Below are 144,179 nucleotides of genomic sequence, written 5' to 3' on the forward strand. Positions count from 1 at the left end.
GGCACACACAACTAGTGGGTGGGGTACAGAAGTAAGGCTCTCCCAGAGGGTTGAAGGGGTGCGAAAAAATGTAGGAGGAAAAGCTGTACCTCCCCGGGAGGATAGGGGAAAAGTATGGAAAGGCGTGGGTGGTAAGAAAGAGCGAAATATACAGTTGGCCAGACGCATGTATGGGGGTGGTACCTCTGGCGAGCAGGGAGGCGCGTCTGCGTCGTTTGATCGCACCGGCGGTGCAATGGTTTATATTAGACGCCTGACGCTGCTACCACCCGATCACAAGTCTGCGAACTCTCCAACTGCCTCTACGCGTCGTGTGCTCGGGTTACGCAGCTTCAGCCGAAACCAGATACTCTTTACGCGATCTACTCATTGACTTTTTTGACAAAGTTCAATTTTAATAACTACACCATCCTTTTTTCTGAGTGCTATTTTGGATTCTTCTGATCAGAGGACTTGGGGCCCATCCAGCCGATAAACCACCATTATTGACCACAACTGTCTTCGAAAGTACGCCAGACAGGTAGGAGTTGTACTCGGGATTGTCAAACTTGTATTATGTTTTTATTTTTTGCTACATCAGCAATTTCCGTCAGACAGTTGAGATTTAGGGCTTACTTCGATTTGTTGGTATTGCACGCAGAAAAGCTTATTAGAAATATGGCAGAACTCATTAAAAAGAAATTTCACGGAAGTTTGAACGACAACTAAAGTAAAAAATTTTCACTATTTCTTTTATATATTTTGATGATCAGTAACAAAGAATATCAAAAAATTAAAAAGATCCTTCTAACTATCACTAAAAGCATCAATTCTGTACCATATTGTTCTTTAAACTTAAGAGGGACTTGGAACCTGGTTTAATAAACAAAAATTGGCTTTAAAAATTATTTTTATTCTTATCATCCTACTAATAAAAAGTAGTAATAAAGGTTTCTCAACTTTGTTGCCAAAAACGATATGGCATTTATTATTTTGAGACTCTATTAAAAATATAATTTTCGTCAAAGAAAGAATATCATCCCACTAACTAGTGAACCAACATTGGACAGTGTTAATTTTCGATTATTACTGTGGCTTGAATAATCATGTTTTGCAATATTTTTAGATGTTATTCGAAAGAACAAAAAACTTTGCAAAGTTCCCTTAAAACGCGTAAAAAAATTATTTATCATTAATCTTCCTGAATATCATAGGAAACTATTACTTAAACCTGCTATTCTACAAAAACTGCAATTTAGCATTTATTACTGACCATTACGATAAATTGGATACAAATCGATATCTCCGAACCAAAAAACCTATTGTCTAGGTATACCATAGCGTATACAGACGAATTCAAGAAAGATCGAAAAAGAGCCAAGTAATAGTACAAAAACAAGTAATAGTAGTCGTTGCGTTATTATCATTTTCGCAGAGGAACCTTCGGATCAGTAAAAATTGAGGTTTCTTCAAAATACGTCAGAATATTCTTGTAGTTTTTAAGACGAAAAATATTTGTTCAATCAGTCATACCTTGGGATTTAAACTACAGGTAGGGATTTAATGTGGTTTTTTTTTTTTTTTTTTTTTTTTGTTTTAAAAGTCTCATTACCACTAAAAAAAGCTCATTCAACCCTATTAAAAGTGAATTGGAAAAAAAAATAATTTTCAACTTTTACATATTTTTAAAAAGTAGTTTTGATTGAGTTAGAAAGTCCAACTAGATCTGACGTGGCATAAAAACAAGAAGAAATATTGAGAAAAGTTTGTGCCAATAAACTGGCAGCAGTTGTTCAGCTTGGAAAAAAAACTTTTGTTTGATCCATTCCTGACCACAATTTAGCAAATGTACTTTCTTTGAGTGACAAGATGCAGGAAGTGGAGATCACTGAAGAGAAATATAGTTGGTACATACTTGTCTTCTAACATTGTTATTCGTGCACATTGAGATAACAATTTATTTTCGTTGAACGAAATAGTACGTTACGCAAATATAAGTAAAGAAGCCTCAGATCGTTTGTTTATCCCTCACACGACCGATGTGAAAATTTATTTACTTCTCTGGCTTTGATGAGCAGTGCACTGTTTTTCAAATTACTTTACTTTAATAATTTTTTTTTATTTTTATAATTAAGGTATAAGTATGTAACCAAATCCTGAAAAAAAGTTCGTTCAGATGATATGTGAAAAATACATAAAAACACTGTTCTTTTATAACATTTTTCAGATTTTATTTATTTCATTGCGTATTTTTTTAGATTAGTTAAATAAGTTACTTCACGTGATTCATGAAGGTAATGGCTGCAGTAGGAATAGTGATATATCAATATAAATTTATAATCCAAAAAAATTTATCGACTGTTTTTAAATAATATGAACCCGAGGTATACATAAAAATTTAGTTTCACTAAATTTTTGTTTGTGGTCCACCTTAAAATGTATGTCAAGTATATACTAAAGTTATGGTTTGTTAGAATTTCGTAATCAATCGTGAAAAAACAGTGTCACCCTCACTGAAACCCGTGTTCAAAATTCTTAATTTGAGCTTTTATATGTGATATTTTTACTTTTTCAAACCCCTTACAGCCCTTTTCTGACTAATAGTATTAGTACTCATACGACAAACCAAACACATGTTTTTTTCTTATAGTCAAATGATATTTTTTTTAAATTTTATGTACACTCTTCTCATCTATCCTCACTAAATTATTATTTTTTAAATTTATATTTAGCACACATAAATATTTTTATATTTAGTGGTGTAATTTGTTAGCATTTATCTTTTTTTTTTGTCATTTTTACTAACTATATCATGAGCTATTTCTATTACTGATAGAAATTAATTTATTCAATTAATAAATTTTCGATATAGTTTGGAGATTTGAACTTACTATCAAATATAGTGAATCTACATCGAAGTGTATACATACGAGGTGTGATCAAAAAGTAAGGTGACTTTTTGAAATGCGCGCGCTCTTTAAACTCTAAGTTAAAAATTTTTATTTATTATGTTGGTACACTAGTCACGATCATATGTTCATAGTTTTGACTATATAGCATGTGTTGTTTTTATGTGAGAGACTTAAAGGTTAGACTCGTGTTTGCGTACTCGGAGATTTCTATTTGTTGAAAATAATGGAGCAAAGAGTTTGTATTAAGGTGGCTCCTCACTAAATCAAAACACTGGAGTATTAAATGATATTTTAAAGGATGATTCTTGAAGGTGCAAGGAGTCTTTTCCCAAAATTTTAGACCTCGTCACCACCAAAATTGTTAAAAAAAACTAACTGGAAAATAGACTCTGTAACATAACCTCTTATGGAGGGTCGTCAAATTGGTGGCGCAGGTTGTATGATATCTCAGCAAAGATACTGTAGTTCTTAATAGAAAACTATGTAGCAGATATAAGAAATCAGAATCTTTCCAACGACATTCAGGTACTTGGACATTACCATGGGTTTCATAGGATATTTTGTGAAAATAGTAGATAACTGTGCAAGTCACGGAACAGATGAAAAGTGTGGGGCGTCTGCTACACCAAAGAGCGGTAGCCCGCGTAGTTTGAATTGGTCAGAAAGTTGTACGTAAAATCAATAGTAGTTGTGGGGAATCGTAATTATAATAAAAATAAATGAGACGCTAAACTAAGAAAATAATTTAATGCGGGGCTGACTTATGTACTTTTTTGACTAATAGAAGGGTTATGTTGTCAGATTTGTATACATACATACGTCTGCTCGGGTCACTGTATTGTACGATATAGGTCAACGGTGTAGATGTGACTAAACTTTTTTTGAAGGGACTATAGGTACCTATCCATTTTTAGTCAAGAACCTCCACAGATAATAAAAAGCTGTGTTGCAGTATGCTTACTCTTCTTGTGGGATTTATAGTGAGGAGCCACCTTAATTTTTGTGTAAAAAATGGTATCAAGTGCTCAAAAACTCTTGAAATGTTGACAGTGGCCTACGGTGAGTCAACTATGAGAAAAAAAAATGTTTATAAGTGGTATAAGTTATTCCAAAAGGGCCGAGATGATGAACCTCGCTCTGGGCGACCCAGCACATCAAACACCGACGAAAAAGTACAGAAAGTGAAAGAAATGGTGCTAAAAGATCGTCGAATCACGATTAGAGAAATAGCTGATGATCTTGACATATCGTTTGGCTCATGCCAATAAATTTTGACAGATGTTTTGGGTATGAGACGTGTATCTGCGACCACTATGATAATGCACCTGCGCAAAAGTCGTTATTAGTTAATAGTTTTTTGGCCAAAAACAGTACTTCCATCATGCCTCAGCCACCATATTCACCAGACTTTGCCCCCAGCGACTTTTTCCTCTTCCCAAAATTGAAAAAGCCCATGGAAGGACAAAGGTTTGCCACGATTGAGGAGATTAGGACTACATCGCTGGAGGAGCTCAAAGCAATACCCAAAATAGCATTTCAGAAGTGTTTTGACGACTGGAAAAAGCGTTGGCACAAGTGCATTGTATCTGAGGGAGATTATTTTGAAGGGAATAACATAGTTTTAGATGAATAAATAAATATGTTTTTATAAAAATGAAAAGTCACCTTACTTTTTGATCACACTTCGTACATTATACATACTTTTTTTTATATTATAGTGCTCTACGTCCGGCTTCTTTAATAAGAGCACTACTATGAGCACTTAGCATTTGGGAAAGGGACAAGGAAAGGGATGGGAGGCCTATCATTACTGGTAGGGGGTAGGGGGAAATGAGGCAATTATTGCTGCGAGAAGGTCGCCTAAGCCCTCCTCAAGGAGAATTGCGTGGTGAAAAAACACATGTGAAATCTCACAGAGGTACTTGCCCAAAATGTCGCACTGGCCACGAATCAAACCGCGGTCTTCCCGCATGCCAATCCACGACCTAGCTGACTGAGCCACCGCGCGCTCATATTATATATACTAGTGTGCTGTGCCCCCTGCTCATATTGCAAGCCAACCACCCCTATTTTGGGACATACGATTCTGAAACATAAAGTAGAGCTATCGAACTAATTCTTACTATATATAATATATTTACTGCAACAAAGAAATCCTTATTAAACAAAGTTGAAGGTATGAAATTTTTTTCAAGACTAGGTTCTTAATATAAGTCCATACATCAATATTACAATAAAAATATTAAGCTTTTGATTAATGAAATTATTTATGAAAGTATATCGAAAGTAGCGTATCTACAAAACTTAAAAAATTAAACATTTACGTATGATACAAATGCTTATAAAATATTAATACATTTGGTACATTCCAAAATGTAGAAACAAATATCATGGCTACTATACAGATAACAAAAAATGATATTTTTATTGTAAAATAACTATATTATATAAAAACAATTTTTTGTAGTTTAATCTACGATTTTTTTTATAACAATCTGAGTTTTTACAAATATTACTCATCTAGCTTACTTATTTATTTTTAAATTACATTAGTTTATCAATTATTTGTTACATTTATCTTGAAAATTCGAGGCACATTGTGTTCCAACAGTAAATTAATCCATCACTTGATAGTATGCTTAATATATTGGCCTTATGGGTGCCGTGGAACAATAAATATCATTTGAAATACTTTTCATAGCATGAAACTAAAATAATTATTTTTTATATTTACATACTGTATCTAGTTAGAAGACGTATAAATTCTAATCATTTTTGTCACAGCGACATATTAATTTTTTTATTATCATATTAAGAGAAAAAACTTACATGACAAGTGATGAACCTGAAGCTCATATTGGAGTTACTGTATAACAACTTCATTTTTAATGTTTTTGTACCTACTTGAAGATAATTGTTTAATGTTTTTATTAATTCCTTAATTATATGGCAGAAAAATGTACAAAAAAAAGATGACATACAAAGTATTATGATGTGAAATTTAAATTTTTAGATTTATTAATTCATTGTAAAACAAAGTAAAAGTACAGGAGATAAAATTAATATTAAAAATGAAGTGTGTAGGTGATTGCAAATCTTTTCTGTAACACCTCATGGTTGTGCACATGTGCACTATACTTGTATTTAATAAACACTACACATAAAAAATAAAAACGTGCATGTACAATATGAGAGAAACCATTTAATTGCTACAATCGTTGGGATCCCTACAAGTCAGTTGAAATCAGAACTTAGTACTTAACGCAAGAATGTTAAACATAGTTGCTTATTGCCTTGTCTTGTTTTCACGAGTCAAATTATACAACTCGATGTATATAATAAGGGATGCATGATTTAATAAATGTAAGGAGGTGCTTGACTTTGCGAGTTTTTCACCAGCCTATCATACGTGTAATCTGCATCTATCAGATGCATAAGAAATTTAATGGCTTTATTTTCATCTGATTAAACATTTTCCCACATTCCTTTGTTTATTATTTTATATTCATAATTTTAATTTTGTTTTTCTTTATTTTAGATATTGAGGTTTGTTTTTGGATCCTTGTCAATCTGTGCTTTTATCTTTAACCTATTATTTTAATCACTAAATTTTTCGTAAATTTAGATTTCCTCGCTATTTACTTTTATTTTTTCATGCTTCTCGACGTAAAAATCATCAAGCATTTCCTAAAAAAATATTAAACTATTTTTTGGTTTTCCAAAATAAACAAGCTAAAAAGTATCCTCAGCTCAGTATTTTTCCAGAATTTAATCTCTTTATCTTGAAATTTCCATCTCCTCTTTTTTTTAAATTTTTGTGACTTTCTTTATTTTTACAACTACAGATTATTAAAATATTCACATTTCTTTCCAAAATTACTATTTTTTCCATACAAGGATCAAATGACTTGACTGTGATAAATATTTCTCAATTAATGGACCATAAATTACAGAGAAAGTGATGTAAACAGGTAGTAAATGACAAATGTCATCTAGAGTAAATTCATGTTATCTCGCTTTTTCTATTTTTTTTTCTTTTAAAAGTTTTCTGGTAAACCAAAATATTTTAGGTACCGGGACACTGGGAAAAATTGGGACATGTTCCGGTAAACCAGGACGTCCGACCTCCCTAGTCATTGTATTCCTGTCACAGTCTCTAAGGCTTAATTATTAGATTGTCTTTGTCCATACTCAACACTTTAAACCTGTAATTTCGATCCTGCTTCCTCAACTTTGTAATGAACGAAAAATCCAAAATTGAGATAACATAACGTACATGTGTTTTATGAAGCTTAGAATCAAAATTTGGTTCTTTAGCTAAGGGGTGTGAGTGTGTGTGTGTGTTACAAGAAGAGAAAGAAAAATATGGAGAGGTGAATTCGTAAAAAATCGTAAATTAACGAGGTTGACTACCTTAAGCAATTAATAGTCAGTGTTCAACTAGAATTGGTGCAGAGCTTTGAAAATGTTTTAAAAAATGTATGCAAAGTTTCAACCACTCTGGGTGCTGATAAAACGAGAAATGATTAAAATAAATTTTGTGAATTTTACATGCTTTCTTATGGGAGATCGTCGAAAGCGACAAAAACAATCAAGTCGATTAGGTCCTTGTAAAAATAGTTATTTGTGAATAATCTGGACTGTAAATACAACTCAATATCAAATTACTAGGGGCCCCCGTCTCGGCTTCGCCCGAGACTTCCTAAATGAAACACCGTAGTGTGTTGACATGTAATGTGAAACGTTTTCTGAAACACATTTGTTCGGAATCCATACAGTTTATTTGGTCAAATAATAAGCTGTAAAAATTAAAAAAAATATAACTATGCTGAAAAGTACCGTGCGTTCCTTATGCCATAAAATAATCGTTGGCTGTAAGGGACCGTTGATTTGCAGTTTCTCCCGTATAATTTACGAAAAGGGCTATTTTTTAAAGCTGTTAAGATTTAAAACTTCCAAAAAATATATAATAAAAAAAAATTTTTTTTCTCTTATCTCACAACTTTATTACGAAAGCAACAAAGTCCTGAAGCTTAATCTCTACATTTTTTATCGCCACAAAAATACAAAAACATTTTCTACTTATTTAAAAATCTGAAAGATTTAAGAGATTACTGTGAGGGTACAATAAAAAGCTGATCTCTCACGTAATGGATTATTTATTTGTCGATTTTGACGCTGCTGTTCCAATCTCGATAAATTTTCTGCGTCAGTTTCTTGATGCCTAAAATTGTATTCATTAGATATATTGAAAGTTTTTCTTCCAATTCACCCTCTTACGACTTTTGGCATGCTTAAGACTTTTGTGACCCCTAAACGCTGTTTTCTGTCAACTTTGTTAAGAGTTCATATATTTGTTGGCAAAGTAGTTTGACGTCCGATGGCCCTAAAAAAGACCGGTGAGCTTCTTAAGTAAACTCTTTCTTGACTAAAGTTTACAGCAATTGTGACTGCCTGGACACCTCAGGGTGATCTTCTCTGGCCTGCTGTTGAAGCTCCAGACTAATCGGGAGAAAAATTATAAAGTCCGAAGCTTTGGAGCTAGTTGTAGAGATCTTTCCCAACATCTCCTGGTATAACGTCGAAGACGTTGGTGTCTAAAGCACCTTTTTTTTGGCAGACTCTGTTTGAATGCTTAGAGTCGAGAGGGTAATATAGGGTCGTCGATTACTGGGGTTCCCAGCCTTGTGATGAACAACTCCGCTCGTGACGTCTGTCAGTGAATGACTGATTTGATTTAATAATGACCGGCTAAACATAGTCTTTTAGTCGAGGAATCGTTTCCAGAAATGGTAGTAAAAATTTATTTGTTGGACAGGTAGTTTAAATGTAGGTGGCCCTTAAAAGAACCGATGAGATTGATGGTTAAGTAGGGAACGTAAATACTAAGGCTGCGTATACACGCTGCGGAAATTTACGCGACGGAACTCTGGCGTCGGTACATCGGAGCAAATCCCTTACCAACGATTATTTTTCCGCTCTGCAATAAATTTTCTGGTACCCTCCCGATTGGAAATTGAAAATTGTCGACAGCTTGGCCCAAGTCAAGATGCCCAGTTAGCCAAGGTGGCCAAGTGTATATCTTTGTAATGGAGCGCAGACTTGGGCCCAAGCTTCTGCCCAACCGTTGCCTGATTTCGTCTGCTTAAAGTATATATACAGTTATACTCGCGATGAACCTTATGCACGCGAGTACACTTGTAAATATTAGGTGAATCTTAATGAGAAATGTTTAAACATATATTTTAACCAACTTCTTTATTTATTTACTAAGCCTTAAGAATAGCTTTGGAAAAAATTAAAGCTCATGTCCTGCAAGAATAGTCTTTTTTTCGGTATTTTTAGTAGAATCTTGACAAGAAGGAAGTCATTCGACTAGTAAAGAAATGGTTAATTATCATCTTGTAGTACTCTAAGAAATTCGTCTCGTATTGATGCATAGGACTCTGATTTGATAACTCACCGAGTTTCCCCTATAATAATTTTATATATAGCATGAAACATTTGATGGTGTGCGTGCCAGCGCCTTTAAAAGTGGCCACCAAACTTGAAGGGAAATTCAAATTAGCTATATAGAGCAAGACGTGAAACCCCAGACAACTGGACAAATTTTAATACACGATAACTTAATAAATTAATCCAAAGCCATTTAACCCAATAACCCAACACGCCAATCAGCAGACATACGAGCTATAATTATTAATAATATACATTGAATAACGGAGACGCCAATAACCACACAACCCAGGGTACTTACTAGTCACTTTGTTAATTAATAAAATAACACAAGCGCCTACCACCACACAACCCGGGGCACTTACTGGGATATTTGTTACTTAATAAAATAACATAAGCGCCAATCACCACACAACCTGGGGCGCTTACTGGTCATTGTGATACTTAATAATATTTATTAACTAAGTATGCAAGCGCTAATCACCACACAACCCGGGGCACTTACTGGTCACTTTGTTAATTACTAAAATAACACAAGCGCCTACCACCACACAACCCGGGGCACTTACTGGGATATTTGTTACTTAATAAAATAACATAAGCGCCGATCACCACACAACCTGGGGCACTTACTAATCATTGTTATATTTAATAATATTCAATCATCAATTATACAAGCGTCAATCACCACATAACCGGGGTCACTAACTGGTTACTTTGTCAATTAATAAAATAACTCAAGCTCCAATATTTAATTAATCTACGATGTAACCGGTATGCGCTTCGGATTGTGTGGTGATTGGCGATTGTGTTATTTTTTTAAGAAACAAAAGGACCACTTACTGCCCCTGGTTTGTGCAGTTATTAGCATTTGAAGAATTAATTAATAAATTTTATGAACTATTACAATGACCAATAAGCGCTTCCAGTTGTGTGGTAATTGGCGCTTGCGTTATTTTTTATATTTTATTATGTTATAAAATGAATAGTAAGCGTCCCAGGTTGTGTGGTGGTTGGTGCTTGTGTTATTTTATTAACTACTAAAATGACCAGTAAACGCCCCGAGTTGTGTGGTGATTGGCGCTTGTATTATTTTATTAATTAACAAAGTGACTAGTAAGTGCTCCAGGTTGTGTAGTGATTGGCGCTTGCAGAATTAATTAATAAATATTATTAAATATCACAATGACCAGTAAACGCCCCAAGTTGTGTGGTGATTGGTGCTTGTGTTATTTCATCAATTATCAAAGTGACTAGTAAGTACTCTGGGTTGTGTGGTTATTGGCAGTTGCAGAATTATTTAATAAATTTTATTAATTGTTGCAATGACGTGTAAGCACCCTGGATTGTGTGGTGATTGTTGCTTGTGCTATTTTATTAATCAACAAAGTGACTAGTAAGTGCTCCAGGTTGTGTAGTGATTGGCGCTTGCAGAATTAATTAATAAATATTATTAAGTATCACAATGACCAGTAAGCGCCCCAAGTTGTGTGGTGATTGGTGCTTGTGTTATTTCATCAATTATCAAAGTGACTAGTAAGTACTCTGGGTTGTGTGGTTATTGGCAGTTGCAGAATCATTTAATAAATTTTATTAATTGTTGCAATGAAGTGTAAGCACCCTGGATTGTGTGGTGATTGTTGCTTGTGTTATTTTATTAATTAACAAAGTGACTAGTTAGTGCCCTGAGTTATGTGGTGATTGGTGCTTGTGTTATTTTATTGATTAACTAAGTGACTAGTAAGTGCTCCAGGTTGTGTAGTGATTGGCGCTTGCAGAATTAATTAATAAATATTATTAAATATCACAATGACCAGTAAGCACCCCAAGTGGTGTGGTGGTTGGTGCTTGTGTTATTTCATCAATTATCAAAGTGACTAGTAAGTACTCTGGGTTGTGTGGTTATTGGCAGTTGCAGAATTATTTTATAAATTTTATTAATTGTTGCAATGACGTGTAAGCACCCTGGATTGTGTGGTGATTGTTGCTTGTGCTATTTTATTAATTAACAAAGTGACTAGTAAGTGCCCTGACTTATGTGGTGATTGGTGCTTGTGTTATTTTATTGATTAACTAAGTGACTAGTAAGTGCTCCAGGTTGTGTAGTGATTGGCGCTTGCAGAATTAATTAATAAATATTATTAAATATCACAATGACCAGTAAGCGCCCCAAGTTGTGTGGTGATTGGTGCTTGTGTTATTTCATCAATTATCAAAGTGACTAGTAAGTACTCTGGGTTGTGTGGTTATTGGCAGTTGCAGAATTATTTAATAAATTTTATTAATTGTTGCAATGACGTGTAAGCACCCTGGATTGTGTGGTGATTGTTGCTTGTGCTATTTTATTAATTAACAAAGTGACTAGTTAGTGCCCTGAGTTATGTGGAGATTGGTGCTTGTGTTATTTTATTGATTAACTAAGTGACTAGTAAGTGCTCCAGGTTGTGTAGTGATTGGCACTTGCAGAATTAATTAATAAATATTATTAAATATCACAATGACCAGTAAGCGCCCCAAGTTGTGTGGTGATTGGTGCTTGTGTTATTTCATCAATTATCAAAGTGACTAGTAAGTACTCTGGGTTGTGTGGTTATTGGCGTCTCCGTTATTAAAGGTATATTATTAATAATTAAATCTTGTTAGTCGGCTGATTGGGTTAAATGGCATCGGATTAATTCATTAAGTTATCGTGTATTAAAATTTATCGAGTTATCCGGAGTTTCACGTCGTTCTCCATATAGCTAATTTGAATTTCCCTCCAAGTTTGGTGGCCACTTTCAAAGTCGCTGGTGCGTGCTCACACCAATTAATTACACATACACGCACAAAACGCTCGTGCAAGTCATACATATACGTATACCATCGTACATAGCTGTGCAGACGAAATCAGGCGGTGGCTGGGGAAGAGCATGTGCCCAAGTATGTGCCCCATTACAAGCTAACCTGTGTCCAAGCATGGCTGCCTGTGAGTGGCCACACGTCTGATAACTTGGGCAGCCCAACAAAATTTCCAATTTAGCTCGGGGTAATTTCTGTTACGGTATTTATCACTTACATAACCTATTAATACTGAACTAGTGTGTTCTTGATATTTAACTGTTTATAACTATCACATAACCAGTGACTCGACTCTTTACAGCAAAATTTATCAGATCGTATGCATCAAAGAGTCTGTGAAAATGTGTGAGTGCATTGGTCTCTTGTACATTTTGATTTGTTTTAGTATGCATAATTGCAATACCGTTTTTAATTCATTGTAGCTTTTTCAGTTGCACAGTTGCGTGATTTAGATATATAAAATATATGCAGACGACGATATTTCTGCGCAAAATTCCGAAGTCAAGGGACCCCTCGTTTACATGGAGCGGAAAATACCGCAACGGAAACTTCATGATCCAATCAGCGTGGACGCCAGAGTTTTGTCGCGTCAATTTCCGCAGCGTGTATACACAACCTTAGAATGGCCCTGAAAAGGGTCAGTGGTGAATCTTCCAGCTATTCCTTATTATTATTCATTGATGGTGAAGAGCTGGCTGTGGGTAGCTTGACTCTTACCCTCGCAATCTCTATGTACGGAGACTGTGATGTAGGGAGGTACGCCACTCACCAAAGAATATCTCGTCTTCGGGTCGTTCCCCAGATCACCAACCGCTCATCGTTAGTCGGGAAAGTGGGCCTAGAGAATACCTTCTCTGTTGCTATGCCGTTAGGACGACCTCTGAGAAGGAATTAGGCCGTTATGGCTGCTCATGCACCTCAGGGCTGTCTTCCCTGGCTTACATCTGAGTAAAAAATTATCTGACGGCACCAGGCTGGATGGTGGAATGGCTACATAATTCGAAGTGTTGGAGCAGGTTGAGCTCTGGCTAGACACGTCTCCTGGTATTCCGTCAGAGACGTTATTGGTTTGAATAATTTTTTATTGGTAGTACTTGGGAATCCTAGAGGATCAGGGTGGAAGTAAACTTACATCTCTTGCCCATTGAAGGAGAGTATTGTCGGTAACTGGAATGCCCAGCTGCACGACTATCATCTACATTTACGATGCAGTTCGATAAACTGCTGGTAGACAACTGATGAAACATTTGCGACGCTCCGGCCTATTATAACCACACTTATTTAATTCTATTGCAGGTAGCTTCGATCTTATGTCGAGGCCACCTAGCGGATCCTACTAAAATAAATTAAAAAGCTGGCGTATTTTTACAAAACTTTGAGCTTATTTATTGATATTGTTATTAAATTTTTCAAGATAAGAACTATACTAAAATCGTCTAGGAAGTATCAAGAAGGTATACAAAATTTCAGCAAAATCAGTTCAGTAGTTTTCGTGGTTAGCGATTAAAACAGTTGTAGCGACTTTGCTTTATATATTATTAGTATTAGTATTAGTATAGTAGTAAGATATGACGTGCGCACGCATTCCTTACCTAAAAAAGGCACAAAGTCAGACCTCTGCTCTCAAAAGTAGTCAACCTCCTTAAAGGAAACAAAGATTTCAAACGACACTTCTATTCACCAGATTTGAACATGTACACTCACCGTACTTTGATTCGCAAACCGCGAAGTTTGAATTCTTGAAGTAATTTATCGTATTAAAACACGAGGAACAACCATAGCCATAAAATAAAAATATAATGATAAACAACTATCATATTAACAACTATTGAATAATATTAAAATCATATTTTATGTTTATTTGTCACAAAAAATTTAAGACTTCAAACTTCGTGGTTTGCGTATCAAGGTACGGTGAGAGTAGAAGCCTAAACTGGTACAACCAGAAAGGTGTAAAAACCAAGAGTCTGTAACGATCATCATAACGATATAGACTAAGCCTGATGAGGTTGGCGTTAATACCAACAAAACGTTCCTCAAACAAACATCCGACATTTCGGAGTTTTTATTCTCACTCCTTGATTAGCTCTTACAGATCATGTGCTTATACACTGACCCTCAACTAATTATGGTGTAAAAACCACTTGTTACATTAATGCATCAATCCTCTAACAAACACCGAGTGGTGATTCTTGGACCCTTTCTTGTTAAATGTGATACAGAAGCAAAAGAGATGGACTGGATGGTCAAAAGTAAAAAAAAAATTGCGGCATGGTTAACAAATATGTTCAATAAAGAAGATAGAAGTAACTCGGTTGCCGTATACATGCTTGAATGTATGTATACATGATGGGTGATACCTTATAAATATGCACCCATCTTATTTAACCAGGGAGTAAAAGAAAGGGAAATTAACAGGGGGATGTCGATGGTGCCGATTATAATGAAAATGATAATGTTGACGACGATAGCAATGGAGAGAAAGAGTGGGCTAGCACCCTGTGGCGTATCGCACTCGTATAGCACTAAGCGATATCACAGGGAGTATATTATATGTGCGTTTGATATACACGCACGTGCAGGAGTGTTAATGTGCACTTGCCATCGTTTCTCCCATCCAACTCGCACAACAGTCGATCTGCGACATCCACTAGCCCTGGTGCAGTGCAGTAGCTCTCCACCTGTCTGCATTTTCTGACATCAACTGACATAAATTACATTTGGTATTCTTTTGTTTTTTTTTTGGTTCTTAATTTACTGATTTTAACGCATTGGTTATTTTAATACTACAGTTTTTACTTCGTTCCTGACAAAGGATCAGGTTCATTGTTAAGATTTTGTTGCTGTTGAAAATCATCGATAGTATCGATGTACATGTGCAGCGAGGAAGAAAGAAGAAGAAAAAAATATTGGAATAGAACAGAATCTTTATTTCTTTCACTTGCCCAGAATCGGCCAACTTTAAGCTCTGGTCGCTTCGTCGTGGTGCAGATGGAGGTGTCCTCTCGTGTTTTAGTGAATTTTCATGACACATGTGAACCTTAGTCTACGTTGGGAAGTTCAGTGGTCGTGGCCCTCTCTTGAAAACATGGACAAGAGCGATTAGTAGTAAGAACTGTAGGAAGTAAAAAAAGAGTTTAAAGAGCAACCAATAAGGTACAGAGAGAGAGAGAGAGAGAGGGGGGGATGAATGTGTATGGGTAACCCAGAGAGCGGAAGAGGATACATCATGAGCGGAGGTTCCTATCTCCGAGTGGAAATATAATTTTTTCTCCGTCCATGTATGGTAATCGGGTACGAAATTTCAGAGCATCAAGAGAGCACACGACGGAGAACAGCCGAGAAGAGAGACGTCAATCGAGTCGAGGTGGTCGGATGCGTTGAAAGCCGTGAGAAAATTCATTGCGCGGCGTCCCCCGGCCGGCGGCGCTCGCTCGTTGCTTACAGTGCCCACCACTGACAACACACACTACCAAGTATATTACTTTGTGTGGGTCTAAAGTTCCACATGTGTCGTGTCACGATGATGGAGCGGTGTGCTCATGTACACGCGTCACCACAATCGCAACGAAAGTGCAGTTAGTGTATAAATATGTAATGGTAGCAGTGAGCCCGACTCTGGCACGGATACGCGCATTAACTCATCAACAGCGGCCCGATAGTATATGTAACTTGTGTCAGGGCATGTATGTAATGTAATAAACACGACGTACACGCACACGGACGAGCGTGCGCGTATTGGTTGGTGCGGTACTCTCCTCCTCTCGCGTAATTGGCCAAAGAGTTTCTTTCGCACGCGCTCGACCAAGTATAGCCGTAGTCAGCTTTGTTAACAATCGCACTTATACGTGCGTGTACTGTGGAGTGTTGTTGGTTAAACTCTGTGTTGCTCGACTTTTTTTGTTCGGATTGAGGACGAATTCCCCCGTTAAAGAAAAGAAAAAAAAAAAAAAAAAAAAAAAAAAAAAAAAAAAAAAACAACCAAGCGACGTGACAACATTTTACCGGAAGGATTCAGATCTGTTTGACCCGCTCCATGCGACTTTCAAGAACGTTCGCGAATTCATTTGCTATTGGTGGTAATATACGGTGATTCAGGAAATACGCGCTGGCAGGTGGAGTGAATTGTATGAAAGGGAGCGAGTGACCAAAGTGAACGGAAATAGTGGTTGTGTGTGCTTCTAGAGTATATAAATTTTTTTTGTACATAAATTATTAACACTGATAGTATTATTGTTGTTGCTACGCCATACAGGAGTTGTCAAAGCAACTGGTGAAAGGGTACTAATCACTAACATATATACATTCGTACTACTGTTGGCGGATAAGATCAATATATAGCGCTTAAATGAATTCTGCAGCTTTCGTAGCCTGCAGCTTTTTGTATTTGTTTCTGAAACTGATAATCGCCAATCGAAACTGACTATCGAAAAGAAAAACAGATACACTATGAAGTATGGGATTGGATACTCAAAAATAAAATAATGTAAAATATCCTTTATCTTTAACATGCATTTATCTCGCATACAAGGTCAAAAGTACAACTCTTGTGTTGATGGTACTTATGACATACGCGAACTAAATTCTTTGCATTTTGAATAACCATTACTTATACCACATCAGCTGTAAGACTACAATAATAGAACGAACGACAAAGAAAAAAAATGCAACACTGCCACTGACAAGCATTTATGAAAAAAATGGCTAAAAACTTTATAGACCACAAATCGTGCGAGTGCGCATGCTGACCAACGGATTATGTACTTTTCAGAGTAGATAAGTTAACAGCAACTGCCACTGTGCATTTAAAATAATTTAAAAGTAAAAGTGCTCTACGAAAAAAAGAGGAACATTGAAAAGCAGTAGCAAAAAAAAAGTATGTAAAATCGCAAAAAGTGATGACGAGACGGCCCATAATTAACATGGGGTGGGTGAGAATAGCCATCAAGTTCACGAGTCGCAACAACTGCTACGAGAGCGAGCACGGCTGAGCCACATTCAAGTTTCGAGCGGTGGGCCATTGATCTATTTTATCCCTTACTTCGTCGCACCAACCTTCGCTTCCCACAACGAGCTAATTGCGGTGTACGTACGAGCGTCGAAAGGAAAGATCCTATAGGAGGAAAGCTCGTGGAGACCGGAAGAAGAAGGAAGCTGAGCATTGCATCAGAGGTAGCATTGGGTGAGTTTATTATCAACGTACAGCGTATACGTATACAAGCGTTTGATGAGTCAATGGTTCGTGACAATATTTGATAGTAAAGAGCCTGAATTGGCAATGGATTTTGAAATTACATTTTTATGACCGACTGCTTTACAGGAGAAATTTGATGGTTGCCAGGAAAAATTTTAAAAAAATGTACCATACGTATTAGTTGTCTATGACTGTTGTATAAAAAATTTTAAACAAGAAATAAGTGTTAAAAATCCAGGTTGGTCCCATGGGGTGCGCAACACCGAACGCGTGTAGGTAAAAATCAAGCCCTGTTGGGTTCAAATTGAGTGGGTAGCTTTTTTTTAGTACCACCGTAACTACCTCTGACAATGTAAAGCCCCGAAAATTGTATTCCATATAAAATAATCTCATCCATGCACCCTGCTCACGCTATCTCTGCAAAACTTCGTTTATGACTCAAATTGACAACAAGGAATTTACACCGAATATTCACATATTTCATCCAAACTTAAAAATTCTCGATCTCAATTTTTTCTCTTGGTTCGACGCGTGTTGCTTATAATATTGTCCTGCATTACGGTGGTAACTGCTCTCTTTCTCCCTTCTTGGTATACAATGTCTCTTACATCGGTTTTCCATCTCCATGACTTTTATAACAGAGTGCATGCCCACGCGTCCATTCTTTGTGATGTCGTTCCTCTCTATTCTCTTCTACTACTGAAAATGAGTACCCTTGTTTCTTTGCACCAATCACAGGACTCAGTTTTCTTATCTGCCTAAGATTCTGCATACACCCATACATATTATTCTTCCCTCATCAAGGGAGTCTCTTAATTGTTTTAAAGGAGATCACCTAAAAACACCCAGGTGACCCTTTAAACTATACGTAAAAGACTGTTGTGTATACTGTTATCTCTTATTCGAAAGTTGGAAATCTCTTCTCGTTTGTCAAATGTGATAAAAGTGTATGGCACAAGTAAAGGTTTTCCGGGGGTTATAGTTGATTTTGGTCAATTTTTTCATTTTATTAACTTTGATACGTTGTGTACAAAATATCGTATTCTATAAATAAATTTAAAACCACATACAAGTATATTGAGTATTGCATTTAAACTTTGAATCACAATATCTCTCTAACAGAGTGGCTATAGGCCTATTTAACTTTTGGTATGTTACGTACTTCATTCCTCTGATATTACTTTTTTTTATCAGTTGTGGCAAAAATGTTGGAAGTTACTGTTGAGAACAAACATTTTGTGACGACGTTTTCATAAAAGCCTATATATAAGCATTTAGTTTCTTGATTTAATTTTCGAAAAATATTTTATTAAGGTCTCTGTGATTAGTCTATAACGTTGGCATAAGTTCGCCACAATTGACTCAGTTGTGTATCGTGACTGAAGTGACTATTTAGGCTCATATTCATCTCAAAGTTCTGGTTCATTACGGAACGTAATACTGACCAATACTTGGGTGCAAAATCATACAGCGAATATGTACTAACCTTTTAAGCACGTATATGTAGGGAATGACGGACACCTTTCCTTCAACAGCTAATTACAGCTTTAATTTTAAAGTAAGATTAACCAAAAAAATCGATTTGTAAAGAAAAGGAATGTAGTTATCACAACACAAGAAAATTATATAAAAATAATAAAACTTTTTGTTTAAGAACGGCACAATCCAAACCTCTGAAAACTGCTAGTGGTGCCCCATAGTGAGGTACTTCTAGCAGGGGGTGGGGTACCACTAGCCTGATAAATCACAATGATTTGTTAGGGTAACTCGTAAAATGAATTTTGAAAAAGAAGTTTTTTTTTGTTGAGTACACATAAAATTAAAATAAAAAAAATTACAAGAGCATGTATACATGTATACATATTACAAATATTTTAAATTACATTGAAGTTGTAACTTTGGAATTATAGTTTTAATTTTTGATTGACATTTAGTTCTCATTCCAGTTCCCTCGGTTATTTTTTTTTTGTGACGCACCATTTGTAAAAATTTTTTAAACAATAAACATCTTTAAAACTAAATCACCTTGTGTATCACGGTGTATCACAGTATATCACAATGTTTACATGTCTGGATAAGGTTAGGAAATCTGTTTACGGTCGGAGCTCACCGATAATATAGAGAACTCCCGTGCTAGTAGCTCCCCGCCCTAAGGTGCCGGTCATTACGCATATAGAACACGTTATTATTTTTTAAATAACTTTTTTTTCATGCATCCTAGAGCAAATTTAAAAAAAGCATGTTGAAGCTCAAGGCTTAATCTACAAAACAGACATCATTAGATAGTTTAAAACAGGTTCAATTGTATCGAGTGTGTGCGATTAAAAATGCGAGAGCAGGCACTCCATGAGATAAAATTTTACACGTTTTTCATTAAACTTACGCTGCATTGTTTAGTGTTTTACTTGGAGAGGGAAAAAGTAATCGCATTAAGAATTGTTATTTACAAGGTTTGAATTGAAAATATTTCATCATTCAAGAGAAACTGAAGTGCTAGAGTTACCTAGTAAGCTTGTCATTCCCCGGTCTCCCCTACCTACGTAAAATTGTAGTATGGCATAGTAATTTCACTACCTTTGGCACATGCACGTGTACAAAAGAAACGAAGATAAGTAGGTTATATCCATGTAGTTCGTAATGCCCCTGCATAGATTACAGTTTTGAAAAATTTAAATTCTGAGAGTTATTCGAGGTAAAACGTGACTACTAGTGCCAAAGAGCCTTTACAAAAGGAAATTAAGTGACCAATGTTGGAACTAAAACCTTTGCCGTTTCACTTGTTCAAAAGAAAGAACATCAATTCAGCGCCATTTTTAATACAAAAATGGTGCTACAATAGCCTTATTTGAATGAAAACTGGATTTCATAGTTGCATTATATAATGGGAACATATAAAGTCACGAAGACTGAAAAATTTTTAGTCTATAAACAGGTAGGTTATGTCGTTAGAAATCTGGAATGAACATAAAATATAAAAAAGCAGTGTCAAAATAAGTTTCAACGAAATTTTCGGTGTTTAAATAATTTTGAAAAGTAAAGTTTAATAATTTTATATTTTCGCTTCATGTAATTCCTACGTTTAGCTTTTTTTTCAAGAGTTCACCGAGTGACCCGGAAGTAGGCTCCTTGGGTGTTGGAGTTCAAAATTTACATTTTTTTTCTTATTCAATGGCTATATCTAAACGTAATATAAAATGTTTCAAAACAAAATCAGCACTATCATGTATTGATATCACTCAAACCCAACTGTATAAAATTTTTGTAAAAGAACCTATAAGGTTTTTTTTTTCTATATTATAGTGCTCTACGTCCGGCCCCTTTTTAATAAGGGCACTACTATGGGCACTTAGCACTTTGGAGAAGGAAGGGAAGAGGGATGGGAGGCCTCCCATTACTGGGAGGGGGGTAGGGGGAAATTAGGCAATTATGCTGCGAGGAGGTCGCCTACACCCTCCTCAAGGAGCATTGCGTGGTGAAAAAGCACATGTGAAAGACACAGAGGTACTTGCCCGAAAAGTCGCACTGGCCGGGAATCGAACCACGGTCGACCGCGTGTCAATCCACGACCTAGCCGACTGAGCCACCGCGCGCTCTTAACCTATAAGGTTAATACCTCGGTCGGAAAGCAGCTGCTACAAGATGTATGTTGTATGTGTGTACCGTATGTAGTTTTTCTGTACTCGCCATACTCACAATATTTGGATCCAAAATTAGCTGTTGTATGATATTAAAACACGTACACGTATATCAACACATTGATGTTCAAAGTCATCAGAATGAATGTTTAAGTATAATTTTTTTTACTTCAAAAATGTATGCTTAAATTTTGGAAGTAGATTGCATAATAAAAAATATTCTATCACCTGCTTAAATTTGATTACCAATTAAATATTGAATCTAAATTTTCAAAAATATTTGCCTCCTACAACGCGCAAAAAAATGCACTATGCAAACAGAAATGTAAGTAAAAAACATACCGAGTTGCATACACTTTTTTTCATATCTACTTCGAAAGCTTGTAACAAAAATATGATTTTTATTAGTCTAAAAATTATTGAAAAATATATGATACACCATCAAAATAAAAGTAAAGATCTCAGATTCCATATTTATGTCTTTTTTCATATGCGTACAATTTTTTTGCCATAAAAATATAAGCACCAAACAAGTGATAACGCAAAAATACACAAAACTTGCTAAAAACTATTGTTGTATCGTAATGTTGATCAGATGAGAAGTTGCAGGCGACTCAAATTAGGGTCACGAATTTGATGATTCCATCGATGATTGAATGAAAGATGAGATTTTTGTAAAATCACAAATCACAGTCGTACTTGAATTGCCTGCAAGTTTTTATGTGGCCATAATTTTTCATTGTACTAGAGCTTCAATTGCAGCCAGTATCAAGTGCTCCAGATTTGTAAACAAGCGAATATTTTTAAGTGCCAATTCATACACATTTGTTCAGCCTTAAGATAGTTGTATTCTAAATTAAAAGTAATAGTACAGGCTTAAAAGTTTGTTAAAAAATTTCTTTTTATACATACGAACAAACACTCGTGAAAAATTTGGATGGAATTTACTATGTGGGTTTTAAGATTTTATCGATCAAAAATTTCTTTTTCAAAACAATAACATTAACCTTATCGGAAATACAGCAAAGTCGTGGCGTATTTATTTTTACGTTGTATGAAAAGTCATAATACAAGTTCAAAGTTTTAAGAGAACTTTATTGAAACTGTGATAATATAAATGTATTTTTTTATGGTATTTTATTTAGCAATTATAAGTAAAATTTGTTTGTTTTAGACCTTTTACGGTGGACTAAGCAAATATAAGAGAACGTGGCAATTTTACAACTCCAGATTAGTTATCCTCCAAAAGAATTTTCTTCTTAACTTCATCCACACTACAATGTTTATTTAACTATCTTAATTAACCTGATCAATATTTCGTCGTGTTCATACGACTTCTTCAGGACCTTTACATGGTGATGGTAACTGCCTCAAACACCACAGGTAGTACCGAAAAATCTTACAATTGATTAGTCTGCGAACGATACGCAAACGAATGATAATAATCGAAAGCCTTAGGCTAATCATCAGGGATCTGGAGTATAGAAGAACATACACTTACATCAAAGTTAGTTTTATTTGTTAACTATTATTATTATTTTTAATAAGTAAACTACAACTCTAGTACCTATTTGTGCCGTACGTATTTGCGCTCTACTTATTAGCTGTGGAGTCTTAACGCGCGCGAGTGGGCCAAGAAATATATGACTTACGACCAATTAAAAGACCAGGCTGCAACTGCGAAGCGCTTCAATTTCCCGAGATCTCATTTTCTTTCAGGAATCGAATGTCATTCGATTGGAGGTCTGGTGTGTTTCAATTAGGATGAAGAAGCAGAGAAAAAAATAGGTTGATGGATCGCGGATAAGATCTAAAAGTGAACCAATCGATTGCACACATGTGGGTCTAATATACACTTATGACGTTCTGGGAGGTCTTCCGAGAATAACCATCACACCCATCTTGGTATAATTGCGTTATGTTGTATATGACGTGTTACAACTTCTCGGATAAAGGTGTTCCCATGTTCATTATTTCAATAAAAAATTCCACATTTGATCTGTGGCTTACGTCAAAATTAATCAATGCCCAGTACGCTCTAATTTATATATTTGTAGAAATGTAGTAACATAACCGTTGTATTGTTTATAAAGAAGTAACAATTCAAAATCCTTTTTTTTAATAAGAACATACTCATGTGTTGTATACACCATTTGCCTATCTTAAAATATTGACTGTCAAGTGGCTGGAAGTATTCTTTGTATAGGTGATTAAGACATATTACGTGACTTGTTTGGCCGGGTTCCAAGTATTCAGTTGCACCTAACGCCTAATTCTGATAATATTAAAAGTGACAAAAGTTTACACTATGATTATATTTTGTACATTTATAATAATCCTGATGCAAAATACACGTTTTTATTGAAAAATAAGGTGAAGCGTGGCATGGCATAGCTAGTAAAAGTATAAACTTCTAATTTAAAACAACTTGAATCAAATTAAATTTTTTTTTACAAGGCATCACCTCACTAAGGTTGTTAAAATCTGGCTTTTAGCCTGTACGAGATTCATGATTTATGGAATTATTGATTGTTTACGTATATTTGGCATTACAGATAGTTTGGCATTCGGCTAATCTGATGTTTAGCAGTTATGGAGTGACACTTAGTGCATACATGAAACTCTTGTCTTCTTGGATTTTAAATTTTGGCCTTTAACCTGCCTGAGGTTAAGGGGTGATAAGGTTGTATCTGTACCAGTTTACTGCATTTTCATGATTAGAAGTATACTAAAAATAAAATTTTCCCCCAATAAAAAGAAAATACTGAATTTTAGATCGTACTAATATTAGATTTACTGTGCTTTTTGTGAGATGTATATCTTTTTTTGTTTGAAAAACTTGAGTAGAAGACGAGATATATCTGAAAATTAGTAAAGAGATGCATCTGAAAATAAGTAATTTTTTTATACACAGGATGTTTATCTTACATAAAATTATTTGAATTTTTTATTATCAATTTGAATTTCTTGCATATTTTATGTTTACGACAAATTGACATCTAAGAAAATTAACATAATTCATAACAAGATATTTCGTGATAGACTCTTAAACACTTTCATTGTAATCCTGTGATTAGATAATAAATATTTTCTTCAACATTGGGCATTTTTGAGGGTCGGGTGTGCCTTCGGTAGGAAAAACAGTGTTTGGCATACAAAAGTGCCATTCATCCGAGACTATTTGCCGGTCCCTCGGGCCTGCTTCACAATACCCTTGGACTGCAAAATAGCCCTGGAGGTGATGGCACTTTTGTGACGAAAACTACCAATTATTTTATTTTTTCATTATTTTTAACTCTATTTCTAAATTAGTACAAGAAAAAATATTCTAAAATATATATTTTATTAGAATAAATTGTTTGTATCTTCCTTACGAAGAAAATTCCTCTTTGATTTATTCGAAAAAATAGACTTGAGTACGAGATTTTTATAATGTGTTTGTATAATTCTGGACGAACGTCAAAAGTCACTCCTTAAAATTATCTATAAGCTGCTGAAAAGCACGTAATTCTTGTTTGTTAATCCTGTGCACGTATCCAATTTTGAAAAAACTCGTGATGTGAATCTTCGGTAGATGTAGTAATATACACGGAAGGTAGAGGTTATACAATAAAAGGATTCAAACACGTTTTGTCTTCGATCGTTGACAACATGCCATAGTATTAGTACACCCCGTAGTAAATATGGACGTGGCTGGCATCTGTATCTTCTATTCTTTATCTATTCTTATGTCATTTTTAAACACTTTGTACATGCTCAAGACGATTTACACAGCCGTACCAGAGTCTTATCAAGGATTGAGAACGGAACGTATTGAAATCCCTTCCATCTAACATGTTTTTCTTTGATGCACTAAAAATGCGGGATCAGTTTTAAAATAGGACGTTCTTAGTTATGAAAAATTGATCTATTAAACTTTTTAAAGAGCGTGTGATGGTTGCACAAAATGCATCAATGCATTTCCCTTCCCAAAAATGAACTTAATTAGAGCTGATGAATCCAACGGCTATGCTGGGTGAATTTTAAAAGAATCATGTTTCTACTATGCACGTCCCAGTTTTCATTCACCTGATATACTATGTACCTTTAACTTTAAAGCAACTGACAAGAAAACCTAATTCAGAAACTGTTTTTTGTGGTGGGAGGGGAAATGCATTGATGCACATCGCCGGGAGTACGGTTATGTTGGACTCGGTAATTTTTGAAGTGAAAACTTCTTATGGCGCGTTGGGCACTTTTGCGGGTGAGCATTTTCAGCCGTTCTCGCGACAGACGAGATTTTACACAGATATACTCCGCGTGTATTCTTATAATATATGTATACTATACGCGCTCTTTGCATGGGCATTCGTTCGTGCTCTCGCGACAGACGAGATTACATACCTATATGTATACTCAGAGTGTATAGGTATGCGAGAGCGCTGCATGCTAAGAGCATCGTTGGTCTGAGCATTATTCCACGCTCACAGTTCATGCTTGATCGCACATAGCGCCGCTGCCTGGATCTCACCGCGAACTACTTGGCGCGAGAATTCAAATTCAAAATCGTATGATTTTTTCAGCAGACAGTAGGCGCAGAAATTCAAATTCGAAAGAAATCTTTGTATGTATTGGCTAATTAATGCCTAAAAATATTGGATAATGTTGTATGATTACATACATAAATGATAAACCAAGAATTCTTTTGAATTTGAATTTCCGCGCCTACTGTCTGTTGAAAAAATCATACGATTTTGAATTCGAATTCTCGTGCGAAGTAGTTCTCGGTGGGATCCAGTCAGCGGCGCTATGTGCGATCAAACATGAACTGTGAGCGTGGAATAATGCTCAGACCAACGCTGATACGCAGTCTTTGCATGGGCATTCGTTCGTGAGTTTTTTATATTTATTTTATAAATGAATATTAAACGGAAAATTTATGTATTTAAATATTTCATTTGACTTGTCTTGCTGCTATTAGTTTCTATATTATTATACTTCATGTCCATTCAAAAAGTGCCCACATTGCTTTGATAAACTTGATTTTTTATGTACAATTTCTCACGTCGCGAGCGCACCGAAAAATGCTCACCCAAAAAAATGCCCAACGCCTCATAAGTTCAAGTTTTTACTTCTGCCTACACTCCCGGAGTGCTACTTGTACTTGGTTTTTTTTATTAGACCACCAATACCCACTCAACCCAACCCCCCATTCTATGTGGTTTTAGTTTTACCCCGAGACCGCGTTAGTACTACTTGAGGCTGGAACTACCAGAGAGAACATTGTATCTCACTGCATTAGCGAGCAGGCTCACAACCAGTTGCTAGGGGTACCAATCCTCTCGAGTCCTAAAAAGGACTCGGGGATTCTGAGAACTGGCACCCATATCTAGACCTTCTTCATAGGCTGTATTCTTTGCAAGTTCCACGGTATGCTTGATGTTTTCCGTAGCTGATGAGTAAAAGTACTTAGCGCATCGTGGGTTCGCATTAACTTAGACTCCTTCTTTCGAACCTTATTATTTTAAATTCTTCCTGATAAGGCCTTTTTTCTGGCCTCATGTAGTGCTCTTCTGAACGTCAACGTCAGGCAGTTCCCACTGCCAGCTTCGTGCTTGTTTTCCACCTTTGGGCAGAGGAAACACCTTGCTGGGTTGAAACACTCATTCTTCTGGTAACTAGAACTCTTACAACGGAAGCATAACTTGGATCTTTGAACTTCTTTAGAGTTACCTAGGACATGTTCGTATCCCAGGCAACTGTAGCATCTTGTTTCTATAATTCTTCTTCGGATTCGATAGCTTATGAAACCAACTTTCAATTTCCCTACATTTTCTGCTTGTCTTGAAATAAGTTCGTTTATCTTTATCAGCATCATCCTCTGCTCTCTAGTGTTAGGTTTTGAAAGTGCTACTTAAAGCTCTCCATTTTGTTGTCCCAAAGTCTCTTTTAAAATCTAGTATCTTCTAAAATATTCTAGTATCACTTTTCTGTTGCTTATTATCACTGTTCCTCGTCCATTTATCGACTATTCTACTTGATGTGAAAAAAAAAGCCGCATCTTACTAATATATAAAGCAAAGTCGCTAAAACCATTGCAATCGCTAACCGCAAAAACTACTAAACCGATTTTGCTGAAATTTTGCCTACCAATTCTTGACACTTCCTAGATGATTTTAGTACAGTCTTTATCTTGAAATATTAAATAACAACAGCAATAAATAAGCTCAAAGTTTTGCATAAATATGTCAGCTTTCCACTTTAGTTCAGTAGGATCCGCTAGGTGGAGTCTACATAAAATCGAAGCTACCTGCAACAGAATTAAATAAATCTGGTTACAATAGGCTAGAACGTCTCCAAAATTTTTTCAGTCATCTATCGGTAGTTCATTAAACTGCATCGAGAATGTAGAAGATAGTCCTTCAGCTAGATATCCCGGTTACCGGCATATACTCCAATGGGCAAGCGACCTAGGTCTACTTCCACCTTGAACCTACAGGAGAGACGATTGCCACCAATAACCAATAAAAAGTTTATTCTAACCGATAACGTCTCCGGTGGAATACCAGGAGACGTGTTTAACCAGAGCACAACCTGCTCCAATACTTCACAGTTGTGTGGCCGTTCCACCATCCCACCTAGTGCCGTCAAAGAATTTTTGGCTACAAATGTAAGCCAGGGAAGATAGCCCTGAGGAACGCGGGCAGCCACAACGGCTTCCTTCTCAGTGATCGTGTCTCCAACACCATACCCACATTTTCCCGACTAACGATGAGCGGTTGGTTATCCGGGGAATGACCCAAAGACGAGACATTCTTTGGTCAGTGGTGTGCCTTCCTCCATCACAGTCTCTGTATAGAAAGACTTCGAGGGTAGGAGTCAAGCTACCCGCAGCCAGCTCTTTATCATCAGGAATAATAATAAGGAACAGCTGGAAGTTTCACCTTTGGCCCTTTTCAGGGCTATTATAAGTACTTACGTTCCCTACTAAACCCTCAATCTCATTGGTTCTTTTAAGGGCCAGCTAAGTTGAAACTACCTTGCCAACAAATACATTTTTACTATCATTTCTGGAAGCTATTCGTCGACTAAAAGACTATGTTAACTAAAGACGGCCACTATTAAACCAAGTCAGTCATTCACTGGCAGTTGTCACGAGCGCAGTTGTTCGTCGCAAAGCTGGGAACTCTGGTGACCGACGACCCTATCGTACCTTCTCGACTCTAAGCATTCAACCAGGAATCACCGATCCTCTCCAAGGTCTGCGCCGGGTAAACGTAACAGCTATGAAGGAAAAAAAACTTGAGCCAACGGGACAGTCTTCAACGGGCAAGCATCACGAACCAATCTCCTCGCCTTAGATCACCAAAGCAACTGAGTCTGCAGAAAAAAAGTGCTTTGGACACCAACGTCTTCGACGTCATACCAGGAGACGTTGGGAAAGATCTCTACAACTAGCTCCAAAACTCCGGACTTTGTAATTTTTCTCCCGATCAGTCTGGGGCTTTAACAGTAGGCCAGAAAAGATTACCCTGCGGTTTAGAGGCAATCACGTTTGTTGGAAACTTCAATCAAGAAAGAGTTAAGAAGCTAACCAGTTTTTTTAGGGCCATCGGACGTCGAACTACCTTGCCAACAAGTATATTAGAACTTAACAAAGTTAACAGAAAACGGCCGTTAGGGGTCACGAAAGTCTTAAGCATGCCAAAAGTCGCAAGAAGGTGAATTGGAAGAAAATCTTCAAACGTATCTAATAAATACAATTTCAGACGTCAAGAAACTGACGCAAAACATTTGTCGTGATTTAAACAGCAGCGTTAAAATCGATAAATAAAGAATCCATTGCGTGAGAGATCAGCTTCTCATTGTACCCTCACATTAATTTCTTAAATCTTTCAGAATTTTAAATAAGTAGAAAATACATTTGTATTTTTGTGGTGATTAAAAATGTAGAGATGAAGCTCCACGACTTTGTTGCTCTGGTAATAAAGTTGTGAGATAAGGGAAAAAATAATTTTTTTTGGAACATATATTTTTTGGGAGTTTTAAATTTTAACAGCTAAAAAAAATAGCCCTTTTCGTAAATCATACAGGAGGAACTGCATATCAACGGCCCCTTATGGCCAATGATTATTTCATGGTATAAGGAACGCACGGTACTTTTCAGCATAATTATATTTTTTTCAATTTTTTCAGCTTATTATTTGACCAAATAAACTGTATGGATTCCGAGTAAATATGGTTTTAATAAGAAGATTTTTATCCTGAGAAGTGTCAGAAATAGATGTAAAATTTTTAACTGAAAACGTTTTACTTTACATGTCAACACACTACGGTATTCCATTTCGTAAGTCTTGGGCGAAGCTGAGACGGGGGGCCGCTGGTCCTTCATACCTTTGGCTCTAATGAGCATGTCTTCTTTTTTTGTAGTGACGACACTTTGGACTGCAACATCAGCCTTGTCAGGGTCGAAATTCGCCTTCATTGACTTAAGCACATTGATGAAGGTCTGTCCTTCAGCTGCCTTTACCAATACTTTTGCCACCGTGTTTATCCTATTTCGGTGGTATTTATTGTTATTAAGAAAGGCATCTTTTTATTGATCTCTGCCTGTTCTCCTTTTCTAAGAGGACGTAACCTTTTGGCTTTTCTCAGGTCTATCTGAGGGACTCATGTTTCATTTTACTTAATCTATTACAGAATGGAAAGTGTCATCATTAGAATGATCTAATTTCCATAATCTGCAGAAATATATTTTATCAAAGTCAATATATTTTACATTTCTAGTTATTCCACATTAAATACGAGAAATTTACAAGAAAAATTTAACAATATTGCAGTAATTTAATAACACTCAATTGTCTAATGCCTGATTTTCTCAATCTTGGATCTTATTAGTGCTTGAAAATTAGTGGGAGTCATGTCGTTGATTTGGGGGTGAATAACTTCACCAGTCATTTTCTATACCCTTAATTCAACCTTGTTAGTCATATTAATCGATTATGATTGAATACATGGTAAAGAATTGTGTGTTTGGTTGATTATCTAGTCACGATCAACACCTTTCTTTTTTTTATAGGTACACATAAACTGACAAGAATAATTATGCACTAACGTTGCGCATAGTATCATGAAGTAAGAAAATGTATCTCCAGTGACGTCATATCTTCAAATTTCTGATCGTAGGCGTGCTTTACAAAGAAAAAAGAAAAAAACACGTGATCATGATGTGTATCTAATCCACGTGTTGGACTTAATTGTTTTTCTACTCGATTACTTCTGTTCCAATACATTCCACATGCATGCAACACTTTAATACACTACATAAAAAGATACGAGATAGTGAATAACCCGATTAAATATAAAACGTTAATTGTTTTTATCATCGAAAATGGAAAATTTCTAATGCAACTTAGTAATTCGATATTGAACCTTTTGATTACACTTTAAATAAAGAAGAAAGAAAATTCTTCAAAGTTTATCATCACTTGCAATATGTCACAGTGACTAAATTTAAAAAAAAATAATAATCATACTTCTAAGCTACATTATGAATCTTATGAATAATTGGACTTTTAGTTAGGGGGCCAGGTTAAGTCTCGTGAAATGTTGAGTTAGAAAGAATCGACAAAACTTTTTTAAACGTATTTTTGCCTGCTAAACACGATTTTCGATGGTGGGTCACTGTCAAAATGGTAAATTTTTTGTTATAAACAAAATTTGTCTACAAGTTAAAATTTTTTACAGCTTTGGTAAACAAAAAATTTATTCTGATTCTTTAGCAAATTTTGAACAAAAAATTATTTAGGATGTATACACCTAAACCCCATAGATTTTTCCTAAAAAGTTACTCAAGTTTGAAAAGACGCATTTTTTGTGATTTTCAACCACTTGTTTCTCAACTGTGGGTGCATTATTTTTAACTTACGTGGGTTCAAATTGCATCTGAAAGCATATACTTTTAGATAAAAAAATTTTTTTTTAACGCCAGTTGCTTAACAACTTGTGATATTGCTGACGTACGACTGGTCGTTTTTGTTTTTCCTAGCTATCTACGGATTGGGTCTCCATAAATATATATAGGTGGTTCTGCTGTAACTTGCTCAGATCGTGTCTGGTACTCATACTCACGTGCCGTAATGAAATCCAAAACTTTAAAAACGTTAATTTGTGTTAAAAGTTGTCAACTTCACTTGACATTTTGTCTAATAACGATATATTAATTTCTTGATTGAGATAATTGATCATTTAGAGTCGAATTTTCCATTCCGACCCATGTCCACAACTCAATTTCACTCATAAAAACTTTCACCGGTAAAAAATAAAGCTTATCTACTACTTGGGCGTGTAAGCATTATATACTTTAGCTATTGGGGATAGGATTTGTACCTTAGTCCCACCAAAAATTAACAAAGACGAGTGAGTTTTCACTGCATACATTTTGTCCGCATATTTCGACGGCTCGGTAAAAGAGAGAGCCAACTCAGATAATTGGTGAAAAAGGAGCCAACTCGAAATTTGGGTTGAAAAAGCAGTCAACTCAGATTTGACTTAAAAAAGGAGCCAACTCAGGTTCGAGTTGAAAAAGCAGCCAACTCGGGAGTAATTTTTTTTTCATGAAGTTTTGTCGTAGTAGCACTGAAATTCAAAATATAGGTATACCTATATAAACGAACAAAGATTTTTGATTAATCCAATGTTTCAGAAAAATAATTTATGTTATTGCAATAGAGTGTATTACACTTAATATATTACGTATTTTACAAGTCTACTGCAATTAGACGTAATTCTATGATCAGACTATGGACGTAAATTATTTTAAATGTTCTTCAAAAAATTTTTTAATATTTTTTTTATTTTCAAACGTCGTGTTGGATAAAAAAAAACTTATGTTAACGATACAAATGATTTTTTTTGTGAACTGTAGCATGAACAGTTATTGTAATCTTTAATTTTTCTCTACTATTAATACACTAAATCTATGTCAATGCGGCGCGCTACTTTTTATGTTTGTTTTAGGTATTTAGCACAATATGATTCGAACAATTTTGAAAATAAAATAAAGGATGACCATGGTATTATTAAATCAGATTTGAGAGGCAAACATAAGAACAGACAAAAAAAATAACGTATAAAAAGCACATAATTTAATAAGTATAGTACACTTTATTACAATAACATAAATTATTTTTCTGAACCATTGCATTAATGAAAAATCTTTGTTCGCTTACATACGTATACCTATATTGTGAATTTCAGTGCTACCACGACAAAACTTCATGAAAAAAAATTACTCCCGAGTTGGCTGCTTTTTCAACTCGAACCTGAGTTGGCTCCTTTTTCAAGCCAAATCTGAGTTGACTGCTTTTTCAACCCAAATTTCTAGTTGGCTCTGTCTTTTACCGAGCCGTCGATTTGCTCCATAATCGTGGTTTTTACAAAAATCAGTTCAAACTAGTAACTTTATGGACTGGAAATGCTAACCAATGGTCAGTTTTTAAAGATTTGCTCCATAATCGTGGTTTTTACAAAAATCAGTTCAAACTAGTAACTTTATGGACTGGAAATGCTAACCAATGGTCAGTTTTTAAAGTATAGGACTAAAATGAATAAATCCTTACAGCAGTAGTACCTGAAGTTGTTACGACTTGAATAGCCAAGCTCTTCTTTTGGCGTATTTCGCTTGTACAAACATTTCATTCCGTTCCGACCCTCCATGGAACAACCACTCGGTGTACGTGTACAGGTACGCAAACTACAGTTTCTTATTGCATTTGAGGCTAGTAAATAAAGTATGGGTGGACAAGTCATTGTAATACGTCCATGAGTCATACGAGCACTACAAACATTGAAAATTCCATTCCGACCCTACCTCACCTCAAAGTGCCGTTTTTTTTCGTTTTAAAGCAATCAATCCCAGCCAAACTTTTTGTTCATTACTGTTGGGCTAAAAGACGAGACATGTGTCTCGGGGTTGCGTCCAATTGGCCTCTTTTCGCTACAAAAATGCAAAAACGGTGGTACTACTTCCAACGTTGGTAGCCAAGAAGTAGTGCCCTCCATTAGGTGGCCTTATCTGGGTTTAAATGAAAGCAAAAATATAGTCCTAATGATTAAAACACCAATCTTTGAATTTTATGCCCACAATGAAAAGTTATGGTAATTTTATGAAAAATACTGAATTTCAGCCAAAATTATATTATTAGCGACATTTACGCTGTAATTAAAACAGGTGTAACTTTCGAATGGAGGCACAAAACCGAATCAAATTTTTTTTTAATTAATAGATCTTGATCCCAGATTTCATTTCAACCCAGTAAGAACACTCTAACTGTTGAAGGAGTTTGTGTTAGAAAGAGATACAATTATTCAAAAATCGATGAAAACTGACTTTTATAAAATTTCGTATAACTTTTGACTAGTAAATTTGGCTGTTGCATCGCTTTAGATATTTGTTACTGATCTTGTGTAAAGTAGAAATACCATGAAAAAAATTTTTTTCAAGCAACTTCTTTTTAAAAAATTTTTCACGTCAATCTGAGCAAGTTACGGCAGAATCACGAGTATGCGTAGATTGTTTATGGATTTCCAGCTGGCTATGAAAATGATCATTCGTAGATCAACGTACCGCAGTTGTTAAGCATCTAACGTTTAGAAATCTATATTTATCCAAAAGTACATGATTTAAGATAAAATTTGAGCTCACGTAAGTTAAAAGTAATGCACCCACAGCTGAAAAACACGTGGTCGAAAATAGCAAAAAAACACGTCTTTTTAAACTTGAATAATTTTTTACTAAAAATCTATGGGGTTTAGATGTATACATCCCAATTAATTTTTTGTTCAAAATTTACTAAAGAATCAGAATAAATTCTTTTCACCGGAATTGTAAAATTTTGAACGTGTCGATAAAATTCGTTAATAACGAAAAATTGAGAACTCGGACAGTGACCCACCATCAAAAATCGTATTCAGCAGGCAAAAATACATAAAAAATCTTAGTCAATCCTAACTCAAAAGGTTACGGGACCCTATCTGGCCCCCTAACTATTTATGTTGATTATTTTTGTGCAACTTGAAAGTAGATTTTAGATGACTATCTTTATTTTATAAATTTGTGTTGCCAAAAAAATATTATGTTTTCTTAAATATAATAAGATAAAAATATTTTCCTTGCACGTATCACTACAATAAACCTTTGGCGCACAATCGTAAACACAGTTTTGATACATTTCTAAATTACGACATGATATAATATTTTTTAGATCAAATGGTAAATATTTTTTGAAAGAATATGAAGAAATGATACCATTTCGGTGTTGTAGTATTTCACAATATATCTTACTAATATATAAAGAAAAGTCGCTAAAACCGTTGTAATCGCTAATCGCGAAAACTACTGAACCGAGTTTGCTGAAATTTTGCATACCGATTCTTGACACTTCCTAGATGGTTTTAGTATAGTTTATATCTTGAAAATTTAGTCACAATAGCAATAAGTAAGCTCAAAGTTTTACAAAAATACGCCAGCTCTCCACTTTAGTTCAGTAGGATCCGCTAGGTGGCGTCCAAATAAAATCAATCCTGTGGTTGTCCACCAGCAGTTTATCGTGCTGCATCAAAAATATAGATGATAGTCGTGCAGCTGGGTATCCCGATGACCGACGACACTCTTGTCTAATGAGCAAGTGACCAAGGTATACATCTACCCTAAATTTCCAGGGTTGACGAGTGCCACCAAAAAAAAAAATTAATCCGTGGAATACCAGGAGACGTATCTAGCCAGAACACAACCTACTCCAACACTTCACAGTTATATGGCCATTCCACCATCCCGCCTGGTGCCGTAAGAGAATTTTTGGCTACAAATGTAAACCAGGGAGAACAGCCCTGAGGAACGCGGGCAGCCACAACGGCTTCCTTCTCAGTGATTGTGTCTCCAACACCATACCCACATTTTCCTGACTAACGATGAGCAGTTGGCTATCTGGGAAATGACCCAAAGACGAGATATTCTTTGGTCATTGGTGTACCTCCTTCCATCACAGTCTCTGTATGAAAAGACTTCGAGGGTAGGAGTCAAGCTACCCTCAAGCCAGCTCTTCATCATCAGGAATAATAATAAGGAACAGCTGGAAGTTTCACCTTTGGGCCTTTTCAGGGCTATTATAAGTACTTACGTTCCCTACTCAACCATCAATCTCATCGATACTTTTAAGGGCCACCTAAGTTTAAACTACCTTACCAACAAATACATTTTAACTACCATTTCTGGAAGCGATTCGTCGACTAAAAGACTATGTTAACTAAAGACGGCCACTATTAAACCAAGTCAGTCATTCACTGGCAGTCGTCACGAGTGGAGTTGTTCTTCGCAAGGCTTGGAACCCCGGTGACCGACGACCCTATATTACCCTCTCGACTCTAAGCATTCAACCAGGAATCATCGATCCTCTACAGGGTCTGCACTGGGTAAAACTAACAGCCATGAAGAGAAAAAAAAACTTTTGAGCCAACGGGACAGTCTCCATCGGGCAAGCATTACGAACCAATCTCCTCGCCTTAGATTACCAAAACAACTGAGTCTGCAGAAAAAAAGTGCTTTAGACACCAAAGTCTTCGACGTTATACCAGGAGACGTTGGGAAAGAGCACTACAACTAGCTCCAAAGCTTCAGACTTTGTTATTTTTCTTCCGATCAGTCTGGGGCTTTAATAGCAGCCCAGAGAAGATCAACCTGAGGTACGGAGGCAATCACGTTTGCTGTTAACTTCAGTCTAGAAAGAGTTTACTTAAGAAGCTCACCTTTTTTTTAGGGCCATCGGACGTCGAAATACCTTGCCAACAAATATATATTAGAACTTAACAAAGTTGACAGAAAATAGCTTTTAGGGGTCACAAAAATTTGAAGCATGCCAAAAGTCGCAAGAGGGTGAATTGGAAGAAAAACTTCAAACGTATCTAATAAATACAGTTTCAGACGTCAAGAAACTGACGCAGAAAATTTATCGAGATTGAAACAGCAGCATCAAAATCAACAAATAAAGAATCCATTACGAGAGAGATCAGCTTATCATTGTACCCTCACAGTAATCTCTTAAATCTTTCAGTTTTTTAAATAAGTAGAAAATGTATTTACATGTTTGTGGCAATAAAAAAATGTAAAGATTAAGCTCCAGGACTTTGTTGCTCTGGTAATAAAGTTGTGGGATAAGAGAAAAAAAAAATTTTTGGAATATATTGTTTGGGAGTTTAAAATCTTAACAGCTTTAAAAAATAGCTGTTTCCATGAATAACACGGGAGAAACTGCAAATCAACGGTCCCTTATGGCCAATGATTATTTCATGGTATAAGGAACGCACGGTACTTTTCAGTATAGTTATATTTATTTTTAATTTTTGCAGCTTATTATTTGACCAAATACCAAATAAACTGTATGGATTGCGAACAACTATGCTTTTAAAAGGAAGATTTTTGTTCTGAGAAGTGTCAGGAATAAATGTAAAATTTCTAACCGAAACGTTTAACATTACATGCCAACACACAACGATGTTCCATTGAATAAGTCTCGGGCGAAGCCGAGACGGGGGGCCGCTAGTATGTATATGAATGTACAGTAATATAAACATACAAATATATCACAATGATTAGATACGTATGAAAGAATACATTACTAAGATTTAATAAAACATTTTTTATTAGGTACATACTTTTAGGATGATTCATACTGTTTAAAAATATAATTCAAATTTGTTATGTTGAGAACAATAGATCCTTATTACAGGAAACAAATTAAGCCAAGCGAAAGCTAAATGAAGTTTTTTTATTAGGTTACTCAACGCGAAAAAGATTAACCCAAAAATCTACCAAAATGTACGTATGAATATACAACTTTACATAGACACAAACTCGACATTGCACATACTCATATAATGTATTCACAGTAAACTTTAACGTGGAAATTAACGTGAATACCGGTGTTAGAAGTTGTAATTTGGTATAATTACACCTTTGACAGAAGCAAGAACTGTGGAAACCACACCAAAAGAGTTGTAGCTTAGTTGGTGCAGTAATTCGGTGATTAAAGTAGTCAAAAAATTTCTGAAAGAATAATTTGTTATGGTAAAAAGTTTGGTTTCCCCAACTGAAATATGTTTGGGTTATATCTTTTTTTCCCGTGCACAAGAGCTCTTTAAACTAGGGACAAAAGTAGTGGGGGAGCAAAAAAATTATTTTATCCAATCTTTGATTAAATACTACAAATCAGAATTTTATCAAACGTACGAGGGAACTCTCAATGTTGCTGTAAAATATTAATATCAGAAAATGCATTACACATTGAGAGATCGCGAGACTCCATGGAAAATACACGCTCAATTGAAGAAATGGGGAATGTAAAAATGTCCGTTGCTTTCGAAGTAACATTTTCACTTGCCACAATGGCTTGATTTAAAGCTTTTCAACAACGGTCGTACAGACAACGGTATAATGTATACTACTGGTCAACTCATCTGATGGTGAGTTCACGGATGACGACAACTTGCCTCCTCTCTTGGTTTATTTCTCTTGTCGTCGTAAATAAGAATCAAAACGAAGTAGGTACTTATACAGAAACAAGTCTGGAAGATGCGGAGCCGATAAAACTGCGCGTACTTAATGTGCATCCGTCGAGGTTGTGGTCGTTGCATATGTGCGCGCGTAACGAACACACTGTGTGTTTAATTGGTACATCTCTCTCGCGTGTGATGCAGGCATTGATGTCAGGGCGTTTTTGCCGACGACGAGCCGTCTAATCGTACGCATCGTGTCTTATGTGGTGCACACGAATATTCATATATGTAAGGTTTAACGTAATATTGCCGGTTCTACACGTGCTTTATATACCTTTGTACGATATGATCTTGTATTATTTAACCGCGACAGGTGACACAATGGAATCGCTTTTTTCCCCCCTAACTTTAGAAATCGAGGAGTAAGTATAGCAAGCGACTGCAACTATTTTCATACTTTTTTTTTTATTGAACTCTCATTTGAGAAGCCTAAGAATTTTTTGTGCCAACACGCCGGGAAATAATGCTCACGAAACCATGACATTTAATACAGCGATCACTTTTTGTACTCATCAAGTACTCATGTCTTTAATTGAGATGAGAAATAGTAATACGTGAGTCACACTGCGAAGATGAAGTGAGAAAATTATCTATGAATTTCGTATACGATACGCAACAATGTATGTGACTATTTGGTAAACAAATTTCGAACTCCAAGCAGGGCAACTATCGAATGATAATTTATTTGTAAAGTTACGTAAAAATGTTACCTTCCACATATTACCGTGACTCACTTCTGTTGTACATCAATTGACATATGCGTGAAATAAACGTAGATGGGAGGAGGGTAGTAACATATGAACTATATCTATAGCTGACAAAATCAGCTTCGCGCAAAGAAAGAAACATCTTTGGACAATTGTCGAGTTTGAAGAATATTTTTATTGCTGACAAACAAAATGTGACTCTTAGTCATTGTAGTTGGTCGCAAACTGAACACCTTTTTTTTTTTAACCAAAATCAACATTTTTTTAACATATGACAGTTCGTCATTTACATTCAAACACATTTTTTTACACACACATGACAGAAAACCCTTTCACATATTTCACTTTGAAATATATGCTCGATTGATCCGGAACAATATCCTTTTCTTACTCCTTTTTGTGGTAAAATTATCCACGTACCAATAAAATATTAAAAATTTAAAATCATGGTCCTTTTTTTAGTAATTTGCATCATGTCTATTAATAATTTTGCCCCAACTGTATTACATATTTAGCAACTTCTTTTTACTTGGAAAAAAAAAAAAAAAAAAAGAAAGAAAAAAATATACTAAATCGTGCGCAGCATTACTTTTGACATATTAATCGGTTAGAGGTACAGTAAACATGGGTGATGTACACGCACGAGGATTAATAAAATGTTGAGCTAATCGCGGGCTGCCAAACGCAACACTCGATGATCTTGGGTTCGCAAAAAATGCCGCTCGTAATCGATTCGATTGAAAAACCACGCAAGTAATTCATCACACACGCGTATCTACTATTCTCTCAATCTCCCTTCAATCGACGCACACACATATACATATATACATGCGAGTAGCGCCTCGTAATAATTTCAACTCTCGACTCACGGCTCACTTAATATTCGAGCATTCGCTCTAGAATAGACGATGAAATACATTTTTCGATCTCGTCATCGTTTCGACGCTCATTGCGCCTGCCTATACAACGATATACGGATCTTTTTTTTTTTTTTTTTTTTTTTCACGCCCCGCGCGTCTTACGTCAATTCACGCATCCGAGATCGAAAATATATTTCACTCCGCTGCCGATGACACTCGTTTTCTCTTCGTCATCCGAACGAAAAAACACGCGAGCAGTGCAGAAAAATCTGCAATTCAGTCTACTGCAAGGAAAAAAAAGAAATCGAACGGCAAAAAAGTGCCGGGAGCAATCGTTGGACCGATCGGTTGGTCAAACGCACAGCGCGAATCCTCGAGCCGAGTACGAAAGTGTCGGCAAAATAAAAAGAGCAACGCGAGCGTCTTGCCTCTCATCTTCACTCGGCCGAAGAGTATTACAGTGGCAGGAGGGGCAGGAGGAGGTGAAATAGGTCATTCTTTTTTTCAACGCCGTGACGTCGTTTTCTCGATCGTTACGCCGCCGCGTGTACGCACAGCGCACATGGAGTGCTGTCGGAGGCAGTAACAGCGCATCGAACTTTTTATCGAGTACGCAGATGCTCCGCTTCTCTCTCTCCCTCGGGTTTCGCGCCGCTGTTTCATTGTGCTTGTAATAAAACGCATCCCATGGGGAATTGATTTCTTTTTTTTCTCCTCCCTTCATCTCCTTCGCGTTTTTAAAGCGACGGATGCACTTTCACTTCGCGATCGGCGTTCACCGTTTTCGCGACGTCACGCTGATAAGCTGTTTTTTTTTTTTTTTTTTTTTTTTTTAATGTGTACCGGCAGAAGTCACGAATAACTAATTGGTTTTTTAATTTTCTTTTTTTTTCACAACTACTCACAATTTTAATGTAGCAAAATTACAGCCGGTTATGCAAAATGTAACAAAAAACACATTAGTACCGGAAATGAGAGCATTTTTGTACAAAAATCGATAAACGTTAATCCAAGTAGTTTTTATCTTTTTACATTGTTATTTGGTAGACAACATCGTCTTTGTGTGAAAGGAGAAAACGTGTACAGTACAAAGTTCTTTTACTACTTAGATGTGAACAGTCCGATTTTTTGGCGCAACTCTGATAATTGATATTTCGCTCCAGTGTGTTCCGGGAAAGTTGGGACTTTTTTTCTTGATACGGTTTCGCTAAGGCCTACAAAAATCACTGAAAATATTTTTAGATACAGTTAATTTTAGACTATCTCAAGATCCTGAGCCAAGACGTGCTTTGCAAAATGATACTTGTTGCTTGTACGATAAGTTTTACTCTACAATGGGGTGATGACACTGTTATGTAAAAAAAGTCTATGGAAAACGTCAATTTTGTCATACTTGAAAAGAAAGTCTTATTTTTTATCACCACTTTTTACTCTTCATTAAACAAAATATGGTACACTTTCGCACGTAACAATTTGTAATGTCATCGTTTCGTGTACGAATGAGTTAATCTTATACTTTGTGATTGCAGCCAACATGATTACACATACACGAATATAGTACTTGCAATGTAACCCTGATATGATACACGGCACATCTCTTTGGCAGTATAATTTTGGCTACAAAGGAAATATTTATTTAATGATTATAAATTTCCCACGCTACATAAATCAGTCCATCGAGTAATAAATTTTTTTTTCAAAAGTATTGCATAATTAAAAAAGGCCTTGTATATAACCATTGTATGAATTGTTACCTCTGATTAAAGATTACAAAATGATAAGATAACAAAAATGTAAGGAAAATCTTGTGTTAAAAAATATCCCTGGCAAAATTATCACTGTCTGACAGAAAAAAGGTATAAGAAACATAGTTGTATTTTGGATTGCAAATTTAAAGAAAGGTTAGTTCAATGAAAGAAGCTGTAAAAGTACGTAAAAACTACGCCGAATCTAAAGAGTGAGTTTGACTGTTCTCGTTAGAAGATTGTTGTTTCTTTTGTTTGAAAAAAAAATGTCTTCTGTGTTATTTATACAGTTTTAATATGGTTTGAAATCAATTTTGAAACTTTGTTTGTAAAGACAAGTAGTTTGCGTTGGTTTTCACTATTGGACTGCAACTGTGCTTATTTCAGTGAGACTAGGATAAGTTGTTTCACTAAAATATTTTAAGTAAATTATAACTCACTTTGAATAGTTTAATTATATTTAGTTTTAGTTTTATTTACGCAGTTCAAGCATTTAACTATTTTTTTGTAACTGAAAAAAATAACTCAAACTTCAAAAAACCGTTTATTTTTCTATGCAATGTCATTAAAAACACCAGAAAATTATTTTGTATTTTCACGCAAATGAAGATCAGTTGGACAATATTCATAGACTCAATGTACGGATTTTTCAAACAAAATGCGCAGGTGTCATTAAAATTTAATATTTCACCTTCACCGTATACACATAGAGTAAACATGTGGAAATTGATCTGCAACGAATTTTCGTGGAGGGATAAAAATCCGTGCAGCTTAGCCATCGGAAAAAATCGAAGGCGAGTAGAAAGAAATATGGTACCAAGTTTTAATATTTCTGGTACACACGTGGTGGACCACAACGTATACAACGTAAAAAGTTACATAATCACTTCTCATAAAGTTTTCTCGGCACTCAAATGACGTATATGATGTACGCGAACAAAGAGAGAAAAAACAGATTAGCTATTCCGTATCACAAATGTACATAGAAATGATAATAACACACAGTAGCGCTCGTTAAGCTTTACTCTGATAATTTCTATTTTTGGCTATTACATTATTAGATCGAAATTCGACACAAGATTTCCAACTACGTCGTACAAGCGAGTATATCAAATATTGGTATGTACGTATTTTTTTACTTGATTTTTTTTAATAATCAAGAGCAACTGTGTTAGTCATCAACTTTTACTTAACTCCACTGATACTCAACGATGAGTCAGTTTCAGAAAATTCAGGGATGCATTAAAAGTTCTTAACCTTAAAGGTAAAACTTTAATTAACAAATATATTTAATACAAATATTAAAAAATCTAAATTCACATAATCGCTTGTGTACCATTTAAGGGTCGAATATTTGGTAAGAAATTATTTCAGAAGCTATAAAACAAACCGACGAGTTGGCAGCAACAATCACGCATTTAGTATTTACTCAAACATTTTTTTTAATTTTTAGTTTACCTCAATTAACTACTTTCCTCAAATTGTTAATCCATCAATAATGTACAATAAGATGACTTCCATTATTTACACGTTTTCCCTTTCGTACATGACGTTTTTTTTTACCACGTGGTGTTTATCGATAGTGCATGCCCACAATACCCTTGCGTTTCGTGTTCTATACGTAAAAAATCTCACGCCACATCGTTGAATCTTACGAAAGTAGGTACGATTTTTCCTCGAGCATCCCACTCGTAGTTGCTCTACCGGTGGACAGTCAAAAATCATCTCATCTTCAAACGTTGACGATACACCAACAAAACAACAAAAGATAAGGCACCGTCTTTCCAGGCGTGTTTTTTTTTTCCTTCCACGAAACAGATACGAGATTACGCGGGGAGTCCTTTGGAAAAAAAGTGGCCGATGTAAATACTGCCGCTCATGATTTCAGTCATCTTTAATGCCTGCCTGTACGTATTGTGGCGTGAGGGCGTGACGCTGACGAAAAGTGAAGCATCGTCTATTTATAGAAAGAACGCGGAGATAAAGCTTTTTTTTTTTTTTTTTTTTTGTAATTCGAATTTCCTGCTCTGCTTACCGTTCGTATACGCATTATTTATAAGAAGACAGCTATGGCCTACATTGGCCTATGGCTTTATCCGTCTATAACCCACATATCATCGTAGCCGAGTTTTTCGATAACTTCGTAAATGTAATATATACCTATTCGATTGGGATTTTTCGAAAAATCACGTGTTTTTTTCGCTCGATTTTTCCGCTTAAACATAAGTAAACAAAAATTTGTTAAAAATTTAATTTTTTCGAAAAAAATCTGAACCACGTGGATCGACAACATGTAACAACCCATCCCGAAATTTTGTATGGCTTTTGGTAAAAATAAGATTCACTTGTAATTTTCAACCTTTGGACACTTGCTGCACCCTCAAAATGAAAAAAATTCAGTCTCTCTTGCCCTTGAGACATGTATCACCAGATACGAAAAATACTATTTCTTCGTTTCGTACAAACGTGATAAAAATGCAAAGCTAACGATGCCACGATGAAAAATAATCCATGCTACCGGAATACCCGGGCAGGGACCCAGTTTGGTGACGCATGTCCATCCAAACGACGAAAAAGAAAAAAACCCCGCAAGAATTTCCCCGTACGTACAGCGATGAATCAACTTCTCTGGTGCAAAGTGCTGTTGGAGTAGTCTTCTCTCTTTCAGGATGAAAAAAAAGAAAAACTGACGAATCACGCGCACAAACTCGGAAAATAATGCAACTTTTCCAGCTCCGCAGGCATGTATGACACGCAGATCCAACTCGGTTCAATTTGTTATTCCACTCTTCGATAAGTAAGCGAGCATCGTTACATTCGCGCACACACGTAAAAGAAAATTATACCCTCGGAGATCAACGTCGTCCGAAGAGACTCATGGAGACGCGAAGTCAGTCGCGGCAATTACAATTTAAACGGCCGCCAATTCTCGCGTCCCCATATGTCTGTATAGGTTTTGTGTATATCTATGTGCGCGCGAGAAGAGGACGTATCATAATTGGTACAACTTGCACGAAAGCAGACGAAATTTCGCAACATTTGCCGTTTTGCAGGTTAGAGTACTTCATAAATTGCTGGGACGGAGGAGGACGATGGGTCCTCGACTGCAGGATTATGAAATTCATTTTCACTTGTACAAATAGTATTTTGTACGTCAGTACGCGGCATTTGAGTTTGAAATTACAAAACCAAAGTTGAAAAAAAAGCGGGGGAGAGGGAGGAAGATCGTGTAAACGGACGGGCCAAGCGGCACGTAGCTGGCTCTTTTTTGGTGACCCCGTAGGAACCGATAAACCGGAAAGCGCGTTCTGCTTTGAAAGTGAAAAAGGAAGAAAAAAAAACAGTGACAAAAAACGGAGCGAGAGGAGAGGAGAAAAAAAACTCGCCGGGTGCGTCAAAGGATGCCGGCAATCGACGGCGCACGCGCGCGCGTGCAGAAAAATCGTCACTATATCGGCATTACCGATTCACCACCCTATACTATAACTCGCTTTTATCTATGTAGGTATGTTACAGGGAAAAGGAGCGATTACGAGAAAACGAAGAAGAGACAAAAGAGGAGGATGCGAGAGAGAAAAGGACGGAAAAGGAAACTAAGAGGCGACGAGAGACAAAAAGAGAGAGAGAGAGCAAAAGGAGTCTTGCAAGAAAGTGTGTGTAATGTATTGGCTGCCACCGAGGGAGAACGCAAGATGCGGGGGGTCTTTTTCTGTTGCTGGAGAAAAAGGTGCACTATGTACGTCGTAGGCCCAAGTACGTCGGTGGCGGAAATAATAATAATAATAATATGTATATATTTACGTGCACTGGAGAAAAGAGCAAGGACATTAAAACCTTGCCGACAATGATTTTCACCTCGTTTTTCACTATGAAAATTTATCATTAGAAAAGTAAAATAATTTTAAAAAGCATGTCACCATGCAGGGGCCAAATTGCAGTTTGTAAGGAATATTGACGTCAAGTGTATACTTAACAGTGGTTCAGCAGAATTTCGTTCAAATGACTCGAGAGCGAGGATCACGCTTATATACATACATATCTATTTTTAGTGCATCTTCGACCCTTGAAGACGATGTGGCGGCGACAACCCGATGACGAAGAGGACAAGTTACAAGTGGGTACGCACACGTTGCGTCGTATGCCTGAGAAAGAGAGCGAGAGAGTTTGAGAAAAAAGAAGGAAAAAAAAAATAAATAAAGGAGCAATACAAATACATGTATACATATATGGGAGAGTGGCGCGATGGTGGTCGCGATGAAGAGTCGAGCCGAATACATGTGAGCACACCACGTTGCTGCACGCCGCTGCTGCTGCGATGCTGAGGCTGAAGTTCAGCGTCGAGAGAGGGAGGGGGTTAGGAAGAAGGAGTAGTAGGCTGGCGCACGGCAGCGGAGACTGGAGAGCGCGCGCGAGCGCTGATTGGTTAGCGGACCGCTCGGCCGTGTTATTATAAGCGAAGCTGGCGCGGCGCGCTAGTTAATGTCAGTCCGTCGAGCCTCTACGAGAGTTGTGTTGTGTGTGTCGATTTTCGAGACGTCACGTCGAGAGTTTTTCACTTTTTGGACTTAACACTCGTTTGCCAGGACCGCGGCTGCTATTTTCATTTTCTCGTGTGCTCTTCCGGGCGATATATTGCATTGTCATCCTGTATTTGCAATTGTCCGCATTTGCTTGCACGTCTGAAACTACAAATCGCGTGCTATTCGAATAAAAGTTTATAGTTATTTGTTATTGCACCATCCAGAGGTGTTCGCGTGGCAGCTCTCCTGTTCCAAGAATCGCGGTGCAGACGTGATAGGCACACCGGGGGGTGGGGACACGTGCAGTGTGTGCTACGGCTCAACAGTGTATATTGTGCAGGCCTCGGCCAGGCTGCGGTTCGGCTTCGTCTTGTACGCATTGTGCACCTCGTAAGTACTGTTGCTCCCTTGTTTCCCCCTTTCGGAGTCAGGTACTGGATACTCGTACATCCCGTGCACGTGCCTACTTATTAAGCATCAAGCACTTGGATCGGTGACAATTATATAAGAGTGCGGAGAACGCAGTGTGCCAATAGTTGTTACCGTTCGACTCCGCGAGTGTGCGACTACATCAGCGACGATTGTGATTGCATCGGTGTTTTACGTCGAATTTGTGCTACTGTTACATTCAGCCGGATAAAAAAGCTCCAAAGTACCATCGAGACGGAAAGTCAGTGAACTTGTAAGCATCTATTTACGCACTACTGTTGCAACGATAACGCCTACCCTCTCCATCAAGGTCATTTAAGCCGTGGAATCAAAAGTTTTGCATTATTTTGCTGCCAATCGTTGCACCCCAGTTATTACTTACGGAGGGTGTAAAACGTCAGCAGAGCTAGTCCTTCGCGTATAAGAAGGAGGCGAGAGATTTCTGTACGAGCTGTGGATGAGCAGAGGAAAAAGAGAGAACAGGACTCTGCACACATGAGTAACGTAAGTATATCATCATACAAGTCTATCTCTACATCCGTGTGCCTTTAACTTGCGTGTAGGTAGGTGGCAGCTGTCATTGAAGGATTTATTTACTCTGCGTATCCGGTGTTGCAGCATGATTTATTAGAGGGTACGTACCCCATAGAGGCATGAAAATTGTTAATGCTTTGCTTTCCTAATTTCTTTCTCCCCCACAACCACTGGTTGTGCTGCAATAACTGGATCGGTAAGTTTAGTCGTAACTTTGATGGCAGCTAGGGTATATAAGGGTGATCTATTCACACTTGACTCTTACTTGGAAGATCGGTAAAGATTGGTATGGTTTATGGGTAATAAAGTTTTTGCATACGTCACGCTAGAGGTGGAGACGTGAGAGCTCGGTACTGACCGCCGGATTACAAAAGCCCGACACACTCTGTACCATATCCATTCATAAACAAACGTCAAGTAAAACTGAAGAATACATGAAAAATAGCCAGTCCTGCGATAAATCCAATGATGTTCCGTATCCATGTGTTACCGTACAAGCGTACGTATCTTACTGCCTCGATTGTTCTGATATGTTCGTGAAGAGGGTATGATTAACTTCGGATGCTTTCCCCAAAGAAACGTGATTTTTTTTTGTGTGGGTGCAAAATCAATATTCGTCTTGTAAGCACCTTCCAGCCTCTGCCAAAGGCCTTTGATACCGAGGATTTTTCTTTTTTGTCGTTCGAGCTCTGCCATGAAATACTCTTCTCCAGAACTCCGACGGGTGCTAATTTTCGTCAGAAGTTGCGGGCTATGAGTAAGCAGTAGTCTTTTCGCTTGCTCAATCGATCGATCGATTTCAATAGCCACACTGGTAAAAATAGTTGTTATTTGTTAATTCTGATGTTAGGTTTCAGATCACATATTTTGGAGAACAGTTGTGTTGTTGCCCAAAATTTCTGCCAGTCAGATCAATCAATTTTTTGTGAAATTCTTCAAGAAAAGTATCGATCTTTACAGTAGCCCATTTTAAAATCAACTGCCAACAAGATTTTTTACGCATTTTTACAAAGATCAGGTCTATTGTTTCGAGAGAGAGAGAGAGAGAAAGTACATTTTAATATGATAAACAATTTTAAAAAATTTCTCATTTCTTTTGAGAATCGTTTTACTCTTGAGCTATCTTAATGAAAGTTACATTCGATAAAAACAAAAATTCTTTGTTACTGTACATATATTTGAAAATTTTTTTAACGATTCCATGAATCCCTAACTTTAAAGTTAATCAAAAATTATTTAATTATGATTACTCGATTGCATCCACATAATAATAACTTTGTTTTTACAAAAGTAATAAAAATTACAACTTTATTAAGTTATTCTAATGTTTGAATAAAAATGTAGAATATAAAATTTAAATGACGATAACAATGTACAAGTTAATTATGTGACACGGTATATATTTTTTCAGCAAGATAAACTTGCTACGAAGCGGAAAAAACGAATGATCAAAGAACAAAGTGTGACTATCTACTATTTGTGAATTAAAAAACTCCTCACTGAAGTATGTATCGTTATAAAATATCATCGAGTGCGCAAAGTGCACCTGGCATATGTAATTTTTTTTAATTTTTCAAAGTACGCTGTTTTCTAATTACTAAATATAAATTTACATTTATAAGGTTGTAGAAAGTAATTGCGGGTAAACTGCATCTCGATCAATTATTGTCGAGGTTCAGCAACGACTGTTACGGTTGCATTTCGGATAAATGACCGCTGGGCTCAGAAAAAATTTTTCAAGAGTTTGTTTCAGCGTAGCAATGAAAGAGAGGCGTTTTTATCTTGATTTCTCACGCAAAAGTGGGTATTTTGTTCGCAAAAGGAGGTTTTATCTCGATTTAATCATCAAAAAGTAACCATCTCCGTGTATGAATTGCGGCAGACTTATTTTTGCGAACAAAGTAGCTATTGATCTTTTGTAATATTCGTCTGAAAATGTTATAGAGATAGTTAGATAGCTATAGATATAAAGCACGTGCAACACGCCTACAACAATATTCTCTGCTCTCTTTTTCTTGTACTTATAAGTTTAGTACCCACACACGCGAGTGCCGTTCTCCGTGGACGCCAAATTTTTCAGCGAAAAGTTATCTACCTTGTACAAACCACTAGACCTCTACCATAGCCCATAACCATTACTAAACAGCACTAATAGTATATCATCGTAAGAGTAGAGATTGTTAGTACACCAAAAGAAAGGAGAGACTCTCCTATGCGTTTCGTTGTCAACTACATGTTAATTCTGATGCTAATCCATTCGACCCTCGTTACGCGTGGGTATATATCTACAAACGTCCACTTTTTTATTTGTATTTCGCGTGTGTCGGTCCTTTTGAGGCTATATTGCTTTGCAGCAGACCATACGAGTTCGTGCACAATAAATAGCGCACTCCAAATGGAAGTAAGTGCGTCCACTCGCCAGAGATACGTTGGATGTTACTGAACCTAAGCTGCTGTTGTTTAGCATGCATATGTACTTGTGAAGAAAAAAAGAGTCGAGTAGGCCATATAACTATTTTTGGATACACTTTCACGCGAAATTTGGGTGTAATGCTGCCGATCGCGAGAAGCGAATTGATTTCTATACGCCAGTCCACCAATAGTGTCAGTCGTAAAATAACCTTCGTTCTTGAATTTTTTTTTTTTTTTTTTTTTTCGTACCTCCACTCGATTATAATAACAACCTTGTCATTACATCATACGAGGTTTCATTGACATAACACATTATACTTGGTAACGTAAATAGACGTCATCGTTAAAAAAAAAAAAAATTGAAAAAATCAACGAGAAATCTTTCTTGCTCAACCTTAGGAAAATAAGATGTAGTTAGTGCGTTTCAGGTCAATTAGAGAAAAAGAGAGATATAAAATGACGCGAGCGCTCGAGTTGTTGATAAATGCAAAAGTTGAGGCTAAAAGTAACTCGGGTATCTTCATCGAAATCCTAGTGCTGCACTCATAAATAGAGATGAAAGAAAAAGGAAGGCGGGCGTAATCGTTAAAGAGAGACGAGCCAGCGCGTGTTTCCGAAGAGGAAACGAGTGGGTAAGGTGACACGGAATTTTTTCCCCCAAAGGACTTTCGGTATTCTATTTTTAGCGCGTAAGCTTGGGTTCTCGAATATCTTGGGGTAAAATCTCAGTTAGAAAGTAACGATGTGGTAAAGACGCGTACGTAACGACGTCACGGAAAAGGACAGACTGATTCCCGCGGGAAGAGACGGTAAAACGATGAGGCCACTTGTACGGCAGATCCGTTTGCCCAAGGAAGGAGAGAAAACGCACCATGTTAATCATCTCTCGGTAAAAAATTAATTCTTTTTTCCTTCAGTTTTGCACAATTATTTTGTCCTCCACCGCTATTTTTTCATGACGAGTCTGTTAATCAAAATACACACATGATCATCTTTCTTGTTTATCAATTCAACTTTTTTTTGGAAAGTTTATTTTTTAGGAAGTAGTACGATAACGTCCCTTTTCTCGATCTCTTATTCTTGCTCCCTTCTATTCAATTGATCATGCGTTGTGCAATAAGTTGCAAATTATTACAAATGTCGTCTATTACTTCATTGTAATCATTTGAAAAACTACTGAAAAAGTTTACCAAAAGACTTAAAGTGCAAAAAAAGATTTTGAGATGAGAAAGCACCTGAGAAATTTTAGTAGGGTTGGCTATTGATAAATTTGGATTTAAATATGAGCAAGTACTCAATATGTTGATGAATAAATTATTTGTATGTACTTACTAGAGGTTAAAAAAAAGTAGATGGTAACGAAACGAAATACATATTTATTACGTCTTAATGGCTCGAGCTAAGCATTAACGAATTTCCCTTTGTTGCAGATCTTAAGTCTCGAATCGATGTAGATGAATTATTTATCTATTGTAGGTAATTCTTTTTTACAAAATGATGTATTGCTTGTAAATGGGTAAAGTTACATCTTAGTTGCAGATGAATGCTAAATTCTGAAGAAAAATAACTCTGTTTCCAACGATGCAAATCTATTTTCTGCCTTCTAACCTCAAAATAGCACCTTCACCGCTTGATTTTGGGTTCTCAGGCGGAAAAATAGTGTACGAAACTCGTTCGAAAAGGCTTCTCGCCATCGGCTCGTGCCGTAAACCTCTCGATTCGTAAATCGAAGCCTTTGCAAACTCGTACGTAATGTACTATTACATTTCGATAAATCAGTAAATACATTTTTTATGATGACAGATAGTTACGAAGTAGGAAAAAACAAATTTTCTTTCACTTTCGAGAGAGATCTCATTTCTGTCTTGAAAAAACAAAGTAAAATGATCCTTAAATACAATATGAAGATGTTAGCTTTTCCACTAAAACATCAAAGAGCCGGCCAAAACGATGATGATAATATTGTTTCGAAACGTCGAATCTTGAATCCCTCAGAGACGAAAACCATCGCTAGCGTGGCGGAATGAAAGAAGCACACGAGTGAGTGGCGGAGAAGGTGGGGGCTGAGGATGGGGTCGTCTATCTTTAGATCTCATTGAGAAGATGCCGGTTCGTGGGGTAAACACGCGCGCCGCCGTCGTCCCGTCTGGAAAGACTCACGGCCGGATCCATCTCGCACTTGTCGTCGGCACGTACGCACATGCACTTCCCATTCAACTTCTTGTCTCTCTCTCTCTCTCTTTCTCTCCTCCCGGACGCATTTTGAGGCAGGACACCAGCACGTGCGCGTGGAAAGTTAAATTTGATTTTCTCACGATACTGTGAGCTCGTCGAGTCTTTCGCTATCATAATATATATATATATATATATATATATACACATTTTTTTTTTTTTTTTTTATGTTATAGTGCTCTACGTCCGGCTCCTTTAATAAGGGCACTACTATGGGCACTTAGCACTTGGGAGAAGGAAGGGAAGAGGGATGGGAGGCCTCCCATCACTGGGAGGGGGGTAGGGGGAATTAGGCAATTTTGCTGCGAGAAGGTCGCCTAAACCCTCCTCGAGGAGCATTGCGTGGTGAAAAAGCACATGTGAAAAATCACAGAGGTACTTGCCCGAAAAAGTCGCACTATGGCCGGGAATCGAACCACGGTCTCCCGCGTGCCGATCCACAACCTAGCCAACTGAGCCACCGCGCGCTCACTATATATATACATATACTATGCAGTTTCGGCTGAACTCTCTCGGAAACGAGCTATTTACAAAATTATTGGTTTTTCCGTCCATACACGTTTGTTTAAACACTTGTCGGTTTATCTTCCTCATCGCTTGTTTACTTTTACTTTTTAAGCTTGAATACATTATCAAAATGGACTGAGCATAACGCGGTTGTTGACTTATTGGCGATTTCGAGGCCACAGCGGCGGCCGCAGCAGGTGTTGGTCGCGCAGACAATGGAACTATGGTTTGCACAAGTGAGTGTGCGCGACCAAAGGGGGAGGAGCTCTGCTGCCACCTGTAGCTCGTGCCAGCCCTCCCACACCCCTTTCTCATCACTATTTTACACACGAAAGCCGAGGGGTTTGCTCAGAAAGCTAAACCATCCATTAGATTTTGTTGGTTTACAGAAGGATGTGCGTTTCACAATTTCTGTCCATCATAAGTGCCCATTATTATGATGGTACTTTCGTTTCTTGCCATTCATTTGTAGACAATCTTACATAACTTCTTTGGTTTTGTAGTGTATGTGTGGGTGCGATGTAATTTAGTCACGATAACTTAGATGAAAAATTGGTACAACTTTAGCAACAAATCCTGATACTATGAACTCAATAGTCACGTTATTGGTGAGAATCTGTCTGTTCCATTTCAAGCAAAAATTATTTATCTTATCTATTTAATTATTTATGAACAATGGTAATGAATAAGAACTAATAATAAAAATAACAAAGTTCAGTTTCAAAACTATAAAAACAATTATCTGTCTAGTAGTTATTATGACCAATTATTATTTATATTTTTATATAATTTATTTTTTTTGTAGATGTTGAAGTAGAAAAAGTAATTTTATTTCGTGACTAAATAACTTTAAAAAATTACAGTCGTACACTATGACAATTTCAATCAAACATTAAACAATTTTATAGTAATCAATGAGAATTAATAGGTGTTATTAGCTATAAGACTCAATTAATTATGATAAATGACAGTTACTACTAGTGCTAATTTTTTTTATAACTTTCCAAGATGTCAACTATAATAAAAATAAAAATAAATAATAACTAATTATAACAGTTACTAAATTTTATTCTTAGCCTGAGATCTAGAGTTTATCATTTATTATTATCAATTTTTGCCACTTATTGTTGGCTATTGAATAAGGTAATTTCTGCTTGGGTCATAAAAATTTGGGGCACTGCTATAAGGCAGTTGTGTACAAAAAAAAATTCGATTATATTATTAAATACGTTAATCAATTATTCTTTTATGTCAGCTCACACGGTGTACATCACACCTTACCTATATAACTATCACTGACATCGTTTGTTAAATCCTTCAGATGTGATGAAAAAAACTTATTAGTCACATTTGCGGAACTGTAATAGTATCATAGTCATAGTAATAGTTATATTGTCTCCGTGTTTTAGTTGTTCAAAAAATTGTAAATATTTTGTGGTAAAGAAAAAAATCGCTGTACTAATAAGCGTTATGCAACTTTATGTGGCGAAATAGTAGTGATGGACGTGTCTTTACATAACACACTCAATACGATGCTTCGTTGTGCCGGATGGAAAGGATTTGTAGATATATTTAGAAATGTAAATACCTCATGAGAGGTGAACACACTATAATATATATAAAAAAAAGATATATTTGTACAATGTGTCATGCCAGATCGATTGATCAACGCTTTGACGAAACACTCAAAAACTTGATATTGTTATTTTTATGTAGGAAAAGTTGGAAAATGTGGTGAAAATTTATTCATCTTTTGTCTAATGTCAAAAATTCAAAGACTTGTTGGATCAACTTACATCAATCATCTTTTATCAAGTCGAAAGGAACAAAAAAACAATTCAACAAAGACTCAGGTTGCAAACACAATAACCGATGGACGGGTTAGTTTAGCCAAGTGTGAAAAACCATAGCATAGAGCTTTTGAGTATGGCAATACCGAGCGAACTCACAGGAGACAGATCTTCCTCGACTTATTGGTACCCCTTGGTTCTATGTCAGCGGTGACAGACAAGCTCGTAAAGAAACGGTCCCTGGTAGTAGGTATAGTTCTTAAAAGGAAAGTAAAGAGAAAAGAGATAAAATAAAGTGAAGTAGTCGGGAAGTCGAGCGTATACATAGTGGCTGCACAAGCTTGTTTTTCTTCTTCTTCTCTTGCTCTGCCGTATTCTCTCTTTGAGAAGCAAAAGCAGCAGCAGCGAACAAATAAGCGTCGAGCGAGCTAGCGAGCGGGTGAACGAGGGCCGAGCGCAGGACGCCAAGCTGTCTGACTTGACTCGCCTCCGTGTGCCTCCACGCGCGTGAGTATTATACGCCTAATGCTGTGTGGGCTTCTTCAGTTTCCTATCCATCATCGAGGCAAGAGAGGAAAAGACGCGGCATGTGCTGCTTTCGACACGCGTGTATGTATACGCACGTGCGCGCGTACGTCGGTATAAATTGTACTATTGCTCCTTTTTTACGCGCATGAACTGAGATACCGATTTATTTATTCAAAACATTTTTCAAACAATCCATCACATTGCCTTTCGGGCTTTATCAATGCCTGTCTATATTTAGTACGCACATTTTTTTTATCTCCCATAGTCTTTGTGACTTAATAGCTGCCTCTGCCATTCTAGATTTTTTGTTTCTTGCGCATCTTTGCGTTTTCTATCTTTTTGAATGCCTCAGCAACGAAAACTCGAAGATCAACATCTTTGTCATTTTCCATTGATCGTTATGTCCATTTCTTCCACTTTTTCTTTCTCCTCGTCTTCAAACTTTCACGCTATTTTAATTAAAAGTCAACCATTTGTTTTTATGCCTTGACATTTTCGTCAACATGAATTCTTTCGAATAAAACGTCCTTTACCGTTTTATGGTACGTATTTAATTATTACAAAATCAAGCTTTAAATATAGTGATTAATAGCCATCAACATTTTAACAAAGGACGTAAGTTATGTTATGCGTAAGCAATTCGTTTCTAACCAAATAGTAAGCACAGCCATTTAAAACTGTCTTGCTGTAAATGACGATCTTACATGCCTGCACTTATTCTCTTTAGATAGAAAAATTAGCTCAAGCATTCTTCCTTTCGTGTGACTATTTACATATTTTTTTTAAATTTATTTATTTATTTTTTTCATTTAAGACTAGTATTGTGTCTTGTAATCCCCATCAATAAATTGTACTCAACATCTCTATGATTGTGACTCTCCCTTTATGTTAGGTCGTATTTTTTTATCTATAAAACATTATAATAAGTCTTTTGTGCTTATCATTTACTTTCACTTTTCCCTAATGTATGTCCATTAATTATTTATTTCATCGTCACAGTCTTGCTCTTGCTGCGTATGGAAATCAGATAACTTTTTTTGTCAATGTTTCTGTTTCGTTTCTGTTTAGTTTTCTTAGCATTTTCAAAACTTATCAGATATTCTCGCTTCTTCATCCTAACGCTTCTCATTCTATAAATGTTTTATTATTGCTATACAAAATTTGCTCAGTGCATGCACAAAAGTTTTTGTTCCAGATCTTTGTGAGGTACGTACTTGAACTGCAAGGACTGCCTAGTAAAATGTTGAGACTTTTACAGTATCAACATAAAAGTTATCCATAGCAATTACATAACTTTGGCGAGATCCGCGGCTTATCACTAATCAGCTCTTTCACACACCTCACAAGTTACTGTCAAATAATTTAATCTGAATTTTTGTGTTGCTATCGTCTTTTAAAAACCTACGTGAACAAAACTCTTTGTACTACAGTTCATTGAAGATCTGTGGTACCGGTTTAACCCCCCCCTTTCACCCTTACTATACATTGATTTGTAAGTGGATACATACAATTCCTCTCAGTGAGAAAAATAAGCAAATCAGCGTCTCAAATAATTATTCTACTGCGTCAGTATTTACCGAGAGTGTCCTTATTTTCCTCTAACATTTACCTAATGCAACTAAACTGCTAATGAAAAAACGTAAGCTCGAGATTAAAGAGCTATGAAATATTCATGTTCAGCGAAAAACTTGCGAGTGCGCAAAAACGTCCATGAATATGAATTCAGATTCCTACGCAAACAATCTTCATCATTGCATCGCCGAGTTGGCAAGTGAAAAGTTCGCTTCGCTTACGTAGGTACTACATTCTTCCAATTAAATCCCTCTACTTCCATATTTTTTCGCATCGTACACTTTCCATAACGTCGAACTTATACAAAGTGACCTTTTCATAACAACTCAGAGAATGGATTAGGCTTCAGAGTATATTTAACAAGAGCAGATCTGCGAGTCTGCGGGACGAAAATTAAATCCAATATTGCCTGTCTTCATTGTTGCATTGATTTATACGTAAAAAAACTTCGTACCTCTAAAAATTTAATTTGGTTTCCATCTTTTTTCTTGTTTCAATCGAAAAAAAATTGCAAGATGGCATTGGGATTTCTCCCTTATTCAACAAGTCTCTCAACAGACTTCAGTTTCGTCGATTTGATCATCCAAGAAATCGGCTAAATAGAAAAAAATAGCTAAGCTTTCGCTTAAAAATGTATAAAATATCACGTATGTTTATCACAAAAACTTGAATTCAAATGAAAAAATCATCATTTCACCCAATACGTCCTACTGATAAATTTTTTGTTACTTTTGTGAGGTCTAAACCTAGACTGATATATTTTCTGGTCATAAAAAATACATGGCTAAAATTAAAGCTTCAATTTATCAACAATATTCCGTTAAAAGAGCATGGAAACGATGCCGACAGCTGAATCATGTAAAGTAGATGCGAGTGACATCATTATATTTTTGGTTCACCCGTTACGCCCATCTGCTGCTGCTGCTGATTCTGTATTCTCATTACCATACATGTGTGTGGATTTGCATTATTCATCAAGAGTATTCATGTCCATACTCGATTAAACCGATGCTTTTTGGAAATCAACAAAACTGTCAACGTTTACCGCGAAACGCTCGTATGGATTTGAAATAGTTATTGGTACTGTGAAATTTTTTTCTCGGTAATTGGCCGATCCAGCGTGGGAAATGCGGCAGACAATTTTATAACGGAGAGAGGCAAAAGGACGTGTGCGTGTGACTTCGGAGCGATTGCGATGCTAATCGGTTATTTCATGTCCGAATGATGTGATTTGTTGAGTCACATTATCTCAACCGTTATTCGCTCTACCTTGGGCGCGTGAGTCTAGCGAGTGTGGAAGAAAAAAATTAAAACTGAAGCAGCCAAATTTCATCGAGATTTTAAGCAAATAAATGCTCATTGATTAAAATAGTCATATTTAGTGACTGAAAATCAATGAATTTGTAGTAAATGAAAAAACCAGCGGAAATCTTTATTTGACTTATAAATCCGAGAAAATTGTTTCAAAGTTCGTTAATTTGGTTAGTTATAGGTTATACGGCAGGTTGTGTGCTACACGTGTTATGAATGTCATGATTCGTTTCAAGAGAGTACATGTATATAGTTTGTTATTTACAATTAACACAACGATGGTGACATTAAAAATAGAGAAAACAAAGAGTTCAAGTAAAACTTAAGTTTACTTTGTCTAGTTTTCGTCTTATATGTATCCACACTCAGAGTAGTGAACAAAAACAACAGTTTTGTACGTTTACCATCAAACAAGTAATAAGTTTGTAAGAACTATCATTTTAAAGAGAGAAAAATCACAGCGCTGTGAAAAAATGACTTTGACAGTTCCTTCGAAACATTTCTCTGCCAATCTAATTTAACACGTTTTTTTTATTTAAAAATGACACCTTTTATATCAATCAGTGCTTGGGATATGTATGCGTACATTTACGCATTGTTTGGCTTTGTTTACCAGTTAATTTAGATTATATTTTTTATTTACATATCTGGATATGAATGATTAGGTTCTCTTAAGTCTCTTGCTTTTCTTATTTCCATATGCTTGTAAAGAGGCGACATTTAAGGGTTGGCCACCTAGTGAATGGAACCGGAAGCTCCATTTCATAATAATTACCTTTTTTAATGACGACCAATCGTTCTCAAAGTGCCCCCAGTGGGGACGCGATTTCGGAATTGCTCTCAAAGCGAATACACAATTGAATAAAAACTCACTTTCTCCACTTCATTGTGCCTTTCATTTTTCGATTTAGTTCGTTAAATTGTTTCGGATGTTTTTGTCTAAAAAAATAAGTAAACAAAACAAATCCAACGAATTTCCTTAAATAATTCAAAAAAAAAAATTAGAATAAAGTTTTTTTTTACACCTTGTACACGAACTAACCTCATTTATTTTTTTATACTCTGGGATTATTTAAAATATTCATGGTTATTCTAAAACACCACGTATGATACTCTTGTCTTGGATTACTTTTACCCTCGCAGAATTTAACTACTTATCACTGTTGTTATATCATCAGCAGTTACTAAAAAATTTTAAGTATATAAAATTCCGTATGTTAATACGGCATTCCAATGAAGGTTAAATCAAGAACTAAATGAATAGAATAGTTTTGATGCACCCTGAAAATCACGGAATTTCGTATCCATTTTGGAAAAAAGAAAATATTTGCCAGTAACTTTTAATATAAATAATTTCAAGCTAACCAAAAAATTCATTGATGTTCGTTACTTTGATACTCATTAACATTCGCTCAAATTGGAATAACCAAAATCAAATAATTCAATTGTGTCCAATCTTGTTAGCTTTATAAACTCATATTGTATTTGATTCTTGATATGGCATTTTTCGAAATTTTCAACCTTCTGATTATTCTGGACCAGACTTGCTCTATAAAATTTGAAACTCATTCCTTCAGTTCACCTTCTTTTCTATCCATCCATGTGCCAAGAATCATCCTTTAATTATCCTGCTTTTTATCCACACCTATCTATCCGCATAAATAGCGCTCATGAGTGAAAGTACCTCGCATCTCCTTAGGTATCGCCTTCGGAATAGGGACATCCAAACACATTCAAGAATCCTACCGGCGTACAAGTTTCCTTGTACTCTTCATTTATCTCGAATTATCTTTTCTATAACTAGTGAATATCGTCGAAGCAATTCGGTAATACACCTCTTTTCTCAGCTAGCAACAATAGTTCCAAGAAAATCTTTATTTCCGAGTTGGGCCATTATATCAGTGCTGTTCTATTCTTCAAACCTCATTGTAATGGTTAAATCTCATCAACCACTGTATGAATTCGCTTTGATGAAAAAAAACACGTCAGTCATCCGAAATAACAATACCTTGTATAAAAAAGTAAATTTTTTTTTAACGTTCGAAGAAGTCCAAAAAAACTTGGTTCTTGGAGTGACAATATTTTTTATCTGCAACAAAACGAACTCGTTAAAAGTTAATTTTGAAAGCCATGATAAAAATTTTTTTGATTTGATTATTCCTTAACAGTGAACAAAAGTATCTTTTTTAGTGAAACGCTGATAATTATAAATAATTATTTCATCAAATTAATTCGGTAATCATCATTGATAAGCAAATGAATGCTAATGACCATTGATTGTTAACAAGCTTATAACAGCATATATTTATTCTTGATCAAATAGTTAGAAATGTGCGAAAATTAAGAGGTCACGGTTAGGATGAAAAATGTTTGTCATCCCATCCAACAAAAGCGCGAAGTCAGTATAGTTCTCGCATAAGCTTTTGTTTAAGAGCAAAGCAAGAAGTCTCATGACTAAGATGGTCTTGGATATACTCATTTAAAGACACATGAATTTTATGTAAATAAAGTAGAATATTCTTTCCGTAAAAGAGTAAATGGGCAAAATCAACAAAGTCACCAATTTAACCTTTTTCTTAACCACTATACCTTCCTTTTTTTTTGCTTGGTAAAAAAAAAATTCATTTGGGTGTAAGTTTCTCTTTCTTTCCTTCTCAGGCAGTCAGACAACTCCTTCTCACGATTGAGTCATCCAGACTTCTCTTACCCCTCATTATAGCCATCAGCCAGGACAGACAAGGACCACCTGGCGAGCTAAGCGGCGTAGATGTATAACCATCTCTTTGATATGTCCCGATCATACGTATATAACACGGGTAGACAAGATACACATCAAAATGTTGGCTTATCGATTATTTTTTTCTCCTAGTGTTCTGCTACAGCAATCCAATTTTTTCTCCTGTCTATTTTCGTTCGCCGCGTGATACTTTTACTTATATTCAATTTTGTCATACGTGAACCCCGGCAATTACGGGAGAAAACGAGGACATGCTTTTTCATCGTTGTTTCATCTATTTCTTGCTAACATCGTCATCTTTGTAATCATGTTTTCTAAGAAAATGTCTTTTTTCTTTCTATTACACGCTCGTTTGGAATTTATGTGTAATATATAGGGTACCTATACTTATGGTTCCCTAATACCGTTAGAATTCCACTTATTAGGACACACGCGTGTATGCACAGCCACGTTCGCATGAATGTGCTTATCACGTATAGATAGGTTCAGCTTCAGATAATCGTGGTTAAGTATAGAAGACAAATAGTTTATAGTTTATTCGACTTTCCACGTGTACTTCGTGTATTTTTATCGAAGCAAAAAATTTTTATCACTTAGGTATGATGACGATTGAATTTAATACTAAAAATTATTTTATATTTAGGTAGAATACATTTGATGGGTCCAACTAAATACCTTACAAAAAAAGGTCACCAAATTCAGAAGGGGATGCCAGTTTTCTAAAAAAAAAAAAAAAAAAAAAAACAATTCAATCACATGCTGTTGAGCAAAAATTAACTTGTCTTTCAGTACGGCTCAACAATATTAGAAAAAAATTTTCAACTACGAGCGTTTCTTGGTAACACTTACCATTTTCTAGTTATCTTTCAGATCCCCTTTATAAAAGAGGCCCTTACTTACGTGATTAGTTTTTGAAAAATGAACATGCCTTTTAGTGAAGATACACACACCTTAATTTATTAGAGGATGACTGTGTTGCTTTGCTTTTAAATCAAGATTTTTTTTCGTACATTATTTATCTAGCTCCTTGGATATATCTTTTGAGATTTTGAATGAAACATATGTATAGTAAAGTTGACGTGAACAAATTAAAAAAAAAAAAAAAAAATTTTAATTAGTGTGAACTTTTTTATAGGGTGTAAAGTGGGGGGGGGGGTGCTTTATTTATGCATAGTACTGAAAATTCTGCATGAAAAGTCAAAGTTACAAAATTACTTCGTTTCTCCCGAGTATTTCCCCCCCCCCCCAAAAAAAAAGACGAAGAAGAAGCAGACAAAGAAACAAGTGAAGTACATTCTTTCACACATTATCCTTGGGAGTTCGAATCTTGCATCAGCCGTATAGTCATGTACATGTACCAAAGTGCACCGACGAAGAGAAAGGGAGCAGGAATCACTCTTCTTTATAAGTGCCACGCTAACCGTGCGGTAAAGACAGAGAAGAGAGAACCGATGACGAGAAAAAAGACCGGCAAGAGGGAAAAAAGGAATAAAAATTTCTGAGAACCGATAGCCCTGCGGCGTGCGTGTGCTAAAAATACGAATCCCACCTGGGAGCGACGAAAACGTGTTTCATATTAGCGTTCTTGTCGGTACTCGTTACAGGGATGGAGTATTCTTACCGTAAAGTATATTTATAGATAATTACAGAAAAACCCCGGAGATCCTGGTTAACTAAGTTGTCCTACCTAAGGGGCAAAACACATAAAACTGGACTTACAACATGTAAAAACTGCGAAACATATCTGGGATGCATAAATACATGTCGAGATCTTAAAAAAACGTGAGAAATGGGGAAGAAAAGTTTTCATGTGGCACATTATCCAAACTCAAACACTTATGTCCTATTTATCGCATTTTGCTTAATCTGACAGATTTAGTTTACTCCAAGGCATATTTTTTATCACTTCCAAAGACAGTTCATGTTTAAAAGAGAATTAAATGATCCCGAAATGTAATTAACTTGATCTCTAGGCCTCTAGCAAATAGAAAACGTCAAATATCTTGCGGGCAATCAATTGCGGACAAATTATGCGATACTTTGCTTTCATTTTCTACACGAATTTTACTGCACTTTTTATGGCAACTTTTCAACAGATGGTTTCAAACACACTAGAATAGCTTGTAGCTTTAAACCTAATTATCATTTCAATTTAGCAATAAAACTCAAAGCAAATCTTGTCCCGCGTATTACAAAATATTGATACATTTATGATGAAACATTCCGAATGAAGCCTGTTTTAAAAAGAAAGGTATAACTTACATAAAAACAAATTAATTTTTTTTTATTCTACACCAACAGTCATTTCTGGTCTGGAAAATTTTTTCAGGGTAAAGATAAAGCAAGACCAAACTAAATAAAATGACGACCAACAGAACATTGGCTTTTGAGTCTGTTCAATCCACCATGCAAAAATCTTTGTTTCACATCTCGCTTTCTGTATCTTATGATTTTTCAGAAGTTTTAACATACACATTCGCAGGTGCAGTATATAGTGTTAAGGGGGCTCCAGCGAGCACTGGTACCAACCCGAAAACTATTCGGTTAGTTGGTATCACTTCTGTGAGTATATATCTATATATACGTGTATATATAAGCGAGCACCATCATCTATATATATGATGTGTCCGTACCTATGGTAAACAAACAGCAGCTTCTGTCACGTACAGAGCGTTTTATTTAGAATTAGTTTTTTTGTGTTATAAAAAATAAAAGAAAACACACATCACTGTAAGAGTCATCAAGACTTTCAGGATGCTGAAACGATTTTGCAACAGCAAAAAAGAAATAAAAAAGTAATTGATGATAACAAACAAAAATTAATTGTATTAAAATGTATTATTAATGATAAGATAATTTATAAAATGGCCAAAGAATCGATATCAGTAGAAGTATTAGTAGATGCATATAAAAAAGATCCTACAAATGGCATCACCTCATTATTATCTATGAGTGTAAATAATAAAGTAAGAGTTATTTCAAATAAAAAAATTATTGACACAATTTTTGATAAAATAAAAAATAATTGCAGTTAAAATTTTTCAATGTTCTATTTAATTAAAAAAAAAAAATATGTGTAAGTAATCCATAGGAGAACACGATTAAAAAAGAGTTACAAATGACATGAAACTTATGTAAGTACTTGCAGTGTAATTCTGAAATATTCAAAAGCGCGCGCCTTACAAACAACAAGATGGCATCCTGTCATGACCCTGCTAATTCAATGACTTGATCAATACTTTACAAAATATCTCAAATATTTCCAGGGTTACCTATATTTTTGAAGGTACCATCTGAAAGCTGAGATGTTTTTCTATAAAACAGTTACAGTCCTGACATGTAACTCCTCAATTATTGTTAGAAAATACCGATGTTTTCACGTTGCTCTATGAGAGGCTATGTATAATGTACGAACTTTGAGAGCAAATATCTCAAAATTTTCCAGGGTTAGAGGGGTAAATCAGGACACGGTTGGAATCAGCGTGTTTTTATCTATCAATTAAGCTACCTGTGACCTCCTAACTCCTCCCGCTGGAGCCCCCTTAAGACGGAATCATGGAGATGAGGAAGGATGGTTGCAACTCTGATAGGCGTTGCGTGTAGTCCTCCTTTCTCCCCACCCCTATATTCATACGCGTACGTATCATATTCGTGTAACGTACCTATTCATAGGAAAGTGAGGAGTACGCAAGTTGAGCATATGGCTAAATGATTGGCCTTAATATGTGCTTTCAAGAGAATCCAACCCAACTTCTAAGTAAAATAAACTACTGATGTAGCAATGCAATTTTGTTGACAATATCATTCAGTTCGTCATTACATTATTAAAAACTTATAAAGATCGATTCATTCTTTAAATTCTACTGGATTTTTTTTTGAATAACATAGTATTATAATGTATCAACAAAAAATTATAACCTCAAAATGAACGAGATTGTGGAATTCTTTTCTTGATAATCCTACAACTCATAATTTTCATAACCTATTAACTTTTATTGTAAGTCCTGTATACTCGATGACTTAAAAATACATCATTGAATTGTAAATGACAAATCACTAAGGGATTAACATAGTAGGTGATCATTATTACGTATTTGTCCTAAAATTGTTAATTGCCTCCTTATATTTATATTTGTCTTAGTATCTCTTTATGTATATCATTATCCTTTTTTTTCGAATCACCAAATTTTATAAAGCCACTCATGATTAATTGATCATCGAACCTTCACAACCAAGAATAAGACTCTTCTAATAGTTTCATAAAATTACGGATAGTTTTCATCATAGATTATTCTTGTCTTTATGTATTTACTGTGTAAACATGGCAGAATAGAATGCATCCGAAACATTTTCCTACACACGTTTTTACCAAATTGGTACCAAGATATTTCCTGCGTTACAGTTGAAAAAACAGCTTTTTAAACTTAAATACCTACCATAGTATCACACAAAAGGCACTACCACTATACATCAAAAACTATTATACTAGTGCAAAGAGTATCATGTTTTTCTTTTATTCAAGATTTTATAAGGTGCATTTAAGCTGGTATAGAAATATACCTTGACTCGACTTGGGCCTCTTGTGTACAAATACTTCAAATCAGGACTTTTTGGCCTTTCAAGAAAGTCTTCTATCTATTCTGATTCTTGATTTGAAAACCGCATTATTTGAGATTCAGCGTTAAAATTTTTCTCTTGCTTTTGTTGAAAATAAGAGTGATAATAAGATAATAAGAACAAAGCCATCATGGTTTCGTAGTAGTTTTTTGAAATGAAAATGCATCGCTTAGCGTTGAATAGAATATTTAAGATCAAATTAATACTGATGGTGTAAGTTGGATGATTGGGAGATGATCGATGACAGTGGCTGTGTTCGAAAAAGACTCTGTCAGTTCAGTCAGGTAAGGTCACGTGATCATTTATCACGAGTATGGGGGAGTCAACGTGACACTCAACTGACGGAATTTTTTGCAAGCACAACCAGCCGCAATACATATATGTGTAAGGGTGGGACCAAACAAGGATTCGAACTCCTACATAACATCAAACAAACAAATTGGAAGTCGGTGGTGGTTGTAAGCAAAATCTAAAGTCACCTAGAACTGACAGGGACCCAACTTTAACCAGTAAATCAGCGATTATTCACTGTTTCAGATCCATACCATGTACATACCGATAAAAAATACCTGAAAAATATATATTAGATTGTGGTTGACGATTGTCATTTGTTGCAGATGATGCACCGGCAGCAGCAGTCAACGCAAGACTCGTGCGGCGCAGCACCGACGCTCAAACAGCAGCAGCTGACGACGTGCTGGTCGACAACGGATCAGCGCACGACAATCAGCAAAAGGCCGATTACTCGCTCATCGTCAAGATGGTCGGAAGCTGCAGCAACAGGCACCATTGTCAAGAAGAGTGGAACTATCAGTACAAGAACCGAGTTCAGGAGGAGGGGCATCACAAGGTGTTCCAATAGTACCAACAACAGCAGTTCCAGCCTACGGTACAGCGGTAGCTTGTTCTCCACCACGTGCAGCAGTCTGTTCAGCAGCAGTAGCAGCAGTAGCAACTCGCTCCTGTCCATACTGGCCTGGTCGATGACGCTACTGCTCGTGTCCTCGTACCTCGGCATCGCCGACGCCGGCTCGTTCATGGGCCATTCCTTGGGCAAGCGCTCATTCTTGGACATACAGTGCAAGGGGGTCTACGATAGAAGCCTGTTCGCAAGGCTCGACCGCATCTGCGAGGACTGCTACAATCTGTTCCGCGAGCCCCAGCTGCATACACTGTGCAGGTGCTTATTATCATTTTATTTCATTTCATTCCTTTCTCCCCGGGAAACTTCGAATCGGTCGAAATCGATTTCTTTTCGATGATATCTTTTTATTTTTAGTAGTACTGAAAATCTGCTATTTGTTGCGAGGAATTTCAACGGGATTTATGTACTTGTATATAATTAAATTGTATGGATGTATCATTAGGTGCTAATTGTCCACTATATGGGGCTAACGACTATTGTTTTTCGAAATCTGCGTGAACACTACAAGTTTATAAAGAACTGTTGTGAACATTTTAACGTTTTCATTTTTTTTTTGTTACTTACGTACTGCATTTCATTAAGTATCGTTTAGTTTGTTACTCTTTAGTTTATTGTGATAACAATTTGATCTCTAGATTTTTTTCCAATCTATTGTACCTAGTCATTATGATGTTGAAATGTACCCGTAAAACTCATTCATGAAACACCATTATTAAAAAAGTTCTGCAAAGATAGATGATTTTCTGCCGTGATTCAACTTGCGATTTACTTTGTATCAACTTGTATCGTTCCAACTTGATTGAAAAAAAAAAACTCTATTAGAAAGTGTGATTAAAATTATTTCTATATTAATTAATATTAAAATAATTGTATTTTACGTCACTAGGGCACTAAGTACAAACATGAGCGCACGAGTCGTGTATAATGTTTTTCTTACCAAGAGCGCAAACTGCAATTTTGCGCCCAGTAAATCACTTTGGGCCCGGAGAGCGCAAAAAACTTTTCTGGCCGTGGGCCCTTAGTAATTACGAGGGCGCAAAGTGTGGCCCGAGGGTGCAAAGCGGTAGTTTTGCTTTGTGCCTATGGTAAGAAATAGTAGTTTTCATCGGATAAGTGCCATCGTCTCCGGGGCTATTTTGCGGCCTGAGGGACTTGCGAAGCAGGGCTCGACGGACGTAATATAGCCGCGGAGCAATGGCGCTTGTGTGGCGAATCCTATTTTTTCTACCAAGGGCACACCAGACCCTCAAAAACGCCCGAGGTCGGAAAAATACATTTTCTGACCTCGGGCGTTTTTGAGAGTCTCTGGGGCTATTTTGCAGCCCGAGGGACGTAATAGCCACGGAGACGATGACACTCATGTGACGAAAACTACTATTTTTTATCCTTAAATCTTGAAATTAATTGAGAAATAAATTTAAAAAAATTATAATTATCGTTTACCGCGTAAGAAAGTTAATTAACAAGATTACCAATCGTACATGTACATAGTGCGTTAAAAAACCATGGTCACCAATCGTCACCAATCGTTTGTACCGAGTACTCGGTTTGTACGTAATATATCGCGGATAAAGGATTTACACCTCACTCGCGTGTAATTGACAAATAAAAACCCTGCACGGGCCTAGAAGCACACGCGTACACATCCATGTTGTGCACCTGCATTACACGCCACAGGAGGTGAACGGGCATAGGAAGAGGAAAAATAAAACGCGGAAGAGGAGTCGCGGACTGTGTTACAAGACACGTACAGTAGGAGTATATCTATGCACGCGTTTATAATACACATTGCATATATAACTCTTCCCAAACTCTCGGTACGCACTTACGCGTACATATTAAGTAGTGGCAGTGGAAGATGCAATATAAGTACAAAACGTGTAATACTTATATCGAAACTGCGTGCGCGCTCGCTTGCGTTTCCTGAGATTTCTCTTCTATTTATAGTACCCCGCCCCGCGGCTATTGCTGGCCTGTTTTTTTTGCGCCTTGCCTCCTTCTTTGCTTTTATACCCATATACACACCACAGTAATGCACTGTTCGAGAAACGCGAGTAACAAGATTGTGCGTGCGCGGACACACACGCACACACGCATAAAAGAGAGAGGAGGGAAGTATAGAGAACGTATATACATCCGTTATTGTAATACCTGAACATTACACATATATATATATATATATATATATATATATATATATATATATATATATAGTGTGTGTGTGCAATTCGACATTTATGAGGGGCCTTTTTTGCACCTGCCGTGAGTCTAAAATAATCCTTTCGCGAACGGATAACAAGTGCGCCTGGTGTATCGGTACACTGCAAGTACTGTGGAGAGAAAACGAAGTGTCGAGAGGGAGAAGAGAAAGAAGGAGATCATTGCGCTTGCAGTGCTGGGCCTTTTTTTCTCGAGCATTTGTACATGTACATGTGAGCGCTAACACTTTCGAAAAGACTTTCTGGCAAGAGCCGCTATTTTCTCGCGAGTCTCTGCTGCCTTTTGGAATCGCCTTCTCGTGTTTTTTTTTTTATTTCTTGGATGTAGGTACTTATCTACTTTTTGTTACTCCTGTTGTATGGGCTTTTTTTTTGTAGGTCAGGTTGATTTTTATTTTCACATGGAAGAGTTACCTTTGATTTAACTTGTGATGCTTAAAAAATAATTTAAACTTCAACTGCATCAAAAAATACTTTTCCGCCCTCGGGTGGTTTTGAGAGGCTGGTACTTCCTCGGGCAAACAAGCAGTTTTCCGATACTCGTTCGAAAAGTCTCCTTTACGAACCGCGTTACGGACCTCGCCTTCGGCTCGGGCCGCAAACCTCTCAGTTCGCAAACAAAGACTTTTCAAACTCGTAGGAAAACTACTATATGTCTATTACTTTTCGGTGATGACAGAGTCGAGTTCGTTTTTAGGGTATAATTTCTTTCAAATTTTTACATAAAAAATTTTTTTGCTCTTATTTAAGAGAAAATGACATTAGAAATTAAATAAGAACGAAAAGAAAATTAGGAGAGAGAGAGAGAGCGAGAGTAAAAAATGCATGTCAATGGTAAAAAATAAAAATTTTCAGAAAGAACTGTTTTACGACGGACTACTTTAAAGGATGTCTGGACGTGCTGCTACTGGAGGACGAAATGGAATGGATAAAAACTTCCATCAAACAACTCCACGGAGCTGATCCTGGGGTTTAGGTGCTTTTTCTTTTTAGTTCATTTTTTCCCTAACCCAACTTTATAATTTCGCTTTTGTTTTTCCTTTATTAAAACAAATATATACATATATTTTTTTTTTCAATACTTTTAACTAACTATACATTACCTTTTATTTCCAAAAATATCCCAATCACAAGGTGAAAATACACTAATATTTAAGAAAAAATTGATGTTAAACATTATTCCTTTTAAAATACGTGTTACAATTTTCGAAATTTCTCATTTAGATTTATTCTCAAATTAAATTTTTTTGAACTATTAGTGAACAGTTAGCTTGTTAGTTGTGTATTATATTGAATTATATAACGTTAGTATAGTAAAAGGGAATTGATTTTTGTAAACGTGTAAATTAAATGTGTAGCTTCTCCTTAAATATCCTGTGTAGTATCCAGTATAATCAAAATAATATTCCTCGCTTCTCCACATTTTTTCCATTTCCTTAATTAAGTTTTTTTTTGCAATGTGTGATAATAAATAGGAACCAGTTACCTCGAGATCATAAGAAATGTGATTATAAAAGTAGGTAATTCCGTATTTCATATAATTGACCAATGGTAGTAAAAAAAAAGTATATACTAATTATTTTTGAAGGTATGTACGGAATTCCCTATACATTTTTTTGAGCCTAAATTTTTTGGTTCAAACATTTTTCAGAAAATATTTTTGAAAAGATCATTTTTTACATTCTTTCATGTTATTTGTTCCACGGTACTTGTAACTATGGTCCATGAAATTTGATAAATGTATACATGGTAACTTGTATACGTTATTTTTTGAAACAGTGAAATGTTTTTGATTTTTTTAATGAAATGATTTTTAAAAGCAAGATTTTTTTCAGACGGTTGTTCAAATGGCGAGAAAATGGTTTTTTAAACTAATAACCACATGCCCAACTAACAAACCATAACAATGTAAAATAACGTTTTTTTTCCTTGTGCTAACAAGTTCGTTTTTATATTGAGATAATAATGAGTATCACAAAATTAAAGATGAAATATTCTCGTTCATATCATTAACGAAACATTTGCACCTCTATAGTATAAATTACATATAATACAGATACATTTTTTTTTTATTTCGAAATTTTTTAATTACATTATTTGCTCAACATTATTTAGTTTAGCAATATTTTTCCATTTAATATCATAACAGTTTTATCTCAATGTAAAAAAGAGAAACGAAAAATACGAATTATACACCAAGCTCGTAAAAAAGAGCGAGCAAGTGGTTCCCACGCACTTGACTCATCTAATCAATGGTCCGTCTTTTTGCTCATGTGCCAACAGGCAGGATTGCTTCACCAGCGAATACTTTACGAGCTGCATCCAAGCGCTGCTGCTCGAGGACGAGAAAGAAAAGTTCCAAGAGATAGCCGAGTATCTTGGCCGCAAGAAGTAAAATCCCCCTGGGAGAGACTGAAGACGCAAAAAAAGTGGCGAGTAAGAAGGAGAGCAAAAGAGAAATCGAGACAGCGATAAAGAGAAAGAGATGGACGTTTGTAAACTGGATAAAGAGTTTAAAAATTTTTTTTTCAAATTTTAAAGAGGATTATTCGTAATGGGCTGCGAGAAACAAAAATCGGGTGAGGATCAATTGAGGGCTCAATTTTTTGTCTCATGATAATTGTGACCTTTGAAAATAAGCTCTTTTTTGTACGACCGCGAAAATGAGAAATTGTGACTTGATTTTTTGTTGTTTCACAAATCCTTGGACATTATTTTTATAAAATTTAGCTGTCAAAATATTTACAGTTCTCTCATAGCATGAGATCGAGGATATTTTAATTTGCTTATCAGGAGATGAAAGAAAAAGCATGGAAAGTCCTCTATATTTTATCTTTCGTGCATCAAAAGGTAAAAACAGTAACCAACCGTGGGTTTGTTTTTATAAATTAACGTAACAGAAAAACTCATTTCGTTCACTAAGTAGTTAAATAACGAAATTCGAGCCCAAACTACAAAGTACAGAAAAAATTAATCTTATTTTGCATTCATCAGTTTCAAATTCTTAAAAAACGATACTCCGGATCGCTATTACGCAGCAACGGAGAAATCGATCTTTATCTACTCCATTTCTTTATTTTTTTTATGATCTATTTAAAACTCAATTGCAAGTTTCAACGAAGCGAAAGAAAAGAGTTTGAGACGTAATTGCAGCATACGGGCGAAGTAAGGCAAGGAGAGTTGAGTATAGTCACATGCATCCCATAAATACGAATTCTAGTCGATGAAAATATACATATATACATACGCATATATATATTGGCGCTCGTGCGTGCACGCAAGTATACATACATACAATATACATAAGATTTCAGAGCTCCATGCCCTCCTCAGATGCACACGGGGGTACGCTCTTTCGGTGTATCAATGTGCACCGCACGCTTATTAATTATTATTATTTTTATTTTTATTATTATTATTACTATTACTATTAGTTATAATTATGATTAAAAATCAATTATCATCTTTTTTATAAAATACTACAACATATAGATATACCGTTTTTATTTTCATTACTATTATAACTATTATTATTACTATTGTTAAAATTATTATCCATTTGCATTATCATACAAAGGTTTCCATTACATATGTCATGCTGATGGGAAAAATTATTTGAAACTGATAATTTGTGCAAGTTTACTAACATTTTAAGGTATTCGTTGCTTACTATTAATTTGATTAAAAAATGAAACTTTTTATTATTACTGCATATTGAGAAATTAATTTCAAAAGTGACGGCTCAGTACATCGAATCACGGGGGCAGTTACGAAATTCAAGTTAGCTGCAAGAATGGCAACACTGCATTGGAATTATTAAATCGGTTTAATCCACAAGTTAATAGCTTTCATGTAGGGTACATTGTGTACACATACGTGCTAGCGGAGCAGTGGTATTATTCTATTTATTTTAAATATGATTTTCGGAACTGTCCCACGCACCAACTGGATTTCGGGGCTCTTATTTTCATTGTCATTGATTACAGTTATCCAAAAATAGTTGTTGAATGAAAAGAAGCGTGAAGTTTATAATTTTTCAATTTTTTATGACAAGTATTTTTTTTTTAATTTCTTGAAAGGGATTTTTTTTTTATATTGTGACTGCAACTACAGACGAAAGTACTCAGCACTCAAATCACACGTTGATAATAAATACGTAATCTAAAATTTTTATTTTGTTTTGCCTTAGAAGTGCAATGCGCTATACTCTTTAAGTTTAAAGAATAATAGTTTATACGATTGTAATAAATTAAAATTTTTTATAATTAAATATTTTTATGGTTTGTATATAGTGACAAACAATTTACTACGAAGATTTATATTGATGCAAATAAATTTTATAAAACAATGACATATAGAGCAAAAAACGTACACAAATAAGTACCAGTCGTCACTCTTTCTTAGGCCTTGATTTTTTCATGTAAATGTATTTTTTTACATCCTTGATGTAAATTATAGTATTTTGTCCATGATTTACTACGTTTTATTATTTACGCAAATACGCTGCAAGTATTATAACTACTTTTTCCTAAAGAGATAATTTTTGAAAATAAAAAATATATAAACAATTCAGAAAATAAATCGAAAAAAATAACAAAATTGTTTGAAAATTTCCGTTCAGAACCTCAGATTCTTAAAATAGGTAATTATTTGAAAGTAAAGTACAAAAACTGCTTGTGGAAAAAGATTTATACACATACTTGCTTATTAAGAAAAATACTGTAATAGCATTCTGTAACAATTATCAATGTATGATTATAAGCGCAAAAAAAAAAAAGAAAAATTGTTCTAAAGGGTGAAAAAAGAGAGGGGAAATAAATGAGTGCAAGTCCTAGAATAAAAGAAAGGAAGATACGTAACATGCAACATACCATTCCAAAATCAGTATTGAAAAGTTGTGTCTGAGAGAAAACGCAGCTCTGCATTTTTTGAAAAAAAATTTTATTTAAAACAATACTGAACAACAATCATCATCATTTTAAGGAACTATGAGAAAAGTGAAATTAGTTGTGTATTTTTGGGAATAGAATATGGTATCGTTTGCCATATCTTTTAAGTTATTACAGAAACTATTCAATTTTCTTACATTCAAAATTGTGTTTTCAGCTTTGATTGAAAAAAACTTTTTTAATAAAGTTCTTTGAATAATACTTACCATGATAAGAATCTTAAATGTTTAAAGTGTGAATGATGCTTAAGAGATTATCACCCATACAACTTTGATAATTTTATTTTTCATAAAGCTAAAAGTAAAAGTAAAAACGTAAATCAGACCGATAACATACACTCTTTGTTTTTTAGAGTGTTCAAGTTTCAAGTTGTACTTTTTATTCGCTTTTTTACTATATTTAAAAAATTATTATTCTCACTTGATATTAAATTTATTAGCTTACGAACTTTTTGACCAAGAATCCACCGTATTTTAAAAGTGGTCTTTTTCTTTTGTATAAATTTTAATTTGAGTAAATTTAAAGTAACACAAGTGCAAGAGAACTAGATTAATACAATACTCTGCTTCGTTGAAATATAAGAAAACTTTTTTGTAGCAACCCAATAAGTGATTAATAAATGAATAATGATTAATGGTATTAATTTTTGGACCACATAGGGTGCGTTAACGTGAAATAAAAGCATTCTTTCTCCCACATAAATTCTATAAAAACAATTAAATGCAGTCGTACGCGTATAAAAATATCATAAGTTTTGATAAAAAATCTAAGAAGTTGGCTGTTAAATGCCAAAATAATTGAAGTTAGAACTATGCTTCAGTTAAAAAGTTGTACTTGCCTCTTTGGTTTCGATCAAGAACTATTATCCTACTTTTGTACGAGCAAAACAATGATATATAATTTTTTGAAGCTAAAGTTGAGAAAAATAGCAATATTAAAATATGAAGTATTTTACGATTTCACTATGGGTATTATAAGTTTTAAGATTTGAAAACTTCAACTAAATGCACTCTAACTCTTTAACAATACATAAAATACATTAATAAACTAAGAGTACAGAAAAATAGTAAAAAAAAAAAAACATACGAAAAATGCCAATGACTTCTAGGTAACATATATACACGTATTTCCCACTATTCCTGATGTTATAGAAAGCTGGCGGATTGTAGGTATTGTGTTTTATCATTATTACTGCGACGAATTGTATGCTGTCCTATTATTACTGCGATTATAATAATTACTATGAACTCTTTTGTTATTAGCAATACAGTTTTATTTTATTTATAATGCTAGTATATCGTGCAAGAGTGAAGACAACAATGATGGCGATTATTATATTTTTTATTGTTTTCTCACAAAAGCATTGTAAGCTTTTTTGGAATACTTTCGTAGCTGTTTTAGAATTTTTGTACACACCCATAGTGTATGTGTATGTTTATGTGTGTATATATATATATATATATATATATATATATATATATATAGAAAAAAAAATTTTGTTCGAGTGAGTGAAGAAATAAAAAAAATCGAGAAAACAACTTGCTATGTGTGTACATTAATGATTTTGATGTAAGTTTTGTTTTGCATTTGTCCTTCCCAACTAAAATTTTTGTTACAACTAATCCTTTTTTTGTAAATTTTTTGTATTTGTTAAATATACGCATGCATATTAGATATTTACGTGCGACTATTTAAACCTTTTTAGCTGTTTTCTCTTTAGATTACATTTGATGACGTAAGAGAGCGTTCAAAATAAAAACAGAGATGAAAAAGGTTAGAGAGTGACAAAAATGAACATTTTGACAGAGCTCATGTTACGCGACAAAAATGAATAGCGAACGTTACAACGAACGATTGACTTGAGAGTAAAAATTAATGAAGAAAAATATGATGGTGGTGGTGGTAATTGTGGTGGTGGTGGTGGTTATGATTATGATAAAGATGATGAAAATGATATAGGACATGACGAAAATGAGAAAAATCTGATTTAGATGAAAGAGAAAAAACATTTACAAGAGAGCACACGGAACTGTATCCTATTTGATTATAATAAATATAGGCATCATATGTAATGCGTATAATGTTGATTACACGGATATCTAAAATCAAAACTCTATTATAGTTTTCGTGAATAAATGAATGATTTAAAAATACATATGCTGATTTTTTATAAATTATTTTCCTTTGTCTTCCTGTGTTATTATCCACCACATAAAAATATATTATAAAAATTATCTCACTACAAAAAATATTTATTTAGTATTTTATAAAGCAAATAACAACATAAAAATAAAAAGTTATAACCAAATTTTGATGTCTGCAAGTCTAATGATGATTACTTTAGTAATAAACTGCATTTTCTCATTAAATAATCAAGGGATATTTTTTACTGAAGGCACAACAGAATTCAGATCATGAAAAACTTTGCCTTAGTTTAACATACAAAAAGGGGGCTACATTATCATTACGGGCTCTCATCTTACTTACTCGAAAATTTACAGTTTTGACGATGCCTAGAAGCAAAATACGGATTTTTAAATTTTCCTACGGCGAGAAATTATAAAGTTATCAACAAAGATATTTTTACTCATACTAAAAAACAAAAAAAACAAAAAAAAAATTGTATCCAAGACTTGGATGGGGCTTAAATTGCAGAACTGAAATCTGACAAATTTAACATTTCAACGGAAAATGCTCTCGCAAATGCACGCAGTTAAATTTTAGGGTTCCAATTGGGACGCTGTATATTTTACAAAGGTCGAGATTGTTGCAAGAATTTTTTCCGATTTTTCCACTCCAATAAGCTAGTTCTACAGGCTCGCGAATTCGTAAATTCAATCGTCCCAAAATAAAAAATAAGAGCCCGTGTAACTAAAGAATGCCACATATCTTTTCGAAGCGTTCGATTATCAACTCAAAATATTGTACATGATATAGGGGTAAATGACTTAATTAAGGTGTACTGAAATTTTTTACTGTGCTAAATTTCTCATTTTTCGATGTAAATGGAATCAGTTTTACTTTATCTTTATCTGCAGAATCCTATGCGATTAAAACGGCGAAGGATTTTCTGTCATGTTACTTAAATAATTGTTTAAGTAGGTTGACTACCTTAAGCAAATGACAGTCAGTTTTTAACTAAAATTTGTGCAGAGCTTCAATAATGTACAAAAAATATTTATGCTAAGTTTCAACAACTCTGGATGCTTATGAAACAAAATTTTAATGAAACAAATTTTGTTAATTTTACATGCGTTCTTATGGGAGATCACCAAAAGCCACTCTTATAATCAAAAAATTTAATTCAATTAACAGTCAGATTTTGACAAAACCGTAGTCAACAGTAAATTAACATCTGCCTTTTTATTATGTAAAACAATCACGTCGAATCCTTGTAAAAATAGTTATTAATGAATAATCTGGAGTGTTAATACAACTCAATGTTAAATTACGGGACATGCGCACGCATTTCTAACCTAGAAAGGACACAAAGTCGAACTTTTTTCGAACCCCTCTACAAAGGTAATCAACCTCCTTAAGTGCTGATATCGCTTGCGTGTATTACTGTGCATTGTTATAAAACCAGCACCAGTCGCTGCGCCCCAAATACTGCGAGGGTGTTTCCCATAAGGTTTTCTTGCTGAAGCCCCAGACTCAATTGCTGTGCACCAACTACTACGCACGACTGCACTCGATGACGACGACAATAAATGGATAATACACAAATGAAAAATGGATATTATACTTTCTGCAACAATTATTAGAGCACTGTTGTAAATTGGCTTGTTGGCTTCATCAAAATCATCACTGCTACTATCGTCGTCTGACTAGTCACTACCGCTATCCAATGAATTATCTGCACTACTACTTTCTTCAGTAGATTCATCTTCGGTATCTACTTCATCAGATTCGTCTTCGTGAGAATTCTCTTCCGTACTACTGTCAGATTGACTAAGTTAATGAGTTACATCATCATTTAAATCAAAAATTGTATCATTCAACATCAGAGAGTCTTCATTGTTTATTCTAATTTGTGGTGCATCTGTAACTTTGGAATTTGTTGTTATTATAATTTTTTTTTTTTTTAGTAATGATTCAAATTCAATATGAGGAAATTTTTTTAAATTTTATGTCACTTAAAAATTTTTATACCAGTAAAAAAAATTCTTGCGCGTATCAGGGGAAAAAGATAAAAAGAGAAATAGAGAATAAGAGAAAGACATTTTTTTGCAGAAGATAATAATTAATTACTAAATACAATACTTTTTTGCTACAAAAAATACAATTTAAAAAAAAAAAATTTTTAAACAACTTGACTCAAAAGTATTTGTATAACTTTTAAATCATGACTTGAGTAATAATAAATTTTACAAATTAAACGTGTGCTTTGCAACATTGCTTATTCAAAGTAAACTTGTCTATTTGTTGTAAGGTTTGAAGAAAAATAATGACCTTAGTCAAATGATTAAGTATAGATGCGTTATTTAATATATATTTTAATACTTAAACATATTTACAACGGAAATTATAGAATGACATATATATTATTCACCATTTGAATGTTTAATTATAAAGGAGTTGAGTAAAACAATTTTGATACTACTTTCTTAGTACAGTAAATTAAATAGAAAATAAAAACACGCATAACGATACTTAAAGCGTAAAACATGGGTCTTAAATTGAACCTTCAATTTTATTTTCTACTTCTTGTTTGGGAAAATCCGTGCCCTACATGCAAGATGTCGTATTTTACGTACATGAAGCCGCTTCCTTATCTATAATTATTTTTATATTTTGCATAATAAAAAAGAATTACTTATGAATGACGCAATATGATTTCGATGAAGATATAATTTTGGAATCAACCTGATATGTAACATTGTAACTTGATGATTACGGGCCATGTAGGAATAGTACAGTTGTACTATATAGCTGACAGGCTATGAATCTTCCATATTTTATAATCAGGTCTAAAAGTACTTTTTGGTTCTAGGATACTGCACGAACTGCAAACTAGCTACAGTTATAATTTTTTAATTTATGTATGGGAAAGTAATTCGTAATTTTTTTTTTAACTTTTAATAAGAATCAATAAAATGTCGAATACCTCCAATTTATAAAAAATAAATAGTATAGAACAAAAATACTTCGGAATAAAAAAAAGTTATTGTAATTTTTAAATTTAAATTTTTTACAGGATAAAAACATTTTAATAAACATTTATTTATATACAGATAAATGGTTCGTGGGGTTTTTAAAATTCGTGAAGCAGCAAGTATCTTCTTAGTACGCTACAGTCAATCATTTTAATTGGTAAAGGCTTGAGTAGTTTTGTGTTTAAATTACGCGCGAACTTAAGTGGAATAACAAGCACTGGTAGTGGGGGACTCATCGACTCACCAAACTCCACTCACTTAAACCTATCCGGCAATTCTGACCCGCGCTTTAGTCAGTCTAGTGTAGTTACGCCCGTCAAAGTTTTAACGTTGTTCTCAACCACTAAATAGAAAGTTTTGTAACAGTTTAACCATTAAACTAAAAAACTAAATTGTGTTAACAAATTGTGTGGTAACGTCAGTTAACGTTATTTTTAACCACCGAAGAAGTTTTGAAGCAGTTTTACGATACGATAAAAAAAGTTAACAGAGTATGTACTCTGACTTTAAGGACAAAGTTAAAAAGTGCTAAAAAATCGTCTGTCTTATTGCTGCAAGAAAAAAGAGCAGGAAAATAAATGCTTTAACTGCAATAACGACACAATGGTAAGTACTAAACATTACGTACTGTATCACAATAAAATAGTGAAGACAAATGTTTGGAAAATTATCTCTGTATACGTTATTTTATACTTTCGAATATTTATACAGCCAGGATGACCCAAGAGTCTCTGACTAATATCGCCCCGTAATATCGATCCGTAAACTAATACAAAATATGATTTGTTGTTGTTGTGAAGTATAAATTTCTAATAAATGGCGACAGTTCGCAGCTTACTTCCTTAAAAAGCTAACTAGTTACCTCTAACTAGTCCTCTGACTTGACCCCCTTGTGTAGTCTCCCGAAACTGCCAATATGTTGTGCTTTAATTACTAACAATACTGCTATATATTTTAACTAATAATCAAACACTTCTTATGTTATAAATAGCATACACTAAGTCTGACGGATGAAGCTGACTATCTGTTTGCACGAATATAAGGGAAAAAGAGAAAAGGGAGAGGGAAAAGTGATGAAAAAGCATACCCGTAAAATGATGGAGTGAAAAATCGGTAATTATTATAAAAAAACGTAGTTAATTCTACAATAATAAGAATCCCTCCAAGTGGCTGCAGTAGGAAAATGCATCCATGTATGACGCATGCAGTACTGTTTTTGAAAGTAAGCAAAGCCTGCATAAAAAATAGGATGTATTGTATCTAAAATTACACGTCCAAAAATACAACTATATAATAACATTTAATGCAAATGTTCACCGAGTGTTATAATTTTTACAAAAAAGCTTGTAGCTGCACAGAAATTTCATAAATATCCTACATTCAGTATATTTATTATTTTTTATACATCCAAAAAATGTTGACGTGGTTACCGCCTTTGTTAAGAAAATTTACGATGGCAAAAGAAACGCAAATTGAAACTTTTCAATTATCGACATGATAAAAACACAATAGTCATTATTTTCTCATCCAAATTCGTCATGCATGGCTTATTAACGAGGCGTTACATTTCAAAAGTCTCTACATAGATAAACCTAATGTATTATTGATAATACATATCGTTTCGAAAGTTTAAGCTACCTTCGTTACGGCTATGTTTCTATATGTACTTGCTTTTAAGTATATTATTTTCAAAAAAATCGTGAAACAACGATTTTTTGGTTGAAGCTTTCCATCTTCGTTTTTATAGTCAATAACTGTATAATTCGGCTGTGTTTGCATGTAAGAAAATTTGTATTAATCGGTTAACTATTACCACCTGACGTATATATTTATTTACATCAGATTCATAGAGTTATACATTTAGCTCTATCCTGGAGACATTAATTAGGGTACTGAGCACTTGGAAATGGAATAGAGAAAAAGTTGGAGTAATAGGAGTTGACTAACACTCACAACTTAACGGTGTTTTGTCTGAGTACTGACACAATTTCTATAATTATGAACACTAGAACTAACTCCTGCACACCCTCTAATGACATTGACGAAGCGTAAGAAAAATATTTTATTGACCCTTAAAAATCCATGGCTAAGGCAAAACGACGAGACGCGAACTATCACGCATCTAAATTCTTACTTGAAAATAAGAAATTTATCAGAAAAGAAAGTGATTTTGAAAATGTATGTAATTTGACCTCTTGATTACAATGAAAATAATTTAAAAAATTTTTGAAATGTAAGTCAATGTTTAAATCGCGTTTTGAGTTTTATTCTGCCCAATTCTTAGTAGCGGTAAAAACTACAGTAAGAAAAAAAATTCCAGTGAATTCGCGTGGGATTTAGTCAGTTTTAACTATTTAAACAAGCACAATGAAAAAAAAATTTGCACAAACGATTTTACACTCAACTGTAAGGGTAAGTGAGATAGAGACAAGGTCCAAGTCAACCACGTAAATGCAAGAGTATCCCCCAGTTTTCCTACTATTCCACCGTGAGTAGCAGCAAGGAAGTAAGAACCATATTATGCAAAACTATGTGAGTGTTTGTATCTAAGTGTGACTGATACACAGTTGGATACGCAAACGACTTTCACGTGGTGGTCATGCACTCACTTACTTAATCCACTGAATTATTATATATTGGTCAATTATTTCATAAGTCTATAGTAGCTCTTATTAAATACTAATGAACTTATAAAAATATACATTGTATGTAGGTAAACTGTTATTTGAGATCCTTGTGCATGATATATATATATGGCAAAGATAACAATAACCTTGGCTCAATACAATCGACTCTGCAAAAACGGTTGCTTTACTTTTGTCATCTAAAACTCGTTCATCACTGGAACTAAACTACTTGACTATGCCGTAAATAAAAGTGTTGTCAATCTTTTTGGCTGGTAAATTAGCATTTGTACTAAAACTTACGAGAACAATGTGCTCGTGGACAACAATTATTATTCTCTTCCCAAAGTGTTGTTCGTACAAAGTTCAAAGTTTTGCAGAAGATTGAGTCGATTTTTCCCAACCCGCAATTCTGCGCAAAGTGTCAAAATCAACTTTTTTCTTTTGCCGCTGACGTCGATGCATGTCGCATTGAGTATATTGTTTAAGAAGCCCTGTCAAAATTTCATATTATTCAATGCGTTACTTTTAAAAAAATTCACATTTCAGATTAGGCAGACTAAAAACTGTTTAAGGATCAGAAGATGTAATTTTTTTTTTAATTCACAACGAGTTGTATTAGATTTTGGCCTAATTTGTCTCCCATGTACTATAGTACTGAGCAATCCAATTCTTAGAATCAAAGAAAATTTCTTCATCCTTATTCTGTTAAATGTTTTCTTTTAATTGAAACATATTTAGTCGATAAAAAAAAACATTTCATACAACTAAATGAGAGATGCGTAATAAGAAAAGGAAATTTTAATTTAATAAAATATTATTTTAAATTTACTCATACTTTTTTACTTATAAAAAAATACTTAATGGGATGAGGGTAAAGTAATTTTCTTTGATTCTAAGAATTGGGTTGCTCAGTGATAGGTAAAGGGCTACTCTAATTTTAGATTCTAACGGCTTGATAATTTGTTAGTAAAAAAATTTCTTAATACTTGTATCCTTAAAGCTTTACACAAGTGTGAGCATGAATCTGTAGTCATATATGCTGTGTTATCATACTCGCAATCCATGTTATTATTTTTCCCATTCTTGTAGTATGCATGACAACACCAAACAAAATTTATTACTCTACACTATTATGTTATACGCTCAAATCACTGGTTTATTTGGTTAATTCACTTTTAATAACCTTTTTTTTAATTTATTAGAAAATTTTCCTATAAGGCTTCATGCATTCTGGCGATCTAAGCAAGGGAAAATTTTTCTCACTCGACGGCGCCACCCGACATAGGCGCATAGTGAATACATCGCGTAAAATATCTCATTCTAGCTGACACGCGATTGATTTTTCTTAAATCTTGTACTATTGTATTCATTGATTTTTAACTTTAAATTAGGACTTTAGATGATATACAGACAAATTTAAAACAAAGATCAGGTCAGTCACGTAAGGAGCCATGGAGCATAAAGCCATTAGACTGAAGTCTTTGTGCTACAGATGTTTGTGTTTAACTTTGTAAGACCTTCAAAAATCCAAAGCTCATAAATATCGTCTCCTTCAGCCATTCTCATTAATTCTGTATATTGACTTTTTGTTTTCAATGTTTCACTTCACTTTCTAATGTTTTCTTTATCAGATTTTTTGATTCTTAACTTATTAATTATGCATTGCATGCAATATTTGCAGTAATTGAACTGCCCTATCAGCTTATTAAACATAAGCTTATTAATAAACATCAACTTATTAATAAATATTTAAGTTTTCAAAATTTTTTTACTATTATCATCCATTCTTTTTTGTGTATAATATTGTGTGGATTTACTTAAAATACATTTACATCCGTATCTGACAGCACTATCCATTAGTTATTTAGTATCAACTAGATGAAAATTGACGATGAATGCGTAAAATAGCGACAGTAACTAACTATGTATTACTTGTATACATGTATATTTATAGTTAATCAATTAGGATCCTCGAATGCATGTTATTTATGGCTGCCATATAATAGCTCATGCCAGCCAGTTATCAATTTCTAAATGAAATAAAAATCATGGAGGTTACAGTGGCTGAAGGGGGCTTCAGCGAGCACTGGTACTAATCCAAAAATCATTGTGTAAGTTGGTATCACTGCTGCAGGTATATGTGCGATTACTATCATGTATGAATATATAGAGATCAAGAGGTCGTCTATAAGACAGAAAAAGGTGTTTCGTCCTGAGAGCATGCCAGGATTCATCAGTAAGGCTGATGACGTGCTCCTTGCCTTAGACACAGAAGAGGTGTGGGTTTAGTCTAACTTGATCGTGCTTATATATGAATCGTGCGGGAATTTTGCCGCTTGACGGAAGCGAACTATTAGGGGCTTGGCCACTTGGCGAGTAGAGCCTGAAGCGCGAGAGATGTGAGACGCCACAAATATGTATGTTATATACAACCGAAAAAACTGTAAGCTAAAACAATTGGAATACAACAAACTGAAAAATACTTTACGGAATATCTCGGATTTTTCAGGGTTACCTATCTCTTATGAGGTACTGCTTAAAAGCTGATATTTTTTTCTACAAAACAGTTACTACCGTAATGTGTATCTCCTACATTATGGTTAGAAAATTAAGATTAACTACCTCCGACCTCTTAACTCCTCCCGCTGGGACTTCCTTAACTGGTAGAGTGCTTACCTTTCGTCTGGAATACTCGAGTTCAAGACCCTGCTCTGTCACTTTTCCGTGGGTACCACTAAGATTTTTTCGTATGCTCCAAACGCTGTGAAGCTCCTTGTCAATATAGTACTACCGTACTATCTAACAGTAAATGAAACGGTGCCTGGCTCTGCGGTGTAAAGCGTAATATGCTGTCAGAGCAGTAAGAATCAACGGTGTCTCGTAAAATTTATTTCTAAATATACAGATTCAATACGGCATACCGATGTCAAAGTAAATGAGCCAAGGCTAACCACAGAGATGATGACAAAAAGAATAAAAACGGCTAAGTTAAATAAAGTACAAGAAAGTTTATGCTATTCTAAGTAGATTAGAAAAATTCATCATGACCATAAATTTCCATATAAGGCAAAATTATGCTGATACGTATAGAAAAACTACAGGGAGCTTTGATTGCTAAGTAGTTACAGCACCGTAGATAGAGGAACTCGTGAAATTGTGCTTTCGAATCCTACCGGAAGTTATCGAGATTTTTTCTCACGTTTTTTGATGTAATAAATACCCCGGATGCACGAATCTGAACTTTTGATTAACTGCCCAGAGCATTTAGTCATGACTCAAAACTTCTATGATACTATTTAAATAACTGCAAAAGAGCTAACAAACGTAAAAAAAAATCATTAAAAACATGATTCCCTTAATGTTGAACTGGAAAGACTAGACCAACTTTATTTTTGTATTTAAATTTTTTTTCTTCTCAGAAATGTTCTAGTCGAGCGCTCAAAACTTCAGACTTGCCAAAATTCCGAAAAACTACTTATGCAAATTTTAAGAACGAATAATAGGTTTTTCAGTCTAGAATGTCTAGACCTCTGAGGGTCATCTTCTTAATTAAAAGCCAAACACACGCACAGGCAGCTTGTCAGGTGTAAGCACTAACGGTATTCTACAGAGTAGTAAGTACAGCGAGTTAAATAGTTTACTGGAAAGAACCCTTCTATTCAACTTGATAATTTCTGAACTACAATAACTGCACCCTGTAAATAGTACCCAATAGGATGAATGACCGATTAGTTTTAGGGAAACTTAACAAGAGATTTGCATGAAAAATTCGCATTTTTATGGAAAGGAGGGTAGTTGGAAAAAAATGGACAAGAGAGGTAGTGATTGATGGATAACCACTCCTATAGAATGACATCTAGCGCTCTCACTCGTTGCAAAAGTTGAAGACTTAGGGGTAAGTCGATGGCATCAATCCAAGTAGTTCATAGATATCTTTGAATACATTTAAAGTTAAATATTTTATAGTAAGACGTGGAGCGTAAAAGTTTACAGAAATATTTGATCGTAAGTTCCCTAGCATATCCTATTCTATGTAATCCTCGTAAATTCTAGTAAATAATCCTGAGTATCCTATGTAAATAAAGACATGTGTCTTTATATCATAGTCGTTAAAGGTATGAAGAGCATAGTATATGCATATACTAGTGAGGCTAAGCCTTCTGCGCGCTCCACGTGACAATCCCTTATTAATGAATTATGATTACTCTCATAGGTTTTGAAGTAGGAGGCTAAAGGTTTCAAATTACAAAAAAAAAATTTTCATAATCTAAAAACACTTATTGGTGAATTTATTTTAAGAATAACATAAAAAGATATTATAATGAATCAGCTATAGTTGGTCTGTGATTAACAATCGATTTATAATAAATGTAAAGAAAAAACGATTATTCAACGTAATAAAAAACCAGTGGACAGTGGGTGCTTGGGTACTCAAGTGAAAAGTTACACTTCTATAAAATTATATGGCTGATAAAATAATTATAAATATGAATATACCGCCTATGAAACGATATTGTGTACGAAGGTAGTGCAATTATCGTGGAAATGAGTGCACCTACGATAGTGGGGTGTGGTTTTAATGAATATTTTAATATTTATCAAAACCGCAATAACTAAACAATTATAAACTATATTTTATGGCACTATACAACATAAACAATATAAAAGCTGGCCAATACAAGACTGTGCCCTTTCATTGAATCTTCCGAAACGACTTCCTATAGTGCCTACGCTATATATATATATGTATAACGTCATACTCACATTCATCTCATATTTATAATATTTTTTAAAAGCATACTAGTACATGCCAATGAATTTCCCTTCAGAACGTTCATCACACATAGGTTTTTTTGACAGATATTATTCAAACATCAAAAGTGTACTTAGAATACTATAAGAAATACCCCAAAAAAAAATTGCAGATCATTTAACTGTACCCTCTTTTACATGTACAATATTAAAAAATTGCAATTTAACATGTAAACTTATGGAAAAATCACGTAAAATTGTATTTCTAAGATCCGTGTGAACCCTCTAATTTTTATTTTACGTAAGACTACTTTTATAGATAAACCTGTTTCATTTTCAAGTAGGTCTAGAATTTTTTTTTTTTTTAATAACACAGAAAAGAAGGAGTTAAGTATGCGTTAAAGCATAAACGTAAGTACATCTATATAAAAAAATGACTCCACCGTTGCTGCCTATGTTTGCGCTCCTCCTAACTCTCTAAATGCGGAAAAAGAAAACGCAATAAAAATCAATTGTTGTATTTATACAGTGCCAAAATTTTTTTTTTTTCTACAAAAATCATTAAAAAAATATGAACAGCTGTACAAACAATTAATTTTGTATTTCTTAAAAAAAATAAATTAATGAAAAGTTAATAAATGTTTATTAATACATATGAAAGCTGCTCTGCTAATATATTGTTACGTAAGGAAGATTTTGGTAAGGAAGTGCTTCGCGAGAATGATGAACACTTATCACTTCAAGGACCTTTATTCAAATCGTAATTTATTTACAAAATTTTTTTAAAAAAACGTGTAACAAAAAAATATATTTCTTCAAATAAATTATTTATTTAATGTATAATTAAATCAAAAGTAGGTAAAATTTTTATAAAAAATATGTCACGAAAATGTTACTCTTTTAAAACTGTTTTTTTCTTTTTTTTTTTTTTTTTTTTATTTAGAATTGGTTAAAAGTAAATGTCAAAATGTGTGCTGTAGTGTGAAAGGACTTCTTTTAAAGGAGGATGTTGTGTGGTATGGTGGCATTGAGTGGTGTAGGAGGACCCGACACAATGACAGCAATGATTTATATGAGATAAAAAAGCACCGACTAATGATTAAATTGACTGCATATTTTACGCTGTTTGTATCGTCATAAGATGCTGAATTTATTTAGAAATTATAAGATATCTACGGACTACGTGGATTTAATATCTGAGGCTTTCTCCCAGGTTTTATTTAATTAACACAGTGGGTGCTGATGCATATCATTTTATCTTCTTCATGTTAATGCTTGAAACTTGGAGTGAATAGGATACCTGAAAACTCTGCAATGAGTATTAGGATCCCAAAGGGTCACATGACTTCTGCAACATATATAGGCAATCGGGAGAAAAAAATAAGACAGGTCCTACGGGGTAAATCACTAATTATTTTTTTACACTTTTAACAATTGTAACATAATATAAGCCTTTAAATAATATGATTTCAAGGAGACAATGATACCTTAGCTTTGTAAGCGCTAACGCACATTTCTTACCGAAATCTTGTTTCTTTACCTATATACAGTCGAAAATGGAAGAGGTTTGTACAGGTTAAATGTGCGTTTCATACGTTTAAAGAAAAGTCTTAAGCATTAAAAGATCGATTGAGTTCAGAAAAAATAGCTAAGACATCGTTATCTTCTTGATAATGTGTATACATATATTATTATCAAAGGATTTGATCTTCTTAGAATTGTAAAAATTGGGATAAAATAAATAAGTACAGAGTTTTCCTGTAAGTCCTCCCTTATTTTTTCCTAAATAAGCTATAAATATTTCGATAGTCACGTGACCATTTGGGATCTAAATTTTTGGTATACGTGAAATATAAATACTATACTACTAAACACAGACAAAAAGTTTACTGTAATAGACAATGTAAAAATTGCAGTGTATTGTGACAACAGTCTCTTTATTATTCATAAATACACAAGTACGAAACTAACAAAGGATATTATACATAAAATAACAAATCCGAAATTCAAGGTATTAAAAAAAATACATATGATAGTCTTAGATTTTTTATCAAGTTAGAGTTTTTTTTGAAGAAACAAACCTTTTTTTTTTTTAATTGAAAGGAAAAAAAGAGTGCATTCAAGTATTTTTAATTTCTTAAAAATACTACACCAGAATATTAAGACAATTTTACGTTGAGCCTGGTAACGTCCACTTAATATTTAATTGACAAAAGAGAGGCGTAAGCTACTTTAAGAAAAAAAATGATAAAAACATTTGATTTACAAGGTTGATATAATGTATAACAATTAATTTTTGATGTTAAAATTTGTTTGTTTTTGCTCACATTTGTTAAGTATTAATAAATCACATTTTTTTTACAGATTCAACAGTTATTTCAAGCCCTGCATCAAAGGGATGTTGAGATTGAAGAGTTGACGACATCGTTACGACAAGTATTAGCTTCTAAGGATATGTTAAACATAAAAGTCAAGTTTCTAAATTCATGCATTGAAAGTTATAATGAAAAGGTAAAATTAATTATTTTAAATGGAAATATTATTTTAAATTATAAATTGTTACTGTTTATAAATGCTTAAGTTAGAAAATACGATAAGTTATCGAACAGACTTGATTGTTAAGCTTACACAAACAAGGCAGAACGTTAAAAAATTGGAGAAATTAAAAAATACAGTACACAAATTAAGGTTACATTAAAAATCGAATTGAATATCTCAAAGGATAAATAAAAAATTATTATTTTTCTGTGGGATAATATTAGTTGCTCATTAACTGCAGTAACGTAGAACAAAAATTAGGATAAAAAAAGCAGTTTAAAGTAAAAAAACTTCAGCCAAGCATTAAGTTAAAATTGGTGATGTATGGTGGAGAATAAATTACCTGTGGCATCACTACCACCCCACAAACTATGACCGGCTTTTTTGCTGACATACAAGTCTTCAGTCAGACTTTCGATTTCAGTATGATTAGATACTTCTTGATTACTAACCAAATATTTACTCGGAACGTTGCTTTTTTTTAATTGTAAACACTGTTTATTAGAATAAGTGCGCAATTCTTCAATCTCTCAGGTGTGCTTTTCCTCCTAGTCTGATTTTAATTTTTGTATCTGTTCATTTGCTTCCTTAATATTTTTTAGCAATGGCTGAAATACTTTTTCCAGTTTGTCAGTTTCTTGGGCTTAGACTGCACACAAAATTTTTAATGAGAACTTTTTTCTACTTCTCAGTGATTGATAAAAAAAATTTTTAAAGTATCACCTACTAATTGACAAATTTATCATACTATTATCCTTTATGGGCCGGGGTAGTTCGACTTTGAAACTAGTTTAGAGTTGCTGAGAGTAACGAAGAGCATTAAACAAAAGTTCATTAGAAAGAATGTATGTTGCAAATTTAAAAAAAATTTACACTAACTTTTATCTCATTATGAAAATTTATTTGTTAGCACTGGTTTTAGCCACAATTTTGTTTAATATTACTTTCTTTTTTTTTGTTTATCTTAAAAACTAGGTTATTGATGAACTTACAGTGCTTTTATTTTAAATATGCTTTAAAAGTTGTTATCTGTTTCTCTATAGCTATTTTTTATTTTTCCTTTAAGATATTCAATACAAGCTTCGAGATTTATGTTACCACTGGAAGATTTGATGATCTTGAGCTCTTGGACGAACTCCTCTTGATTCATCCTACGAGTCAAGACGATTTCATCCAACTGTACATATTATTATCGTTACAAACTAGATGCGCTTGAAACACACTTTTGGCTAATAAAATATACATTTATAAAAACAGGTAACCAATTTGGAAGATAAATTACGTGAGGCTGAATCGAAATTCGCCGAATCCGAAAAGAAACTAGAAATGTCCTCTGAAAAAATTGATGGTTTGCGGCTTGTAATCCAGGATTTAATGACACAGGCTCGAACCCAAACTGAGAGAGAACAGACCCTCAACCGTCATGTTCAGGAGTTGGAGGTGGTCGTTATCGCGCGGACGACAGAAAAAGAAGAGCTTATCAAAGCTAGTAAAAAAAATAATCACGCAATAAGTCACTTGCAAGCTCAGCTTGATAATAAAATTCAGGAAATTGAAGCACTGAATTTATACAGCTTAAACACCAGCCAGAAAACCGAGGTTCCTCCACCCAAACAGATAAACCTGACGAACACTCCTGATTATCTAAGCGATAAACAACAAGAACCACTTGACCAACTCCTTGTGCTTGAAGAAAGTTTGACAAAGTATTTTCAAGTTGAGGATAAGATGATTAAGAAGGTCAAAGATTTGGAGGAGAAAAATAACGAGCTATTACTTGAACAAGAATATCTTTTAGAGTCAACATCAAAGCAGCAATTGCAGATCGAAAGCTTGCAGACAAAACTGGAGCAGAAGAGATGGAACGAGCCAGATGCCTATAGACAAACTATTTTAAGACTGAGTTCTAAAATGTCTGAACTCAGTTACAAAAGAGAATTTGATAAGCAGGTTTCATATTATCAGAATGTCGAGGTATGATACATTCAAAATTTATAGTTTTTGAGAAAATTGTAAAATTTAGGTTTGCATAATAAAAATAAGTAACAAATAAATACAATCAGAACAAAAATATATGTTTTTACTTAATTTTTTTCAGCTGAACGAAATAGAAGCTCGACTAGAGCGTGTAAGTTCTACTCTTGCTGGTTAAGAAACTGAGCTATTAAAAGTTTCCCAATAAAAAAATGTGGCGATGGGAAAACTTAGAGACGAAATATCAGTTTTGACTATGTTGCTCAGTGAAAAAGGCAATAAAATATTTTGCCAGCAAGAGCATCTTAAGGAAAAAGAAAATATAATACAAACAATGATGGATGACTCTAAAATTTTACATAGTTCGTTAGTAATGATTCACGCAAAAATCAAGGAATCAGGAAATGTTCTAGACCTCCGTAAAAAACTAAAGCACGAGCGTAGGAAAAACGCCAAGCTATCAAAGATGATCACGATGTTGAAGACTGATTTAGAGATAAACACTTTGAGGCCACGTAACATATAGGACGAATAGACCTTAAGATCAGCAGCTTAAAACTACTACTTTTTTACCACCGGTATTAAGTACATTGTGGGTGCACTCTATTTGCAACGTTTGCTCTTTCTTTGTTATAATATTTTAAAACAATTGAGAGAAAAGTTCTGCAGATTTGTATAGTTATCACACAAAAAAATTAAATATTAACACAGCGTTACTATCTCAGGCCCAAAATGTATATGTTTACAATGGCAGACATCAAACAGTCGGTGTTGTTACGTTTTGTATTACGATATATAAGTATTTTATTTTAACAAAAATAGAAAAACTTATTTGATCCAAGAATAAATATTGTAGTGCTGGTCTGTTAACTGATATTTAGCAAAGCTTACTGTCCAGTTCTTCGATTTAGGTAAAAGTACATACGTATCTATAAGCATTTCTTTATGTATCAAAATCCACATCCAAGAAGAGAATTGTTTAAAATCATTTTAAAAAACACCCGTTACTGTTTATTCCTAGGCTTCAACTTCAGAAATACAATAGAACCCCTTAACCACTAGAAATTAAGCTAGATAATTTCTCTACATTAGAGCTATAATATTCAATTCAATAGTTGCTAACAATATTGGTTTTTAATTGATTCATCTATATGTATCTGTCATTCTCAAAAAAGAAAAACTCTTATCCTACAGGCAAAATTGCATTCCTAAGAAATTTAGCACCTGAAAAAAAGTTTTTTTTTGCGCTGCAGAAATTTTTAAGATTTTTTACAGATATCTTGGTACTATGACTGCACAAATTAAAATATAGGTTAATAAAATCCTCTCAAATAAGGATGAATCATTTGAGCCCTCGAGCGTTACGCTATGTTAATATTTTATCATTTTTGTGTGCTAACCTCACAAGTCTGCATTAATAAGTCATTTAATTTTTTTATATTAAAAACATAGTATATTAGATACTTAATAAATTCTATGTTGTACTATAAAAGACTTCAGCAAAACGAACTAGTGCATTTGTCACGTCTGTAAATTTATTACTGTTAAGAATGCATGCTTTTTTTGTCTGTTTTAAGTAAAGTAAGCTTTTTTCTAAATATGTACTGCCCTTATTTTCTCTAAATACCAAGCCACTAACTTGAGAATTTCTATATTAAGGATTGTGGTAACGCTGATGAGTAGAATAGCGTCCTTCGCTAAAAAGCGGACACAAATACTATTACTTGATTACCGTGTAATAATTGCTTAGCAATCACGTAAATGTAATGAGACAGTTTCTATAGAATCTTGATAGATATCTAACCTGTCTATTATGTGACTATAACGCAATTTTTTCAAATTATTTTAGTGTTAAAGATTCTACATTTATGTATATAATAAACAAAATATTTTATGAAAAAAAATGTAATATGTATCTAAGAACATAAAACGTATAATAATTAAGAAATTATTGTAAAGTTATTAACAATATTTATCTAAAAATTGAAATAGTTAGAAAAAGTATCATTGTAAATATTCAATACCATTGAGATCTTCTATGGTATAAGTCAACGTTTGTATTATATATAATTCGAATTTATGTTGTAACTTACTACTGGTTATAAATTTTTGAGTAAATATAATACGTTGTACCTTAGATAAGAATTTTGCTTTTTTATTTTAATAATATCTTCTAAGCATAACAATTGCAAGAAAATATCAAAGCATGTGATATTTGAGTAAATTGTTGGTACATTCTTGATATTTTAACGCTATTAAGCAGTATAAAAAAACCTACCGTAAATTGATATGAAACTGCTGAAAGGCCTTTAAAAATTTCAATCTCGAGATTAAATAGAGAATTGAAATTTTCTAGCAATTGTTGATTTTGGCTTCAGAATTTGGTTCTTTTGATTCGACCTTATTCTCAAAACACAAAAAATTAAATGTTTTGAAAAGTATTAAACGTTTTTTACTCTTGTTAATTTATTTTGTGAAATTCTTTGTAGAATATTTACAGTTACTCACTGACAATCGTTTACAACTATTAATCTCAAACAGATATTTCGTGTAACGTAGTTTTATATAATTTTTAAAGAGCTAATAACAAATAATAAAAGTGCAGGAAACAACTGCTTCTATAAGTATTTTGGTAGTGCATACTGCATCATTACACTGTAATATTATAAAAACAAGATTTTGTTCTTGACTAGAGATTAAATAAAGAAAAAAAATTTCTAGCGGATTCCAATTTTGTTTTCATAATCAAGTTTTTTTATTTAACTGAAATCTACAAACACAAAACACAAAATGTTTTGAAAAGTATTCAACATATCTCATACTTGTTAATTAATTTTGTCACATCGTGAAATTGTTTGTACAAAATTTATAGTTACATAGTGACGATAGTTGACAACCACTAATCTCAAACAGTTTTTGTGTAACACAGTTGTATAAAATTCTTTATAAAAAACTGATTATAAATATTACTAGTACAAAAAACAGTCACTCTTATAAGTATTTTAGTAGTATATACTATAACATTATTCTGGAATATTATAAATACACGATTGCGGACATGACTGCAATATTAAAAGTAAAAAAAATATTTCTCATGCTTTTAATTTATTTGTCAAAACAGTTCTAATTTGGGTTTTAAAAAATTTACGTATCATCGCAAATAGCGATTTTCTAAAATTACTGGAGTTTTTTAAGCAGAAAGTAGTGTATTTATTTAGACATGTTTTGGAAATAATCATAGTATAAACCTAGAACGATAATACCCATTATTAACATTAATATGCGTCAAAATTTATCTATTCTTTAACACTCTTTGCTAGTTGGAAAGCTATTGTTATAGAACGCACTATATTTATTTAATTATTTGTTCTGCTTTCTATTCTGCTGTGATCATATGAGGAAGAGAAAACTTTAGGTACGTACATGAATACTTATATATGCAACCACGTTACACAATAAAAAACATCTCCATCAATATTATTAGATTTCTTAGGAATATGAATAGTTAAGTAAGTATGATACGTACAATTGATACTGTCATGTTAAGTAATAAACTTTTCTAAACTACAAATGATATTTTTTATGAACTTTAGTGTGAACAGTTGTAATCTTCAACTGGTTTCTTTCATTTGATACATTAATCCAATGTCAATGCGGGGTATTATTTTATACTGTTATGGTATAACTGATCAGTTTGACAACTATCTTTCAGTCCAAGTGTTTTACCAAGTTTAAAAATAAAAGTTGTTGGTTTTTGGTACGTGACAACTTTTATCAATATACCTTTACAAATTTTTATTTCATATTATAGCCAGTATTACGTAGGGAAGATATTGGTAAGGGGTGCTTTGCGAGAATGATCAACACTTATTACTTCAAGGACTTATATTTAAGATATCGTAATCATAGGCAAGGTAGCACGTATGTTTCCCTCGAAGGCTAGTCGTGTACTTCCCTAATAGACTTTCTCCTTGCTCGCGCTTTCCTTTCCTTGGCCCTAGGACCCCTCGTTACGAGATTTGAGGAAAGAAAGCGTCGAGTCTCACCTATACTATCGTACGTTACACCATAATATAAAAAATAAAAAAAACTAACCACTCTGACTAGCTTAAAATGTCTTACAAATATTAGAAAAACGTTGATTCTGAAACTTTCAGTACTGTTATATTATTTTAATATTCGTCAATGGCTTATTACTTACGATTGTTAATTAATAATGTTATTACGAATAATTCTAAACAAAATTTTTTTTCTAGAATAGTATTTCTTGAGTTGTCGAGGAAAAAAAATTTTTTTTTTATTCCTTACATTTTTGTATTTAATAGTGCCACCCCTATGCCATGGCATGGTTTATGTAGCCAGTACACCACTGAGTGCTTCGTTACTCGAGCGAGAAGTTATACTTTTATAGCAGATAATGTATGAATAAAAATACACTTTTTATAAAAAAATTTTTTTAATAAACTTTAACGTATTAAATGTGATGCAATTATCCTTGGAAGTATGATACTTGTGGTTCAAATATGGTTTGAATAAGTACTCTTAAGTTAAACAGTTAAAAAAATATATTATGTAGGTATGAAAAGTTTAATGTAAAACCATGATAAGACATTTCCCAGGCTGGCCAGTACGAGGCTACACGCTGCCATCCAATTGTTTATTTTTTCGAAACAATTTCCTACCCTGACAAAATTTTGAACGTTACGATATCGTCGGTCACATACATTTACACATATTTATTCTTAGTCATCCATACATAAGAACTATAATGTATACTTTAAAAAAGTTTATCTTAAATAGGGTAGGGTATTATACGCCAGTGGTAGTAGTTTAACTTAAAAAATTACTTTATTTACAAGTTTAAAAATTTTGGAAGTATAAAACGTGATCAAAATCATATTCACAGAACCATAAAGCTAAAAGTAGCCTCACTTTCAATTAGTATCATCAGAAATGAATCAGACCTCACGGCCCTCAACGCTTGAAATGAAATTTTTTTTTGGTCTAATACAACTTAAAAACAATAGAAATAATTGCGATTCAATACCCAGAATATTTTTATACGTTTTTTGGACAAACAAAGGTCTTAATACTTGGATATTATTTTCTGACACAATTCCTAAGGGGTATTTAAGCCGTTAGTGGCCGCCAGACTTGAAAAATACAACCTTCCATCGTCACATATATACGAGCGAACGATTAAATGAACCAAAAATTTTGTATACGGACTGTAAAATTTTGTAGTGCATGACTGTGTCTCATTCAAGTTAAAGTGCTTTTGTTTCATCTATTAGAACGTCAGGGCTTCTAGAATATTGCTTGGTGAGTATTCTTACATCATCATCAGGTCTGTGCAACAAACTCAATGTAATTATTAGCCTGTTGGCGTTTTTTTGTCAAAAATCAATCAGTAAGTGGAATGATACTGTATATACAATCAGGCGTGTTGCGTATTGCTCTACGTTAACTGATTATTAAAGAAATAATTGTATCCTTCAATCTATGGTCCCTTTAATCAGTTAGCCATTGAATCGGTTTTTATACTTAAACTTGTTTATTTCCATTCTTAAAAATTATTTTGATGGAGCGTACACTTACTCTTAGCTATATAAAAAATTTTTACTATAAATTGACGGTCTATTTCAATAAAATTAAAAATGCATTTTGAGGTCATTAAAACCTTAGATTTTTTTGTCGCACTGAATGGGACAAGATAGCAACACGAGATTTATCAGAATAGATTAAGATCTCATTACCTCTAATCTACTTAACAAGAATATGTAACATAATTATTGATATCATACATTTTCAAATGTGTGCCAATTATATTATCGATACACTCATGAGGTTTGAGAATTGCAACGAGGACTTAATTGAGGCGAACGTATGCTCCCATAGTATCGTGTGTTAGGGTCTGCTGCAGTTACTGCAGGATTTTCCGCCTAAAAAAGATTACGTGTAAAAAACTTTAAAAAAAGTTTTTTTGTTCATGTTCAGAAAAAGTTTTTTTCAAATTTTTTCTTCAGACAGAGCAAAGCTTGGTCAGAACTTAAAACGCAAGTTTAAAAAAAGTTTCTACAAACCTTATAAAAAGTTTTTTTTCTAAATTAAATGAATTTTTTCTTGCTTTTCGTCAATTAAACTAAATTTATCTGAAATAAAAGTTTTAAAAAATTTTATATAAAGTTCAAATATAGTTTTATCAAAGCTCATAATAAAATGTAACTTGAAAAAAAGTTGAAAAAAAATTTATTGAAAGTTTAAATGGAATTTCAATGAACTAAATATATACTTTAAAATGATGCTAAAATGAGTATATCATAAAATAAAAGTAGTATTCTTTTATATCTCCTTATTTTATTCCATTTTCAGATCATTAAACTTTGTTATTAAGTACAATTTGTGTTCAATATTCAAACAAAAACATACATATCCGACATTTTTAATTTAAACAGCAATAAACTCGGGAGTTCTTTGAAAATTGAAAATATATGGAACACAATCATCTAGTTCGTAATAATAGAAAGCTTTTTCAACAACGCGTTTAATTTCTTACAACAGCATAACTTTAACATTTTTCTGTACAATTTTCGCAATTAGAAAAACGTAGGCATTCACAGGTAAGTATTAAATTATCTAGTAATTCGTAATTATTAGTATAATTTATAATAAATATAAAACAAGAAGAAAATTTTTTGTTGAAGCATATGCATTAGTTTTAGAATATATTCTAGAACTCAATAATCTATTAAACTTATAACATTTATTGTTATCAAACTGGATATTTTTCCTACTTAGGAAATTAACTACGTCCTCGGAAACAGCTTTATTAACTTTACTTACCACGTACATGACATGGCCAATTTTTTTAAATTTACGTTTATGTGTACCTCTCTTTTCAATACTTTTGCAATAATAATAAACATCAGTTTCATCTCCCAACAGTTTATTTTTCATTTCTGTAGAATTTAGATGTGTAATAATAGAAGAGCAAATTTGAAGTTCAGGACTGTTCGAATTATGAACGTACCTTTATAAAATTCCATTCAAATTCTTAAAAAGGAAAGAGTTCATGACCTAGAGAGGACCAAATTTTTCTACCTCATTAGCTAAGTGAAATAACAAATTCACATTTCACGCCATGCTCTTTGGTTCGTACAAGTTTCCAAATTATCTTACAAATTCTGATAACAAATTTTTTGTATCATTTATTATTTTTTGGCTTGTACTAGATGCATTTAACAGACTGATTTCGAAAACTAATAAAATGAAATGTTAAAAATTTTTTTTGACATTATCCTTTTTAACAGAGGTAGACTATACGCTAGTGAGAATGATTTTAATTCTAATGCTTTCCAATATTCATAATCATTTGCTTGTTTAGAAGTTCTTCGAATTAACTAAGGCATTTTAATGGCTTTTATCCTTATATTAATCATGTCACTATAAACATATAGGGAAAAGGGATGCGTGCAACTTGTCTCATCGAACTAGTAAAACACTAGTTTATTCATGATCTCTTATAACACGCAAAACATCTCCTCGATTGCCGTTGATTCAACATAATTTTTGAGGAGTAAGTCTAACGGAGAAGAGTCTTTTAGTATAGATACAACATTTCCCGATTCGTGAGCTAGTTTTGCAAGTATTTTTGTCTCCTCTGTAGTCCTACAATTAAAGTTTTCAACAAATGAGTACGTCTGCACATTTTCAGCCCTTACAGTTTCAATTTTACAGTTTTTACAGCCATTTTTAACACTGTATTGAGTTCCAGCGTAAAAAAAATTTTGTATAAAAAAACTTTAAAAAAAGTTTAGTTTGATGAAAGTTTTTACAAAGGTTTTTGACGCATCATTTCAGAAATTTTTTAAAACTATTCTTCTACTATAGAAAAACTTGTTTTAAACTTTAATGTAACTTTTATTTCACTTTAAAAAAATTCATATTATTTAACCGAAGTACAAAATAAAATTCAAGTTTTGTACTATTTTTGTACATGTTTATCTTACGTTTTAAAAATCTTGTTTAAAAGTTATTAAAAAGCTCATTGAAATTTTAACAATATTTTTTATAAATTTAATTTTTGTTTTTTAAAACATTTTTAAAAGTTTTTATCAAGTTCCCGTATTTTTGTTCTCCAATGACATAAATAAAGTGTAAACTTTTGTGCATTATGTATCCTTTATTATTATTTACACTTTAAAATTAACAAAAAAATTGTATTTTTGAGGTAAAAAAAGTCAGTTATTACAAACAAATATTATTAAACAGTAAAATAAGTATAGTAACTTCAAGAAAATAAATAAATGATAAGATAAGTATATAATCTTACGCTCTCTCTCTCTCTCTCTCTCTCTCTATGAATGTTTCAATTTTTTGTTTTTTCTGGCATTGCTTTCTTCAAACGTTTTCTTCTTTGTATTGATGCTTGATTTGTCCTTTTTTTTATTAGCTATTGACTCGTCTACTTTTTTAAATTCTTCTAAATATCTAAGTTTTAACTCTGTTCTACGTCTTCTTAATTTTTCCTCTTCTGATTCAATCGTACTACAATTTAAATCTTCTATATCTTCTACCACCGTTATCTCCTCATTATTTCGCTCTCTAAAGTCTTTAACTGTTGATTTGCTTTTATTTCTTCTTTCATCATGATTTATTTTGCCTTTTTTAGTTTGAGACATTTTTTTATCTTTTTTATCTGCCGTTCTTAATTGTGCGCAATAAGCTGTTAAACATTCCCTATATTTAAATTTTGCAAAATGTAAAATCCTTTTTTTTTGTGTTCCTTACAACAAATTTTGCAAGAAATTATGAAATTTTTATATTTTATTATTACTATTATTAATTTTATGTTCACTTAAAAATTATTTATCATAAACTTCATCGTAAACCTCAGTTGGTATTGGCGTCCAATTATTTCTTCCGGTAGGAGACATTTTTTTCAGCTCGTCCTCGCCTATAATTTCTTTCATTAATATTTTAACCATTTTACTTGGTTTTTTTTTATAAGAATTATTTAAATCATCTCATTTCCACTGAGATAATTTGAAAGAAGACTAATGAGTTAAAGGAATCTGAAAATGAACTTTTATTTAATAAAATAAAAAAAAAAAAAAAAATAAAAAAATAGAAGTTAATGTAACATTTGATACATAGTTTACTATTTACCAAAATTTTGTCTGGCTTTTGATTAATTTCTGTATCATTGTAGTCATCTGTATCTTTTTGAATGTTTTTTTGCTGCAAACGTGTTTTATAAAATATTTATAGTTTAAATATGTTTATTTTTTTTTTAATATCAGTTAATTAATACAATTTTACTTCAATGTTTACGTTTCTTATTATATCTACTATTAAAAGCAATTTTTCGACGTCTTCATTAGTAACTGAAAAATCATTTATGTTAAAAAATGTAATGCAACTAATAACTTAAAAAGTACGTGTTATTTACTCGTTAAAAGTTAGGTACACTTGTCTCTCTCTCTCAGTTAATAACTTCATTTAAAGTGCTTCAATGAAGTTGCTGTAGGTTTTAATTTGGTTGCATGCTTCGTATGTAAACAAAAGATGAATTTTATTTTTATCAAATTAAAGTAATTAATAGTTGTACAAATAAATAAATACCTTTGTATGCATGCCATTGCCTCGTTTCTTTCACGATGACTAGTTTTTCCTCTTTTCCCGTCGCAATCATTATCAGTATTCGTATCATCATCATCACTTTCATTGGATTTATTGTTATCATCTTTACTTACACTACCACCGTTAGTATTTTCGTCGTTTTCACTGTCATTTTCTGAAGATTCATAAACCGCTTTTTGTTCCATTATTTTTTTTATTTTCTGCATTCTCAACTTTATTTTGAGTAAGTTTTGCTTTTCTCTGTTCTTTTCTGTCGTCCTTTTTTCGTTCACAAAAAAAGAGTCGTATTAAACGAGACTTCGAGTTGGGAAAGCACTTCACTATCAACCGTGACCGCGTAGGAGTCCAGCAATTTTTTATCGGCTAAACAAGATTAATTTATAGATTAATTAAAAATAAAAATTACAGCGATTTCCTGAAATTCATGTTCAACTCGACTTTTATGCTTAATTACTTACGAGATTTACCGACCGTTTTATTAAAAATTGTTTTAATTTCTATTAAACATAAATAATTATTTTAAAATTTTCACGTCTACAAATAAGAATTAAATTCATTAACCAAAATTATTGTATGTGTAAACTTACAACTTTCCTTTAATACACGACATGAATAATAAGAATCGCCCCACTTAGCCTTCCCGTCACGAACGTCTTTCGCAGGAATCGTACTAATCTCTTTCGTTTTTAATCACAGCACGAAAGCAAACATAGACATACATCAAAACTTGATGTTTTGAAAATTATTTACGATCTCAAAACGAGGTTATTTGATAGCAGAAAAAAAAAATTACAGATTCGTGTAGAAGTTGAATTCAATTGTTTTACAATTAAAGCTCTGTATCCAACTTCGTGAAACAAAACTCGTTTTGGGTTCGTTTTCTAATTGTCAATACGTTTTCTTTATCGTAATATACATATGTAAAAAAATACACGTATGATTATGGGTTTCAATAATTAGTGGACGCTTATCAGATACCGATTCGATGTGGATCAACAGTTTATTATTACATAGACAGCTACTGACTTTTTAAAAATCTTTTTTTTTACTTAAGATGAATTGTAATGAGACTGTTGAATGATTTATTAAAGACTGAATCAGTGTGCTGAAGATTGTAAGTATTAAAAATTACATAAAATTTAAACTAAAATAATTAATGGAAAATATTTAATAAAATTTCTTTAATATTTAATACAATCAATGAATTCATATTTTCAAGTCTTCGAATACGAAAAGGACTAATTCGTATACGAGACGAAAACGTCCCTTATCTGAATATTCACGAAGCAGGAGATATCGTTTTTGGAAGCGATGATTAAACGAAATTGAGAATGTCGCAAGCAGTAGTTCTACAGAAAGTGACAGCAGTACTTCTCCGAATGGTATTATTTTATAACTGTCAATACGAACTTTTATATATTTGTTTATTTTATAATTTTTATGTGTGATTTCAGACGAACTTGATTAAAGTGATAGTAGCAGTGATGATACAAATCAACATCGAATAGAAAAAAAAGAGGTAGGGAGAGTAATGGGATGGAAACTCGGACTATTCTAGAAAGAAGTTACATCGAATCATCTTTTTAAAATAATTGATTTTACTGTAGTTACTTTTCTTTACCATTGTAACTTTATTTGATTTTTTGTTTTTTGTTTCTTGATACATAATATTAAATTGTATAGCTTGTGTGAGAGACTTTATCGATAATGAAGTAAGGGTGGCTGAAAGAAATGTGTGTGACAGTGAAAGAAAGGGGAACTAATAGTCAAAAGAATCATAAGTAAATTAAGAAGGAAAAGGATCGAGCAATCCAACAAAAAGAAAGTTTATATACATTTTTTTCTCTTTAAATAAATACTTATACATTCAGATACTTAACAAACGATACAAAAACGAGAAATTAATTTTCAATAAATTTTTTTTTTGTGAGGGTGCTGATCCTTATAAATGAGAAAATATCCTTTGAAATTTTACCATTTTCTGTATAAAAAAAGTAAGAAATTTTTACTTTAGGTACACCACTAAAACAAATTTTTTTTTACTCCAGGGATCTTAAGTAATAAAAAAAAGTCATGAACATGGGTTTGCAGCACACTTTTTTTTTTCTTGACTCTTGGATATATTTTTAATTATAAATTCGATACAGTAACATATTATGACATTCGATTTTACATTCTCCTACTTATTCAAATTATCAACGAGGGTAAACTATAGTAAGAGAATCGAGCTTTCTTTAAAAATGAAATTTCATCTCGAACTCTAACTCATGGCCAACCGTCCACAAGAGAACCAATTTTGTCCTTTTGTTCCGTTACTCCCCTCTTTTTCGAGCTAAAAATAAGTTTGGTGAAAGAAAAAAGGCGCCCCCGCCCGGCCCTTATTTGACTGGTCGTGACACGGCCTTCCACGGCTACTCTCTTCGTGTAAGAGTAGTCTTCGAGATTAAAATCTTTAATGAAAAATTAGTAGGTGAACGTATTACAATTATTAATTCGCAACAGAGACAAAATATGAGTAATTTTTAGAATTAACACACTTAACACAAAAAGATAAAATGAGTTTAGACTATTATCCACTTGATGGTGCGGAGATTTTTAAAAGCAAATATAAATAATTTAAAATTCTTTTTTGTTTATACTAATATGTAGAGTTAAAACATTAAAGGAATTTAAGTAATAAAGGAAAAATATTTGTTAAACTGTTACGTTAGCTAAGGATACATTTGTTTCAGGGTATCGTGTTAGAAATTATTGATGTCTCAACTTATACAGATCATAAACCATTTTTCTTTTTTTTCATAACTTTTTAATTTAAATAGGTTGGGAAAATATTACGTTTTATGAACTTTATTTTTTTGGTAGTTTAAAAAATTTTTTTTCTTTAATGTTTAAGTGTGTCGTATGGGAGCACAGCCGATCCAACATGGATTGCCTGGTCCAAATTAAGAAGGGATTAGGGCAGAATGAACAAAAAGGGGGAGGGGGGAGCTTACGTAACAAGAAATCAATCAAAAAAATAGATAAAATGAAAACAGAAATAAAATTAAAAAACGGGGGGGGGGATAAATATAGATAAAGGGAAATAAAATAAAATAAATAATAAAATAATAAGTTGAGAATATAAATATTGATGATAGGGGGTTATGATACGTTGTTTACCTGAAATTGAACACAGGTTAATAAATAAAGAAAACCAATTTAATGGGAAAAAGCCAGCGGCACGAAAAACTCAGATTTGTTAAAAAACGAAAACAAATACAAATTGATGAAATTGACAACTAATGAGATCTGAAAATACGGAATTTTGAATGCGGACTGGTCTTGTGTGCGTAGATGTGGATGTGTATAATTTTACGGAAGGACCTACTGGTAACGACTTCCGGTGTGTGAGTATGCGAGGAATTAATGAAGGCAGGAATAGGATTCCCTTGCGAACCGGCGGGCCCTGCTCGGTCGCACGAGTCAGCGCAAGGCTGGTGAAAGCGGACCGACGTCCGAAAATGCGGAATTGCCCCTTTCGACTATTCAGACGAAGCTGGCGCTGCGATCGATGGATCGGGCGAGGAGTTAACTATTCCGTCTCGAGAGGCGTACAGGACTAATGATGCGAACAAGCTTATGCGAGAGGAGAGAGCGATAGCACACTGGTTGGGTTGGCGTGGATGAAGAACATGCCCTGGTAATAGTAGCAAAAATGGTGGACTACGGAAAAGTAGAGAGAGAGAGAGAGAGAGAGAGAGAGAGAGAGAGGGAATGTACAGCCACTGGGAAAGGGTTGAATAAAAATGTGGAGCGTGTACGAGCGAGAAAGAATGGGAAAATGGATGAAAAGAAACTAAGTATGTAAAATGTAAAGAAATGGGGGGATAGCAACAACTAGAAAATAGCTTGAGAACAAAGGTGAAGATAGTATAAAGTTGAGAGAGATATAGATACATATTGAATAGAAAAGGGTTAGATAGAGAATGTCAGACGTATAGGAGCAATAGATCAGCAGAGAAAAAAAAGAGAGAAGTAGAGGAAGGCGTCGAAAGGGGTTGAGTATGCGGAGATATGTAGAATGTTAGGAGAGAATGTGGGAAAGATACAGAGGGAGATTAAATGTTTAAAGGTATAAGAGCTAGTATAATGAAAGGATGAGGTGACTTAGCGTTGGCGTGATCCTCTGGTGGTAAGCGTCTGGTACAGCCGTTGACTCCTGGTGTACGATGACCTGGAAGTGAGAAGGCAGCAAAATGCAGGCGTTGGTAGCAATGGAGATGCGTGCGGTTAGGCGTGCAAAAAGCATTAGATCGAGAGAGCGCCGATAAGCATACGCGTAAGTCTCGACGCTTCACCCACTACCGCTCGTACATTGGCCAGCCGTGAGCCAACGAGTGATGAGCTTAAGCGGGTGCAGAGAAGACATGAGAGGAAAAGTGTATTTGAGTTGAACCGTATGCAAACGCTCCGTTTGATTTCCGTCTCTCGACGGAACAAGTGATTGCTTGAGAAACGAACTATACGCGTCTCTCATACAGCTACGTAAAACTCAATGCGTTCCCTTTTTCTTGTACATTGTTATTTCTTGATTGTTGTATTTAATTCAAGTGTCAAATATCTTTTCTACTTGTTTTTGTTGTTTGTAGTTATTTATTAAAACAGATTTTTCGATTCCATGAATAGCTATTCCCTCAAACAAGTATTTTATTGTGTTGATCACCTATTATCCCGTATCCCCTTCAATCATTCCGCCACTTGATTTCTTCCACGGGGGAAGTAATCGAGACATGTCGCCGCCGACCATTCAAACATTTTTTTTACGTTTCTTTCTGTATTGAAAATTATTTTATTGTATTAAACTGCATTGTAACAGTGTATTTTTTTTAACTGTTGTCTACTTTTCAAATGCTTCACAGGATAGATTTAATAATAATACTATCTATTTAGTAAGTCGTTAAAGCTGAAGAGTTGGCCTCATTTAGACAGTTCCCTTTTCACATGTTTCCTTCTAACTAAATTTTTAATACCTATCTTGTCTTACTGATGTGAGTGACTCAATGAATATTGTTAGTCTTTCTATTTGGTGAAGTAAGAGTTGAAAATTTACGTAAAAGATCGTTTTAGGATGCTTAGCCTTAGCAATGGGATGTTTTACTTCCAAATGATGGTACCAGTACTGTGCGAGCTGGACTTATTAGTAAGGATGACCCTTTTTCTACAAATATTTTTCATTTTCTTGTTTGGATATGATATACCATTAAGTACTGTTCAATCATAAACAAAATTGGTATTTAAACTCATTACCATGTATTTATATACTTCTGAAACGAAAACATAAAGTTCAGCAACTTCATTTTTTCTTTAATCAGTACGTTAGTAAGAGATCGAACCACGCGAGTAATTTTTTCCTTTAAAAAATTGTATTATTACCGATTCTAAGTATGTATTTTTTATCCTATTGTTGCCTAGATCGCTAACTACCAATTGTATGTAACTATCCAATCTACTGTAATGTGCTGCCTAAACATAAGTAAGACCACCTGGGCTAGCTGCCGTTCTATGTAATGGTCATAAACAAGACAAAAAAAGAAACTCAACTGTAAATAGTGTGGTTGACGAGCAGAATCGTTGGAGCGACCATGAAGTGCGTTGGGATATGCTAGTGCAATACTTCACTGTTGTGATTGGATCCGTCGGGGTGATCGAGGCACGAGAAATCGTGGCCTTTAGGCCAAAAATTGTCATTATGGATCTTGAAGGGCGCAATGTCCCGTTGTTATGAAGGTCACAGCGTGCACAGGTAAAATTACCTGGGGCCGTTTAGGCTACAATCATCTCGATGGTGTGGGTTTTGTTTGAATTTTTCCAGTTTGCGAGATAAGTAACTTGCTTGGCGAACCGACGCTCCACTCGTCTTTCTGACTATCCAAAGTTGACAGGTCGTGAGGCTGCTCGAAGTGCGTTATGCTTCATGCTTAGGCGCATGTGTGTGCGAGACGGTGAGGAAAAGAGGCAGAGGCAGAGAAAAGGAGAGGGAGCGAGAGGCGATCTGCAACGGGGAGAGTGGAGAGTTAGCGGCAGCGAGCGGAGCGAGTCAGTTAACCCGTAGCGTTGAGCGAGTAAAGTGTGTAAAACCATAATAATTTTTTTCTTAATAAACTAACCTAAAATTCTATAAATCAATTTTGTCTATTTTTTTTATGTCTCATGTTCTCCCTTTCACACTCCGATGTCTACAATGTTATCATTCAAACACAATTTTCATCGACCCTAAACTTTGTTAATGTAACTTCGTAACTTTGTAACAAAATTATTTTAAATTTTTCAACTCTAATGAAATAACATAAGAGAGTATAAATTCAAATCTTAAGTAAAAAAATAAAAAATTCTTGCTTATCCTTGCGCCTTTGAAACAATAGTCTTAAAGTTCCATGGTTATCATGTTGTTTTTATGAATATTTCTTTGACAAATATAATCATTATAAACAAGTAACTTAGATAGATTAAAGCAATAAGTTTTAAAAGTGTTACGTTTAATAATTAGTTAATGGCAAAATTAACCAAGAAATATTCCTAAAATATCGATTTCCATATTCCGTACTCGTCAAGGTTTTTACTGCTAGTGGATCAAAATTTTTGTGTTCTTGAGCACTTATTATAGAAATGTTTGTCGTAATAAGTGCTCGTTGCTTATTTAGCTTCGGTTTGATGTTAAACAGTGTTGTTGTTGGCACGATTTTGCACGACAACAAAAGTGTACAGAAAATCTGTATTATTAATACTTTTATTCACAAAAACTAAAAGTCTGAGTTAAACATGTTCTTCTCATGAAATGCGTAACTTTTATGGTACTAAAATTTTTTTTAAAGTAATTTCATAGTAATGACGAGCACGACATAGTCTCTTGCTGTTGGCAGAGAAAGATGTTATCAAAAATATGTACACAAGGGCTTCACAAGACCAAGACAAGACCAAGATTAGCATCACTCTTGTATTGATATTGAAAACTCTCGAAAATGGGCAATATTATCTTGGTCTTGGTGAATGTACTCTTGTCTTATATTGGTCTTGTCTTGGTTGTTGGCCAAAGTACTATTGAAAAAATTACATACACACTTACATTATACGAAGACAAATTAGAACTTCTGCCTATCTTTGATCTTAGATCCAAGTCATAAAGTAAGTAGGAGGATTTGATGCGATTGATTGGGAAAAAAATCTAAAACAAACAAGTGTAGGTAAATTTGAAGCTTTATTCAAATCTCAGTATTGTAAATAAAATTTTGTGAACTTTTCGAGTTAAGAAAGCGATTCCGTTGACATTGAAGAGGAGTTCTTAAATTTTAGCAATACTTTTTTAAATACTCAAACAAGTGGCTGATCCTGGCAAAATGAACTCCAAAGCTATTACGAATCACTAAGAGCCACAGCCTAAATCAATGTAGTAGGTTCGTGGTAGGACTACGGAAATTTTTATCCATCTTTAGCAAGAATGACACGTGATATTTTAAGTATACTCTCGTCATCAGTTCCAGATAAATGCAGGTTTTTGGAAGCTTCGCTAATAATCACTAACAGGACAATCTCGTTTAGGTGGTTCTTTTAAAACTCCCGAGTCAAAGGTGTGACTGTCGAGTTGATAGTTAATACTGCTGTATAATTTAAAAAACATTATTTGTTAATATTGTTTATTGGGGCAAATTAAGTACTGGTTCAAAATTTTAGATTAAATTATACGATATAAGAGTTCGTAAGAATAATTACTCAAATTCGCCGTTAACCTCAAAATACCAGCAGTGGATGTTTGCCTATGCTTTCAACAAAGGAAACGAAAATGTATGCCTGTATTTTTTTAAATATCTTTTAATCAAGTCAGTGAACACATATATTTCGAGATAGCAGTAGGTTTGGAATTGCATAAGCTTTATTGTGTCGGTTTTTTACTCAATTACGTTCAATAAATAAATAGCGAGGCTACAACCTTCAGTAAAAAATCCTTAGTAAGATTTTATATTATTCTGTTCATAGTTATTTCATGAAAGAACCACCTTAAGGTGTCAAACCTTTTGCAGTTTGCTGTGCTTGAACTCGTAGATTAAAAGTGCCTTAGCGAAAGATATTTGTGGAATTGATTTAAATATTTTACTATGAATATTATTTTGTTTATGTGTATTGAATTCATGTACATTAAATTTTAATAATTTTATGTAGTTTTTTTTTTTTCAATTGGCTTGCATTAAAATAAATTAAATAACAAGAATTGAATATACTATACTATAGTTGTAAGATTGAATACGGTCACCAAGAATCTTGTCAAGACAAGATTCTTGGTCTCCTGACTCTTGGTCTTGTCTCAAAATTTTTTTTTCGACTCTTGTCTTGACCCTTGCCTCGAAAACCAAGACAAGGCCAAGACAAGACCAAGATAACTCGTGGTCTTGCGTGAAGCCCTATAACACTGTTTCACTGTTACACATAGTTAATCTGCTCAAGTTTAATGAAATCGTTAACAGAAATAGAAAAAATAATTCTAATGAGCTACTGATGCCACCCATTTGGTTTTAGCTAAAAGCTTATGACGTTTAAGACACAAAAAATAGTGTATGTGTTTGAAAATATGACAAATCTTATTGAATTAGAAAAGTATCAAGCGGATTTAGAATTGATCATGCTGAGTCTAAAAACAGTACGCTAAAAAATTAAACGCATTAATGTTAATGTCTTAGTGGAAAACGTAATACGTTTCTAGCTTTAGGTTGAAAAAGTTTTCTTTAAGGTGGTTCTTCACCTAACCCATTTACTAAAACTTACAGGGAAACTTGGAGGGATTGTTATTAAAGTTATAAGGCATCTTCTCTTAAAATTTCAAGTCCCTTTATCAGGAAAATATTTGAAAATAAGTCAGTCAAAAAATGCACTTTTAACATGTATTCTTATGTAGGTTACTTTTCCATACTACGAAATCATGTAATATCTCGTAAAGTAGACTTAAGATCGTAATAGAAAAAGTTTTTAGTGAAATAATAACTTTTCAGCTTTCTAATAATATAACAAAAGTATGGGCTAATCAGGAAAATAGTATACGATATTTAATCGTAAACGTAATCAGTTATCGATCATGCAGAAATCGGCGGCAACATCTGCTTAAGTAGGAGCGTACATGCCATTTTCAGAACCTTGCGTCACAAAAAATTTTTTTCATAACTCTTACTCTGACTTTATTAGCATGTTTATTTGTATGTAAATGCAATGATATTATAGTCAAGTGCCAGTACAACATATGTTATGTTGCAAATAATACGCTAATCGAAAATTAGAAAACCACAGGGTCCCGTGTCGCTTTGATACGGCACCATCGTGAAGAACCACCTTAACTTTTGTTGAAAAAAAACATTTTTACATTTTTATTCATAATTGGCCCATAAAAAGTCCGTTCGGCATTTTTCTTCAGGTAGCTTATGTATTACGTGCGTTTTATGCTAAAAAACGTGGGATCATACTGTCATTAGTACAAAGGAAGCCTCAGATCACATTATTGATAATATATGATCAAAGTAATGTTTTTTCATTGACTGCTTTATTTTTTTTATCTAATGAATTAGTGTATAAATTAGAAAATAAGTTGAGTACCTACGGTATCTACTTTCATAATACGCCTTGAATTCAGTATTAGGGTAGCTTGGGCGATTTTTATCGGCTTGATCAAAATCTCTGAAGTTCTGGAATTATGTAAATAAAGTATGCCAAATTCATTTGCAATAAAAAAATACTAGGGTCAACGACTTAACTTTTTCGCAAATTGCTTCTAAAAATTCACCAATTTAACATGCTGTTTTATGGGAAGTGTCACTAAAACGGCTGTAACTCTAGAACGACGCCTCTTACGAAAAACAACGGAGCTCATGGACTCTTACGAACAGGAACTGAACTCAAGGTTTCTTACGAAAAGTAACGGATCTAGGAGACTCTTACCAAGACAAACGGAACTCACGGGTTTCTTACGAAGACCAACGGAACTCACGGGTTTCTTACGAAGACCAACGGAACTGGCAGGTTTCATACAAAGACTACCAGAGCTCACTTCATTTTAACAAAAAACTAGTTAATAAGACCACTAATAATAAAATAGCTACCTCCTATACATATAACATAATGAAGTGCGCTTTAAGCATTTCGTTTTTTTATAAATAATAACGTCAAGTCAACGATGTTACCAGTGCCTTTAACAACGTAACAGTAAGTCAAGGCGCTGGAAAAATTTTATTTAATCCAAACTAACTTATTTAGAAACAACCCAGTGCCATTATTTATATAATGCAATGCCTCACATACTTTTTTTTTTATGGACAAAAATATTGATATTACTAATAAATTATCTCTAGCCAATTAACTTCATGGACTGCAAACCTTTGGTCTTAATAAAAAGCTATAATATATTAAAATGATGGTATAGACCGTATGGCTAGCACTGTTTACTGAGTTGTTTATTACATTATGCAATACAAAACAATTCCGACTCTCCTTTTTTTATGTGAGAATGTAACGATTGTCTAGGGGGAATTGCTACAAAAAAATTTAAGAAAGACAAAATTCCTGAAAGTTAGCGCTTTCTAGTAAGTAATTTTCAGTTAGTGCAATTTTTGACCGAGGCGTCTAAATCTGTACACATTCAGCTAGGTTATAAGATTTTAGCTAAAAGAATAGTAGAAGATTTGGAGAAAAACTTCTTCTGCGTCACGTGTGCTACGTCATTTAAAGTTCTACCTGAGTAATTTTTATTGATTTCAGTTTGAAATTGTTGTGAAAGAAAAAAAGTTGCACGTCCGACATAAATAGATTAAAGAATTTTTAAATATTTTTACTGAAATATTCTCCATTAATATTATTATCTTACCGATGAATTATATCAACACTCAGTTCGTTAGATGCTTTGACGTACATGGTAAACATGTTTTTGTTTCGGTTTAGTCCTCCACAATTGTCGGTGTAAAAAATAACTTCCTAAACTCCATTTTCTACTTTTAAACGTAAAAAATTGAAGACGAATAAGGCTATCTCATTGGCTGGTGTCGAGTTGGCTCCCGAATGATAGATAACGCCGTATCTATGGTTAAATTGGCTCCCTGGTCATTAGAAACTAAGGTCGAATTGGCTCCCGGGTCTTTAGAACGTACGGTCAAATTGGCTCCCGTATAAATAAAAATTTTCAACTATTTAAAAAGACTTTAAATCTTGAAATTAGCCAAATTCGATATTGTAGTAAGTATGTTTACATAGTACTGTGCGGAATTCTATTGAGTCAATGAGCCTTAAAATCAGAACATGGGACTGTATTCATTGGGATAGATGAACTTTAAAATGAAAACATTAAATTATACGAATGTGTGTTATACGAAGGAAGCTCAGTGGTAGGGCAGAATTGAGCAGAAACTAAACTTTGTGTCAGTTGTGCTCTCGCTGTCTTCATGAAAGTGTGTCCATCGGATTGTGTGTATTGTCTGTAAATTTTTTTGTTGTTTATTTATTCTATGACGATGGAATGTTTTACCAGCGAGAAAGAAAAAACTCTTATTTGTTTAGATCGGTATACTTTTAGCTTCCATAAAGTGCTGAGCAAAGAAGTCCAGCGCTGGAAGTGCACAAAAAGAGGTTGCAAAAGTTTTATTAAACTCGACTCAAGCAACACACGAATCTAGAAATATACCGATCATTCACACGATTACAGTGACGAAGGTTCTTTTTTAGCAAATAATTTGAAAAATCTTCCAAGAACATCAGTATTCAAATAACTATCAAGATAATATTATTATTTTTTTACACACACAAGTACTTAAGTAACTTGAACTGCCAGTCCGAAGCCTTGATCAAGTGTGACGGAAAAAAAATAAACATATTTGTTAAAAATGTTAATCTGGGAAGTTGTAATAGCATGGGAGCCAACTCGACCCACCTTGGAGCCAACTCGACCCTGTTTTCTAATTACCCGGGAGCCAACTCGACACTTTTCTGAGTCATGGGAGCGAATTCGACACCTCCGATCTTATTAGAACCTCGATTCCCAATAGTTTCATCCCATATATTACAGTAACCTGTCGAAGATCCCATGTCGTAAACAGTAAAGTTCCACACAGATAATTTCGACAAGTAGTACATACTCGATACTTGTGTCCGAGGTGTGGTTAATATTTGCTGCAAATCAAAATTTGCGCAGCAGATTTGGGGATCATCGATAGCCTTCTGTTTATCTATTTTCATACGTTTTCTTGATTCTGACTTTATTTCAAGATGGATTTGATATTGTTGTTTATTATTTACTTTATCCTCTTCCAACAAATTTATAAAACTTTCGCATGTATCACATCTAAAAAACTTTTGTTATTATTTTTTTTTTCCATGTATATATGGGTCATTCTACTAAAAATGGAATATTTTAAGTCCCAGTCGATTACAAAGTCGTTAAGGAGATATTGATCTGGAAACTTTTTTAATTATTCAAAAGATGTTCACTGCTGAAGGTACAACAGAATTCAAATCATAAAAGAGTATTTCTTTAGTTTGAGATGCAAAAAAGGGGCTAAATAAGCGTTAGGGGCTCATGTCTCATTTGAAAATTTGCAGTTTTGACAACTCCTGTAATCTAAACACAGAGGTTTTAATTTTTTCACGGTATGGGATCATAAAGTTACTAGCGCTAACAATATTTTTACGCATTTGAAACAGCCAAAAAAAATTTTATTCAAGAGTTGCATGCCGTTACAGTTGCGGGTTGCGGGACCGAAATCTTATAAATTAAAATTTTTAACTGAAAATACTCTCACAATCGCAGGCAATTGAAAATCGAAATTCCAATTAGGGCGTCTTATGTTCTACAAATGTCAAGGAGGTTACAGAAATTTTTTTCGATTTTTTCATTTCAATAAGCTAGTTCTACGGGCTCGCGAATTTAAAGATTCTGTCTCCCCAAAATAATAACTAAGAGCCCGTATCGCTAAGGAATGATGTGTATCTTTTCGAAGCGTTCGGTTATCGACTCGGAAGGTGGCGGGTTAAAATTGATCTGTTTTTTATATTATGGAAGTGCAGTGGCAAAGCTCAATTAGTGTTTGGTGCGTTACAATCTCGATTTTTCGACGATTTTATAGGAGCCCGTAACGCTCCTTTGTTTGCTAAGAGCCCATAACGCTATCCCGTAATGATCAAAAACGCACTGTATTTTCACTGAATGTTAACTTAGCGGCTGAAATAGTGTAGTATATAATAGTATGGACACAGTACATTGTACAAGTGCAACAATAAAGTTAAATTTTCAGTCTGAGTGGTATACTCATAATGTGATTTTAAAATGAGTTTTCGAACTCGTAACGCTCCCTTTTTTGAACTAATCGCATTATACCTTTGTGCAGCGTTTTATTATCGACTTGGATAGTGCAGTATATAATAGAGAAGGGGCTCAGTACATCGTACAAGTGCAAGGATATGGTTAAAATAAGATGTTTACTGTGAGTGGTACAATCATGATCTTAAGACGTTTTTTCCAAGTCGTAAAGCTCCTTTTTCTCATGAATAAATTAAGAAAATCGTCGTAATTAATTTTCTGGTGCAGATTTAGCAGGGCCCAAAAAATTTTAGCTTACTTTGGTCATGGACGATACAAAAAATTTTTCAGAAAAATTAAAAGCCCGTTTTAAGTGTTTGTTCATTCCGGCCCTCGAAATATTCCATTTTCAGTAGAATGACATATATTTTGTAATCTTGATGAAAACCTACAATACTTCATATCATTGATTGACTATTTATCAGAGCGTATTACATGATATTTAACAAATGAACCTGATTTCGAAACGGTAATTATAATAAACATTTATTATTATAAGTGCTTAGAAAAACATTTTCGAAGTTTCTTAAAAACACTTAACATCAAAGCAACTTATATCTGCAAAAACAAAAGTATGATGCATAATCTTATTTCAAATATACAAGCCTTGGCGATTGGAAACCCAACGATTTTTTAGTGTTATCGATGAATAAAATATTCTCTTAGGCGAGTAAGCATCGGCGATCAAAAACCGAACAGTTTTTTGTATTATTGATAAATAAAATGTTTTCTAAGGCAAGTAAGAATCGTCGATTCGAAACCCAACAGTTTTTTTTATTATTTATTAATAGAACGTGCCTTTAGGTGAGCAAGCCTCATCATGAACATAATGAAGCTTGAAGCAAATCAATTAACATAAAGTCATTAGAGTATAATTATAAACTATTCAGTCAGTTTGAAAAATTTTTTTCTTTATTCTTTAAATGAGTGCTTTGTTAACAAATGGTTTATATCACACAGTGACTTAAAATTTCTGATTAACACCTAGTAAACTGTTAAGGAATTATTTACTTGCCTCTGTCAGTATGTAAATTTTAGTAGAAATAACTTCAAATTTAAAATAACACCTGTATACGTGATGATAAGCTAAAAATCAAATCTTTTGTTTCTCATAAACTATTACCTGAAATTTTGCAAAATCTTATTTTTTATGATTGGAATTGGAATTGCAGCTTTTTTTCGTAAGTATGATTTTTCGAGAAATTATTGCTGCTCTTTTGACTGCTGCAGGTAAGTGGCTCAATTTTTTTTTTCATGATTCAATACGTACATTTGTATTTCTTTCTGTAAAGAAAATGATTTTACTGCAATAAACTGTATGGTAATGACATATTTTTCTTTTACAGCCCTCTTCTATAATGTGACTAATGCTGTATTGTATAAGTTTACTAATACAACTTTCTATTTCACAAGTCATCAGAGCTCAAGAGTTGGCTTCGTTTGGACAGTTTCCTTTTCACGTATTTGTCTACATACATAACGGCATCAGCTTTGAATTTTCCTGTGACGGTGTTCTTGTTGCGGACTCTTATGCCATTGCAGCAGCTCATTGTTTATACTACCATGATGGACAGTCTAATTCTTACCAATCGAATAGTCTACGAATATTTGCTGGTAGTACTTCACTCGATCAGAAAAATGCCTGTGTGTTTCTTGTTAAACCTTACTTTATCCATCCTAATTACAATGAACAGTAAGTAATTTATTTTCAGTCCAGGGCATGACTTTTTTTAACTTCAATCGTAACCTAAAATAATAATAAAAACTTTTTTAGTACTGATCAAAATGACATTGCTATTGTACAATTAAAACAAAGAATTAAACCCACTGATTTTGTTAGTATTGTTAAGCTTCCTGATTCTGACAAAATTTTTAATACCAGTTGGGCTATGACGTTAGTTGGCCTCAGATACATTGCTAACGGTAATCGCGAAGGTTTAGTATTTCGTCAAGTCACATTAATGGATGACGAATGGTGTAATGCATACGGACATCTCTTTTGCCTCCCTTATGTGAGTGACTCAATGAATATTTTCAGTCTTTATTTTGCAAAGTATAAGTTGGAAACTTACATAAAATGTTTTTCAGGATGTCTGGCCTTATCAATGGGATATTTTACTGCAAAGTGACGGTACTAAAACTGTGTTAGCTGGACTTATTAGCAAGGATAATCGTTTTGCCACCAATATATTTCCCTTTCTTAATTGGATAAAATGTACAATTGACAATTGCTCAACCATGAGCAAATCAGGTTAAAGTAAGTATGATTTCTATAACAAGTATCTATAGTATTGTTATAATACATAATTCGTTGGTCTGTTATGGAAATCATAATTATTATTATCATAGTAAAATAATGATATTAAAAAATCGTTTTATTATATGTTATGATGAATACGTAGCTCATGAAAAAAGTAACCAAGAAGTATTCTTTAACAATCGATTTCCACACTTCGTACTTGTCGAAGTTTTTACTGCCAGTAGATCAAGATTTTGGTGTTCTGGAGCACTTGTTAAAGAAATGTTTGTCGTGACAAGTGCTTACTGCTTATTTCGCTTCAATTCAACCCTACAGAATATTATAGCCGGCGGAATTTCTCAGAATGACGAAAAAGATGTTCAGAAAATCTGTGTTTTATATACTTTTATCCACCCAAATTACGTGTTTGAGTAAGTCATTTGTGTTATAAAGAATGTGACTTTTACTATACGACAGTTTATTTGAAAGCAATAATGTTTTAGTCGCGACGAACACGACATAGCCGTCTTGTTATTAGAAGAGGAAGTAGTTATCAACGAATATGTACAGATAGTCAATCTGCCTAAATTCAACGAAACTGTTGACAGTAATGGAAATATAACTCTAATGGGCTTCCGACGTCAACCTTCTGGTGGTCCTAGAGTAAAAGCTTATGACATTCAAGTTACAGAAAATAGTGTTTGTGATCGGAAATATAACAAAACTTTGCAAAGTAGTAGTAGTTCATCACGTGGATCTATATTTTGTCTTGCTGAATTTGAAAACAAAACGGTAAGAATTACACGCATGAATCATAATGCCTTCATGGAAAAAATTAACAAGTATCTAGCATTGATTTTGAAAAAGGTCCTCTTAATTTTTGGTTGAATATGGTAATTTTTAAATTTTTAATCATTGTTACCACATAAAAAGTTCATTTAATATTCTTACACACACCATATTTTGTTAATTTGTGACTTTCTTCATTTTTGCTTCTTAAGGGAGTAGTATACTTCATATAAGTATTTAGCACGCTCTCAGAACTGTCATAACTCTTGATAGAGGTACTTAAAAAAAAATAAGAAATATTTATTGTTGTAGGGTTAGTTTATTACACGTTGAGTCTAAAACTTAATGAGCGACTTTGTTGGCTGAGAAGAAAATTGCATTTTCTAAAAGTATAGTACATTGTACTTGACATTGTTGCATTAATAAGTCTGTTAAAAATTTTTGAAAATCCAAATTTCAAATACAAAAACATGATACAAAGAAAAGTTTAAAATCAGTTTAACTACAGTTATGTTGTATTAATTCTGAATCTGAAGTAAGCAAATAAATAAATAAAATTATTGCTACAAAGGGCGCAAAGTGCGACATGGCTTTCAAGACCAAAATATTTTTCCGCCCTCGGGTGCAAAGTGATTAGCAGGCCTGAAATAAGCTTACGGGCACAAAAAACGACTCAGTGAAAACGGTACAAAAACTATCATACTTTATTCTGGCATCATGCCTATTACATAAAAATTATAAGATGGGATCTTTTTCAAACTTCGAATGTCGATTGAATTCCTATCAAAACAATGAATGAAACACAAATCTTTTTACTACATTTGCTCGGGATAATATATTCACACTCTCCGTTGATTATTTTAAGGTTCAACATGGCGACATTTTTATTCAAAATAATAGTGGCCAGGTTACGCTGTTTGGACTTTCCACTAAGAACAAAATGTTTAACACACAGTTAACATCTCATGACGTCGATTGGATTAAAAGTGTAATAATTAATAAGTCAGTCATAGATTATCGAATAAAAGGTAAGTGTATAATCAAATGAATTTTTAAAGAACAAAAAAATTAAATACAAATTATCAGAGATATGTGAACGTTACCAAAAAATAAAAGTTCATTCCTTCATAATAGAAAAAAAGGCTTACCATTACACTAATTTTTTATTAAATATCGTTGCTGAGTTGAAAAAAATTAAGCCTTCTTCAGACGTTTTTTTCGGACGTTTATTGTGCACTCAGTAAAAATAATAAAGTTCACACATTGTACACATCCAACTAGGGCAAGCACAAGAAGTGTATTGGTTATTGAACTGGTCGGTTAAGTAGTGGTCTGGTGCTTGCCCTGGTGACATGCGTTGCCAAATGTGGAAAATAGAATTATAATATTATCTTAGGTGTGCTATGTATCCTGTAATACTCGTAAGATCACGATCTGTTTGTTTAGTTAATTCGGCTCCGCCAGGATTTACTCTGGAGAGTGACAAGTTTTCTTACTACGTTCTTATCAAAGTCTTGCCAAGTAGTGATGTTGGTCACTTGGGGGCTTGTCATGGTGCACTACTTAAAGACAATTTGGTGTTGGCAAATGCTCGTTGTTTTCGTTGGTTGCAAATGTCTGCATTATATTATAATAATAAAGATGCTGGTTTTCGTTTGTACATCAGAGATGGCGAGCAAATAGTTGACGTCAAAAATGTGTATTTTCACAGCAGCACCAACTCACGGTAAATACTATATTTATAGTTAAATGTAACGCATAATTGTAGCATAATAAAAAACATTATGTATTACAGTAACCACCTGAATAGCGTAGCTATTGTGAGATTAAATGAAAAAGTAAAAATCCGTGAATACGTAGATCTTGATCACTTGGATGATGTCGATGAGAATACTAGTGTCACAGTTGTCAGCAACAAGCTTACATACAGATACTACGTACAATTATCTTACAAAGCTCTTGTTATGGAACATAATGCATGTAAGAAGCACTTAATGATGGTGTATCGCGAGCCTGGTACAGATTATGGCTCTTTTTTTTGCATCATCGTTGCCAAAAAACTCTATCCTTCAGTAAGTATTTAGTTTTACGTAATAACAGTAGTTACATTGGTCACATTGACATTGGATTATTTAAATTCTATAGGTGACCCAGGGGAGTATTGTTGTGCAAAAATATGGTAACAAGACTGTGCTGATGGGACTTCTTTTTCGTTTTCTCCCTCAACAACTCTATGATGTATACACAGTAAGCAAAGTGAATTCCGATTTGAACTGGATTAATGCTACAATGCACAATAGTATGATATAAGTAGATATTTCCATTCTTTATTAAAAATAGTTGTTTGTTACAACAAAATTTATAATGTATAATGTGCGCATAACAAAAATCAAATATGAAGCCCTGATAGTATTTTTCATTAGAGTTTTTGTTACTATAATATTATTAAAGTAGTTAGTTAATAATTATAAGTTAAAAGAAATAAGGCAAAACAAAACGTATCCTAAAAGATAAATTGGTGACGATTACCTTCATCTAGAAAAATCTTATTTACAATAATCTGGTTTTAGTGTATCATAAACCTTAATACGAGGAATAATGAAGTTATTTACAGGATGAAATTATGAAATTTTGAATAATCTCCGCTACTGTAATCAAAAAATTTATTTAAAATTTGTGTTTGATTTATAAATTCACCGAGCACCTTTTTGAATGCGAAGTCTCATCAAAGCCACTGTGAGGCTCTCCCATTCATCGTTACAATTTTTATATTATTTAATTATTTTTTATACTTGATTTTTTTTTCTGTATGAGTTCTTATATTTTGAGGTTGTACAATTAGTTGACTCATCTAGCTTTTCTTTGCAATTAGGGCCAAAAATGATATTATCATAAAATATTTAAATCTTGAGAGCAAATTTTTGTTCACACTTTACTCAACAGTAGCAGCTATTAGAAAGTAATTTTAATAAAAAGTAACCATAAGAGCCTTTATTGTACGACTAAGTTAGATTGTATAAGGTTTTGCCGAAGTGTCAAACATGACTTTTTTCATAAGCGTGGAAAGTAATGTACCAGACACAGAAAAAATCTTCAACCTAGAGCATACTAATATTTTAGTTTTTAGTACAAAAGATAAAAAATAAGACTCTTTAGATAATTCTTTTCATTTATCTAGTAAAGAAAAGATATAAGTTTAAAACATTAGGCTGCTGCATATTATAAACTTCATTTTATAAATTTTGTTTACAGAATTACAACACTAAAACTTTATTTAACGAAGACATTTTGTTTTTGTTTTTATTAGGAGAGATGAAATTAATTGTTAAACGGTTTTCTACTCAATCTCCAACAGAAGGTTCCCACACCTAGTAATAAAGTGGTAACGGCAAATATAGGGACGAAAAGACGAGTAATTTGCAGGATCAAGACCCTTCACAAAAAAAGATGAAATGAATTTTAGTACAACAACATCTACTTAGATGTGAAGAGATTCTTAGAAGCAACATAATAGTGTAATTATATCAGTTAAGTTGCATGATAATAAAAATAAAGACATTATTTCTGTAACTCTTTTGTTTGAATCAATATTTCGAATTTGAACATTAAAGGCATTTGAAAAATAAAAAAAAATATTGTTAAATTTTTACGTTAGTCTGAGATACATTAATGTGAGGATATCGTTAGAAATTATTGACATCTCGACTAACATAGATTTCCTTTTAATACAACATAAGTGCATTTTTTCATCGTCTGCGTTAGAAAAAGTACCTTAACACGTTAAGTGATAAAAAGCCGCATGTCCCATATCTGTAAAGATGAAAATCAGAAAATGTATTGAAATATGGTTATGAAATCATACGTAAGTATTTGCTTGTGAGGGTTGACAGTTAATCCGCATCATGGTCAACTTCAAGGTTAAAGGCCTCACATTAGAAAAATACTGAGTAAATATGATTGATCAAGTGATATAATGGCAGAAATTTATTATTATGAGATAAAAGAAATGGGTTAAATGTATTTAGTATTCGTAATTTGTTCGTACATAAGAAGAGAATAAATGTGCAGTTTTGATAATGAACTGTCATTACAAGACAAATCAAATTTTTTGTCGTATACGTGACATTAGGGGGTCAAAATTTAATATCTATAATTATATTTTTAATGGATTCCAAGAAAAAGTTTGCGTTGTCCTTATCAGGTAATCTAATGAGGTTTGGAGGAAACTTAATGAAATAACGTTAATAATTGGAATAACGTTATTAACGTACAATTATAACTATTTGGTAAGTCTGGATAACTTTTTTCCTTTGTTCTTCGAGGCATTGCTTGAGAAATGAATGGTACACATCTCATACAGCTACTTGAAACTTGTACTAAACATTCAGTAAACTGTTTAAAAATTATTCACTTGCCTTTTTCTGTACGTAAATTTTAGAAGTGACGTGTATATTGTTGTATATCTCGAATCCATGGTAAAAAGCTGATGTACAACTGAGTTTTGGACATTTCAATATTTGGTAAAAGGTGTATTGAGGCGGCAAACACTCGAGAGCATTAGCTATTTAGCTCAAAGATTAAGTGTGACAAAAAATCGCTTAAATAACAAAAAGATAGTATTATCTGATAACTCAAATACAGAGATTGAAAGAAAAACTATCGTCTTACGTTCAAAAAAAGTTCTGAAGAGTATCACACAATGATTTGTTTTATAATAATTTCATAAAATTGTTTCATAATTATCGAAAGTACGACTTTCTTCTAGAAATTTTCATGTTTATGTAATAGTAACTATTCCAATTTTAGAATAATATCTGCGAATATGATAATTATCTAAGAATTAAATTTTCCTTCCTAATAAACTACTATCTGAAATTGTGTCGTTTTTTAAACATGTCGTTTTGCTCTCAGTTGTTTCCATGATTAATTGAGGGTCAGTGCCTAAGCACACGATCAGTAAGAGCTAATTTTGGGAGTACGAATGAAAACTCCAAAAAATCGGGTGTTAGTTTGAGCAACGTTTTGTTGGTCTTAACGCCAACCTCATCAGGCTAACTTTGTTAAAAAAGAAAACAAAAACAAAAAACACAACAATTTTTGGAAATTACGTTTTAGGGCCACTGTTTATAAATATTATTAATAGATATTCACGTCTATATCGTTAAGACGATCGTTACAGACTGTTGATCACCTTAAACGAATAACGTAAGTGTCGAACATGTATGTATTTTTACATATACACATAAACAATAAGTGTACGTTTCTTGTGTCCTTCTCTCAAATGTGTACACAAAGATAAGGCAGAACTATTTTTACAGATTTTTAATGAACAAGACAATCACTTGAAATTCACTTGCTAGGTAGAGAAAAACAATTGTATAAATTTATCAGACATTGCAATTACACATAAAAACTTGAAAATGATCACTAATTGGTATGTTTAGACAATTTCATCCAACAGAATGATTAACTTTAATTCCAACCATCTCTGATCGTTAAAAGTCAATGCTTTATACGGTTCGGTTGATCGAGCCATTCTTTTATCTGATGAATCCTTCCACAGGAAAAATATTTTTATGGCTAAAAGAATTTTACGCGATAATGACTATACTGATTTTTTTATACAAAAATACATCAAGAAAAGACTTCACCAAATAATAAATACAAATAATGATAATAACTTTTTACTAAATGACAATCTAAGTGCTAAAATAAAAATTTCCATCCCTTACAACCCGTTATTTTTTAAATTTTGTTCAAAAACTTTGAATAAAACTAAATATACAATTTTACCCTACTATTCAAAGCAAATTGGACAGTGTTATTATTCTTGGAAAGGACAAATCTGATAAGCTCGATCAAACCAATGTCATGTATCATTTCTCTTGCAATTCTTGCCCTGCATCATACATAGGTCAGACAAAGACAGCATTCAAAAAACGGCTAAACGAACACAAAAGTACAAAGAAAGATGAACTTGTTGTCGCTTCACACATAAAAGAATTCAACCATAACTTTAATTTTTCTGAAACCAAAATACTAGATCATGAACCAAATAGACAAAAAAGATTAATATCCGAAATGCTACATGTACACTCGACTAAGCAAACAATAAATAAAAAAGAGGATGCCTTATTTCTCAATAGCATATATAAAGTTATTATAAGTAATCTCTTTCAAATACGTACAAACGTTATCTATATTCGCAAAAAACGTACATTTATTGTTTGTATGTATATATAGGAATACATACATGTTCGACACTTACGTTATTCGTTTAAGGTGACCAACAGTCTGTAACGATCGTCTTAACGATATAGACGTGAGTATCTATTATTAACATTTATAAACAGTGGCCCTACAATGTAATTTACAAAAATTGTTGTGTTTTTTGTTTTTGTTTTCTTTGTTAATAAAGTAAGCCTGATGAGGTTGGCGTTAAGACCAACGAAACGTTGCTCATACTAACACCTGATTTTTTAGAGTTTTCATTCGTACTCCCAAAATTAGCTCTTACTGATTGTGTGCTTAGGCACTGACCCTCAAGTTACTATCTAAAATTCCACAAAATCTTATTTCTTATTTTACACATAGATTCTATCTAAAAATTGAATAGTCTTTCCTTATAAACTACTATCTAAAATTCCATAAAATCTTATTTCTCATTTTAGACATTGATTCCATTTTAGGAGTTCCTGCTATTTTGAGTAAATATGATTTTCGTGAAAATTGTAGCTGCTTTCTTGATTTTTAAAGGTTAGTACGTTAATTCTTTTTTCCAAACTGCATATGATTGTATCATAATAAACAGCACTATAATACCGTATACATGTTCAACAGTTGTCTTCTGTAATGTAACTGATAACTTATTGCGTAAGTTTACTAAAATCACTTTTTATTTATAAAGTCATCAGAGCTCGAAAACTGGCTGAATTTGGACAGTTTCCTTTTCACGTGTTTGTCTACGTATATGACGGCATTAACTTTCAATTTTCGTGTAATGGTGTACTTGTTGCGGACTCATATGCCATTGCAGCAGCTCATTGTTTATACTATCATGATGGACAGTCTAATTCTCACCAATCAAATAGTGTACGAATATTTGCTGGTAGTACTTCACTCGATCAGAAAAACACCCAGATGTTTTTTGTCAAAACTTACTTTATTCATCGTAGTTATGATAAAAAAAGAAAAATTTATTATCAGTCAGAAGCGTGATTATAGTTTATTTAAATGGAAATTTAAAATCATAAAACTTTTTTAGTACTGGTGAAAATGACGTTGCTGTCATACAATTAAAATAAAGAGTTAGACACACTGAATTTGTTAGTGTTGTGAATCTTCCTGAATCCAACGAAATTTTTAATACTAGTTGGACTCTAACGCTAGTTGGTCTTATATACATTGCTGACATTAATCGCGAAGGATTAGTATTTTGTCAAGTTAAAGTAATGAATAGAAAATCGTGTGATATATATGGATATTTATTTTGTCTTGCAGATGTAAGTTACTAAATAAATATTTACAGTATTTTTATTTTGCCAAATATAAGTTAAAAACTTATAGGAAATATTATTTCAGCAGGTCCAGCCTTACAAATGAGATATTTTACTTCTAAATGATGGTAGCAAAACAGTGCTAGCTGGACTAATTAGTATAAACAATCTTTTTGGCACAAATATATTTCCCTTTCTTAATTAGATAGCCCATAAAATTGATGACAATTTAACTAAAAATAAATTCGATAAAAATAAGTACTGTTTTTATCATGCTTTCGTCGTCTATAATACCTAGAATAAGTATTTGTAAACTGTTGTTGATTTATTACAAAATCATACGTTTGTCAACTATGGTTTTGACAATAAGTAATTATAAACTTTTGTTGTTCTATGATAAAAATGATACTGAAAATAAAATAATCATAAAGTTATAACATTTCATTAAAAAATTTATTGAATGTAATAATTTAAAAGTAGCTAATGAAGAAAGTAACCAAGAAGTATTCTTCAACAATCGATTTTCACACTTCGTACTTGTCGAAGTTTTTACTGCCAGTGGATCAAGATTTTGGTGTTCTAGAGCACTTGTTAAAGAAATATTTGTTGTGACAAGTGCTCATTGCTTATTTCACTTTAATTCGGCCCTACAAAATATTATAGCTGGAGGAATTTCTCAGGATGACGAAGAAGATGTTCAAAAAATCCATGTCTTATATACTTTTATTCACCCTAGTTACGTGTTTGAGTAAGTCATTTGTGCTATAAAGAATCCGACTTTTATTATACAACAGATTATTTCAAAGCAATAATGTTTTAGTCGTGACAAATACGACATAGCCGTCTTGCTATTAGAAGAGGAAGTAGTTATCAACGAATATGTACAGATAGTGAATCTGCCTAAATTCGACGAAACTGTTGACAGCAATGGAAATTTAACTCTAATGGGCTTCCGACGTCAACCTATTGGTGGTCCTAGAGTAAAAGCTTATGACGTTCAAATAACAGAAAATAGTGTTTGTAATTAAAAATATAACAAAAGTTATCAAAGTAGTAGTTAATCACCTGGATCTATATTTTGTCTTGCTTAATTTGAAAACAAAACGGTAAAAATTAAATGCATAAATTTGAATGCTTTAGTGGAAAAAATAAATATCTTTGGTTAAGTTTAAAAAAGGTTCTCTAAATTTTCATTTTGGAGACACAGTTTTCCTTTTTTATTGGTGGTTGCAACCAAAATCAAAAGTGTGTCTGACATTTTTATTCTCATGCTTTAAGTACGTGTATTTTATGTTTAATAAACTTAGGATTATACTGCCCTCAGTACAAAAGAAGCCTCAGATCGCATAATTATCACCAAATGATGGGGAACAGTGACTTTTAAAATTTTTTTGTACAGTACATTGTGCTCGACATTGTTGCATTAATAAGTCTGTTAGAAATTTTTGAAAATCCAAATTCTAAATACAAAAACATGATACAAAGAAAGTTTTAAAAGCAGTTTAACTACAGTTATGTTGTATTAATTCTGAATATGAAGTAAGCAAATAAATAAATAAAATTGTTGCTACAAAGAGCGCAAAGTGCGACATGGCTTTCAAGACCAAAATATTTTTCCGCCCTCGGGTGCAAAGTGATTAGCAGGCCTGAAATGTGCTTACGGGCACAAAGTACGAATCAGTGAAAACGGTACAAAAACTATCATACTTCCTTCTGGCATCATGCCTATTACATAAAAATTATAAGATGGGATCTTTTTCAAACTTTGAATGTCGGTTAAATTTCTATCAAAACAATGAATGAAACACAAATCTTCTTTACTACATTTGCTCGGGATAATATATTCACACTCTCCGTTGATTATTTTAAGGTTCAACATGGCGACATTTTTATTCAAAATAATAGTGGCCAGGTTACGCTGTTTGGACTTTCCACTAAGAACAAAATGTTCAACACACGGTTAACATCCCATGACGTCGATTGAATTAAAAGTGTAATTAATAACAAAACAATTGTAGACTTCCGAATACAAGGTAAGTGCTACTTAAGCATTAGTTTTTGAAGGTTTTTAAAATACTAAAGTTAAGCCGTAAGTCATGATTAATAGTTAATATGTTTTATTAGAGAAAAACTTAGGAATTATTGAGTTAATTGATAGTTGAGACCTGCCATAACAAGATTTTTGTGGTTAGAGTTTTATAAGGGGCTTCTTTTTTTATCAATCCGGTAAATTATGATACATCTTATGGTAGTTAGTCATTCGGTTCAGGTGTGCGCACTTTCGTAAAAAATAATTTTTCAGGGTCAGTAGATGAGGATTTAGAACGTGGTATTACGCCTAAGTTTTAGCATATCAACCCAGTTTCAGATAAAAATTTTTTAATCCAGCCTAAATAGGTGCATAAATTAATTATGAATATTTAAGTAGAAGCACCTCAAATGCGCACATCTGACCCTAATTGCGGGTAAGTTTGCGCATTTATGCAGGTAAGTGTGCGCACTTTGGGTAAGTGTGCGACGTGCCTCTATTACATTGTTACATTGTTATTGTTTGTGAATTACTTTAAAAACACATATAAATAACCTTACTTAGGTGAATACTGCATGAAAAAAATGAAATAATGATGCAAAACCTAATTTTAAAAGTAACTTAAAAACTGAGGTTAGATCATCGACTTATTACTAGAATCACATAAAATGAGTATAATTGGCATTTTAACTCGACCTGCCATTTCACAGCATACTCGTCAGGCAAACGTCGTAGATTTGTTATAGTCAATCCAAAAAATTTTTCATTCATATCCTTGCAGTGATTTACAAATTCTGCTTCTTGTTCTTCATCGAAAGTTGAGGTCCATCGACCCATTGATACTGCAGCTAAACCACATTTAAGCCTCTTCCGCGGGCAAGATTCACTGATACCTACTGCACTTTCAGTACCTCTTTTACTCCTTCTATGCATCATCAGTTGCTGAGCAATTTGTTGTTCAGTAATTACGTACACGATCAGGTTCTTTTTTTGTGTAATCGCGTGACATTGTGAAGGAAAGCTGAAAAAATATAGACGCCATCAATTATCCACCGTCGATTGAGTTCTTTACCACAAATTCATTAATTCTTAACAAATAGTAACTACGGTAACAAGTGTACGTACGTCCACACTTACACCCAGAGGTCTTTTTTTAAAGAAATACTTACAACTTTTCAAAAAATTAATCTAACCTCAAAATTTTTGTATGAAAAAATTTTATTTACCTGGATAGCGCAGCTGAAAAAAAAGTGACACACTTTTCCGTGACTTAAACAATTATCGATAAAACCTCTGATTTTTTTCTTTCCATGAAAAAAGGCAACGACACCTAGACCGGGTTTTTCTTGCATAAACTAATCTTCCGTAATAGTAGGAGTAACTTGCATCCGAAAATGGCCTTACTCCTCTCCCCCCTCTGAGATAAAGCGAGTGTGTACACTTACCCCGAATGACTCTATCACACATTATCTGTAACAAATGGATAGGTATTTATTAAATAAGGGGAAAAAATACAAATCGTAAAAAATAGGTAAACATTACCAAGAAATGAAAGTTAATTCTTTCATAATGCAAAAAACGGTTTACTATTACGATGACTTTGTCATAAAATATTGTTTGCTACGTTAACAAAATCTATTAGCTTTGTATACACGTTTTTATGGACGTTTATTCCGCACTCAGCTATAATAATAAAGTTCACACATAATATACATTTAACTAGGGTAAGCACTAGAACTGTGTGGCCTGGTGCTTGTGACATACGTTGCCGATTGCCAAAAATACTCATAAAATTATAATGTGTTTATTTAGTTAATTCGGCTCAACCAGGGTTCATTCTGATGAATAAGCGCTTTCCGTGCTACGTAGTAATAAAAACTTTGCCAAGTAGTGGTCACTTGGAGGCTTGTCATGGTGCACTACTCAAAGACAATTTGGTGTTGGCAAATGCTTGTTGTTTTCGTAGGATAATAGTGTCTGCATCGTATCATAATAATAATGATGCCGGTTTTCGTTTGTACTTTAAGGGTGGCGAGCAAATAGTTGACGTCAAAAATGTGTATTTTTACAGCAGCACCAACTCACGGTAAATACTTTATTTATAGTTAAATGTACCGCATAATTTTTGCGTAATAAAAAAAAAACCTTATTTTACAGTGACCGCTTGAATAGCATAGCTATTGTGAGATTAAATGAAAAAGTAAATATCCATGAATACATAGATCTTGATGACTCAGGTATTGTCAATGAAATGTCTAGTATTACAGTTATCAGCAATACGCTTGAGGACGGATACTACGTACAAAAATCTTGCAAAGCTCGAGTTATGGAACTTAATGAATGTTAGAGGCAGTTACTGATAATTTTTCCCGAGGCTGGTGCAGAGTATGACTCTTTTTTTTGTATTACCGTTGACAAAAAACTCTATTCTTCAGTAAGTGTTCAGTTTCACGTAACAACATTAGTTATGTCGGTCACATTGACATTAGATCATTTAAATTCTGTAGGTGACACAGGGGGGCATTTTTGTGCAAGAATATAGTAACAGGACTGTGCTGATTGGATCTATTTTTTATTTCCTCACTTACACACTCTATGATGTATACATAGTCACCAAAATTAATTACTATTTGGATTGGATTCATGCCACGATGGGCAGCAGTTTGATGTAAGTAGACTTTAATTCATAAAAATAAATGAGAACTTTAAAAAATGTTTCAGCTTAATATATTCGTTCATTAAGAAAAAAATCAAATCTGAGGTACTGACACTATCTCAATTAGAATTATTTAAACCGCAATACTAGAAATAAAGAAGTTTTTAACAGTTTTCAAAGGTAAAATTGAAAATAACCAATAGAACTGTGATTAATGAATTCCATTGAAATATGATGTTACGTATTGCATCTTTTTTAAAATGCAAAGTTTCAATGAAGCCACCGTTAGGCTTTTCTATTGATCGTTACCATATTTGTTTTATCAAATTTTCTTCTTTCAAATACTTAATTTTTTACTGTACATGTTGTTACTCTAAAAAAATGTACTTTATCACTACTCATCTTGCTTTTCATGCAATCAGGACCACAAAAGATTTATAAAGTATTCCAATGGAAAGAGCAATTTTTTTTCAATTGATACGTTATTATTATCACTACCGAAAATCAGTTGAAAAAAAAAATAATAATTTTAGCCTTCGTTAGATACCAAAATAAAGTTGTATTGGTAAATTTGTGCTTGGGTATAAAACATGATTTTTTTGCTAGTTGTGCAAAGCCATGTGTCACAGGCACGAATAAAATTTCATACTTAAGGCACGTTAATACTCTAGTTATCTAGCAAACAAAATGATAAACGAAAGGCTTTTCTCGCTTTCCGTTTTTTTTATGAAGAAACTTAAAACCTTATGTTATAAGTATTTGACCATTGTATTTTGTAACGGTATGATTCGCCTAATTTAAGTTAGTTCATCTTATGAATTATGTTTTCAATATTATAATACTAAAATTCTATTTAACAAAATTAATGTATAAAAATTTTAGGAAAGATGATATTGGAGTTACAAGAGTCTTAACTCAGTCTTTAACTAAAGGTTTACATACCCAGTAAAGGAGCGGTAAAGATAAATATGGAAGTAAAACAGAATTACAACTCTTCACAAATATTCATAAAAAGTGTTTCTTATATCATCCACTCGGTCATGTAGTGACTCTTAGAAGCAATATGAGTAGCAATGAAATAGTGTTATTAAGTCAGTTACGTTTTATTATAATTAAAAAAGAGACACAATTTTCGTTTTCTTTCTTACCCTTTTGTTTGCATTACAACGTTTTATTTGGACAGTAAAGAAATCTGAGTAATAATAGACAAATCTTGTTAAATATTTACGGTTATGTCATAAATACAAAGTTCCATGAAATCTTGACTTCTTTCTAATGTAGAATCGTTTTTTTTTTTTTTTGTTTTTTCGAACTGTGGTGGATCGAGAAGATATTACGTTCCATGCACTCTGTGTGGCCATATACAGCTACTTTCAAAAGTTTTTTTTTGATACATACATAATAAAAAAAATTTCTAAAAGAATGAGATCTCACCAGAGGTTCTCTAAGAAATAGTATGGTTTTTTTTTTCTTCATTTGTTGGATCAGAATTTTTTTTTAAATTACAAAGAGTATTTATCCATGTATAAACTTGTTCTACTACAAAATATAAAATAAACCAACAAGTTTATGATATCCTTACTACTTATATCACACAGTCTTGTAAAGTTACGAAGTGATTTTTAAAGAATGAATCTTGTGTGGCGAATGACAAACCTGCATTAAAATGAGTTTATGCCAGATCAAGTATCTTCAACTTTTTATCCCATTCTCCGATTTAACTATTTCTAAGATAAGTAAATAATCTGTACAGATGTAAAATTTGTTAAAATATAGTGATGAAATTTTACATACTTCAGTGTTTGTGTTTACTTATGAGGTTTGACAGTTAACCCGCATCATAACGACTTTGAAGTTTAAAACCTCACATCAAGAAAATGCTTAGAAAATATGCCTGATCAAGTAATATAATGGTAGTAATTCATAATTAGATGAAAATATACGTCAAATGTAATGTATATTTGTTAGTTGTATTAATGTAGGAAAGGAATATACTATGTGCTGTTCCGAAGATAAAATTTAATCACACGCCGAATGATTTTTTTTGTCGTATACGTGACATTGTGGAACCATAACTTTAAAGCTTAAACCAAATTCTTAATAAATTTTAAGACAAATTCTTTGTTGTTTCTATTAAATAAATTAATTAAAGTTTAAAGGAAATCAATTAGAACATCGTCATTATGATATAATTATAAACTAATCAGTAAGATTGGAGATTTTTCCTTCTTTGTTCTTTAAGTGATTTTTTTAGGAACGAACTGTACACGTTATTATTTAAGAGCTACTTTAAACTTTTGTTTGGCATTTAGTAAATTCTAGAAAATAGACATTTAGTAAATAGACTGTTTATAAGAAAAACAACAAAAAAATGTATGAGGTGAAGTAATAAACAACAAAAATTAATTATTCTTGTGGTGATCAAATCACAAGTGTTCCACTTTACCATAGAAGTTAAATCACTTTAGCTTTAATGAGACAGAATTGAGTTCGTACTTTTTTCGAATAATTTCACTAATATGAACTTTTTTTCGTACTTTCTAATGTTACTTGAGTTAGAGATATCACAAACATTAAAGTTTGGTAGAATTGTCAATCCAAGTTATGTATAATACGAAGAATTTAAATTATAACTTCAAATTTTTAGTGCGTGATTGTCATCCATGCGGTGGCAAAGAAAATATAGATTTGTAACATAGAAACTATTTAAAAAATTGAATCTCTATATTTTTCGACTACCTATGTCTAAAATTTTGATTCAGAACACCGACAATACATAACGTTAATGAGGATGCACTCTTTCCATTTCAAACAACTTTTATCAGTTTGTAGGCTAAAATAAGCTCTAGTTCTTATTGTTTTGTCTATAAATAGTTAATTTATCTAGAAATAATCACTGTAATAGCAATATGGACTGGATTACATGTAATTATATTGGTATTTGGGCGTTTGTCCAGAATTAGCTCAATCGTTGTCCCGAATTACTTTGATACAAATTAAGTGTGTCCCGTTACAGCTGAATTAGACATAAGTTTAAAAACTTTATTTTTTAACACCTACAAAAGAACAAATTAACAATTTTTTTTTATTTGATAAAAAAAAATGTGCGCTAACGGTTGAAAACGATTTTACGTACTATTGTGATATAGTTTTTTAAAAACCAAGAATGATAATTTCACACCATCAATAGTGTCCCGATATACCCGATACACCTGATATTACCTTATTCCTAAATCTAAAATTAACAAGTAAATAAATAATAGCATATTACGTTATGAGGCCGTAAAGTGGCTGATGTACGGCCGTGTAGAGAGTGTCATATATATTTTACTGAAGGCACAACAGAATTTAGATCATGAAAAACTTTGCCTTAGTTTAACATACAAAAAGGGGGCTACTTTATCATTACGGGCTCTCGTCTTACTTACTCAAAAATTTACAGTTTTGACGATGCCTAGAAGCAAAATACGGATTTTTAAATTTTTCTACGGCGATAAATTATAAAGTTATCAATAAAGATATTTTTACTCATATTAAAGAACATAAAAAAAAAAAAAAAAAAAATGTATCCAAAACTTGCATGGGGCTTAAATTGCAGAACTGAAATCTGACAAATTTAACATTTCAACGGAAAATGCTCTCGCAAATGCACGCAGTTAAATTTTAGGGTTCCAATTGGGACGCTGTATATTCTACAAAGGTCGAGATTGTTGCAAGAATTTTTTCCGTTTTTTCCACTCCAATAAGCTAGTTCTACAGAATCGCGAATTCGTAAATTCAATCGTTTCAAAATAAAAAATATGAGCCCGTGTAACTAAAGAATGCCACATATCTTTTCGAAGTGTTCGATTATCAACCCAGAATATTGTACATAATATAGGGGTAATTGACCCAATTACTGTGCACTGAAATTTTTTACTGTGCTAAATTTCTCATTTTTCGATGTAAATGAAATCAGTTTTACTTTATCTTTATCTGCAGCATCTTATGCGATCAAAACGGCGAAAGTTTTTCTGTCATATTACTTAAATAATTGTTTAAGTAGGTTGACTACCTTAAGCAAATGACAGTCAGTTTTTAACTAAAATTTGTGCATAGCTTCAATAATGTACAAAAAATATTTACGCTAAGTTTCAACAACTCTGGATGCTTATGAAACAAAAATTTAATGAAACAAATTTTGTTAATTCCACATGCGTTCTTATGGGAGATCACCAAAAGCCACTCTTGTAATCAAAAAATTTAATTCAATTAACAGTCAGATTTGGACAAAACCGTAGTCAACAGTAAATTAACATCTTCCTTTTTATCATGTAAAACAATCACGTCGAATCCTTGTAAAAATAGTTATTAATGAATAATCTGAAGTGTTAATACAACTCAATGTTAAATTACGGGACATGCGCACGCATTTCAAACCTAGAAAGGACACAAAGTCGGACTCTTTTTCGAACCCATCTACAAAGGTAATCAACCTCCTTAAGTGCTGATATCGCTTGCGTGTATTACTGTGCATGGCTATAAAATCAGCACCAGTCGCTGCGCCCCAAATACTGCGAGGGTGTTTCCCATAAGGTTTTCTTGCTGGAGCCCAAGACTCAATTGCTGTGCACCAACTACTACGCACGACTGCACTCGACGACGACGACGACGACGACGACGACAATAAATGGATAATACACAAATGTAAAAATGGATATTATACTTTCTGAAACAATTATTAGAGCACTGTTGTAAATTGGCTTGTTGGCTTCATCGAAATCATCACTGCAACCATCGTCGTCTGACTAGTCACTACCGCTATCCGATGAATTATCTGCACTACTACTTTCTTCAGTAGATTCATCTTCGGTATCTACTTCATCAGATTCGTCTTCATGAGAATTCTCTTCCGTACTACTGTCAGATTGACTAAGTTGATGAGTTACATCATCATTTGAATAAAAAATTGTATCATTCAACATCAGAGAGTCTTCATTGTTTATTCTTATTTGTGTTGCATCTGTAACTTTGGAATTTGTTGTTATTATAATTTTTTTTTATTTTTAGTAATGATTCAAATTTAATATGAGGAAATTTTTTTAAATCTTATGTCACTTAAAAATTTTTATACCAGTGAAAAAAATTCTTGAGCGTATTAGGGGGAAAAGATAGATAAGAAATAGAGAAAAAGAGAGAGACATTTTTTTGCACAAGGTAATAATTAATTACTCAATACAATACTTTTTAGCTACAAAAAATACAACTTAAGAAAAAAAAAAATTTTAAACAACTTGGCTCAAAAGTATTTGTATAACTTTCAAATCATGACTTGAGTAATAATAAATTTTACAAATTAAACGTGTGCTTTGCAACATTGCTTATTCAAAGTAAACTTGTCTATTTGTTGTAAGGTTTGAAGAAAAATTATGACCTTAGTCAAATGTTCAAGTATAGATGCGTTATTTCAATATATATTTTAATACTTAAACATATTTACAACAGAAATTACATAATGACATATAAATTATTCACCATTTGAATGTTTGATTATAAAGGATTTGAGTAAAACAATTTAGATACTACTTTTCTAGTACAGTAAATCAAATAGAAAATAAAAAAACGCATAACAATACTTAAAGCGTAAAACATGGGTTTTAAATTTAACCTTCAATTTTATTTTCTATTTCTTGTTTGGGAACATCCGTGCCCTACATGCAAGATGTCGTATTTTACGTACATAAAGCCGCTTCTTTATCTATAATTGTTTTTATATTTTGCATAATAAAAAAGAATTACTTATGAATGACGCAATATGATTACAATGAAGATATCATTTTGGAAGCAAGCTGATCTGTAACATTATTACTTCATGATTACAAGGCCATGTAAGAATAGTAAGGTTGTAGTGTACAGCTGACAGGCTATAAATCTTCCATAACTTATAATCAGGTCTAAAAGGTACTTTTTGTATTTAGGAGACTGCACGAACTGCAGACTAGCTATAGTTTTAATTTTTTAATGTATGTATGGGAAAGTAATTCGTAATTTTTTTTTAACTTTTAATAAGAATTTATAAAATGTCGAATTCCTCCAATTTATAAAAATTAAATAGTATAGAACAAAAATACTTTGAAATAAAAAAAAGTTATTATAATTTATAAATTTAAATTTTTTACAGGATAAAAACATTTTAATAAACATTTATTTACATACAGATAAATAATATTTGGGGTTTTTAAAATTTGTGAAGCAGCAAGCATCTTCTTAGTACGCTACAGTCAATCATTTTAATTGGTAAGGGCTTGAGTAGGTTTGTGTTTAAATTACGCGCGGACTTAAGTGGAATAACAAGCACTGGAAGTGGGGGACTCATCGACTTACCCAACTCCACTCACTCAAACCTATTCGGCAAGTCTGACCCACGCTTTAGTCAGTCTAGTGTAGTTACGCCCGTCAAAGTTTTAACGTTGTTCTCAACCACTAAATAGAAAGTTTTGTAACAGTTTTACCATTAAACTAAAAAACTAAATTGTGTTAGCAAATTGTATAGTAACGCCAGTTAACGTTTTTTTTAACTACCGAAGAAGTTTTGAAGCAGTTTTACGATACGATAAAAAAAGTGAACAGAGTAGGTACTCTGACTTAAAGGACAAAGTTAAGAAGTGCTAAAAAACCGTCAGTCTTATTGCTGCAAGAAAATGGGGCAGGGAAATAAATGCTTCAACTGCAATAACGATACAATGGTGAGTTCCAAACATTACGTACTGTATGACAATAAAATAGTGAAGACAAATGTTTGGAAAATTATTTCTGTATACGTTATTTTATACTTTCAAATATTTATGCAGCCAGGATGACCTAAGAGTCTCTGACTAATATCGCCCCGTAATGTCGATCCGTAAAACTAATACAGAATATGATTCGTTGTTGTTGTAAAGTATAAATTTTAAATAAATCGCGACAGTTCGCAGCTTACTTCCTTAAAAAGCTAACTACTTACCTCTTACTAGTCCTCTGACTTGACCCCCTTGTGTAGTCTCCCAAAACTGCCAACATGTTTTGCTTTAATTACTAACAATACTCCTTTATATTTTAACTAATAATCAAACACTTCTTATGTTATAAACAGCATACACTAAGTCTGACGGATAAAGCTGACTATCTGTTTGCAGGAATATAAGGGCAAAAGAGAAAAGGGGGAGGAAAAAGTGATTAAAAAGCATAACGGTAAAATGATGGAGTGTTAAATGGTTATTATTTTGAAATAACGTAGTTAATTCTACAATAATAAAAATTCCTCTAAGTGACTGCAGTAGAAAAATGCATTCATGTATGACGCATGCAGTACTGTTTTTAAAAGTAAGCAAAGCCTGCATAAAAAATAGGATGTATTGTATCTAAAATTACACGTCCAAAAATACAACTATATAATAACATTTAATGCAAATGTTTACCGAGTGTTCATAATTTTTACAAAAAGCTTGTAGCTGTACAGAAATTTTATAAATATTCTACATTCAGTATATTTATTATTTTTCATACATCAAAAAAATGTTGACGTGGTTACCGCCTTTGTTAAGAAAATTTACGATGGCAAAAGGAATGCAAGTTGGAACTTTTCAATTATCGACATGATAAAAACACAAAAGTCATTATTTTCTCATCAAAATTCGTCATGCATGGCTAATTAACGAGGCGTTACATTTCAAAAGTCTCTACATGGATCAACTTAATGTATTACAGATAATACATATCGTTTCAAAAGTTTAAGTAATCTTTATTAAGTATGAATTCCTATATCAACTTGCTTTTAAGGACATTATTTTTGAGAAATTCCTGTAACAATAATTAGTTTTTTGGTTTAAACTTGCCATCTTTGTTTTTATAGTTAGTAAATGCATAATTTGGCTAAATTTGCATAAAAAAAAAATTTGTATGGATCGGTGAACAATAATCAGCCATGTGTACATATATATATATATATATATATATATATATATATATATATATATATAAGTATATACATCCCTATATTATATAGTTATTTGTGACGGATATTCCACATATCCCCCCCACAGATCCCCCACAGGGACCTCCCACAAATAAGCTGAAATTCAACCGTTTTCATCGCTAATTTGACATTTTATGATTTTTTTTACAATTTTTTTCTTAGACCCCCACAGCCCCACCACAGCCACCGCCCGTAGCCCCCCACACAATTTTGCCTGTCCTTCCATAGACCCCCCCCCCAGACCCCCACACCATTTTTCATACATCATGTCATATATACTTGTTAAATGATGAAACATTAATAAGTGACTTTCAATTGATCACCATAAATATTACCGATTCATCTATAAAAATCATCAAGTAAAGTCAATTAATGATGCAAAATCTATTTCCAAAAAATGTTTTCTATTTGTGTATTTTTTTGCCTTTCTACTTGAATTAATTTATTATTTTTATCTTTGCATCTTGATAAAGCCACACATAATTGACCATGAGAATATAAAGATTTTTTTAAATACAAACCTACATTATCGAAAGTTTGACCTTGGGCTTTCTTTATTGTCATAGCAAATGCCACAATAATTGGAAATTGTTTACGATAAAAAGTCTTAAGTTATTTCTTGGAATGAAGACTCTATTTCCAATTTTTTCTCAAATTATTATTTCTCCTCCTTTATTTTACTGTTATAATTTTGTGATTCGTAAACGTGTTACATTACAGAGTCCATCTGATATACTTAAATTTCTAAGTAACATCACTATTGTACCAATTTTTAGATTTAATTCATAAGGAAGTAATCCTTAACGAATATTGTTCAACATTTCCAGCGGAAAATTTAAATAAATACTATCTTCTGATTTATCAACCCCTTTATAAATTGCGTTATTTATAATAGAGTGTGTTTAAATTCCTCCAGTTAATTTTTTAAGAATTTAATTATTCAAATAAGAGGTGTACTCGTTATGCGATGTAAGTAAAATACTATTCATCGAACAACTGTAGATATTAGAAAATATTTGAGAACATACATTATTTGAGATCCAATTTTTAGGAATGTTAGAAGTTTTTATTTGCCCTTCCCCAATTTTTAATAATAATTTTGAAAATTCTTTATCGTTAGAACAAATATTGATTTTTAATTTTAAAATTTGCAGTAAGTTCCATAAAAATGAAGATTTAATAGTTTGTTTAAGTATAATTTTTCTATTACCGTTCTTTATTACTGGGAGAATCTGATGAAAATCACCTAAAATAAATAATTTTTTTCCAAAATATTTTTCAATATTACATGAATCTCTTAACGTTCTGTCTACTATTTCCAATGCTCTTTTTGGAATCATTAAAGCCTCATCCCAAATAATTAAATCAACTTCTCTTACTTTTTTTTCATCTGACTCAAATTCTAAAAGTGCACTCTCTATATTATTAGGATCTAAAAGAAGTCTAAAAGTTCTATAATTGGTCATCCCCTTTGAAAGCAAAATTGATGCTATGCCAGTCCGTGCCATTGACATGATTTTTTTATTTTGAGAAATAAAAAAATTAATTAACGATTTATATAAATAAGTTATTCCTGACCCTCCAGGACCATCTATAAAGAAAATATTATTTTTTTGCTCGCAAATAATATGAAATATATGTTTCTAGTCATTATTCAAACTGTTATACATCAAGTTAAACATTTCTTTACTGAAACGTATTTCATTATCTATATCTTCTTTTTTACCCTCCATTTTTTTGGTGTAGCTAAATTAAAGCATCCACATGATTTATCTTCTGATTCTAAAATTTGGTTAATATGTAAAAGAGCTTAATTATCTTTATTATTAGGCAAACCCTTCGTAAAAAATTCTTGTATTTATTACATATTCTGTTACCATAAACATTTTGTGAAATTAAAAACCAAGGAAAAAATTGATGTAATTAATATGGAAACATAACAGCAATTGCTTCTTTAAAAATATTGATTGTTTTTTCATTGTCTATTAAACCCATTGCAATTGCAGTATCTTTAAAATTTTCATAAGTTATTCCTTTATACAAGCTTGAAAAAAAATATTTCATGATCTTTTAAAAATACAATGTTTAATCAACCAATTGCAATATTTTTTATGATATTTTCCTTTAAGATTAATTTTTAGTTTAAAATTACTATTTAAATTTCATATGTTTGAATATCGTTGTTCGTGAAATGAACTATAACGTGAACATGTAATAAATCTGAGAAGCTGTTAATTTCAATACTTGTACCATAATTCTCATTGTTTGTTGGCTTTGCACTACCATCCAAATATTCTCTACTTATTGTTGGCTGAGGAATGCATGATAATAGTTCTCAAACTGGCAAGACTAAATACTTTTTAAGTGTCTGTAGAGAAAAAGCAGAATTAAATTAAAGGGAGTTGTTGATTAGTCCTTGAATACGGGAACGGATAAACAATTTATCAGTTAAGTTCAACTATCAATTATTCATCCACAAGTGTAGCAGTCCAAGACCAACAATTCTTAAGTGTTGATAAAGACAAATAGTAGAAAATTATTCGAAGAAAGAGAAATAAACCTCAGGCGTAAGGTAGAAGTAGTGGATAAAACGTAAAAACTTTTGACAATACTTATGTGGCAGGAAATTTCTGAAGCTATACTAAATTTTACAACAGATAAATAATCGTTTTAACAATTTTTTTTCTTAAAATATTAAGAAAGAAGAAAGAAATTTTCGAACTGTATAAAAACAATAATTGATTTTTATTACGTTTTACTCTTTCACGATTCTTCCGTTCGTTATTGAGGTGACTTTTTGACTTAAGGACGTTTATCGCATAGTTAACAAAAAAAATTTTGAAGAGGGCAGGAGAGTGCAAATACACTTATGCAGCAACGCTGGAAATTATTATTCTTACGTGAATTTACTCACATTTTTATGCACACTTCAACCATTTTTTTTGTATATTGAAAATAATAAAGAACTTGCAGATCAATTTGAAAATTTATCAGGTTTACGTAAAAGCAATCTCTTAAACAATTTGCATTTAAAATTTCTATACATTTTTTAAAGATCTCTACAGATCATACTTATCCAATTACCCGTGATTTTTCCCTAAAGTTGCATGTAGAATTGCGATTTACAAAAAAATAAAAATAAAAAATAAAATAATTTCAGGTATTGAGTATAGCCTAGAAAAAAATGTGGATTAGGAGTTAAGCTTAAGTGACAGATGAGAGCGTGACGTTAGAAATGTGGGCTAACCTACATATTGTTTATATTGTATTGTAACGTAATGTGTTGTTATTAATTATTCATTTATTGATCATTGAAATGTTTATTGAAACTATACCCAATTAACATATAGGTATACTCATTCCAACGATAATCACACTACCTTTGTACACAATATTATTTTATAGAAGGTATAGTTGTTATGATAATTGCATTGTCAGCCATATAATATTATTAAAGTATAACTTTATATTTCAATACTTAAGTAAAGAATTCTTGAGCGTATCAGGGGAAAAAAAGATAGAAGGAGAAATAGAAAAAAATAGAGAGACATTTTTTTGCAGAAGGTAATAATTAATTACTAAAAACAATACTTTTTAGCTACATAAAATACAACTTAAGAAAAAAAATTTTCAAACAACTTGGCTCAAAAGTATTTGTATAACTTTCAAATCATGACTTGAGTACTTTGCAACATTGCTTATTCAAAGTAAACTTGTCTATTTGTTGTAAGGTTTGAAGAAAAATAATGACCTTAGTCAAATGTTTAAGTATAAATGCGTTATTTCAATATATATTTTAATACTTAAACATATTTACAACAGAAATTACAGAATGACATATAAATTATTCACCATTTGAATGTTTGATTATAAAGGATTTGAGTAAAACAATTTAGATACTACTTTGCTAGTACAGTAAATCAAATAGAAAATAAAAACACGCATAACAATACTTAAAGCGTAAAACATGGGTTTTAAATTTAACCTTCAATTTTATTTTCTATTTCTTGTTTGGGAACATCCGTGCCCTACATGCAAGATGTCGTATTTTACGTACACGAAGCCGTTTCTTTATCTATAATTATTTTTATATTTCGCATAATAAAAGAGAATTACTTATGAATGACGCAATATAATTTCGATAAAGATATAATTTTGGAAGCAAGCTGATCTGTAACATTGTTACTTCATGATTACAAGGCCATGTAAGAATAGTAAGAATGTAAAGGACAGCTGACAGGCTATAAATCTTCTATAACTTATAATCAGGTCTAAAAGGTACTTTTTGTTTTTAGGAGACTGCACGAACTGCAGACTAGCTATAGTTTTATTTTTTTAATGTATGTATGGGAAAGTAATTCGTAATTTTTTTTAAACTTTTAATAAGAATTTATAAAATGTCGAATACCTCCAATTTATAAAAATTAAATAGTATAGAACAAAAATACTTCGAAATGAAAAAAAGTTATTGTAATTTATAAAAATAAATTTTTTACAGGATAAAAACATTTTAATAAACATTTATTTACATACAGATGAATGGTTCGTGGGGTTTTTAAAATTCGTGAAGCAGCAAGTATTTTCTTAGTACGCTACAGTCAATCATTTTAATTAGTAAAGGCTTAAGTAGTTTTGTGTTTAAATAACGCGCGGACTTAAGTGCAATAACAAGCACTGGTAGTGGGGGACTTATCGATTCACCCAACTCCACTCACTCAAACCTATCCAGCAATTCTGACCCGCGCTTTAGTCAGTCTAGTGTAGTTACGCCCGTATAAATTTTAACGTTGTTCTCAACCACTAAATAGAAAGTTTTGTAACAGTTTAACCATTAAACTAAAAAATTAAATTGTGTTAGCAAATTGTGTAGTAACACCAGTTAACGTTATTTTTAACCACCGAAGAAGTTTTAAAGCAGTTTTACGATACAAGAAAAAAAGTGAACAGAGTAGGTACTCTGACTTAAGGGACAAAGTTAAAAAGCGCTAAAAAACCGTTAGACTTATTGCTGCAAGAAAATTGAGCAGGAAAATAAATGCTTTAACTGCAATAACGATACAATGGTGAGTACTTAACATTACGTACTGTATGACAATAAAATAGTGAAGACAAATGTTTGGAAAATTATCTCTGTATACGTTATTTTATACTTTCGAATATTTATACAGCCAGGATGACCCAAGAGTCTCTGACTAATATCGCCCCGTAATATTGATCCGTAAAACTAATACAGAATATGATTTGTTGTTGCTGTAAAGTATAAATTTCAAATAAATCGCGACAGTTCGCAGCTTACTTCCTCAAAAAGCTAACTAGTTACCTCTTACTAGTCCTCTGACTTGACCCCCTTGTGTAGTCTCCCAAAATTGCCAACATGTTTTGCTCTAATTACTAACAATACTCCTATATATTTTAACTAATAATCAAACACTTCTTATGTTATAAACAGCATACACTAAGTCTGACGGATAAAGCTGACTATCTGTTTGCACGAATATAAGGAAAAAAGAGAAAAGGGGGAGGGAAAAGTGATGAAAAAGCATAACGGTAATATGATGGAGTGTAAAATCGTTTGATTGTTTTGAAATGACGTAGTTAATTCTACAATAATAAAAATTCCTCTAAGTGACTGCAGTAGAAAAATGCATTTATGTATGACGCATGCAGTACTGTTTTTAAAAGTAAGCAAAGCCTGCATAAAAATAGGATGTATTCTATCTAAATTTACACGTCCAAAAATACAACTATATAATAACATTTAATGCAAATGTTTACCGAGTGTTCATAATTTCTACAAAAAAGCTTGTAGCTGTACAGAAATTTTATAAATATTTTACATTCAGTATATTTATTATTTTTTATACATCCAAAAAATGTTGACGTGGTTACCGCCTTTTTTAAAAAAATTTACGATGGCAAAAGGAACGCAAGTTGGAACTTTTCAATCATTGACATGATAAAAACACAATAGTCATTATTTTCTCATCCAAATTTGTCATGCATATCTAATTAACGAGGCGTTACATTTCAAAAGTCTCGACATGGATAAACCTAATGTATTATTGATAATACATATCGTTTCGAAAGTTTAAGCTACATATATATATATAACAATAATTAATTTATTAATATTAATCAAATAATTAAAATAAAAAAAAAATAATATGTAAAATCTGAAATTCTTATAAATTATAAATTTTTCATAATAATATATTTTTTTTTAAACAAATTTAATATTTAATTATTATTATATTGAATTTTTAAATTATTTATTTACAATTATATATGTGTTCCTAATAAATTAAATTTTTAATAATCAATAGATTTATATATATATATTTTATTCAACGTAAAAACATGAATTCAGATTTTTAAAAAAAAAATTTAATAGTAATTTAACTAAAATAGTTAGAATTAATGAAATTTTATTTTAAAAATTGAATGATTAATATTAAATAAATTTTTAAAAATATAAATATTATTTAAATTAAATTTATTATCTATAATTTATTTTTTAACATAGATATTTATTATCATATTATATAAATATTTCTGAACTTATAAATGAACTTGATTGAATAAATAAATGAATAATAAATTATAAATATTTTTAATATAATATGATATCAATATATCCGTATAAAATATTCTAAGGTAGGTACCGTCGGGGCAGGATTCTATCTGAAAAATATTATTAAACGAAGAAATTTTGAAGAGTATACTGCAAAATATTGATCACTCCTCTTACAAGGTATGTGATCAATGTACCCGTATAGAATATTCTAAGGGAGGTACCGTTGGGGCAGGATTCTATCTAAAAAATATTATTAAACGAAGAAATTTTAAAGAGTATACTGCTAAATATTGATCATTGCTCTTACAAGGTATGTAATCAATGTACCCGTATGAAATATTCTAAGGTAGGTACCGTTGGGGCAGGAATCTATCTTAAAAATGTTATTAAATGAAGAAATTTTGAAGAGTATACTGCTAAATATTGATCATTCCTCTTACAAGGTATGTAATCAATGTACCCGTATAAAATATTCTAAGGTAGGTACCGTTGGGGCAGGATTCTATCTAAAAAATATTATTAAACGAAGAAATTTCGAAGATTATACTGCAAAATATTGATCATTCCTCTTACATGGTATGTAATTAATGTACCCGTATAAAATATTCTAAGGTAGGTTCCGTTGAGGAAGGATTCTATTTAAAAAATATTATTAAACGAAGAAATTTTTAAGAGTATACTGCAAAATATTGATTATTCCTCTTACAAGGTATGTGATCAATGTATTCGTATAAAATATTCTAAGGTAGGTACCGTTGGGGCAGGATTCTATCTAAAAATTATTATTAAACAGAGGAATTATGAAGAATATACTGCAAAATATTGATCATTCCTCTAACAAGGTATGTATTTAATGTGATAAAATTTAATTTACTTCAATAAATATAGAAAAATTAAATTTAATTATTTTCTTAATTAAATTTATTAATTCATTTATAAAATTTATATTTAATGAATATATTTAAAATTTTGAAGGTTTTAAATTTAATTTAACTTCAAATTTTTATACAATTTTATAAATATAAATAAATATTGATATAAATAAAAATATTAAATTTAAATTACTAACAATAAATATTTCAAAATTAATAAATCTAAAATTTAAATTTTTTAAATAAGAATAATTCATAGGAAAATAATGAATGATTCGACTGTAAAAAAATGAATTAAGTAAAGAAATTATTACTATAAATATAAGTAAACAAATTGATCTTATATTATAGTAACTATTTATAAATAATTATTTATTAATAAATCCAGTAAAAGGAGGAATTATTGCTAATGATAAAATTATTAATAATAAAAAATCAAAAACAAAATTAGAAAATTTTACATTTTTTATTTTAGAAGTAAAATTTAAATTAAAAATATAAATATATATATATATATATATATAAAGTAATAAAGTTATAAAATAAAAAGAAAATTATTAAAATTTTTTTATTTAAAAATAATTATATTAAAATTCAAAATACTTAAATTATGGAAGAAAAAGATATAATAATTTTTAAACTTTATCTATTAATTCTTTTTAGAGGAATTCAAATTAAATTAATTATAATCATTAAAAAGTAAAATTTTGGAATATAAATAAATAAAATTATTAAAGAAATGAATTTTTGTACTAAAGAATTGAAATAAAAAAAAATTCAATTTGAATATTTATTTATTTTGATATATCACATATGAGAAAAAGGGAGGCCTATTTAAATTATTATCCTTATAATTAAAAAAAAAAAATATTTTTTTAATAAAAAAATTTGAATTGATTATAAATAATAAAGAAAATAAAAATAAATAAGAATTAAATAATTTAATTCAAAAAATAATTTATTAAAATTTCTATATTTATTTAATTAAATATGTGAATAAAAAGAATAAAACATAATAAACTTAATTCTATTACTATTCATATGAAAAAAGATGATTTAGAAAAAAAAATTAGAAAAAAAAAAAAAAATTATAGGAATAGAAAAATAATAGTAATATCTTAAAATTTAATGGAAAGCCTGATTAGAGAATTATTTTGATAGAATAAAATATTTAACTATTAATCAATAAATTTTATTACTAATTGAAACCAAAAGAGAAGTATATTATTGTTAATTTCCAATTAATAATATAACTAATAAAAGCAAATAAATTGTAAATTTATTAAT

At 33.0% G+C, this 144,179-nt stretch overlaps 1 protein-coding gene across 3 annotated transcripts; it reads left to right on the forward strand.

Moving 5' to 3' along the window:
- The first annotated feature begins 494 nt into the window (after positions 1-494).
- Positions 495-69,588, forward strand: ITP (ion transport peptide). 3 transcript variants are annotated; one of them, XM_014357632.3, is made up of 4 exons: positions 495-520; positions 64,723-65,285; positions 68,105-68,225; positions 69,533-69,588. In XM_014357632.3, exons 2-3 carry the CDS (start codon positions 64,723-64,725, stop codon positions 68,223-68,225), a joined length of 684 nt encoding a protein of 227 aa, XP_014213118.2. In that variant the 5' UTR covers positions 495-520; the 3' UTR covers positions 69,533-69,588. The 3 variants fall into 3 exon arrangements, with proteins under 3 accessions (XP_014213118.2, XP_014213116.2, XP_089450319.1); XM_014357630.3 differs by lacking the exon at positions 495-520 and adding an exon at positions 45,850-46,369; XM_089594193.1 differs by lacking the exon at positions 495-520 and adding an exon at positions 45,850-46,369 and having other exon boundaries at positions 68,109-68,225.
- The last annotated feature ends 74,591 nt before the right edge of the window (positions 69,589-144,179 follow it).

This window comes from Copidosoma floridanum, unplaced genomic scaffold (genome assembly GCF_036245765.1).
Source record: "Copidosoma floridanum isolate Cflo_tuat_1 unplaced genomic scaffold, Cflo_Japanese_pri ptg000021l, whole genome shotgun sequence".
In the NCBI taxonomy this organism is placed as follows: domain Eukaryota; kingdom Metazoa; phylum Arthropoda; class Insecta; order Hymenoptera; family Encyrtidae; genus Copidosoma; species Copidosoma floridanum.

Bases quoted from the DNA above. Each gene is read 5' to 3' on its own strand.
- ITP (XM_014357630.3), top strand. The intron at 65,286-68,104 runs GTGCTTATTATC...AAAAATTTTCAG, and splicing joins CAGCTGCATACACTGTGCAG to AAAGAACTGTTTTACGACGG.